The sequence below is a fragment of the Scyliorhinus torazame genome, chromosome 10, assembly GCF_047496885.1.
Source record: "Scyliorhinus torazame isolate Kashiwa2021f chromosome 10, sScyTor2.1, whole genome shotgun sequence".
Classification (NCBI taxonomy): domain Eukaryota; kingdom Metazoa; phylum Chordata; class Chondrichthyes; order Carcharhiniformes; family Scyliorhinidae; genus Scyliorhinus; species Scyliorhinus torazame.
In genome coordinates, this window is record NC_092716.1 from 155,249,048 (window position 1) to 155,393,226 (window position 144,179).

At 48.6% G+C, this 144,179-nt stretch overlaps 1 protein-coding gene and 1 non-coding gene across 5 annotated transcripts; one reads left to right on the top strand and one right to left on the bottom strand.

Annotated features, from left to right (window-relative positions):
• Positions 1-7,899: 7,899 nt before the first annotated feature.
• On the top strand, positions 7,900-85,658 carry traf6 (TNF receptor-associated factor 6). Of its 4 annotated transcripts, XM_072518853.1 has the most exons (9): positions 7,900-8,046; positions 8,351-8,519; positions 37,183-37,312; positions 37,397-37,717; positions 52,301-52,451; positions 62,177-62,335; positions 65,480-65,551; positions 72,116-72,193; positions 77,065-85,658. In XM_072518853.1, exons 4-9 carry the CDS (start codon positions 37,458-37,460, stop codon positions 78,001-78,003), a joined length of 1,659 nt encoding a protein of 552 aa, XP_072374954.1. In that variant the 5' UTR covers positions 7,900-8,046; positions 8,351-8,519; positions 37,183-37,312; positions 37,397-37,457; the 3' UTR covers positions 78,004-85,658. The 4 variants fall into 4 exon arrangements, with proteins under 4 accessions (XP_072374954.1, XP_072374955.1, XP_072374953.1 ...); XM_072518852.1 differs by lacking the exon at positions 37,183-37,312 and having other exon boundaries at positions 7,901-8,046; XM_072518854.1 differs by lacking the exons at positions 37,183-37,312; positions 37,397-37,717.
• Positions 85,659-123,583: 37,925 nt separating this feature from the next.
• Positions 123,584-123,690, bottom strand: LOC140385014 (U6 spliceosomal RNA). The gene has a single exon (XR_011933277.1). It is a non-coding gene; the product is annotated as a U6 spliceosomal RNA (small nuclear RNA).
• Between the last annotated feature and the right edge of the window lie 20,489 nt (positions 123,691-144,179).

The following is a 144,179-nucleotide window of genomic DNA, read 5'->3' on the forward strand; positions in this document are numbered from 1 at the left end:
GATCCCTAAAAGGAGGGAAAACATGGACGGTATGGCCTTGCTGAATCTGCAGTAATACCACTGGGCGCCACAGCCGCAATGGTTGTGAGAACCAAACATGGAATGGGTGAGGCTGGAGGAGACCCCTGCAAGGGAACGGTCCTCCGATGCCTCGCCACGGCAACGCTCCCAACCCCCCCATCAAAGTACACCCAGCCCAGTGGTAGCCGCACTGAAAACATGGAACCAAATGAGGCAGCATTTTGGTCTAACTGAGATGTTCTCCATGGCCCCCATTGGCGGTAACCACAAATTCCCACCAGCCATGCTTGATGCCACATTTAAAAAAAAAAAAAATGGGGTGGACGCCATCCATTAAAGACGTTTATATAGGGGACATTTATATGGGATTCTATTGGTCCTCCCCCACCCCCATGATCAGTCGGATATCCGGCGTGTGAATGTCGGGGATTTTTGCAATGGTCTTTTCTCTGAAGCCTGTTTCGTCACAGTTGGGCGTGTACACATTTACCAGGACTACCTGTGCCCCATCTAGGACACGGCTGACCATAACATACCACCCCTCTTGGTCCTTAACCGTCCTTATGAACCTTGTCCTCTTACAAATCAATGTGGCTACTCCCCAGCCCTCGTCCATAGCATGAATGGTATGTCTGTCCCACCCTGCCCTTTCTTACCCGCAGTCGGTCTTTCTCCCTCGGGTGTGTTTCCTGCAGGAAGACTATGTTGGCTTTCAGGCTTCTTAGGTGGGTGAAGACTCTGGATCTTTTCACCGGGCCGTTACTCTTCTGACATTCCAGGTGATAATCCTGATGAGGGTTTTTTCCCCCCTCCCGTTCCGACAGGATGAACCATACTTACATGGTGGATGCATCCCTGCACTCCAGGGTTTCCCATGTTTAGGGACCCTCCATTGTTGCTGCTTGCGGCACCATCTTGTTTCCTCGGCCTGTTCTTCACCCACCGAAGCCCATACGAAACCCAACTCATTTTTCCTGCTCTGTTCCTTCATCCCCCCCCCTCTTCCTTGCACCACCCTTTCCCCATCCTTTGTGCCATCCCCGTCCCTGTTTTGCGCCCCCCCAAACCACCGACCAGGTGCTCTCTCCTTGCCGGGAGATGTGCCACGGTTCCCCTGCTTTCTGTCTTCCAGTGTTGGCTATTTCAGCTAGTGCAGAGCTGGCCTAGCCCCTTCATTATGTCCGCTGACTGCCCATTTTCCCTGTTTAAACCCTCACACACATTCCCCTGTCCTCACTTTGTTCTCTGACTTCCCTTTATGATCGGAATGAGGCAGTACAGTCCCGCGCAAACATGCTCACTGACCAATGAGTCTTGCTCTTTCGCAATCGTTTCCTGCACAACTCCCATCGCAATAATTGCCCTCAGCTGCTCCCCGGCCTTGGGTTTCAGTCTGAGCGTTCTGTCGCGTTCTGGGGGTTTGGGGAAGCTGTCTCCCGACAAAGTTGCCCACCATTTGGGCGACGTAGTCCGTCGGGTCTTTACCCTCGATACCTTCCGGCAGGCTCATGATCCGCATATTTTGTTGTCAGGACCTGTTCTACCGGTCCTCGACTTTCCCCCTTTAGTTCCCCTGGACCGCCACCAACCTTTTTACTTCTGGGTCCGTCGAGGCCTTTTCTGCGTCGAGGATAGTCCTCCCCTGAGTCGCTGCTTTCTTCCCCAGCCCATTGATGCCTTCTGCAGGCGGCCATCGCCTCTGCCATCGCCACCTTGACCGACACCTGGATCATTATCCTGATCACCTCCTTCATGGCAGTCAGCTGCTTCATCAGGAAGCTCTTCCATCCGTCTTTAGGGGAGGGGGTGGGGGCTGATGCTCAATTAGTTGGCCGTTTCTCTCCTGGGTGGCTGGGGCCCCTTCGCCTTGTGGGTCCCCCATCTTGTGCGTCTGCTGCTCGTGGCTCTTTCTGCCAATTCTGCATTCTCTTCGGCCCCTCGAGTGCCCATTTGCTGGCATAATTTCTTGGTTGTCCTCCTTTTGCTGTTGAGCAATTTTTTTTTCCTTTGAAATTTGGGCAAAATTCGATTTAAAAGTGCCTTCTTTTGGTCCTAGTTTGAAGGAGAGCCACCTGAGGTGTGTCCGTTCAGCACATCACTGTCACCGGAAGTCGCTTTGTCTGTTTTTACTGGCAGTACTTGGATTCTCATTATGGGGAAGGCTACATTTAAATTTAAATACTGTTAATTTGAGAGGAGCCAACTCACAGTCACTTTTAGACCTTGTAGACCATTGCACTCATTTCTGGCACCATGCTTGATGAAGAATGGAGTGTCCATAGTGAGGGTACACAATACCAGAATGAAGGCAGGGATTAAGAAACTTTTGGGACTGTTTTCAACACAGAAGGTGAGAAGAGGATTTGATAGAGGTGTTCAAAGCTATTAAGAGTTTTGAAAGAATATACAAGCAGTAATGGTTTCTTGTGTTCGTGGAATGTGGCTGGCTGGGCCCGCATTTGTTGCCCATCCCTAATTCCCCGTGAACTAAGGTGCTTACTGGGCCATTTCAATGGCGGGCAGTTAAGAGTCAACTGATCGCTGTGTGGGATGGAAGTCACATGTAGGCCAGACTGGAGGATTTCCAGTGGCGGCATGTTGGAGGAAGTCGCACGTTGGGTGTCTCCTGCTCAACGCTTGATTTTTTGGGGGGGAATTTAATGCCCGGTCCCAGGGGCAATTTTTCATTAAATAAGTGCAGGAAGACATACGGAAAGGGGAGGATGTCCAAAAACCAGAAGCAAGCCGCCGTGAAGAAGGGGCGAGTGAAGGTTCACCGTCGAGTGAAAGGGTCAGCTCGGCAACTGGGAAGATGGTGGAGGCTGGGTCGCTGGGTGGGCCGCACTGTTCACGGCAAAAAAGATGGTTTTCGAACTCGAGAAACAGTTTGCAAAGCACATGGAGGTGATGAGGAAGGAGATGATGGCGGCATTGAAGGTGCTGGTGGAGGAGGCGATTGTCCCGGTGAAGGTGGCAGTGTCGAAGATATCGGCTGAGGTGCGGGAGCAGGGTGAGAAACAAGGGAGTGGAGGAGGCCTTGTCGCAGCACAGCTCACCTCAATGGGTGTGGAGCTGCAGAGGTGGTGGAGGCCAACCAGGGTCTGTGAGCCAAAGTGGAGGACCTGGAAAACCGATCTAGGCGGCAAAATCTGAGGATCGTGGGCCTGTCCGAAGGGGTGGAGGGCCCAAGGCCACCGGAGTACTTTGCCAAGATGTTGGCGGAGCTGTTGGGGGAGGGGGATAATCCCTCCCGGCTCATCGGTCGTTTAGGCCTAAACCAAAGTCGAAGAAGCCGCCAAGAGCGGTGATTATTTGTTTCCATAGGTACCATCCGAAGGAGAAGGTCCTGAGTTGGGCAAAGCAGAAGCGGGAGGTGCAGTGGCTGGAGCCTATATACCAGGACTTGACCGTGGAGATGGCGAGGGGGCGGACAGCCTACGGCCTAGTGAAGACGGTACTATATAACAGCGGTGTGTGGTTCGGTACCCAACTAAGTTGAGGGTGATCTACAACTCAAAAGACTTTTGTTTCGAGACGGTGGAAGTGACGGAGGTGTTTGTGAAGACGGGACTGGGGCTGAAGTGAGAAATGGGACTGAGGGTAGGGGGGATGGAAGATTGTATATAGTTCTATTTTTAAAATTTCACGTTGTGTTAAAGGTGGTGAAGTTGTCTATTTGGATAGGTAGGAGGTGGGATTTTTTGCAATGACGGTTTTCTGGGGTTTGTTTGAAGGAGATTGCTTTGTTTTCCTGAGACTGGGTGGGGGGAGGGGATTGGTGGGGTGGGGTGCCTGGGCAGGGGTTTCGACAATGGCAAGCTCAAGCTGGCTGGTGATCGATGGTGGGGAGGGAGGGACTGCGGTCATTGGAGCCTGGGCGAACAGTTTTGATGGGCCTAGGAGGTGTGAAAAGTGGAGGTAGGGGATCGATACTGGGTGAGGTGTGGGCGAGGTGTTTTCGAGAGGAAGTGGATGGGGGGATTCTGGGAGGGGGAGAGGGTTTGATGGCAACAATGGGAGGGTGGGCCAAGCCCAGTGGGCAGGGCCCGGAGTTCTGAAGGCGGATAGGAGGGGCGGGGGGGTGCGAGACCCCCCGATCAGGATAGTTATGTGGAAAGTGAGGGGTTTGGGGGGAGGCCAGTGAAGAGGTCGAGGATGTTTGCGCAGCTAAAAAGCTTGTGTTGTCATGCTACAGGAGACACCTCTGAAGGTGAAAGATCAGGTGAGGCTCAGGAAGGGATGAGTGAGCCAGGTATTTCATTCGGGGTTCGACAGCAGGGCACGGGGGGGGGGTAATGGTTTTGATGGGTAAGAGAGTGAGGTTCCAGATGAAGAAGGTGGTGTCGGACCAGGGGGGCAGCTATGTGATAGTAACAAGGGCATTGGAAGGGAGGTTGGTGGCGTTGGCGAGTGTAAATGGTTCTAACTGGAACGATGCAGGATTTGGCGAGGGGCGAGGGGTGAAGGCGCTGACTGGGCTTATGACGGAAATGGGAGGGGTGGACCCGTGGCGGTTCGTGCATCCGAGGGAGCAGGACTATTCCTTTTTCTCCTCTGTTCACAAGGTTTATTCGAGGATAGACTTTATTGCAGTAGGGAAAGCACTGTTGGCTGGGGTTAGGGAATCAGAATATTCGGCGATAGCGATGTCGGATCACGCGCCGCATGGGTGGACATGGTCCTGGAGAAGGGGGTAGTGCTGAGACTGGGCTGGAGAATGAATGTGGGGTTACTGGGGGAACCAAAGTTTTTATGAGAAGTTCAGGAGAGTGATTGAGGAATACATGAGCTTTAACTGTACAGGGGAAATATCGCAGGCGGTAGTATGGGAGGCCCTGAATGCGGTAGTGAGGCGGGAAGGTGATATCGTTTAAGGCCAAGGTGGATAAAGAGGAGAGGGAAGAGAGTCAAAGGCTGGTAGATGAGATGTTGGAGGTGGACAGGAGGTTCGCAGGGATGCAGATCCAGCACTTGGACAGAAGGAGGAAGCTACAGGCTAGCTTTGATCGGTTGACAACGGGGAAGGTGGTTTGCTAACTAAGGCGGGCGAGGGGAGCAATTTGTGAGTATGGGGAGAAGGCAAGCCAACTTCGGAGAGAGACAGCGGAGAGGGAAATTGTCCAGGTGCGGGATAGGCTGGGGAAATTGGTGGTGGGCGCGGACCAGATTAATAAGGTGTTTGAGGAGTTCTATGAAAATTTGTATCGGCCGGGACCACCGGGGGAGGATCAGGGGATGCGAGAGTTCCTGGACGGATTGGAGCATTCAAGGCTGGAGGAGGAAGACTGGGCCACATTGGAGAGGTCGGTGTGGGAACAGGAGGTAAAGGAGGCAATTGGGAGGTTGCAATCAGGGAAGGTGGCATGGTCAGATAGGTTCCCACTGGATATTGCAAGAAATTTAAGAACAAATTGGAGCCGCTGATGGTGAGAATGTTTGAGGAGGCGCTGGGGAACGGGTGCTGTCACAAATATTGGAGAAGGCTTCAATCTCCTTGTTAAAAAAAGATACGGACCCGACGGAGTGTGGGATGTACAGGCCAATATCCCTACTGAATGTTGATGCAAAGGTACTAGCGGCTAGGTTGGAGGGGTGGCCCCCGAAGTTAATAGGGGAGGACCAGATGGGGTTTGTGAAAGGAAGACAGCTATTCTCAAATACTGGAAGGTTATTAAATGTAATCATGACACCGGCTGAGGGAAAGGAGACGGAGGTGGTGGTTGTGCTGGACGCGGAAAAGACGTTTGATCGAGTAGAATGGGGGTATTTGATTGGGGTTCTTGAGAGGTTTGGGATCAGGCTGCGGTTTACGGAGTGGGCACAGCTATTATATAAGGAACCAATGGCGAGTGTCCATACAAACAACATGAACTCGGGATACTTTGCTCTGCACCGAGTACCAGGCAGGGGTGTCCTATGTCCCCTCTGTTATTTGCATTAGTGATTGAGCTTCTGGCCGTTGCTTTAAGGAGATCGGGACCGTGGAAGGGAATAGTGGGGTGGAACATAGGGTGCCCCTGTACGCAGACAATTTATTATATATACCAGAGCCAAGTGCATCGATGGGGAACATAATGGAACTTCTTTGAAGTTTTGGATCTTTTTCAGGATAGAAATTAAACCTGGAAAAGAGTGAATATTTTGTGGTGTCCCAGGCGGTGTTGCCCGTTTTGATCCCAACAGCGTCGCCAATACTGTTGCTAATCTTAATGATGTTGGTGAACCGCAAGCCTTCCCTTATATCGATCAAATGACCACACAACCAGTTAGTTAGTTCAAAAGATGGTTTATTTACATACACAAGAGTTACCTCGACCTGCAAACACAATATCTACTACGAATTAAACGACACCTATCAGCTACAATAACCTATACTTCAGGGCGACCGGCACTGTGCAAATGGATAAGGCCTTTATCTGGATTTCACTTGGCTGGTTCGAAGAAAGTGGCTCTGTCTCTGTTGGGCTCATCCGTCAGATAGCGATTGTTGGTCTTGAACTTAGCTGGCTGTTCCTGCTGCAATTGGGCTGGCACAGGCCGGATCCAAAAGAGACAGAACATATGGCTGTGCTCTCTTTTATCCCTCTGGGATTTTGCGCTCTTTGGGGCGGTCCTTAACCTTGGACCCAATAGTTCGACAGGGCTATGATCACTGTCTTCGATTTCGGCCAATAAAGGGGTGGGTACCTTGGTAGCTGGGTGGGTTCTTAGTGGTCATTGACCTTGGCAGTTGGGCCTTCTGAGTAAAGGTAGTGGCGCCGATCAGTCTGTGGCTGTACCGGTTGCTTGATTGGAGTTCTATTGTCCTGGGAAAATGGGCCATTGAAATGCAAACAAATGGGGGTTTCGATCAGGCCTGATTACCTGTGTTTCAGATACACATAGGCTCTGTATCTGTCCGAGTCCTGGGTTGGCCATAATTCCCATGGTCTTTTGCAGGTGGCCATTTGAGATGGCTACAGCGGGAATGGGAGAGCTCCCATTTTACAGGGCGTCTATCCACCATGTATTTGTGGGTGCAGGTGGCGTGGGAGTGGGGGGTGGCTCCCTAGGTACAATGTTACTAGCTTGGTGGGGAGGGTGAAAGCAGTTTTGGCAAGGTGGGATAGCCTCCTGTCACTGGCAGGTCAGGTGCAGGCGATTACAATGAATGTGTTGCTGCGATTTCTGTTTCTATTTCAGTGCCTGCTGGTCTTTTTGCCGAAGGCATTTTTTAAGGAAGTGGACAAGTCGATCACATCGCTTATTGGGGGGAGAGGTAACCAGGTTAGGAAGGTGGTCCTGCAGAGAGCGCAATAGGCAGGGAGTTGGGCATCCCAAATTTATTATATATTCCTATTGTCCGAAAACGTGAGCAGTTGGGTTGGAGGGAGAGGGGTGGCGGAGTCCCAGTGGGTAAGAATGGAGGAGGATCTGTGTAGGGGGTCGGGGTTGAGGGCGTTAGTAACTGTGCTGCTCCTGATGGCCCCAGGCAAGTACTCTGGGGTTCCGGTGGTGGTGGCAACACAAGATTTGGAGGCAGTTAAGGCAGCACTTGAAGCTGGGGGTTGGGTCAGGGGAGATGCCGATTAGGGGGAACCATAGGTTTGAGCCAGGGAGGCTAGTTGAGAGGTTCTGGAGATGGGAGGAGAGAAACAGTGAGTAGTTGAAGAGAATTGTTTTGTGCAGCAAGTTATGATCCCAAATGCATTGCCTGGAAGTCTGGTGAAAGAGGATTCAGTTGTATCTTCCAAAAGGGAAACGGATATTTGAAAAATTTACAGCACCTATGGGGAAAACGGGGGGTAGAGAGACTAATTTAATAACTTTTCTTGCGCTTCTGACCTACGTTTGTCCCTGGTTAAACAACGTCTTGAAAAGTCACATTATTGTTTTCAAATCCTCCACAGACTTACTCCTTCCCATCTGTATAATCTCATCCAGCTTCACAGCCATCCGAGATATCTGCACATATTGAATTCTGGCCTCTTGAACATCACTATTTTAATGGCTCCACTCGCAGTGGACATGTCTTTAGCTGCCGAGGTATTAAGTTCTGGAATCCCTCCCTACTCTGTTCCGTCTCTACCTCTGCCTACTCTTTTAAGAAGCTCCTTAAAACCTACCTCTTTGTCCAAGTTTTTAACTATCTGCCCGAATGCTTCATGTGGCTTCGGGTCAAATGTTGTTTTATACCATTGCTGTGAAGCGCCTTGTGACTAAATTAAAGATACTAATATAAATACAAATTGTTTCATTGTAGAAAAGGCACAATGAGCTGAATGGCTGCCTTCTCTACTCTATGATTCCATGAACCTGGAAAAATATAGAATTCTGGTCTATTTTTCAGCCTTCAGACCGGAAGCACTCGAGCTGGAATCAACTGACTTCCTGCCTTTTCTAAAGATCTGTATGGCATCAACACTGTGTTTTGTGAAGTATGATGAGTAAAGCCCTGGGCCAGATATGCCGTTTCTCTACCTGGCTATAACAGCAGTTCTCCAGTGGTGCTGCTCCTGGTAAGTCATTCATATGCTGTAGTCCACAATGCGTCGTTCTGAGATATATGGTGGGGTGTGTTGGAGTTGTTGCTTTCAGGTTTCAGAGAATAATTGGCTTGCATTCTTGAAATCGAGATTGGGGCCGATAAACAGGGCCGCCTGGCTTTCAGTCTCTTTTTAACTGTTAAGATGAAGATCCGAGCAATCGGTCTAATTGATTTTAGGTCAACATTCTTTACAGCTTGGAATGTGCTCATTCGTTTCAGATTATTGCACTGAAATGTTCAGTATTTTGACAATGTTCGGCTGCCGTGGAAAGTAATATCTTGTATTCTCTTTTTAGTAAGTTGCAGATCTTTTTCTTTTTTCTTGCCCCCCCCACCGCAAATCCATTCCTTAATTTTCATCTTTTTCTCCAATACCCTTTTCTTTGCCAGTATGATGCTGCAAATGCTCAATGTACAAATGTATAGGTTTTATCCCTTCAATTGTTCCAGGTCAAAATATATGATCAAAGTTTCAGGTTTTGTAAAGCCAGTCTGTCTTGCAGGTGCCTTGCAATTAAAACTTGAATTAAAGATGTGAAAGACAATTCAGCAGACAAATTTAATCATATTATTATGGAAATTTGTCTTGTTTTAAAAGCTTAATTTGGTTGTTAGAAAATTCAGTTATTGAAAATTGCCCACGAGCAATAATTTTTATATATAACCATCAGGGTTTCTGCCGCATTGCTCTCGGGGAGTTGGAGCATATGCTGTTTTTTAACAATAGAAACGCCAAGCCATATAACGTGCAACCTGCCAAGTGTAATGCGAATGTTGCACAAAATTGTGCATTATGCATAGGGTGAGTCAGGACACGTGTTATTTCCTAAACATTAGAGCTCCTACAGGTGATTTTCTGGAATTTCTATTGATGCTTTTGGAGATTGTATTTTACAACTTTGTCCATTATTCGTTGAAAAGGATATGTGACTTTTATTGTATATACTGCTTTCACAATATTAGTTTTACTCAAAGCAAGATGGTGAGCAAGGTTTACGATGAAAGGAAGTGGAGAATCTGTGCATGCTCTTGACGGCTGGCAGCACTAAGGAAGTGTAGAAGAGCATGCCAGAGGCAGTTGAAAATATTGTGCCAACCTGTTGCGGGTACTTCACAGGCCAGCATGCATGCTAAATCACAAAAGCAACATGCCACAGACTGAGCTAAACAATCCCACAACCAATAGATCAGGAGAACGTTTGAAACCATGGTACATCAAATCATGAACCAAGCATCTTACAGGAGGTAGAGGCTCCAATGATATTCCCATCCTCCATGCCGGTGGAGCCCAGCACATGAGTGCAAAAGAAAAGGCTGCAGCATTTGCAATCATCCTTTTTGACCATGCCAGTCTTCAACTAATTCAATTCCTTTAACCTCTTTAGAGCATAACCTGATTGAGGGGCAAGAAAGAGTTTTTAAAAACATACATCAGAAGAGAGCAACCAGGCAGGCCGGCAGAAGTTGGAATACCGACTCTGTACTAGGGCTGTAGAGACTCTGTGGCAATGTAATATTGGCAGATCTTGAGGGAGCTGGAGTATCTGAACTGCTAACTTGTAATAGAAGTGGACCATGTTATTATGATGGAGATTGCTTTCTTAACAGTGGGACATATGATACTGAGGGCCATGTGCTATGATCCCAGTTGATATGACTGGAAGGGAAGATTCCAGAATGAACTCAATACTAACTTTCATTAAAAAAAAATATAATCTGGAAGAACAGTGTCACAAGACAGCTATTAGTTTTAACAACACAAAAATGTTATTGACCATGGAAAAATTGGATTATCAAGCAACGCTCCTTTACTCTCCCCATATCTTCACAATTAGAGACAGGTTTTAGGATTAACACTGATTTAAAAAGTACATCTTAATCTGCAATGGTCTCATTAACATAAAGTCCCTTTTAAGCACACAAAGTGATTGGCAAATACACTCTGAACCCCAAGTGAATGTTTGTGGATGTTTCCTCCAAATCCTCTCAGATGAATGTCACTTGACAGTTTCCAAACTCCACTCCCAAAAGGGCACTTTAAAATCTCCTCTCGTAATAATGCTTTCCCTTAGCGGTTTGCATTCCGAAATCCAAACCCGTCTTTCCAAATGATACTTTTAAACAAAGCTTCCGCTCCGCTTTGGCAGCGAACCTCTTTAGGATTTCTTTGTCTTGATCGTTTTGCAAACTGCTCACAATTGCTTTAACTCTCAATTCCCAGACTGTATTAACTGACATCAGATGTTTCATCTACCTCTGAAGTCTGTTGTTCTACTTTAAGTCTAGTTACTACAAATGTCTTTCTAAATCAGAACACCTTGTTTCCTCTTCCTTGAATTGTTCTGAACAATAACGCTCTCTGTTCTCTTCAGCCCTCTTCCCTGGTTACTTCATAGAGTTATACAGTACAGAACAGTCTCTTTGAGTCTGCACCAACAAAACTACACTAAATGTACATGAATGATGACTATCCCTGATCATCCTGTGCCTCTCCAAGTGGAGATTAATTCTCTCATTCAGAAATTAGTTTCCCTACCACTGATGTGAGACTCACTGGTCTGTAATTCCCTGGTTTATCTCTAGCACTCTTCCTGAAAAGGGGAACCGTTAGCTGTCCTCCAATCCTCTGGCACCTGTCCTGTGGTCAGAGAGAAAGCAATAATTTGAGTCAGAGCCCCTGTAATTTCCTCCCTTGCCTTCCACAGCAGCTTGGGATACAGCTCATCTGTACCTGGATATTTGTCCACTTTTAAGCCTGCCAATACCTCACTCCCTATGTCAAACTATTCAAGAACCTCATGGTCCCTTTCCCCGAATTCTGTACCTACTTCGTCCTTCTCCCGAGTGAAGACAGATGTGAAGTACTCGTTCAACACCGTACCAATGTTCTCCACTCACATACAGATTGCCCTCTTGGTCCCAAATGAGCTCCATACATTCCCTGGTTATCCTCGTCCCCTTAATACACTCATAGAATATCGGCGTCTGCTGATTTGTTTCCTTTGCAACTGTCAACAGCGTCTGTCTTCTTAACTGTAATTTGTACTTAAGGAAGCCTGCCTCTTTGCAGCTTCCGTCCTGTCCAGTCTTCTGGCAGAGTTGAGACATGTTCACTCCCCAAGATCCTGTCTCCAACTGCCCACAAATTCAGCTAAAATTTAAAAACTTTTCTACCTTACAAGGCCCCAATTGCTCAGCAGCACCCATATGCTTACTCCTTTTATCTGTTCTTCACACCGTAGCACCCTCTACGCAAAATAGAAACTGAGTTGGAACTTAACCAACCCCCTTGCACAGAAACACCTTTGTCCAGCATGATTCCAACTATAGGTTTTACCCTTCCAGGCACAGAAACATTAAATTAAACCCACTTAAAGCTCTATCTTATTTCTAATGTTTACCAATACAAATATAAATCCCTTAAAACTACCTTTGTTTTCAACATGAAAGTGTGAAATGGCAAAAGACGAGACAAGGGAGTCGAGGATTATGGAGGGCAAAGTAGTGTTGGGGTGCAACCCATGATCTTATTGAATGGTGGAGGAAGCTCAAAGGGCTGAATAGCCTAGTCCTATATTCCTAATACCTAAAATGGAGCATGTCAAATATATGCTGATGTATTATGCTGAATTTCTGAAGCATGGAGATTCAAATATTGAGTGCAGTCTTTAACCATATGGGATTGAAGGACCCCTGGTGTTGTTTAAATGAAGATATTGTAATTCAATCCCTGTTCTAAAGTTTACATTTTCTCATTTTATAATTCTGTTATAAAATCTTCATTTATCAAAACCTTGAATTGTGTCCTCCCACCAATAGAGTGGGGCTGCAGCAGCCAAGGGTGTGATTAAATGAACATATACCCAACCATGTCAATTAGGAGCAGGAGTAGACTATTCAGCCCCTTGAGCTTTTGAGAAAATTGTGACTGATCAGATTGTGGCCTCAACCTCACTGCCTTGTCTTTTTGACTCCCTCGTCAATCAGAATGTATCTAACTCAGCCTTAAATATATTCAATAAATATATCCAACTTCCACCGCTGTCTAATGAAGTGAATTCCACAGACCAGCAACCCCCAGAGAGAAAATTCTCCTCACCTCCGTCCTAAACGGACAATCCCTAATTTTAAAACAGTGCCCCCCCCCAGTTCTGTAGTCAACCACAGAGGAAACATCCTTTCCACGTGCACCCTCAGGACCATTCAGAATCTTCTTGACTTTAATCGAGTCACCCCTCATTCTTCTAAACTCCAGTGTAAACAAGCCCAGCCGGTCCAACCTTTCTTTCATTCGAGTAAACCTCTGAATCCCCTCAAATTCATTCTTACCCTTCCTTAAATAAGGAGACTAAAACATCACACAGTACTCCAGATGTGGTCTCACCAATGTCCCGTAAAACTGAAACATAACGTTCTTACTTTTATAAAGGCAAATTACCAGGGCGGCATGTTCGAATCCCGGCCCTGGGTCACTGTCAGTGTGGAGTTTGCACATTGTCCCCATGTCTGTGTGGGCTTCACCCCCACAACCCAAAGATGTGCAGGTTAGGTGGGTTGGCCACCCTAAATTGCCGCTTCATTGGAAAAAATATATAGTTAGGTACTCTAAATTTATATTTGAAAAAATTACTGCGGATGCTGGAATCTGAAACCAAAAAGAAAATGCTGGAAAATCTCAGCATCTGTAGGGAAAGAAAAGAGATAACGTTTCGAGTCCAGATGACCCTTTGTCAAAGCTTAAGACAGAGAAAGTGGGAAACATTTATACTGTGGAGTGAGAATGAAAGATGAGTCATAGCCACAGAAACCCAGGGAAACGGGGTGTAAATAGCCACAGAAACCAAAGGGAAAGGGTGCTAATGGCAGTCCCCAGAGAGAACTAAAGGTGTGAAAGGTCAAACAGCAGAGAAACTAACATCAGAGTGTAAACTGTGACAGATGTAGATGTGGGGGGGCGAGGAAGGGGGAAAGCAAATGGGAGAAAGAGTATCAAAAGGTGGATAAGATGGGGGGGGGGGGTTGAATATATATAAAGAAAAAGACGAGAGAAAGAAATGGTAAAAAACAGTGAAAATAAAATTGGATGAAAACAAATGGGTCGAGGTAGGGTAGATCTAATCAGCTGAAGTTGTTGAATTCGATGTTGAGACCGGAAGGCTGTAGTGTGCCTAACCGGAAGCTGAGATGCTGTTCCTCCAGTTTCCGTTGAGCTTCACTGGAACATTTTAGCAGGCCATGGACAGACATGTGGGCATGAGAGCAGGGTCCTTTGTTAAAATGGCAAGCAACAGGAAAGTCGGGGTCCTGAATGCGCACAGACCGAAGGTGCTCAGCAAAACGATCACCCAGTTTGCGTTTGGTCTCTCCGATATAGAGGATGTTCAATTCCTCTTGTAATAAAGAAGAGCAACCCATTAGCCTTAATTACCTGCTGTGCCAGCATAACAACCTTTTATGACTCATGCACTAGAACATCTAGATCCCTCTGCACCTTGGAATTCTATAACCTTTCTCAGTTTAAGAAATACTCTTGCCTTTTTATTCTTCTGCCCAAGTGAAGAAAATCACATTTTCCCACATTATACTCTCATCTGCCAGATTTTGCCACCCACTCAATCTATCTCTCTATCTGCGACCTCTTTTTTTTTTTTTGTCCTTGCCACAACATACTTTCCTATCTGTGTGTCATCTGCAAATTTAACCACCATGTCATCTAAGTCATTGATATAAATTGTAAAATGTTTGACACCCCGCACAGACCCCTGTGGGACTCCCACTCGTCACACCTTGCCACTCGGCACATCTTGCCAATCAGAAAAAGACCCATTTATGCATACTTTGTTTTCTATCTGCCAATCTTCTATCTATGCGCCCCATGAGCTTTTATTTTCCGCAGTAACCCTTGATGTGGTACCTTATCAAATGCCTTCTGGAAATCCAAGTACAGGGCATTATAGGCTCCTCATTGTCTATAGTGCATGTTACTCCATCAAATAACTCCAATAAATTGGTTAAACATGATTTTCCTTTCATAAAACCTTAGCGACTCTTTTCCTGATTACCTTGAGTTTCTCTACATGCACAGCTATAACCTCCTTAATGATAGATTTTAGCTCCTTCCCATGACAGATGTCAAGCTAACTCACCCAATAAGTTTCCTGTTTTTTGCTTCCCTCCCTTCTTGAATAGAGGGGTCACATTTTCTACTTTCCAGTTGGCTGGAACCTTTCTAGAACCGAGGGAATTTTGAAAAATTAACACCAACGCATCTACTAACTTATTCGCCACTTCTTTTAAGGCCCTAGAATGAGGTCCATCGGGGCCTGGAGACTTGTCAGCCCGCAGCTCCATCAGTTTGCTCAGTGCCACTTCCCGAGTGATTGTTATTTTACCCTCTCCCTTCCCCTCTTGATTTCCAGCTGTTATGGAATGTCTTTTATATCTTCCATAGTGAAGTCCGAAGCAAAATGTTTGTTCATTTCATTGGTCATTTCCTTATTATTCACTATTAACTCCCCATCGTAGTACGATTTCAAAATTATATTTTTCTTAACAGAAAGAATTTTAGAATTAAATTATTTGTAAGCATTTAAAACAAAATGAATTTGAGATGTGTATCAAAGCAAGACAGGCCAGTTTGTGGAACACTCCAACTTATCATTGCTCCAGTTGTCTAATTTCTGGCCTGTTAGGATAGCCCCCGTTCACTTTGAGGCAGCTGCAGATGTTTTCCTTCAATGCACAGCCCAGAATGTGGAGGAGGCCAGATGGCTGGTTTTATTTTATTTATGGATGTGCGAGCTGATTGCTGATGAGGCAGTCCGCATTAACCATACCCTTCACCCTCCATTGGGAACACATTGAGCAGAGGACAAAGGCACAACTGGGCAGTCAGGTGTTAATGCAAACTGTGGTTGAGGCCCGTGTTCTCGTTTTTGGAGGAGAGAAGTAGGAGTTAAATGGAATTTGCTTTGATTGTTCCATATATTTACTTACTGTCAATGAAATAGAGCCACTTAACAAGTTACATTTGATCTTGTTTCACCAAGCTCAGTTCATCTGAAAAAGGGACAGTGGAACATGAATAGATCATTTCGCTTCCTGCATCTGTTTCACCATTCATGGAGATCATGGCTGACATGTGACATAGCTCCACCTTCTCACCTTTGCCCCTTTTCCATTAATACCTCGGGTTAACAGAAATCCAGCAATGTCAGATTTAAGATCAGTAATTGATCTGGCATCAACTGCCGTTTGTGGAAAGATAAGCTTCTACCACCCTTTGCATATAGAAGTGTTGTCTAAATTTGCTCCTGAAAGGCCTCACCCTCCGTTTTAGTCCAGCTCCTCAAGCAGCAGAAATATTTTCTATTTACCCTGATAGGTTCTCAAATAAGTTGATCAAATCACATTTAACTTTCTAAGTTCCAGGAGCTGCGACCCTAGATTGTGTACTCTCTTTCCTCCTAATTTAACTTTGTAGTGTGGATGTCATTCTAATCTGGTAGTAGTTCTTCCAAGGCTAATCTATCCTTCCTAAGGTGTGATGCCCAGAACTGCCCAGTACTCCAGATAAATCTAACCAAGGCTTTGTACACCTGCAGCATGAATTTACCCATTTGTAGATCTTCAAAACATTCAGTCAGGTTCACCAGACAGGACTTGACCTTAAATCCTTGCTGGCTCTTTTTGACTAGTTGAACATTTTCAAGCTATCCCCTCGCGCTCTATCCTTTTAGATTCTAGCAACTTCCCAACAGCAAATGGTAGGCTAACTGGTCCATAATTCCCTGGTTTCTCACCTTTCTTCAATAGCAAAGTGCAGTGTGAAACTTTCCCATCTAAAAGAACAGCTACTGAATCAGGAGAACGTTAGGAAATTATAATCAGGACAGGGCCACATTGCTCTTAATGCCTCTTTTCCGAATAATATAATTGTAAAGATTTGTTGTTTATTTTGCTATTCCTTATAAGTTTCTTTTCATACACCCTTTTTGTAGTTTTTGCTGGCTGTAATGTCACTCTTTGCTGTTCTTTGCACCTTTCCCATATACCAGGAGCTGTGCTATTTTTTGCATTCTTGTATGCTTTTTCTTTTAATTTTATGTTGTCACTTAGCTCTTTAGTCATTCATTGCTAATTTTTTTGGCAAATAGAACTCTTGACCCTTTTACAAGCTGGTTCTGAAAGCATTTCAATTCTTGAACACCTCCCATTGATCTTGTGATGCTTTACCCATTGACAGGTGTGCCCAGTTTATTCTGGACTGTTGCCTGTCTGACTCACCCCATTGAAATCGGCCTTAACTAAATATTGAATTGGATCAGATTTTGATTGCTGATCAATAAATGTTCATACATCATTAGCCTGTTAGTACAACTGGCTTGTTGCTCATTACAAAGTCTAATATGGCCTGTCCCTTTGTCGGTTCTAGAACAGAGATTGAGAAGCACGCAGGGGTATGTGCAAAGTTATCATGATCATGCTCAGATCATTAGGGGCTCTACTCATCAGAATTACAAAGTTAGTTATTGATCACCACAGGCACACACTGGACCAGATGGCTCTCGGGCAGCTTAAGGGAATGGCCAACACCACTCTACCCCTAATTTTAACACAAACTTGGGAATACACAATGGCAACAGTTGGGAGGGAGAGTGTGTACATGTATGATTGTTGAATATATTGCAGACAACATGTGTCCTAGATTTCCTGTCCATAACCTGAGCCATGTTGGAAGTGTATAAAATAATGTTTTGAGTCCAATGACTCTTTGTCAAAGCTAACAGACAGAGAAAGTGGGAAATATTTATACTGTGGAGTGAGAATGAAAGATGAGTCATAGCCACAGAAACCCAGGGAAACAGGCTGCTAATAGCCACAGAAACCATGGGAAAGAGGCGGAGAGGACAAAAGATGTGAAAGGTCAAACAGCAGGGAAGCTAACATCAAAGGATGAACTGTAGATGGGGGGGGGGGAAGGGGGAAGCAAAGAGGTGAAAGGTGAATAAGATTGGGGGGGGGGAAATTAAATATATATTAAGAAAGAAAGAAATGGTAAAAGACAGTTAAAATGAAATGGAATGAAAACAAATGGGTCGAGGTGGGGTAGAGCTGATCATCTGAAGTTGTTGAATTTGATGTTGAGACCGGAAGGCTGAAGCGTGCCTAACCGGAAGATGAGTTGTTCCTCCAATTTGCTTTGAGCTTCACTGGAACATTGCAGCAGGCCAAGAACAGACATTTGGGCATGGGAGCAGGGTCGTTTGTTAAAATGGCAAGCAACAGGAAGGTCGGGGTCCTGAATGCGCAGAGACCGAAGATGCTCAGCAAAGCGATCAAAAGATCCCAGACCTGCTGAGATTTTCCAGCATTTTCTCTTTCGTTTCAAATTCCAGCATCCGCAGTAATTTGCTTTTATAAAATAATGTGTCCCATATTAGCTATGTTTTATTTGCAAGTAAAAAGATTTGCATTTATGCATTGCCTTCCATGACCTCAGGACTTCCCAATGCGTTTTCCAGCCAATAAAGTACTTTGAAGTGTATATACTGTTGTCATGTAGGAAATGTAGACCACAATTAATTTTATATAATGTCAGTACATAGTGAATATGAAACACCCCATCTTACACTGTGTTCCATATTCACTGTGTTGTGCTGTGAATAAAACTGTGCCCCACATCAGCTATGAAATATAAGAACCTGCATTATGGTGAACACTGGGTTTGTACAGTGGGCGGAAGTGATGCTTTCGAGGTGAATTGAACCATAGACTAACGGAAAGAGGCGGAGTTCCATTAAACCACATCCTAAAGTTCTGCTAGTTCTCAAAACTGCTCTGTGAGCAAAAAAAAAGGAAAGGTTACCAAGACAGTGACAACTCTGCCCAAAATAAGCATGGCTTAGTATTTGAAGAGTTACGCTGAGAACTCTGTATAATTGTGTAACATCATGCAGTGTGGCTTGGAAGATGTCATTCTGTTCTTGATTGATGTGATGTTATCTGACTTGAACCTGGACAGCTATAGGGGCAATACAGTTAGTTTGTGTACAGCTGTGCTATAGAGGGGAGAAAACCTTAGCCAGGGTCCTCACTCTTGATCGCTAAACAGAAAATGGAGGCACTGATGATGCCCCTTTTGGTTAAAGAAACGTGATTCCAGAGCACGTTTTGTAAACCAGGACGAGCTGTATTTATACAGCACCTTCATCATAGAAAGAAATTACATAGAGCATCACTGAGATGACTTAATAAGAGGCATAAAAGGCGATATTGGGATGGATGACCAAAGGCTTGGCCGAAGAGGTAGGTTTTAAATGGTGCTTTAAAAGAGGAAAGAAGGTGGAAAAGTTTGGGGAGCGAATTCCAGAGCTTTTGAGTCTTGGGAGCTGAAAAGATGACCACCACTGATGGAGTGATTAAAATCGGATGGTTCAACATACCAGAATTGGAGGAGCTCAGATATTTTTGGTTGTGAAGCTGGGGGAGGTGAGAGGTAAAGGAGAGGGTGGAGAAGACTACTCCTGGGTAAGGGAGAGGGTGGAGAAGACTACTGGAGAGGGTGGAAAGAATGACTAGGGTAAGAGTAGGACCAGTCAAGGACAGGGATGGGAAGTTGTGTGTGGAGTCTGAAGAGATAGGCGAGATACTAAATGAATATTTTTCGTCAGTATTCACTCAGGAAAAAGATAATGTTGTGGAGGAGAATGCTGAGACCCAGGCTATTAGAATAGGTGGCATTGAGGTACGAAGGGAAGAGGTGTTGGCAATTCTGGACAGGCTGAAAATAGATAAGTCCCCGGGGCCTGATGGGATTTATCCTAGGATTCTCTGGGAAGCCAGGGAAGAGATTGCTGGGCCTTTGGCTTTGATTTTTATGTCATCATTGGCTACAGGAATAGTGCCAGAGGACTGGAGGATAGCAAATGTGGTCCCTTTGTTCAAGAAGGGGCGTAGAGACAACCCCGGCAACTATAGACCGGTGATCCTCACGTCTGTTGTGGGTAAAGTCTTGGAGGGGATTATAAGAGACAAGATTTATAATCATCTGGATAGGAATAATATGATCAGGGATAGTCAGCATGGCTTTGTGAAGGGTAGGTCATACCTCACAAACCTTATCGAGTTCTTTGAGAAGGTGACTGAGCAGGTAGACGAGGGTAGAGCAGTTGATGTGGTGTATATGGATTTCAGTAAAGCGTTTGATAAGGTTCCCCATGGTAGGCTATTGCAGAAAATACGGAGGCTGGGGATTGAGGGTGATTTAGAGATATGGATCAGAAATTGGCTAGCTGAAAGAAGACAGAGGGTGGTGGTTGATGGGAAATGTTCAGAATGGAGTTCAGTTACAAGTGGCGTACCACAAGGATCTGTTCTGGGGCCGTTGCTGTTTGTCATTTTTATCAATGACCTAGAGGAGGGCGCAGAAGGGTGGGTGAGTAAATTTGCAGACGATACTAAAGTCGGTGGTGTTGTCGATAGTGTGGAAGGATGTAGCAGGTTACAGAGGGACATAGATAAGCTGCAGAGCTGTGCTGAGAGGTGGCAAATGGAGTTTAATGTAGAGAAGTGTAAGGTGATTCACTTTGGAAGGAATAACAGGAATGCGGAATATTTGGCTAATGGTAAAGTTCTTGGAAGTGTGAATGAGCAGAGGGATCTAGGTGTCCAGGTACATAGATCCCTGAAAGTTGCCACCCAGGTTGATAGGGTTGTGAAGAAGGCCTATGGAGTGTTGGCCTTTATTGGTAGAGGGATTGAGTTCCGGAGTCATGAGGTCATGTTGCAGCTGTACAAAACTCTGGTACGGCCGCATTTGGAGTATTGCGTACAGTTCTGGTCACCGCATTATAGGAAGGACGTGGAAGCTTTGGAGCGGGTGCAGAGGAGATTTACCAGGATGCTGCCGGGTATGGAGGGAAAATCTTATGAGGAAAGGCTGATGGACTTGAGGTTGTTTTCGTTAGAGAGAAGAAGGTTAAGAGGAGATTTAATAGAGGCATACAAAATGATCAGGGGGTTAGATCGGATGGACAGTGAGAGCCTTCTCCCGCGGATGGAAATGGCTAGCACGAGGGGACATAGCTTTAAACTGAGGGGTAATAGATATAGGACAGAGGTCAGAGGTAGGTTCTTTACACAGAGTGGTGAGGCCGTGGAATGCCCTACCTGCAACAGTAGTGAACTCGCCAACATTGAGGGCATTTAAAAGTTTATTGGATAAGCATAAGGATGATAATGGCATAGTGTAGGTTAGTTGGCTTTTGTTTTGGTGCAACATCGTGGGCCGAAGGGCCTGTACTGCGCTGTATCGATCTATGATCTATAAGTGATTCCGCGAAGAAATTTTAAAATCTGGATAAGAATTTTTAAATCAAGACTTAGCTAGGGCCCAGTGTGGTCTGAGAGGACTGGGTAATGGGTTAGGAGTCGGAGTGGCCTGAGAGAACCTGGTGCTGGGAAGAAGCCGGTGGCCTGAGAGAACCGGGTGCTGGGTAAGGAGTCGGTGCCTGAGAGAACCGGGTGATGGGTCAGGAGCCGGTGCCCGAGAGAACCGGGTGATGGGTCAGGAGCCGGTGACCTGAGAGAACCGGGTGATGGGTCAGGAGCCGGTGCCTGAGAGAACCGGGTGATGGGTCAGGAGCCGGTGCCTGAGAGAACCGGGTGATGGGTCAGGAGCCGGTCCCTGAGAGAACCGGGTGATGGGTCAGGAGCCGGTGGCCTGAGAGAACCGGGTGATGGGTCAGGAGCCGGTGCCTGAGAGAACCGGGTGATGGGTCAAGAGCCGGTGGCCTGAGAGAACCGGGTGATGGGTCAGGAGCTGGTGGCCTGAGAGAACCGGGTGATGGGTCAGGAGCAGGTGGCCTGAGAGAACCGGGTGATGGGTCAGGAGCCGGTGGCCTGAGAGAACCGGGTGATGGGTCAGGAGCCGGTGGCCTGAGAGAACCGGGTAATGGGTCAGGAGCTGCAGCCTGAGAGTACCGGGTGATGGGTCAGGTGCTAGTGGACTGCGAGGACTGGGTGATGGGTCAGGAGTCGGTGGTCTGAGGGGACTGGGTGATGGGTAAGGAGCCGGTGGTCTGAGAGGAGGGGGTGATGGGATAGGAGCTGGTGTGGTCTGAGGGGAGGGGGTGATGGGATAGGAGCTGGTGTGGTCTGAGAGGAGGGGGTGATGGGATATGAGCTGGTGTGGTCTGAGGGGAGGGGGCGATGGGTCAGGAGCTGGTGTGGTCTGAGAGGAGGGGGTGATGGGATCGGAGCTGGTGTGGTCTGAGGGGAGGTGGTGATGGGATAGGAGCTGGTGTGGTCTGAGGGGAGGGGGCGATGTGTCAGGAGCTGGTGGTCTGGATTTTGGAGGCTACAGTGCGCTCAAGTACTTTGGAGAGGACCTCGGGTTGCGGCCATGCCTACATAGGTCGCACGTTCGGCAGCTCCAGCCGGGAACGGACTTTTGGGCTCTCTAGAGTGGCCCCAACGGCACTTGTTCCATGGCTTCCAGTGTGGGAAGGTGACAGCAAGGTTCCCCTGACAGTATATGGATTGGACCAGGAGTGGAGCGGTGAAAAAAGGGATCTTGGAGCAGCAAAAAGTGGGAGGGAGAAAACGCAAGATGGCGGCGGGTGGAGACCAAGCAGCGTGGGCGCAGTGGTTGCAGGAGCAGCAGGAGTTTCTTAAACGCTGCTTTGAGGAGCTGAAAACCGAAATGCTGGCGCCAATGAAGGCGGCGATTGAGAAGCTAATGGAGACCCAGAAGGCCCAAGGGGCGGCGATCCGAGAGGTGCGGCAAAAAGCCTCGGAGAACAAGGACGAGATCTTGGGCCTGGCGGTGAAGGTGGAGGCACACGAGGCGCTGCACAAGAGGTGGGCGGAAAGTTTTGAGGACCTGGAGAACCGGTCGAGGAGGAAGAATCTTCGGATTCTGGGTCTCCCTGAAGGAGTGGAGGGGCCCGATGCCGGGGCATATGTGAGCACGATGCTCAATTCGCTAATGGGTGCGGGAGCCTTCCCGAGGCCCCTGGAGCTAGATGGGGCTCACCGGGTCCTAGCAAGGAGACCCAAGGCCAACGAGCCGCCAAAGGCTGTAGTGGTGAGGTTTCACTGCTTTATGGACACAGAGTGTGTCTTGAGATGGGCCAAGAAAGAGCGGAGCAGCAGGTGGAGAACACGGAGATCCGAATCTACCAGGACTGGAGTGCAGAGGTGGCCAAAAAAGAGAGCCGGCTTTAATCGGGCTACGGCGGTGCTCCATCGGAAGGGGGTGAAGTTCGGTATGCTGCAGCCAGCGCGATTGTGGGTCACGTTCCAGGATCGGCACCACTATTTCGAAACGCCTGATGAGGCTTGGAGCTTTATACAGACTGAAAAGTTGGAATCAAATTGAGGGTTTGTTGTGGGGGGGATGTTTGCTGTATATATGGTTTTAACTATGCTTAGGGAATGTTCCCTTGGTTGGGTGCTGGATGGGGATGGATGAAGGGATTTGGTGGGGAGAGTGTGGGCGTCGGTGTTGGAGGGGCAGACCCCCACGAGGGAAGAGGGGGAGTGGAGGCCCGGGGATGGGGATGAGGTAAGGCTGCAAAAGGAGCTGCACCAGAGGGGGCGTTGCTGGCTCAGGAAAGCGCTGGCTTTTTCCCGCGCTCTGGAAGGACGGGGGTGGGGGTCGGAGGGGGCGGGGGGCGGTACTGGAGAGGAGCGCACACTGACTGCCAGGGAGGAGGGGGAGGGGGGATTCCCACACTGGGGGGGGTCGATGGAATGGCGGGAGAGGCTGGGGTCAGCAGGAGTCAGCTGACTTTCGGGAGTGTTATGGGGGGAGCAAAAGAGCTAGATGTGGATCTAGCGGGGAGAGGGGGGTATAGGGTTGCTGCTGCATTGGCTAAAGGGGAATTGGAAGTAGGAGAGGTGGTCGGGGCAGGGGTCCGCCGTCTGGAGGACTGGAGGGTGCAGGAGGCGTGGGCACGTGACTGGCCTAGAAAAGGAGATGGCTAGTCGGCAGGGGGGGGGGGGGGTGAGCAGCCCCCCAATCCGGCTGATAACTTGGAATGTGAGGGGCCTGAATGGGCCGGTTAAGAGGGCCCGGGTGTTCGCGCACTTAAAGGGACTGAAGGCAGACGTGGTCATGCTTAAGGAGACACATTTGAAGGTGTCAGATCAGGTCAAGCTGAGAAAGGGATGGGTAGGACAGGTATTCCATTCAGGGCTGGATGCGAGGAACAGAGGGGTTGCAATGCTGGTGGGGAAGCGGGTGTCGTTTGAGGCAAAGAATATTGCAGTGGATAATGGGAGGTCGATATGTGATGGTGAGCGGTAGGTTGCAGGGGGTGCGGGTGGTACTGGTAAACATATACGCCCCGAACTGGGATGATGCCGGTTTTATGAAGTGCATGCTGGATTGGATTCCGGACCTGGAGGTAGGCAGCTTGATAATGGGGGGGATTTCAACACTGTGCTGGATCCAGCATTGGATCGCTCTAGGTCCAAGATGCTTAGGGGGTTTATGGACCAGATGGGGGGAGTGGATCCATGGAGGTTTGTCAGGCCCCTGGCCAGGGAATTCTCATTATTTTCCCATGTACATAGAGTCTACTCCCGGATAGATTTTTTTGTTTTGAGTAGGGCGCCAATCCCGAAAGTGGAGGGAACGGAGTATTCGGCCATAGCCATCTCAGACCACGCCCCGCACTGGGTGGAGCTGGAGTTAGGAGAAGAGAAGGTTGTGGCGTCTTGATGTGGGATTATTGCCGGATGAGGAGGTGTGCGGGGGTGCATTGAGAGCTATTTGGAGGCCAATGACAACGGAAAGGTGCAGGTGGGGGTAGTCTGGGAGGCGTTGAAGGCGGTGGTCAGGGGAGAGTTAATCTCCAGGGCCCACAGGGAGAAGAGAGAGGGCAGGGAGAGGGAGAGGTTAGTGGGGGAGATCTTGAGGGTGGACAGGAGATATGCAGAGGCCCCCGAGGAGGGACTACTCAGGGAGCGGCGGAGCCTCCAGACGGATTTCGACCTGTTGACCACAGGGAAAGCAGAGGCACAGTGGAGGAAAGCACAGGGGGCGATGTACGAGTATGGGGAGAAGGCGAGCCGGATGCTGGCACACCAGCTTCGTAAGAGGGAGGCAGCGAGGGAGGCAGGTGGAGTTAAGGATAGCGGGGGGAATACGGTGCGGTGAGAGTGAATGAGGTATTCAAGGACTTCTTTGAGGAGCTGTACAGATCTGAGCCCCCAGCGGGGGAAGAGGGGATGCAACGATTTTTGGATCAACTGAGGTTCCCGAGGGTGGAGGAGCAGGAGGTGGCTGGTTTAGGGGCGCCAATTGGGTTGGAGGAGCTGGTTAAAGGATTGGGGAACATGCAGGCGGGGAAGGCCCAGGGGCCAGATGGATTCCCGGTCGAGTTTTATAGGAAATATGTGGACCTGCTAGGCCCGTTGCTAGTGAGGACTTTTAATGAGGCAAAGGAGGGGGGACCCTGCCCCCGACGATGTCCGGGACGCTGATATCTCTGATCCTGAAGCGGGACAAGGACCCACTGCAATGTGGGTCGTATAGACCGATCTCGCTCCTCAATGTGGGTGCTAAGTTGCTGGCAAAAGTGCTGGCTATGAGAATTGAGGACGGTGTCCCGGGGGTGATCCATGAGGACAAGACGGGATTTGTAAAGAGCAGGCAGCTAAACACTAATGTGTGGAGGCTCCTCAATGTGATTATGATGCCATCGGTGGAGGGAGAAGCGGAGGTAGTGGCAGCTATGGACGCGGAGAAGGCCTTCGACCGGGTGGAGTGGGAGTATCTTTGTGAAGTGTTGCGGAGGTTTGGGTTCGGAGAGGGGTTCATCAGCTGGGTCAGGCTGCTATATAGAGCCCCGGTGGCGAGCGTGGCTACGAATCGGCGGAGGTCGGAGTACTTTCGACTGTACCAAGGGACGAGGCAGGGGTGTCCCCTGTCCCCCTTGTTGTTTGCATTGGCAATTGAGCCCTTGACCATGGCACTAAGGGAGTCCAGGAAATGGAGGGGACTGGTCCGAGGGGGAGAGGAACATCGGGTGTCGCTGTATGCGGATGACCTGTTGCTGTATGTGGCAGATCCAGTGGAGGGGATGGTGGAGGCCATGCGGATCCTAAGGGAGTTTGGGGACTTCTCGGGGTATAAGCTCAATGTAGGGAAAAGTGAGCTCTTTGTGGTGCATCCAGGGGACCAGGGAAGGGGGATAGACGACCTACCATTGAAGAGGGCGGAAAGGAGCTTTCGGTACTTGGGGATCAAGGTGGCTGGGAGTTGGGGGGCCCTGCACAAGCTCAATTTGACGCGGTTGGTGGAACAGATGGAGGAGGATTTCAAAAGATGGGATGTGCTGCCACTCTCGCTAACGGGTAGGGTACAGTCGGTTAAAATGATGGTCCTCCCGAGGTTTCTCTTTGTGTTCCAGTGCCTTCTCATTCTGATTACCAAGGCCTTTTTAAAACGGGTAGGTAGGAGCATCATGGGTTTCGTGTGGGCAAATAAGACCCTGAGGGTAAAGAGGGTGTTTCTGGAGCGAAGTAGGGACAGGGGAGGGCTGGCGCTGCCGAATCTGTGCGGCTATTATTGGGCAGCCAACGTGGCCATGATCCGTAAGTGGGTAATAGAGGGAGATGGGGCGGTATGGAAGAGGTTGGAGATGGCGTCCTGTGTGGGCACGAGCCTGAGGGCACTGGTGACGGCACCGCTGCCGCTCTCGCCGACATGGTACACCACGAGTCCGGTGGTGGCGGCAACGTTGAAGATCTGGGGACAGTGAAGACGGCATAGGGGCGAGGTGGGAGCCTCGGTTTGGTCCCCGATTCGGGAGAACCATCGGTTCTTCCCGGGAAGGATGGATGGGAGGTTTCTGAGCTGGCATTGGGCAGGGATTAGAAGAATGGGGGACCTGTTTATAGATGGGACGTTTGCGAGCCTAGGGGCGCTGGAGGAGAAGTTTGGGTTACCCCCGGGAAATGCGTTCAGGTATGTGCAAGTGAGGGTGTTTGTGAGACGGCAGGTGAGGGGATTCCCGTTGCTCCCGGCACAGGGGATTCGGGACAGGGTGATTTCGGGTGTAGGGGTTGGGGAAGGCAAGGTTTCAGCGATCTATCAGGAGCTGAAAGAAGAGGAGGAGGCCTTGGTAGAGGAGTTAAAGGGCAAGTGGGAGGAGGAGCTTGGGGAGGAGATAGATGAGGGCCTGTGGGCTGATGCCCTGAGTAGGGTTAATTCCTCTTGCGCCAGGCTCAGGCTAATACAATTCAAGGTTACTCTCAGAGCGCATATGACAGGGGTGAGGTTGAGTAGGTTCTTTGGGATGAAAGACAGATGTGTGAGGTGCTCAGGAAGCCCGGCGAATCACGTCCACATGTTCTGGTCATGCCCGGCACTGGATGGGTTCTGGAGGGGTTTCGCGAGGACTATGTCCAAGGTGGTGAAAGTCCAGGTCAAGCCGAGCTGGGGTTTGGCACTATTTGGGGTAACGGACGAGCCGGGAGTGCAGGAGGCGAAAGAGGCCGGTATTCTGGCCTTTGCGTCCCTGGTAGCCCGGCGGAGGATCTTGCTATTATGGAAGGACGCGAAGCCCCCCAGTGTGGAAGCCTGGATAAATGACATGGCAGCGTTCATTAAGCTGGAGAGGATAAAGTTTGTCTTGAGAGTGTCTGTGCAGTGGTTCTTCAGGCGGTGGCAACCATTCCTAGACTATCTCGCGGAGCGTTAGGAGGAGGTCAGCAGCAGCAGCAGCAACCCAAGGGGGGGGGGGGGGTCTCTTTCGGGGGGCGGGTATTTGGGTGGGTGGTGGGGGGGGCTTCCCCAAGGGTATCTTTGAATGTCATATGGGGGGGTTACTGTATATGGGGGAAACCCAGTGTATAAGTTTAGTATTATTTTCGATTGTTGTGTTTGTGTTCTTTTTCTTTCTGTTATGGGGGGGGGGTTTGTTAAAAATGTTGTTGAAAAAATCTGAATAAACATTTAAAAAAAAAAAAAGTACTTTGGAGAGGGGAAGAAAGTTGGAGATGAAGTGATAGTTTGAAAAGATGGAGGAGTTGAACATTTTGTTTTTGAGGAGAGAGGTGATGATGGCAAATTTGAAGGAGGGGGGGAACAAACCTTAATGGGAGAAAAGTTAATATCAACTAACATGAGAGCTGGGAAGAGATTTTAGTGGGAATAAGTCATCTTGAAGAAGATGGTTTCCAATGGACAAAAGAAGCATGGGTTATCTTTGTATTCCAGGGTGAGCTTGGAATAGACTGCAGCACTCTAACGAGTATACCGTTTTGGATACTGTTGGGGGGCGGGTGGCCTATCGGGATAACAGTAGCAGCCAGAGCAGTGGCATCACGGCTGGCTCTGTTGTTAAGCAGGAAGGGACAAATAGCATTAGGGCAATAGTTATAGTGTACTCTATAGTTAGGGGTACAGATGGGCGCTTCTGTGGACATGAAAGAGACTCCAGGATGGTATGTTGCCTCCATGGTACCAGGGTCCAGAATGTCTCTGAATGGGAAGAGAGCATTCTGAAGAGAGTGTGAACAGCCAGAGATCGTGGTGCACATTGATACTAATGACATAGGTAGGAAGAGTGACGTGGCCCTGCAGCAGCAGCTTAGGGAGTTAGATAGAAAGTTAAAAAGCAGGACCTCGAGGGTTTCTCACGATTTCTCCCTGTGCCAGGCGCCAGTGAGGCTAGAGATAGGGAGATAGTATTGCTCAACACGTGGCTAAACAGCTGGTGTAGGAGGGAGGGTTTCAGATATCTGGACCATTGGGATCTCTTCTGGCGCAGGTGGGACCTGTACAAGAAGGACGAATTGCATCTAAACTGGAGGGACATAAATATTCTATCCGGGACATTTGCGAGTGTCACACGGGTGGATTTAAACTAGTTTGGCAGGGGGGTGGGACCCAAAGCAAAGGTGAATTAACTGAAAGGGAATTAGAGTAGGGCCAGTAAGACTCCGAGTAAGAGCAGGCAGGGTGTGCTTGCTGATCAAAGAGGGTCTGGTGGATTGAAGTGCATTTGTTTCAATGCAAGAAGTGTAACAGGTAAGGCAGATTAACTTAGAGCTTGGATTAGTACATGCAACTATGATGATGTTGCCATTACAGAGACCTGGTTAAGGGAAGGACAGGATTGGCAGCTTAATGTTCCAGGATATAGATGATTCAGGCAGGGGAGGGGGATGTAGAAGGGGTGGGAGTGTTGCACTATTGGTTAAGGAGAATATAACAGCTGTACTGTGGAGGACACCTCAGAGGGCTCATACTGCGAGGCAATATGGGTAGAGCTCAAGAATAGGGTGTAGTCAAAATGTTGGGGGTTTACTGTAGGCCTCACGACAGCCAGTGGAGATAGAGGAACAGATATGTAGGCACATTTTAGCACGGTGTAAAAGTAACAGCGTTGTTGTGGGTGATTTTAACTTCCCCTATATTGACTGGGACTCACTTAGTGCTTGGGACGTGGATGCGGCAGAGTTTCTAAGGAGCATTCAGGAGGGCTTCTTGAAACAGTATGCAGATAGTCCAACTAGGGAAGGGGCTGTACTGAACCTGGTATTGGGGAATGAGCCCGTCCAGGTGGTCAACGTTTCAGTAAGGGAGCAGTTCGGGAACAGTGACCTTTTAAGGTTGGATAAAAATAAAGAGTAGTCCTCAGGTGAAGGTCTAAATTGGGGGAAGGCTAATTACAACAATATTAGGCAGGAACTGAAGAATGTAGATTGGGGGCAGATGTTGAGGGCAAATCAACATCTGGCATGTGGGAGGCTTTCAAGTGTAAGTTGATAGGAATTCAGGACCGGCCGTTCCTGTAAGGATGAAGGATAAGTATGCCAAGTTTTGGGAATCTTGGATGACATATTGTGAATCTTGTCAAAAAGAAAAAGGAAGCATTTGTCAAGGCTAGGAGGCTGGGAACACACAAAGCAAGTGTGGAATACTAGGGAAGTAGAAAGAAACTTAAGCATGGAGTCAGGAGGGCAAAAGGGGTCAGGAAAAGTAATTGGCCAGCAAGCTTAATGAAAATCCCAAGGCTTTTTATACATGTATAAAGAGCAAGAGGGTAGCCAGGGAGAGGGTTGGCCCACTCAAGGACAGGGGAGGGAATCTATGTGTGGAACCAGAGAAAATGGGCTAGGTATTAAATGAGTATTTTATGTCAGTATTCACCAATTTTGGTTTGGTGGATGATGAGTCTGGGAAGGGTGTGTAGATAGTTTGGGTCATGTTGAGATCAAAAAGGAGGTGGTATTGGGGGACTTGAAAAACATTAAGGTAGATAAGTCCCCAGGGCTTGATGGGATCTACCCCAGAATACTGAAGGAGGCAAGAGAGAAAATTGCTGAGGCCTTGACAGAAATCTTTGGATCCTCACTGTCTTCAGGTGATGTCCCGGAGAACTGGAGAATAGCCAATGTTGTTCCTTTGTTTAAGAAGGGTAGCAAGGATAATCCAAGTAAATACAGGCCGGTGAGCCTTACGTCATTGGTAGGGAAATTATTGGAGAGGATTCTCCACTAAGGGGAGGTATTAGCGAGAGGCAACATGGTTTTGTGAAAGGGAGGTTGTGTCTCACTAACTTGATCAAGCTTTTAGAGGAAGTGACAAAGATGATTGATGAAGATGTTGTCTACATGGACTTCAGTAAGGCCTTTGACAAGGTCCCTCATTGCAGACTGGTACAGAAGGTGAAGCAGCACAGGATTGCAGGTGACCTGGCAAGATGGATACACAACTAGCTCAGTCATAGAAGATCGAGGGTAGCAGCGGAAAGGTGCGTTTCTGAATAGAGGGCTGTGACTAGTGATGTTCCTCGGGGATCAGTGCTGGGACCGTTGCTGTTTGTAATATATATATATATATATATATATATAAATAAATGATTTGGATAAAAATGTAACTGGTTTGATTAGTAAGTTTGCGGATGACACAAAGGTTGGTAGAATTACGGATAGCGATGAGGACTGTCAGGATACAGCAGGATATAAATTGGTTGGAGATTTGGGCGGAGAGATGGCAGATGGAGTCTAATCTGGACAAATGTGAGGTAATGCATTTTGGAAGGTTGAATACAGATGGGAAATATACAGTAAATGACAGAACCCTTAAGAATATTGATGGGCAGAGAGAATTGGGTGTACAGGTACACGGGTCACTGAAAGTGGCAACGCAGGTAGAGAAGGTAGTCAAGAAGGTATACGGCATGCTTGCCTTCATCGGCCGGGCCATTGAATATAAAAATTGGCAAGTCATGCTGCAGCTTTATAGAACCTTAGTTAGGCCGCACTTGAAGTAGAGTGTTCAATTCTGGTTTCCACACTAGCAGAAGGATGTGGAGGCTTTGGAGAGGGTGCAGAAAAGATTTACCTGGATGTTGCCTGGTATGGAGGGCATTAGCCACGAGGAGAGGTTGGAGAAACTTGGTTTGTTCTCGTTGGAACGACGGAGGTTGAGAGGTGACCTGATAGAAATCTACAAAATTATGAGGGGCATAGACAGAGTGGATAGTCAGAGGCTTTTTCCCAGGGTGGAAGAGTCAATTATTAGGGGGTATAGTTTAGGGTGCGAAGGGCAAGGTTTAAAGGAGATATATATGAGGCATGTTTTTTTACACAGAGGGTGGTGGGAGCCTGGAACTCGCTGCCGGGGGAGTTGGTGGTTGCAGATATGATAATGACTTTTAAGGGGTGTCTTGATATACATGAATAGGATGGGGATAGAGGGATATGGTCCCCGGAAGGGTTGGGGTTTTAGTTCAGATGGGCAGCATGGTCAGTGCAGGCTTGTCGGGTGAAATGGCCTGCTCCTGTGCGGTAATTTTCTTTGTTTACCCGATGGTGCTTTAGGTGGTTCAGCCAGATTTTGCTAAAACAGTTGTCTGCTATATCTCTTTTAAATCTGCGTCTCTTGGACTTCAAGGAGTGAAAAAAACTGTTAGAGTGAGAGATAGTGATGGTCTTAGTGGGCCTGGGGCATTGAAGGTGAAGGTGAGGTTGTGGTTAAACAGATTGGTATCTGCAGAAATGTCTTCATTCATGGGATGTGGGAATAATAATAACCTTTTATTGTCACAGGTATGAAGTTATTGTGAAAAGCCCCTAGTCGGTGAAAACCCACATTCCGGTGCCTTTTCGGGTAAGCTGGTATGGGAATTGAACCCACGCTGCTGGCCTTGTTCTGCATCACAAATCAGCCGTCTAGCCCACTGAGCTAAACCACCCCCTATTGGTGGGAAGGATTTTCCCTAATTGCCCTTGAAGTATGCTGCTGCCTTAAACCACTGTGATTGATATATGGTGCTGGTGTGATATATTTCCAAGAGAAGGTGATGTGTGACTTGGGGGAAAATTTGCAGTGGATGTTGAAGGTTGTGGATGGGGTGACAATCAAGTGGGCTGCTTTGTCCTTGCTGGCATTGGACATTTCAGTGGTGTTGGAGCTACACTCATCCAGGCAAATGGAAAGTATTCCACCTCGCACACGATTTATGCCTGATAGATTGTGGAAAGGCTCTGGGACGTCGAGAAGTGGGTTACTTCCAATGGAATTCCCAACTTCTGACCTGCTCTTGTAGCCACAATATTTATATGGCTAGTCCAGGTAATTTTCTGGTTAATGGTAACCCCAGGATGTTGATGGAGGAAGATTCCCCAGCGATGGTTTTTAAGGAGGAGATGCCTTGAAATGTTAAGGGAAGGTGGTTAGATTCTCTCTTGTTGGTTACTTGGCACTGGTGTGGTGTGAATGTCAGGTAAACGGAAGGCTAAAGGCTGGATTGTTGGGATTTTGAAAGTGCAGTTGAGTTTCCAGGGGCAAACGCAGAAGAAAATAGGATTGGGAAGGGCAATGGTGGTGGGTGGTGAGTGATAAAAGAAAATGATCAGAGGTGGTCTTATCTGTGATTGAAATGGTGGTGCTTAGGCCCCATTAGATGGCAAGGTCTAGGGCTTCCCATGAATATGGGTTGGAGTTGATATGGAGGGAAAGATTAAGGGAGGTTAAGAGGGTACTGAACCCAGAGAGATCTTGATGAATTGGGTTAGTGGGCCTCAGAAAGTGAGGATTTTAAATTGAAGAGGTGAGGGATGGAACAATGCCAGATGTTTAAAGGAGGAGAATGCCTGAAGAGAAAGGGACAGACCAAGGAAGGTGTGATTTTGTGCTATGTGCCACACTCACTGTGGTAGTCTGGATGGGAAGTGGGGGAATATATAGGCAGATGGGAAGGCCTCACTTAGTGGCCAGCTGTCATCACCGCTGAGCCAGTTCTCCATCAAGGCATGATGTTGAAGCACAGTAAGTTTATTGTTAATATAGGCCTTGTTCACAAGTGTGCGGCCATTTTGGAGGGAGATGTGGCGAGGGACGGTGGTATTTAATCTGGTGGAATGCATAGTGTTAGCACAAACAGTGATGAATTAAATGGATGGGGATTGACCAGTTTTGCTTTCTCTGGGTGCACTGGCCGGGAAGAGAGTAGGATAGGACAGTTGGTATTGCTGCTCTTAAGGATGCAGCATGGTGGGAGGGAAAGAGAGACATGGAAATAAAAGTGATGGACTGGGATCTGGAGCTGCGGAAATAATTATGTGAATAGCACAGGAAAACTCTTGATAAACCTTTTATGTAACTATTTTAGGATGCATACATCCTGGTAGTGAATGGGGAGTAAAGAGGAGACACAAAGTCAGTGTTAAAGTTAGTGGTCCTGTTGTGGCACAAAGGTAGTGTAAGTAGGGTGGAGTCAGCGTGGATAAATGGTCCACGTTCAGAGATGGGCATGGCAGGCAAATGAAGTTCAGAAGCTATTTGAAAGTTGAAGTATTGCAGGGAACTCCTGTGGGAATGGCAGTCCAGAAGATGTTGCAGGATTGGTTGCATAAGCAAAAAGAAAGTGGCAAAATTGGAGGTCCCCATAAGATTCAGAAACATTGGAGGAATATACTTCGGCTCGAATGAAGCCTTACCTCCCTTTGGGCGGCACGGTAGCACTGTTGCTTCACAGCACCAGGGTCCCAGGTTCGATTCCCGGCTTGGGTCACTGTCTGTGCGGAGTCTGCACGTTCTCCTTGTGACTGTGTGGGATCATCCGGGTGCTCCGGTTCCTCCCACAAGTCCCGAAAAACGTGCTGTTAGGTAATTTGGACATTCCGAATTCGCCCTCTAGGTATCCGAACAGGTGCCGGAATGCGGTGACTAGGGGATTTTCACAGTAACTTCATTGCAGTGTAAGCCTACTTGTGACAATAAAGATTATTATTATTCTTCCAAGGAAAGTAAATCCCTGGCCAGAAAGTAGATAGAGGTGGATTTGAACAAACCAGTAGGCCACTCCCAGGCTCAGTAGAGAAGTTTATAATTGAAGCAACAGAGGCTGGGTCTTGGTGTGATCTAGTGCACAAATATAGGGATAGTAATTTAACGCATGCAAACCGATCGGCTGCCTGTTATTTAATTCCATTGGCTGCAACAGCTAGCAAATTCGATGCCCTGTGTTTCGTGCTACTGCCCAAGTCACTTGGTCTTAATGTCTAGAGAAGTCCAGGAATTTGGAAATTAAATTGGAACAAAGGTAGGGAATAGGGTTGGGATGTGGTGGTTTAAACTAGTGGTTAACTTGTATTTGAGATGAAAATGCATCAATGTTCAAACTAGGATTGGTAAAAGCAAAGACAGCAACCAAAATGGGTTCAATTTTCAATGTAATTGACACTTCCAAGGATTGTGGAAGAAACCCTGGGGCACTTTCCCATGCCATTGCTGATATCACTTTAGGTGTGTTTCCACTACATTACCACCAGTGAATCACTATGAAGTGAGGGCAGCCCCTTTTAAGGTGCAGGAAGTAAAGCACCAGCATGCAAAATTGCCTGATGGTTTATCTTTAAATCTGGCCCTCTACACTCCAGATACGTCCAGCCTGCTGGTCCTTATGCCAGAAGCAGAAGAACTGTGATTCGTTCGAGGTGGCTGTTTACAGCCAACGATGTTGTGGTTTGACATTTATGATTGGCCTCGCCGATGTATTTGTTGCAATGGCAACCTGGTACAGTCATTTCTGATGCATGCACTTTGAGGAATAGCCATGCATTCTGGATAATGCAGTCTTTTAACGATTGGACACAATTCTTAAGAAGCTAACCTCCGCTTGCTGATCTTTGTTCTGGTCAGCAGGAGGAAGAGGTTTCGACTGTCCTGAATAATTGTCCAGTTATTGTAATTATTAGAATAACTGGGGGTTACACAAGGTCTCGTTATATGCAGACGACCTATTCCTATTTCTGACCCGATGGGGGGGGGGGGGGGGGGGGGATGGGAGAGATTATGTGGATCTTAGGGGAATTTGGCCGTTTCTTGGGGTACAAATTGAATATGGGTAAAAGCGAGGTTTTTGTGATCCAGGTGAGGGGGCAGGAGAGGAGAGTGGGGAAGCTGCCGTTTAAAATGGTGGGAGGGAGTTTCCGATACTTGGGAATTCAGGTGGCACGGGGATGGGAGCTGTTACATAAATTAAATTTGACCCGGTTAGTTGAACAAATGAAGGAGGACTTTCGGAGGTGGGACATGCTCCTGTTGTCATTGGCGGGGAGGATACAGACCGTAAAAATGACCATCCTCCCCGAGAATTTTGTTTGTTTTCCAGTGTCTCCGTATTTTTATACCAAAGGCCTTTTTTAAGCGGGTGAATAGGGTGATCTCTGGGTTTGTGTGGGCGGGTAAAACCCCGCGAGTAAGGAAAGTACTGTTAAGAGCGGAGCCGAGGGGCGGGGAGGGCTTGCACTGCCGAACTTTAGGAACTATTACTGGCCGGCAAATATAGTCATGATTAGGAAGTGGGTAGTGGGGAAGGGGTCGGTGTGGGAGCGGGTAGAGGCAGCATCATGTCAGGGCACAAGTTTGGGGGCATTGGTAATGACTCTGCCGTTCTCACCGGCTCGGTACTCCACAGGCCCGGAGGTAGTGGCGGCGCTGAGTTTGGGGGCAGTGGCGGAAGCATATGGGAGTGGAGGGAGCATTGGTGTGGGCTCCAATTTGTGGCAACCACAGGTTTGCCCTGGGGAGGCTGGATGGGGGTTTTGGAGGTGGCAGAGAGCAGGGATTGAGAGGCTGGGGGATCAATTTATTGATGGGAGCTTTCCATGTTTAGAGGATTTGGAGGAGGAGTTTGAATCGCTGGGATGGAATGAGTTTCGTATCTGCAGGTAAGCGATTTTGTGCGAAGGCAGGTTTCGACCTTTCCTCTTCTACCGCCACAGGGATACAAGGTAGTCTCTAGAACGGGAGTGGGGGAGGGGAAGGTTTTGGAAATCTGTAAAGAACTTATGGAGTGGGAGGAAACCCAGATAGGTGAGCTAATGCGTAAATGGGAAGATGAGCTAGATGGGGAGGTAGAGGTGGGTCTATGGGAGGATGTGCTGAGTAGAGTCAACACGTCCCCATCATGTGCCAGGCTCAGCCTGATACAATTCAAGGTGGTTCACTGGGCACACATGACGGTGGCCCGGATGCGTAGGTTTTTTGGGATAGAGGACAGGAGTGTGAGGTGTGCAGGAGGGCCATAAACCATGTCCACATGTTTTGGGCATGTCCGAAGCTTAGGGGATTCTGGCAGGGATTTGCTGATGTCATGTCCACGGTACTAAAAACAAGGGTGGCGCCGAGTCCAGAGGTGGTGATTTTTGGAGTGTCGGAAGACCCGGGAGTCCAGGGGGCGAGAGAGGCTGACATTTTGGCCTTTGCCTCCTTGGTAGCCCGGTGACGGATATTGCTAGCGTGGTGGTACTTGAAGTCCCTGAAATCAGGGGTTTGGGTTAGCGACATGGCTGGGTTTCTTAGACTTGAGAAAATTAAGTTCGCCCTGAGAGGATCAACGTTTGGGTTCGTTCGGAGGTGGCAGCCATTTATCGACTTCTTTGGAGAAAACTAACTGTCAGCAGATTCAATAGGCGGAGGGGGTTGGGGGGATTTAGGCTATTTTGTGTCTAAAGTAGGCGGGAGCAGTGGGAAATGGAGGGATGTGAATTATGTTTATATTTGTATCGGTATTGTTTATTGTTATAAAACCATAAATGCCTTAATAAAATGCTTTTTGAAAAAAGAGTAACTGGGGGTTGTTTAGCAAATTCATATATACAATAAGTCTCCTGTAATGTTTTCCATGGATAGTTCATTAACATCAAATGCATTTTTTATAACAATGGTATTAGGAGACAGACTTCAGAAACTTTATAGCACCGCCTACTAGTCAGAGCCTGTAACTACATTGTTACAAATGGACATTTCTATTTTCAATGTTTCTTTACATCAGTTAAATGTTGATGCAAAGGTGTGACCAATGATCACGACAGCAGGAAGACAAAAAATATACACACACAAGATTTTTCATCACTACAGATCAAATATCTAGTACAAATTAATCACCGTTCAAAGTGAAACAAAATATAAAGAGAAAGCTGTCACTTCCTAGTTTTTCTGACCTTAGTGACTAACCTTTGTTCAACGGCAGGCGACATGGATTGAGGAGCAGTTGTGCCCCCCCCCCCCCCCCGTCTCTCCTCTTCCCCCCCCCCCCGGTCCCCCCTTAACACTTTGGTAACCACAAGGTAAACCACTTGTCATCACTTCTCTACAGGGATTACCTGAGCAGTGGCATCAAAAGAGCAAGGCAGTTTAAACAACATCCAGTTTAACATCAGGCGTGTGCTACTAATGGGAAACACTTTACACTTCTGGGCATTGGTTACCTATTGAGTAGCTGGCAGGTAAGCAGAGTCGAATAGCGGGATACGTTTGGTAAGTGGCAGCAGTTATTTATGTACCTGATCTAATCTGCTTTTCCATCACAGGGTGATGCATCAGTCTGCACACTGAAGCCAGTGTGTGCTACGTCTGGCAGTTATCAGGAGCATGGTGGACTGTGACAGCAGCTGTAATTCCACATTCCAGAGCTCGTGCTGCACTATGAGCAGTGGCACAAAGGACGATTGCAGCAACCATGGACAGTACTCCCAGACTGCGTTCGAGGAGATGCAGGGCTACGATGTGGAATTTGACCCACCACTGGAAAACAAATATGAGTGTCCAATTTGTCTGATGGCATTAAGGGAGGCGGTGCAGACACCCTGTGGCCACAGGTTCTGTAGAGGCTGCATTGTAAAATCTATTAGGTTAGTGGCCAATCTTTTTTTGTTCCTAATTGGCCAACATAATGGCCCACTCTACCCATCACCCCCCCCCCCCCCCCCCATACTCAGAATAAGCCTGATCCCCTTCTTTGACATGGTGCCAGTTCATTGCTTTAGGCCCATGTCGGGTCAGAGAAAAGTGCTGTTATTGCTTATAAGCATCTCTTAAAACACATCTTATAATGAGCTACCCTGCTAGCTCGCTAGCTAAATGCAAAGATCCTGGTGGGTGTGTAAGATTGTGCAGTGATTGGCAAATCAGGGTCTGCGGTCCCGTAGGAAAGTTGTCAGGGGTCCACAATATGATGTCTCTAGTGAGAGAGGTAGAAGAAAAAGGGAGGGAAAAGAGCTGAAAGGAACAAAAGATAATCAGCCAGGCTTTGTAGGAATTAACAGTAGTTGGTGTCAGTCCCGCACAAGTAGATGCTGCACAGTGGTTAGCACCGTCGCTTCACAGCGCCAGGGACCCGGGTTCGATTCCCGGCTTGGGTCACTGTCTGTGCAGAGTCTGGACCTTGTCCCGATGTCTGGGTGGATTTTCTCCAGATGCTCTGGTTTCCTCCCACAAAGCCCCGAAAGACGTGTTTGTTAGGAGGAGAAACTAGAACCTGAGGGCACAGCCTCAGACTGAAGGAACGATCCTTTAAAACAGAGATGAAGAGGAATTTCTTCAGCCAGAGGGTGGTGAATCTGTGGAACTCACTGCCGCAAAAGGCTGTGGAGGTCAACTCACTGAGTGTCTTTAAGACAGAGATAGATAGGTTCTTGATTAGTAAGGGGATATAGAGTTATGGGGAGAAGGCAATAAAATGGAGATGAAAAATATATCAGTCATGATTGAATGAATGGCAGAGCAGACTCAATGGGCTGAATGGCCTAATTCTGCTTCTATATCATATGGTCTTATGATGATGGATGCTTTGGTTGCCATGGTTTTCAGCAGTGAGCCTGGCATTTACTTTCAGAAGGAGGGGAGAAGAGGTGAGGCCGGCTGCTGCTGTGATACTTAGGGTGCATTCAATTTGGATTCACACAATCACAAAGTGGCATTGTAATGCTGAGAATTGCCAGCATTTTCTGTTTATATGAATCCCTTGGTGCTTTGATTCTTTTTTGTGGAAAGACTATCGGTTTGTTTTAGTTCAGTCTTCTCAACCTTCCACCGTGTTGCAATAATGTTCCTTGAATGATTAAATGACAGAGAAACCGGGTTGGGTTTGTCGAGGTCTGTAAAATATTCCTGAGAATGACACGTTCAGATGAGTGTTCGCGTGTTCTGTGATAGAGTTGGAGTGAAGTTATTTGTAAGTTTAAGATAATGACCTGTTTTAAGCCTGTTAAAACATCTAAATAGGGTGAGACTGCTTTTAGTACTGATTTGACCAATAGCTGTTTGTATTGGATGTTATTTGTGAACTGAATGCCTGTTTCTTTAACCACGTTTAAAGCAGTTCAGTTAGCATAAATGTCATTGCGTGAGTTACACATATCTTTTATCTCTGCTTTGTCTTATCACTGTCTACATCAGGCTTGTCCAATGTTTTTGCCAGCGAGCCACATTTCCAATTTCTTCGAAATCAAGGGGCTGATGAGCAAAATTCAGAAAGATGTGATTTTCAAAATGTTGAGTATGCAGAAAAGAAACAATTTGCTGAGCAAAAAAGAAAGCAATGTCAAAGCGAAACATTGAGTATTTAAAGTATTTAATAAAGATGACCATAAGAGCGTGAGCGGGTCAACGTGTGTGTCTCTCTCGCCCTTGTGGTCTCTCCCTTCCACCCCAGCCCTCCGGAAAGCTCTGTTTTTCTGCAGGTTATTCGCCACCACTCATGTTCGCTGCCCTCCAATTGCAACCTGTTTCCCTCCCACATTTGCTGCTGATAGACTCACTAGTGGCGTTAGGAGCCACATTAAATGGCTTTGGGGACGCATTCCAACTTGCTGGTTGCGTGTTGGACAAGTCTGGTCTACATCAATGAAATCGTCCTCAGTGCTGCTCTCAGTCATGTCTTACTTTCTTAAAAGGTATTAAAACACTGTTGAAGTACTGCACCTTGTATTCTGAGTATTATATAGTTCAATTTCCATGAGGAGACCATGATGATTTGAAAAGAATCCTTCAACCTAAAACGCTTTGAGAGCCATTGTTACTGGACAATAATAGAGAGTGAGAGTCGAAACCCCACCATGGCAGTTTAAAAATTTGAATTATGTTTATTCTAAAGCCTGAAGTGAAAGCCGGTATCTGTGTGATTGTAAACTCCGGAATTGCTTGAGACAAAAACAAATTAGGTTACTAGTGTCCTCTTAGCCAGACAGGCCTATATATAACTCCAGTCCCATACCACACTGCCCACGGAAATGGTGCCTAACCAACCTCAGGCAACTGGGAAAAGGGCGCGAAATACTGCCCTTGACAGCAATACCCACTTCCTGAAAATTAATATTTTTTTAAAAGAAAGGTCTCGTTCAATGCCTGGTCTTGGCTGGTGGACCTGGTTTCAGCATCTTTGGTTTAAGGTTTGGAGAAATGAACCGGGATTGATACTCTGGCTCACTGCTGGACAATGTGCAGACATTGGCAGCTCAGACAACCCATGATGCATTTCTTCCTTGTCTCAGTTTCTAGGCTCATTAAGGAACATGGTTCCTTGGGCAAGGTGCGTGCGATTTTTCTTTTTAAAATACCGTTTCACCTTTTCTATACAGTGAAGTTATTTATCTTGTTAAGAATTTGTCACAAAGGACTTCATGTGGCAGCCCTGGAGTGAGTTTTCGCACACGGCGGCTTGGGCTCGAACGCGTTAGTTTGGGCACTTTATGCCTGTTAGCGGGTTAGTTTCAGCAGAAATATGGTGCACAAGGTGTAGGAGAAGAGGTTCTGCCCAAGATTGGAATGTCTACTGGTTACCAGACCTGGGAAAAGACAGTTAAAGACCTTGCTAAGGACTTGCAGGGAACCTGTGGTGCAGCAGCAACTTTGAGAATGGCGGAGGGGGAAGGGTCACCATCGGTGGGAAAGCCTTGGGTGGAGCAGTTGATGGCCTTCGTCAAGGAGGAATTTCGGCAGCAAAGGAAGGAGATGCACGACGACTGGTCGAATGCATTTGAGGGGGCAGTGGCACGTCTGCGAAGGTCGCTGGACCGGGTGGAGTAGTACCTCAAGGTGCATGGGACAACGATACGCGAGGTGGAGAAGATGGTGTCCGACCAGAGCGATCGGATTGTGTCTTTGCAGGTGGGAATCCTGGGGGATCTATGCAAGTTCCTGAAGGTGGAGGAGCAGGACAGGTTCAGGTGACCAAACTTGTGAATTGTGGGTCTGCCAGAGGGCGTGGGAGGAACGAGTGCCGCGAAATACGTGTCGAAGATGCTGGCCGGGCTGATGGAAAAGGAGGTGTTAGACAAGGCCCCAGAGGTGGATCGGGCCCACAGTTCCTTGAGGTAGAAGCCAAGAGTGGGGGAGCCGCCATGGAAGGTGATTGTGCAGTTGCACAAGTTTGTGGAGAAGGAGAAGATTCTGAGCTGGACCAGGGCGAAGTTAGTCTGCGAACAGGTGGGGAATCATGTCTGGATATACAAGGATATCGGCAGGCAGCTGGCGAAGAGTCATGCGGGATTCAACAGGGCCAAGGCTGTGTTGTACCGACGGAAGATTTGACTTGGAGTGCTGTACCTGCCAATACTTTGGATTACGTCCGACGGCTGGGAGTATTATTTCGAGGCGCTAGAAGAGGCGAATAACTTTATAAGAGACCATAAACTGGAGGAGAATTGAAAGTTGGTGTGAGATGGAGGAGTTAATTCCGTGAAAGTAGGGTGTTATGGCTGTTTTGTGTTACCGGAGGTTGGGAATCTTTTTTGGGAGTTGTATGTTTGTAAGGGGGTGATACCCCCCCCCCCCCCCCCCCCCCCCCCGCCGTGCGGCGCGCCCCCCCCCCCCCCCAAAAGCCTTTGTGGTATTTTTTTGGGAAGAGGTGATTTTGAGTGCTGTTCTTTACGTGTAAGGGGTGTGTATGGTGGGGCTCTTTGGGGGAGTTGTTGGTTAGGTCAGTATTCAGGGGGAGGGACTGGTGGGCTAGGGGAGGAGGTGTGTGCAGGGGAGCCTTCGAGTGGGAGTTGCCGCGCTAGCAAGCAATGTTAGTGAACGGAGGTGGGAGACGAGGTCGCGAGAGGTGGTCAGGTTTGGGTGGAGGGGAATTGTGACATGGCGGAGTTGGAGGCCGAATGTGATAATGGGCGGAGAGGTGGGGTATCTTGGTTGGGCCCGGTTCAGGGCATATTAAATGGGGAGGACTGGTGGGCCAGGATGGCATATGGTAGAGGGGAATGAAAGCACCAGCCTCCGGTAAGAGTCGTGACATGGAATGTTTGGGGGCTAAATGGGCTGGTTAAGAGGTCCTGGGTTTTTGCACACCTGAGGAGTTTGAAAGCAGAGGTGATTTTTCTGTAAGAGACGCATCTCCGGGTGAAGGATCAGGTTAGGCTGAGGAAGGGATGAGTGGGACAGGTTTTTCACTTGGGGTTTGATTCAAAGTCGTTGGGGGGGGGGGGGGCATTTTTTTGAACAATGCACGGGGTTTGTGGGGGCCAGGGAAGTGTGGGACCTGGGGGGGGGGGGGGGAAGATATGTGGTAGTGAGTGGGGTGTTGGAGGGGACGGCGATTCTGCTAGTCAATGTATATGTGCCTAATTTGGACGATGCTGAGTTTGGGGTTAGTGTGAGTGATCCCGGACTTGAATACGCACCAACTGGTTATGTGTGGAAATTTTAATTGTGTGGTGTGATGGAATCAGAGATGGATAGGTCGAGCCCCAAACCAATGGGAAAGTCTAGGATGACGAAAGAGTTGGGAGGATTTATAGAATGTATGAGAATGGTCGATCTACGAAGGTTCAGGAACCCGGGTGGGTGGGGAGTACTCCTTTTCGCATGTGTACAAGGTGTACGCTAGAATTGATTTCTTTGCCGTGACTCGGGTGGTGGGGGCAGAGTATGCAGGAATTGTGATCTCGGATCATGCGCTGCATTGGCTGGAGGTGAGGCTTAGCTCGGGGCAGGTGCAGAGGCCGGGTTGGAGGCCAGGCTCTGGTCTCTTGGCAGATAAGGGGTTTTGCAAAAAGATGAGGCTGGTGATTGGTGATTATGTGAAGCTTAATCAGAACTGGGAGGTGTCGGTGGCCACGTTCTGGGAGGTGTTGAAGGAGGTGGTTCGAGGAGAGATTATCTCGTTCAAGGCGGACAGGAGAGAGGAGCATGGGCGGCTGCTGGGTGAGATAGTTGAGGTGGACAGGAGATACTTGGGGGAGGGGTCTACTAGGGAGCTGTTGGCGGAGACGAAGAGGTTGCAGAGGCAGTTTAATAGGTTAGCAACAGGAAAGGCGTTAGGCAGCTATGGAGGGCGAGGAGGGTGCAGTACGAGTACGGAGAGAAGGCGGGCCACATGTTGGCCCACCAGCTACAGAGGCAGGCGGCATCTAGGGAAATTCTTAAGGATGCAGACAGAGAAAGGGGAGCCGGGAAGGAGAAACGAGGTGTTCAGGGGGATTGAGAAGTTGTATAAGGCTGAGCCGGATGGAAAGAAAGGGTACATGGGGTGTATTTTGGATGGGTTGGAGTTCCCAGAGTTGGAGGAGCTGCTGGGGTTGAGGGAGGTGATAGTGGAATGCAGTTGGGGAAGGCCCCAGGACCGTACGGCTTTCCGGCGGAGTTTTATAAGGCTTTTGTGGCAGAGTTGGCACCTCATTTGTTGGGGATGTTTGGTGAGGCATTGGAGATGTTTGGTTAGGCGTTGGAGAAGGGGGAGTTGCCAGAGGAGGAGTTGCCAGAGGAGCTGACACAGGCGTCGAGGTTAGAGACAGTGATCTCGGAGTTCGTATGGGTGGGGAAAGTACAGAGGGTAAAGAGGGCTCTGCTCTGTTGCAAAGACAAAGACAGAAAGGGGGGTTGGCGCTTCTGAACCTGCTGCACTACTGCGTGGCAAATGTGGAGAAAGTGAGGTGGTGGAGGGGGTTGATGGTCAGGGTGTGGAATCAGTTGAGACATTTTAAGTTGGAAGGGTTGTCGATGTTGACGCCACTGAGTAGGAACCACAGGTTTATGCCGGGGGAGATGTATGGGATGGGAAATGGAGGGAGGCGGGGCTGGAGAGGGTCAGGAAATTGTACTCGGAAGGGAAGTTTGCCGGTCTGGAATACGGTGCGAGGCAATGTGAACTTGACCTCCTGCGTGAGAATGAGCTTGATTCAGTTCAAATTGGTTCATAGGGTGCATATGACTTGGGCGAGGGTGAATGGGTTCTTCCAGGGGGTGGCTGATAGGTGTGAGATGTGTGGGTGGGGGCCAGCAAATAATGTGCATATGTTTCGGGGCTGCGAGAACCTGTAGAGATCCTGGGAAGCGGTGTTTGGCACACTATCTAAGGTAGTGGGGGTGGAGGTCAGGCCGGACCCAATGGCAGCGATTTTGGGGTATTGGAAGTGCTGGAGCTTCTGCAGGGGAAGGGGGCGATGTTGTGGCCTTCGCCTCTCTGATGGCCCGGCAAAGGATCCTGTTGAATTGGAGGTCTGATATGCCGCCGGGTCCCGGGTGGTGGCTTGTCTGGGGGATTTGTATGATTTTCTCTGTTTGGAGAAGATTAAGTTTGAGTTGAAGGGGGCTGCGGAGGGCTTTGCGCTGCGGTGGTGATTGTTCGTGATGCTATTTGAGGAATTGTTAATCGCCGGGGGAGGGGGGATAAAAGGGGGAAAGTTGTACAAATGGTGGACTGTGTTTATATGGAATGTGTATTTTATATTTTACTGCTGTTACAGGTGTTCAGAATAAATTACCTTTTTTTAAAGAAGAACTTGCCACAAGACCGAAAAGATTGCTGACCCTTGCTCAACTCACTGCAGCCTCTGGTGACAGATCCACTGGGCACCAAATATTCTCCATTGAAGCAAATTTCAAGGTTCCAAACGGTAGTAACTCAATAATTAGCAGCAATCGCAGTCTTCTCCTGACTTTTCAATGTTGTCTTTTTAAATTATCGAAATGGGGAGAGAGCAAAAAAGGCAGCAGCTGAAGTCAAACAGTTCCCGAGAGAGAGCGAGTGCAAAAGAATGCAAAAGTTTCTGTTTTTATAAATGCAGTAGAGAAGCAGACGGGCAGATTCGGAACAGTTAGTGGAGGAGTGATCTTATAATTAATTCCTCGGAGAACTGGGGCGGACACAACATTTGGATGTCTGATGTCACCTATTTGTTAGGTTAAAAGCAGCACTTGCGACAAAATCATTTTGAGTTTTTAGCTGGAGAGTCTAAACCCACAATGGCTTCTAACTTGTATCCTCATGTTAATCAAGAGCTTGATCTCTTCCAACACTCATTTCTAAACACACTTTTTTCAACTCTTCTGAGTAACAAACTGGTTTTCCTAGTGATATTGTCATTCAACAATGACTTGATTGTCTTGTCCTCGCAGTAAACAAATTATAACTTTTTTACTTCAACGATGGTAAATGATCACCATTCGGCAGAAGTCCAACTTTTGAATAATTGAATTCCGCCCTTGTAATTTTTGTTTCTGATTTCTGCCTCTCCTCAGCCTTCACCATCTCCAACATGGTCAAAGACGAGAGGAAAGAGTCTTGGCATGCCCGGAAAATCTCTGCCAGTGACAAGGCTAGTAGCAGGCTCATGGAAGCCACCACTCATCCAGCTGAGAGGGCGCTTTCTGCTGTTGGCTGCATGCTAGGTTTGGCAGCTGGGCGAGGAGGAGGTCAGCAGAGCCGGACCATAGTGGGGTTTGACAGGCTGAGGAGGGGGAAGGAACTGCTGAGTGAGCCTGTGAGTGAAGAGGGGGCTGGGGGAAGTGGCTGCTGATTGAGTGGGTGGGAGGTATTTTGGAAAGAGGGGCTGATTGCATTGTGTGGGGGGGTAGGGTCTTCCGTCACCGTGGAAAATGGAGAGCTTTGTTGAAACCTACATGAGTTTGTAAAATAGTTTTACAAAGTGCTTAAAAATACAGAATTTCATATTTAAATGCTATATTTTTATATGTTGATCTGTAATATTTTAACTTTAAGCCCAGCATTTTTTGTCCATCCCTAATTGGGCCTGAGAAGGTGGTGGTAAGCTTAAATGGTGTCACATTGGAAAATGGTTTGCAAAACACTGTCATAGTACTTGGCTTTTTTTTGCATGGAACTAATCCATCCAGGTCATGTTCAATTGTTAATAAGGGACATCATCCTGTATTACATACATCAACTGCATTGAATGCTGAGGGGCATTGGTCCACAGCGTTGAAGGTAAACAAAGGGAAACCTAATGATTCTACTCACTTGCCGTCTAATTCCACCAATTTGAAGTGGCCTCGAAGCATTACGTGTTTTCTTTCAGAACTTATTTTTGCCTTTGGCCACTCATTTCCGATCCATTCCGAACTTTGAATAAAGGGATTTTTCTGACTGTCTTTAATCTTAAGTACTTTTCCTATGGACTGATGCAACTCCCTAACTATCTTGTACCAGTCTTTTGCTTCTGAAAAGGATGTAACTCCTTCTGCAAAGCATAGTGACTAATTAAAGTTTTCTGCTTTTAATTATGTTTATTATCTAAGTTGACTGTTGCCTTAATATTCACCTTAATTCAGGGTTTGATTTTGTTACTGGACTAAAAATCCCGAGTCCTCGACTGATAATTCAGAGAACTGTGGCACGTTGAGAATTTGGACTCTGTTTATAAATTAAAATATAAAAATAATTAAACAAACCTTTGCAAAGAATTTGATTGAAGCTCGCATTGTCCAATGGAAATGTGATACAGAAAACAACGTGAGACATTATTTAATTCCAATTCTAAAATAATAAAGACCAGCAATCTAATTAAATCTGTTTAATTTTACTTAAACAGTAAGTTTACACTCAAACAACGATAACTTTCATTTATACGGCACTTTTAAAGTAGCACTTTTATAACCGAAAAACATTTCATTGATTCATGGGTTTAATCAGACAAAGAAGAGCAGTGAGTCCAGGAAGTAGATTTTCAGAGAGGCGATTAAACGTTTGCTCCAAGGGGAAGTTTTTAGATGGGTTTTGAAAGGTTAGAGGCAGGCAGTGAGGCAGAGGATGCCAGAGTTCAGGGCCTAAATGCTGAAAGGGGTGGGGCACCCACACAAGGCTGGAGTCTGAGGGATGCAGATCTTTTGCAGTGTTGGTGAGCTGCAGAAGGTTCCAGAATTAAACGGGGATGAGGCCATGAAGAATTTAATCAGAAGGATGTGAACTTTTAAATTTCTGGCATAAAGGACCAGGTCAGCGAGCACAGGATGATGAATGAATGAGGTCTTGATGTGGCATAGGATGTTTTTAATGAGCTGAATGGTCAGGATCAGAGGCAATAAAGCCGTAAATGAGAGTTTCAGCTGTCACTGGGCTAAGGCAGGAACAGAATTGGTTAATGTTACAATGCTGGAATGAAGAAGCCGCCTTTGTGATATTGGCGGGGGTGGGGGGCAGGAAGCTGGGTTCAAAAAGGACACTGGTCACAGAGTTGGGTTCAACTGCAATAGTGGCAGTGGAAGGGAATAGAAAATGGGAGCAGGAGGAGGCTATTTGGCCTTCGAGCCTGCTCCTTCATTCATTATTATCATGGGTGATCATCCAACTCAGTAACCTGTTCCTGTTCTTTCCCCCCCCCCCCCCAATATCCTTTGAGCCCTCTTGCCCAAGAGCTATATCTAAGTCCCCCTTGAAAACACACAATAATCTGACCTCAACTGTTTTTTGTGATAGCAAGTTCCACAGGCTCAGCTCTCTCTGGCTGAAAACATTCATCTCTGCCCTAAATGGTCTATCCCACATCCCTGCCCTGCTTATGGATACCCCCACCATTGAGAACACCCTCCTTGCATCTACCCTGTCTAGTTCTGTTATAATTTTGTAGGTTTCTAAGAGAGGTCTCTCCCCACCCCCACCCCTCCCCCCTCTTTTTTCTAAATTCCAGCGAATACCATCTTAACCGACTCAATCTCTCTTCATACATCAGTCCAGTCATCCCAGGAATCAGTCTGCTAAACTTTTGTTGCACTCCCTCAATAGCAATAAGCATTCTTCCTCCGATAAGGAGGCCAAAATGGCGCACAATATTCCAGGTGTGGTCTTTCTAAGGCCCTGTATAATTGCAGCAAGATATCCCTGCTCCTGTACTCCAATCCTCTCTATGAAGGCCAACATACCATTTTCCTCCTTCACCGTCTGCTGCACCTGCATGCTTACTTTCAGTGACTAGAGGTACAAGGACACCCAGGTCTCGTTACACTGAATCTAATCAATGATTAAATTATGGATTTAGTGACTGGGGCTGAAAATGACGGTGATTCTCTCCTACAACTATTTATCTGATAACCTGTCATTTCAATGCGTGCCACACTGGTTAAAAAGCTTAATTGTTCAATCTATGTCCAGCTATCTCAGATCATTTCACCACTAATGTGTGTTGATTCATGTGAAAGATAGGTGCAGAAATAGGCCATTGAGCCCCTCGAGCCTGTCCTTACATTTAATGAGAACATGGTTGATCTCTGGCCTAACTCCATATACCTGCCTTTGGCCCATAGCCCTTAATATCCTTGCTGACCAAAAATCTATCTAAGATTTAAAATTAACAACTGTTCTAGCTTCAACTGCTGTTTGTGGGAGGGACTTCCAAACCTCTACCCCCTTTGAGTGAAGAACATAGAACATACAGTGTCGAAGGTGGCCATTCGGCCCATCGAGTCTGCACCGACCCACTTAAGCCCTCACTTCCACCCTATCCCCATAACCCAATAACCCCTCCTAACCTTTTTGGTCACTAAGGACAATTTATCATGGCCAATCCACCTAACCTGCACGTCTTTGGACTGGGAGGAAACCGGAGCACCCGGAGGAAACCCACGCAGACACGGGGAGAACGTGCAGACTCCGCACAGACAATGACCCAGCGAGGAATCGAACCTGGGACCTCGGAAGAAGTGCTTCCTTACATCTCTCCTGAATGATCTAGCCCTAATTTGTGGACTATGCCCTCTAGTCTTAGAATCTCCAAATAGTTTATCTTTATCTACCTTGTCTTCCCCTGTTAATATCTTAAATTGTCTTTCCCTGGTACTATCTTGAATTGTCTTTCCCTGTTGCCATCTTGACTTGTCTTTCCCTGTTACTATCTTGAATTGTCTTTCCCTGTTACTATCTTGAATTGTCTTTCCCTGTTGCCATCTTGAATTGTCTTTCCCTCCCTGTTACTATCTTGAATTGTCTTTCCCTGTTAATATCTTGAATTGTCTTTCCCTTCCTGTTACTATCTTGAATTGTCTTTCCCTCCCTGTTACTATCTTGAATTGTCTTTCCCTCCCTGTTACTATCTTGAATTGTCTTTCCCTCCCTGTTACTATCTTGAATTGTCTTTCCCTCCCTGTTACTATCTTGAATTGTCTTTCCCTGTTAATATCTTGAATTGTCTTTCCCTTCCTGTTACTATCTTGAATTGTCTTTCCCTTCCTGTTACTATCTTGAATTGTTTTTCCCTCCCTGTTACTATCTTGAATTGTCTTTCCCTCCCTGTTACTATCTTGAATTGTCTTTCCCTCCCTGTTACTATCTTGAATTGTCTTTCCCTCCCTGTTACTATCTTGAATTGTCTTTCCCTGTTAATATCTTGAATTGTCTTTCCCTGTTAATATCTTGAATTGTCTTTCCCTCCCTGTTACAATCTTGAATTGTCTTTCCCTCCCTGTTACAATCTTGAATTGTCTTTCCCTTCCTGTTACTATCTTGAATTGTCTTTCCCTCCCTGTTACTATCTTGAATTGTCTTTCCCTCCCTGTTACTATCTTGAATTGTCTTTCCCTCCCTGTTACTATCTTGAATTGTCTTTCCCTGTTAATATCTTGAATTGTCTTTCCCTGTTAATATCTTGAATTGTCTTTCCCTTCCTGTTACTATCTTGAATTGTCTTTCCCTCCCTGTTACTATCTTGAATTGTCTTTCCCTCCCTGTTACTATCTTGAATTGTCTTTCCCTGTTAATATCTTGAATTGTCTTTCCCTGTTAATATCTTGAATTGTCTTTCCCTCCCTGTTACAATCTTGAATTGTCTTTCCCTCCCTGTTACAATCTTGAATTGTCTTTCCCTCCCTGTTATAATCTTGAATTGTCTTTCCCTCCCTGATACTATCTTGAATTGTCTTTCCCTCCCTGATACTATCTTGAATTGTCTTTCCCTCCTGTTAATATCTTGTGTGCGTAAGTTTACCTGTGGAACAGGGCTTTGCCTTTGGCTGCAAGGAAAATACCTTGAATGCACCTGAATCATAAGGTTTAAAGCTGACATGTTTCTTTGTGAATATCTTTAGATATCTGTGCAGAAGCTGCCACCTACCTCAAAAGCATACCTTCTGCTGCCCCCTAGATTGATCACCCCAAATGCCCCTTGTGACGAACGCAGGATTTTAGACATATTGGATTATAAATATTTCGTAATTTAAGGATTAACAGCCTGGGGTTAGAGTGTGTTTGACTGCAGTAGTCATCTTTTTAAAGAGAATCTTGTTTTGCAAGACCAGAAAGCTTTTGGGAGCCAGAGGTGAAATTGACCAGAGCAATATGTTTCAGCCTGGGTTAATGCAATGTGTTTGACTATGGGGAGTCCCTTGGGAGTTGATGTGTTTTCAGCCTGGAGAGTTCATTTGTTTTCAGCTAGGGGAAATAATGTAATTGCTGGGTGGAGCTACAGTGTTCTGACATTTTGAGAAAGCTTTTTGAGTTGATTTCTTTTCTGACTACCCTTTAGACCAAAAGTAAGCTCTTTTACTCTCATAGGATAGTTTTTTTTAAAAGAGTAATAGTATTTAAAGAAGCACAGACTTGTCTGGACAAAGGGAATGTTGAAACAAACCAGTTGAAACAACTTTTTGAAGACATCCAGCCACGGTCTGTAGGGGGTCTATCAGGAGCCAAACCTGTTTTGTAACGCATGTACTACTCTCTGCCATTAGGGATGGATTGAGAGCTGTATGTTTTTTCTTTCTTGTTTTTTAATTTGGAATAGAGCGAGTAATTAAGGGTATGGTGTTTACGTATTGAGTGTTATTGTGTAAGAGATAATTGTAAGCTATTTTCAGGCGTGATGTTAAAGAGTTTAATAGTGTATTAATAATAAAGTTTTGTTTTAAAATACAATATCCCCATTTCTTTGTGCAATCACTCCTGGAGCGAGGTATCCTTTCTACACAGTCTTACAAAATAAAATAAAAGATTGGGATTTCGGTCCAGTATCCTAGCCACTGTCTGGGATCGTAATACCCTAACAAACTTTGGACTGTTAGTCAAAATTTGCAGCGGCACGGCAGCACAGTGGTTAGCACTGTTGTTAGCAGAGCGCCAGGGACCCGGGTTCGCTTCCTGGCTTGGGCCACTGTCTGTGCGGAGTCTGCACATTCTCCCTGATGTCTGCGTGGGTTTCCTCCGGGTGCTCGGTTTCCTCCCTCAAATCCCGAAAGATGTGCTGTTAGGTGAATTGGACATTCTGAATTCTCCCTCTGAGTACCCGAACAGGTGCCGGAGTGTGGCGACTAGGGGCTTTTCACAGTAACTTCATTGCAGTGTTTTGTTTTTATAAATTTATTTTATAATTCATTTTTTCCAATTAAGGGGCAATTTAGCGTGGTCAATCCACCTACCCTGCACATCTTTGGGTTGTGGGGGCGAAACCCACGCAAACACAGGGGGAATGTGCAAACTCCACACACGCATTGACCCAGAGTCGGGATCGAACCTGGGACCTCGGCGCCGTGAGGCAGCAGTGCTAACCACTGCGCCGCCGTGCCATCCTTCAATCCAGTGTTAATGTAAGCCTACTTGCGACACTAATAAAGATTATTATAAACTGTGTTTGCCTCTGCACTTGTGTTGCATAAACATGGCATGTTGCTCCAACTGGTACCATGCCTCCCTGTCCTGTGTTGGTTCAGTTTACTTTCGGCAGATTTACAGGCAATCGCAATCAAGGAAGAATTGGTTTTCATTTGTATTCCTGATAATTAGAGCTTCCATCAGAACCGTGGGAGAGGAAAAATGACATACAAAGTGTGAACAAAGTATTCCAAGACTGCAACATGCCTGTTGCTGTAGCAGTGACATTGTGTCATTTCCCAATCACATGAGAGTTGCATCAATGAGTGCTTTATCACATTTCTTGTTGGCCTTGGCTCAGTGCTGGATCTGGTCTCTTAATCAGGGTTCAAGGCCACTGCTGGATGGCGCTTTATGCAGAACCGAGGGAGTACTACACTATCAAGGAGCTGTCCTTTGGAAAAGATGTTAAAATGTCCTCGCGTTTAGGAGAATGTAAAATATCCCACAGCACTATTTGAAGGAGTTATCCCTGGTTATCGTTTGTCCAATACCACTATCTATTCAGGGAGACTGGGAGTGATTTGAGGTGGGCAGTGCTATTGTGACGGAGAGGCAGGTGCACAGTAGGGCCATGGGGGAGAGAGACGAGGGTTCTAATGATTCTTTATTTGAAACTTCTCAGCGATGCTGGACACAAGTGCCCTGTGGATAATAAGATGCTGATGGAAGACCAACTTTTCCCAGATAATTTTGCAAAACGGGAAATTCTTTCCCTGACAGTCAAGTGTCCCAACAAGGGCTGTTATCAGAAAATGGAGCTGCGACATTTAGAGGTTGGTTTGGGGAGTTGTTTCTTATCCACTGATCAAGGTTATTGTGATTTGTGATTCATTTTTTATTTGCTGTCATTGATTATTTTTTTTAAAAAGTTGCACACCTGATTCTCTTTGGATAATATTTAGTGAAATAGGAGGACTTCTATTAAATTGTGTTCCTTGTTCCTTAAAATAAGTATCGCGTCCCATCCAATCGAGTTTGTCAATCGACTGACTAATGCCATAAAGCTCATCTTTCTTCAACTTATTGTCAAAGTGCCCGCCGGTTTCAGTAGGTCAGTGCTCTGTCCAGTGTAGTCACGGCCGGCCATTTAGATCCAGTCAGTGCTCTGTCCAGTGTAGTCACTGACCATACAGATCCAGTCAGTGCCTGTCCAGTGCAGTCACTGACCTTACAGATCCAGTCAGTGCTCTATCCAGTGTAGCCACGGACCATACAGATCCAGTCAGTGCTCTGTCCAGTGCAGTCACTGACCGTACAGATCCAGTCAGTGCTCTGTCCAGTGTAGTCACTGCCGGCCATTTAGATCCAGTCAGTGCTCTGTCCAGTGTAGTCACTGACCATACAGATCCAGTCAGTGCCTGTCCAGTGCAGTCACTGACCTTACAGATCCAGTCAATGCTCTATCCAGTGTAGCCACGGACCATACAGATCCAGTCAGTGCTCTGTCCAGTGCAGTCACTGACCGTACAGATCCAGTCAGTGCTCTATCCAGTGTAGCCACGGACCATACAGATCCAGTCAGTGCTCTGTCCAATATAGTCACTGACCATACAGATCCAGCCAGTGCTCTGTCCAATGTAGTCACTGACCATACAGATCCAGTCAGTGCCTGTCCAGTGCAGTCACTGACCTTACAGATCCAGTCAGTGCTCTATCCAGTGTAGCCACGGACCATACAGATCCAGTCAGTGCTCTGTCCAGTGCAGTCACTGACCGTACAGATCCAGTCAGTGCTCTATCCAGTGTAGCCACGGACCATACAGATCCAGTCAGTGCTCTGTCCAATATAGTCACTGACCATACAGATCCAGCCAGTGCTCTGTCCAATGTAGTCACTGACCATACAGATCCAGCCAGTGCTGTCTAGTGTAGTCACTGACCATACAGATCCAGTCAGTGCTCTGTCTAGTGTAGTCACGACCATACAGATCCAGTCAGTGCTCTGTCCAGTGTAGTCACTGGCCATACAAATCCAGTCAGTGCTCTGTCTAATGTAGTCACGACCATACAGATCCAGTCAGTGCTCTGTCCAGTTGTAACAGGGTTTCCTTTACTCCACAACAGGCTGGTATTGGGTGTCACAGATAACTGTGGGCATCTCTCTCCTGCAGGTGTTGAAACCACAACCTGGAAGTGTCGCACTGGGACAGCTTTGCAAAAGAGAGGGAACAATGCTCACTATTTATATCTAACCAGTAGGATTGTCCTTACTCCACACCAGTTACCCTGACTGCCACCTACGCCTATGTGAGTCTCTCTCCTGTTGATGGTGAAATGTCACCCGGAAGTGCCCCACTAGTGCAACTTCACAAGAGAGAGAGAAAGAGGGACCACTGTTTATTCCTAACCAGTAGCCTCTCTTGACTGAGCGTGTTAAAAGCGCTCGGATTCCCTTTGGGTCCTCAACTACGGAATTATGTTCTGGCAATTATTGTGACTCAACCAGAGCAGACAAGGAAAAGGAAGGTGAGACGACAACAATGGTAGTTGTAGATTTAAAATTAAATAATTTATTAAAGAGTTAGGTCGTCCACAACTCAAAACTATCACACACAAACACTGGTTATAAAAATACTATGTATAAAACGAGAGACTAAACTGCAAAACGAAAATTCTTACTTTTACACAAATTTACTTTTTTAAAAAATAAACATTTTATTGAGGCATTTTTAGTTTTACAAGAACAAAATAAACAATGTCCATGAGTCTATGAACATAGTGCAAAAAGCCTGCTTCCTCCCTTCCAGGTCCCACCTTTATTAACCACCTATTCTAAACTAAAAACTACACCCCCCCCCCCCCACCCCCTTCTGCTGACGATTAATTTTCCGCAAAGAAGTCGACGAATGGTTGCCACCTTCGGGCGAACTCTGACAGTGACCCTCTCAAGGCGGACTTGATTTTCTCCAAACAGAGAAAGCTAGCCAGGTCTCCGGCTTCGGGGGCTTTGAGTCCCTCCAAGCTAATAATATCCGTTTCCGGGCTACCAGGGAAGCTAAGGTCAGAACGCCTGCCTCTTTCTCCTCCCGGATCTTCCGACACCCCGAAAATCGCCACCTCCGGACTCGGTGCCACCCTTGTTTTTAACACCGTGGACATGACATCTGCAAACCCCTGCCAGAATCCCCTGAGCTTTGGGCATGTCCAAAACATGTGGACATGGTACGCTGGTGCGGTGGGGCCTATATTCTACCCTATCGTCTACCCCAAAGAACTTGCTCATCCGGGCCACTGTCGTGTGAGCCCGGTGAACGACCTTAAACTGTATCAGGCTGAGCCTGGCGCATGTTGTGGACGTGTTGACTCTACTCAACGCATCCGCCCAGAGACCATCCTCTATCTCTCCTTCGAACTCCTCTTCCCACTTGCGCTTCAGCTCCTCAGTCTGCATATCCTTTGGCCCCCATGAGTTCCTTATAGATGTCAGAGAATTTCCCTTCTCTCACCCACACTCTGGAAACTACACTATCCTGTATCCCCCTTGGTGGTAGGAGCGGGAAGGTTGAGACCTGCCTACGTAGGAAGTCCCTCACCTGCAGGTACCTGAATTTGTTTCCCCTCTATAAACATATCCCCCATCCTCTCAATTCCTGCCTTCTGCCATCTCCAAAACCCCCCCGTCCACCCTTCTCGGGGCAAACCGGTGATTATTACAAATTGGAGACCAGACCGATGCTCCCTCCGCTCCCACATGCTTCCTCCATTGCCCCCAGACTCTCAGGGCCGCCACCACCACGGGGCTGGTGAGTGCTGTGCCGGCGGGAACAGCAGAGGCGCCGTTATCAACGCCCCCAAGCTGGTGCCCTTGCATGAGGCTCCCTCCATCTGCTCCCATGCCGACCCACCACCCACTTCCTAATCATGGCAATATTTGCCGTCCAATAATAGTTACTGAAGTTTGGTAGCGCTCAAGCATCCCCTTTTTTACTCGCCCATACAAAGCCTGTGATAACTTGTTAACCCGTTTAAAAAGGGACCGCGGAATAAAGATGGGGAGACACTGGAACACAAACAGGAATCTCGGGAGGACCGTCATCTTCACCGATGTGCACCCTCCCAGCTAGTGACAACAGGAGCACTTCCCACCTTCGGAAATCGTCCTTCATTTGGTCTACTACTCGGACCAGATTAAGTTTATGCAACCGTTCCCATTCCCGCGCCTAAAGCTTCCCCCTACCACTCTAAACAGCGGTTCCACCAGTCCCTTCTCCTGTCCCCTTGCCTGGAACGCAAACATCTCGCTTTTCCCCATGTTTAGTTTGTACCCCGAAAACCGGCCAAATTCTCCCAGAATCCTCATGATTTCTTTCGTCCCCCCCCACTGGGTCCGATACATACAGGAGCAGGTCGTCTGCGTAAAGCGAGACTCTATATTCCACTCCCCCCTGGACCAGCCCCTTGAGGCTCGTAGTGCAATTGCCAATGGCTCTATAGCTAACGCGGACAACAGTGGGGAGAGGGGGCACCCCTGCCTCGTTCCCCGATGTAGCCTAAAATAGTCCGATGTTGTCCTATTTGTCCGTATGCTCGCCACAGGAGCCTGATACAGCAACCTGACCCAATCAATAAAGCCCGCCCAAATCTGAACCGTCCCAGTACCTCCCACAGATATTCCCACTCTACTCCATCAAAAGCCTTCTCTGTGTCCATTGCAACCACTACCTCCACCTCCCTACCTTCTGGGGGCATCATGATCGCATTTAGCAACCTTCTTACATTGGCCACCAACTGCCTGCCCTTAACAAACCCCGTCTGGTCCTCCCCAATCACGTCTGGGACAGTCTTCAATCCTAGAGGACAAAATTTTGGCCAGCAGTTTGGCGTCCACATTCAATAGGGATATCTGCCTGTAGGACCCACACAGCTCTGGATCCTTGTTCCGTACACAAATTTACTTTAACGCCTGCAAACATAAACACATGTATGTATGTGCGTATATCCACTCACCCACCCCAAAACCTCAACACTCTAAATTAGTTGGGGATTTCTGTGGGCTGAGAGAGTATACTCACCGTCCCCAGGGAGAAAAGTCCAACGGATACGGATGATTCTGGCTCTTCCTCAAAACTGGCTGGTCTGTGTGGATATTTCTGTGTTGTCTATAGGCTGCTGGTCTGGTGTTCCTTCGGTCTCTTTTCTGCTTGCTCTTTTGCTTCTTCTGCTTGCTCTGCTCCTTCTGCCTCTTTTGCCTTTTTCGCTTGCTCTTCTCCTTCAGTCTCTGGCTCTCTCTTTCGGTCTCTGTGAGCTTCGGTCTCTCGCTCCCGTCTCTGGTCTGGCGCTGCCTTTTATCTCCTGGCCTAGTTAGGAGTGTCTCTCATAGGTCCGGTTGTCTCTGCTGCCACCTGCGGGCAGCTTTCAGAAGTTTTGTTGCCTTTATCTCCCAGTTAAGAGTGTTCCTCACAGGTCCAGTTGTCCCTGCTCAGCTTTCAGAAGTTTCACCTCAATGTTTGTTTTTGTATATTCTGTTGCTTGTAGTGCTTGTCTAGAATGAGCAGCCTCTGCCTACATGCGTTTTCAGGTCAAAAGCTCTTCATAGTACTGCTTTTCAAACAGTATTTGATCTTGCTGCAAAATCTCCATCATTTCAGCTTCATAGAACTTGTTTGACCAGCAATCTGCAATGAATCTGCCCTGTTCAGATATATCCTGCTGTAAACTGTAAGATGCAATCTGAAGTAACACTCTTAGGTCTGTTGGACTTCTTCATCTGCAAATGATTCTTTTTAGCATTCAGCTCTGAATCACCTAAACTGCGGTCTTCGTTCGCAGAGTAGGAATTTCTCACCGTTGTGTTTTCAGGTGAATGCAGCTTGCAGGGACTGTTCATCACAGGAGTTCGTCCTTCATTAATCGTGAAAAATTTGTCTAGTTCCTCGGCCTCGGTGCGGCTCTGAAAAGAGCCTTTATTTGTGTGTTGTGTTGGGTTAAATTATACATCTTTATGGTTTCTGGCAAGGTTTGCTCTTTTAGAAATCGACAATGTCCTTTTCCAACTCTGTCCAGTTCATTTTTGTTCCGCCGATGCGTTTGCTGCAACTTCCACAGTGTAGTTGCTGACCATACAGATCCAGTCAGTGCTCTGTCCAGTGCAGTAACTGACCACGCAGATCCAGTCAGTGCTCTGTCCAGTGCAGTAACTGACCATACAGATCCAGTCAGTGCTCTGTCCAGTGCAGTAACTGACCATGCAGATCCAGTCAGTGCTCTGTCAGGTGCAGTAACTGACCACGCAGATCCAGTCAGTGCTCTGTCCGGTGCAGTAACTGACCACGCAGATCCAGTCAGTGCTCTGTCCGGTGCAGTAACTGACCATGCAGACCCAGTCAGTCCTCTGTCCGGTGCAGTAACTGACCACGCAGATCCAGTCAGTGCTCTGTCCAGTGCAGTAACTGACCATACAGATCCAGTCAGTGCTCTGTCCAGTGCAGTAACTGACCATGCAGATCCAGTCACTGATCTGTCCAGTGCAGTAACTGACCATACAGATCCAGTCAGTGCTCTGTCCGGTGCAGTAACTGACCATACAGATCCAGTCGCTGATCTGTCCGGTGCAGTAACTGACCATGCAGATCCAGTCACTGATCTGTCCAGTGCAGTAACTGACCATGCAGATCCAGTCACTGATCTGTCCGGTGCAGTAACTGACCATGCAGATCCAGTCAGTGCTCTGTCCGGTGCAGTAACTAACCATACAGATCCAGTCACTGATGGTCCGGTGCAGTAACTGACCATGCAGATCCAGTCAGTGCTCTGTCCAGTGCAGTAACTGTCTATGCAGATCCAGTCACTGATATGTCCAGTGCAGTAACTGACCATACAGATCCAGTCACTGATCTGTCCGGTGCAGTAACTGACAATGCATATCCAGTCAGTGCTCTGTCCGGTGCAGTAACTAACCATACAGATCCAGTCACTGATGGTACGGTGCAGTAACTGACCATGCAGATCCAGTCAGTGCTCTGTCCGGGGCAGTAACTGACCATACAGATCCAGTCAGTGCTCTGTCCGGTGCAGTAACTGACCATACAGATCCGGTCAGTGCTCTGTCCAGTGCAGTAACTGACCATGCAGATCCAGTCAGTGCTCTGTCCAGTGCAGTAACCGACCATGCAGATCCAGTCAGTGCTCTGTCCAGTGCAGTAACTGACCATACAGATCCAGTCAGTGCTCTGTCCAGTGCAGTAACTGACCATACAGATCCAGTCAGTGCTCTGTCCGGGGCAGTAACTGACCATACAGATCCAGTCAGTGCTCTGTCCGGTGCAGTAACTGACCATGCTGATCCAGTCAGTGCTCTGTCCGGTGCAGTAACTGACCATGCAGATCCAGTCACTGATCTGTCCGGTGCAGTAACTGACCATGCAGATCCAGTCACTGATCTGTCCAGTGCAGTAACTGACCATACAGATCCAGTCAGTGCTCTGTCCAGTGCAGTAACTGACCATACAGATCCAGTCAGTGCTCTGTCCAGTGCAGTAACTGACCATGCAGATCCAGTCAGTGCTCTGTCCGGTGCAGTAACTGACCATGCAGATCCAGTCACTGATCTGTCCGATGCAGTAACTGACCATGCAGATCCAGTCAGTGCTCTGTCCAGTGCAGTAACTGACCATGCAGATCCAGTCAGTGCTCTGTCAGGTGCAGTAACTGACCACGCAGATCCAGTCAGTGCTCTGTCCGGTGCAGTAACTGACCACGCAGATCCAGTCAGTGCTCTGTCCGGTGCAGTAACTGACCATGCAGATCCAGTCAGTGCTCTGTCCGGTGCAGTAACTGACCACGCATATCCAGTCAGTGCTCTGTCCAGTGCAGTAACTGACCATACAGATCCAGTCAGTGCTCTGTCCAGTGCAGTAACTGACCATGCAGATCCAGTCACTGATCTGTCCGGTGCAGTAACTGACCATACAGATCCAGTCAGTGCTCTGTCCGGTGCAGTAACTGACCATACAGATCCAGTCGCTGATCTGTCCGGTGCAGTAACTGACCATGCAGATCCAGTCACTGATCTGTCCAGTGCAGTAACTGACCATGCAGATCCAGTCACTGATCTGTCCAGTGCAGTAACTGACCACGCAGATCCAGTCAGTGCTCTGTCCAGTGCAGTAACTGACCATACAGATCCAGTCCAGTGCTCTGTCCAGTGCAGTAACTGACCATGCAGATCCAGTCACTGATCTGTCCAGTGCAGTAACTGACCATACAGATCCAGTCAGTGCTCTGTCCAGTGCAGTAACTGACCATACAGATCCAGTCGCTGATCTGTCCGGTGCAGTAACTGACCATGCAGATCCAGTCACTGATCTGTCCAGTGCAGTAACTGACCATACAGATCCAGTCAGTGCTCTGTCCGGTGCAGTAACTGACCATGCAGATCCAGTCACTGATCTGTCCAGTGCAGTAATTGACCATACAGATCCAGTCAGTGCTCTGTCCAGTGCAGTAACTGACCATGCAGATCCAGTCACTGATCTGTCCAGTGCAGTAACTGACCATACAGATCCAGTCAGTGCTCTGTCCAGTGCAGTAACTGACCATGCAGATCCAGTCCAGTGCTCTGTCCGGTGCAGTAACTGACCATACAGATCCAGTCAGTGCTCTGTCCAGTGCAGTAACTGACCATGCAGATCCAGTCAGTGCTCTGTCCGATGCAGTAACTGACCATGCAGATCCAGTCAGTGCTCTGTCCGGTGCAGTAACTGACCATGCAGATCCAGTCAGTGCTCTGTCCGGTGCAGTAACTGACCACGCAGATCCAGTCAGTGCTCTGTCCGGTGCAGTAACTGACCATGCAGATCCAGTCAGTGCTCTGTCCGGTGCAGTAACTGACCATGCAGATCCAGTCACTGATCTGTCCAGTGCAGTAACTGACCATACAGATCCAGTCAGTGCTCTGTCCAGTGCAGTAACTGACCATACAGATCCAGTCGCTGATCTGTCCGGTGCAGTAACTGACCATGCAGATCCAGTCACTGATCTGTCCAGTGCAGTAACTGACCATACAGATCCAGTCAGTGCTCTGTCCAGTGCAGTAACTGACCATGCAGATCCAGTCACTGATCTGTCCAGTGCAGTAACTGACCACGCAGATCCAGTCAGTGCTCTGTCCAGTGCAGTAACTGACCATACAGATCCAGTCCAGTGCTCTGTTCAGTGCAGTAACTGACCATGCAGATCCAGTCACTGATCTGTCCAGTGCAGTAACTGACCATGCAGATCCAGTCCAGTGCTCTGTCCGGTGCAGTAACTGACCATACAGATCCAGTCAGTGCTCTGTCCAGTGCAGTAACTGACCATGCAGATCCAGTCAGTGCTCTGTCCGATGCAGTAACTGACCATGCAGATCCAGTCAGTGCTCTGTCCGGTGCAGTAACTGACCACGCAGATCCAGTCAGTGCTCTGTCCAGTGCAGTAACTGACCATACAGATCCAGTCAGTGATATGTCCGGTGCAGTAACTGACCATGCAGATCCAGTCACTGATCTGTCCAGTGCAGTAACTGACCATACAGATCCAGTCAGTGCTCTGTCCAGTGCAGTAACTGACCATGCAGATCCAGTCACTGATCTGTCCAGTGCAGTAACTGACCATACAGATCCAGTCAGTGCTCTGTCCAGTGCAGTAACTGACCATACAAATCCAGTCAGTGCTCTGTCCAGTGCAGTAACTGACCATGCAGATCCAGTCAGTGCTCTGTCCGGTGTAGTAACTGACCATACAGATCCAGTCACTGATCTGTCCGGTGCAGTAACTGACCATGCAGATCCAGTCAGTGCTCTGTCCGGTGCAGTAACTGACCATGCAGATCCAGTCAGTGCTCTGTCCGGTGCAGTAACTGACCATGCAGACCCAGTCAGTGCTCTGTCCGGTGCAGTAACTGACCATGCTGATCCAGTCAGTGCTCTGTCCGGTGCAGTAACTGACCACGCAGATCCAGTCACTGATCTGTCCAGTGCAGTAACTGACCATACAGATCCAGTCAGTGCTCTGTCCGGTGTAGTAACTGACCATACAGAGGCCAGCTTCGGTAGAGAAATGCCCAATTTGCAGAGGGAGGAAGTTAGTTGCAATGCATTTGCCTTAGAATTCCGACAGTGCAGAAGGAAGCCATTCGGCTCATCGTTTCTGCAGCGACCCTTGGAAAGAGCATCCTGCTTAAGCCCACGCCTCCACCTTATTCCAATAACCCCACTTAACCGTTTGGACATTTTACCTAACCTGCATATATTTGGACTGGGAGGAAACTAGAGCACCCGGCGGAAACCCACGCAGACACTGGGAGAAAGTGCTAACTCCATACAGACCGTCACCTGAAGCCGGAATTGAACCCGGGTCCCTGGAGCAGTGAGGCAGCAATGCTAACCACTGTGCCATCGTGCCGCCCATTAAAAGTGCTGATTAAAATTTGAGCTGGCTCTTGGAAGTTTGTGACCATTTAATGTGTATAGAAATCAGTTTATATGCCAGTGAGCCACTTTGAGTTGTGTGTATGTTACAGGACCACCAGGAGAGATGCGAATATGCCTTTATTGACTGTTCGCAGTGTGATGGCTTGCTCTGGCGAAAGGAGCTGCAGGAACACATGGAATTGGAGTGTCCTAAGAGGCCCATCGCCTGCGAGAATTGTGCCATGCTGATGGCCTATCAGGACAAAAAGGCAGGTTTTCTTTTTCCAAACCCTACCCCCATCACACCCATCCCCCAGCTGGGAACATGCATGTCTATCCAGCCTATGGACTTCTTGTCATTTTGTAGCTATTTCAAAATGTTCCAGTATTGTTTCCTCATTTCAAAGTGATTTGTTTTCTTCCCCTTTCTTCATTGTCCTTGTGTGCCACCTTGTCACCCAGCTGTCAACACTGAGGAAATGTTGAGTGAAGTACAAACAGCAAATGTGGAAAAAACACTGCAGGTTATGACAGCATTTGTGACACACTGAAAAAGTTCTGACCTTTCCCAGTTCTGATAAAAGGTCACAGACCTGGAGTGTTAACTCTTTTCCCACAGATGCTGCCATAATCTGCCGAGACCTTGCCGCATATGCTGTTTTTTATTTTCCAGTATCTGCAGTACTCTGCATTTTACGGTATGTAAAGAGCCAGGGCAGATGCAAGCCTAGCTGACTGCAAATGGAGCTGGAGTTATTTTTCACACTAACGTACCTCAAACCAGCTGACCGTTCCAAGTGCAAATGAGTGGCAGTCCTTGCTTTTGGTGTAATTCTCTAAATGTGCAGGTGAGTGTGTGCGCGCGCCTTTCCCCACTCACAATCCTTGCGTGGAGATATATCACCATTCCATCACTATCGTTGAATCAAATTCCTGGAGTCCTTCCCTAACAGCACAGTGGGTGTACCTACACCACGTGGACTGCAGCAGTTCACCACCATTTTCTAGAGGGGAATTAGAGATTGGCAATAAAAGCTGGCCTAGCCAGTGACACCCACGTTCCGCAAATGACCTGAAGTACCTTGCAGTCAGTGAAGTACTTCTTGAAGTGTAATCATTGCTCTAGCAAACATACAGCTACTTTGTTGTTTGTGGCAGTTTGACATGCACAAATACGATCTGTTTTAAATGATGTTGGGTGAGGACTAAATATTGGTCAAGACATCAAACAGCTTTCCCTGCTCATTTTCAAAATAGTCCATTGTGATCTTTTGCGTTCACCTCAGGAGGCAGAGGGAGCCTAGTTTTATACTTCAGAAACTCGGCGCCTCTGATAGTGCAGCCTCTTCTGGATTGGAGTGTCAGCCTTTTATTTGCCCAAGTGTTTGGAGTGGGATATGTACCCACAACCTGGGTTGAGTTGAATGTAAAATAGCTTTAGTCATTGGCCTTCACCTCCCTATCAAAGAGTTCCTTTTTGCCACAGCATGGTGTTTTTTAAGGTCAGTTCTCTAATAGGTCCGAGTTCATGTTATCTGCAGGAACCAGGGCTGAAGGATGATGACCACATCCTGTGGCTCCATCATGCTAACCCTTTGGAGGAAGCATGCTGAGCACGTAACAATACTCACTCAAATCAAAGTTAAATAACAGTATTCCGAGAGGACTGTGCTCTTGCCCACTACTTAGTGGGTAGTTCAAAATAATAGATGACTGACAGATTTCCTGGTCCCTGTTCAAATTTTATACGTAGAGCAAAAAAGAGGAAAAATAATAATTTTCACATTGAAATACTATCTTAGTCCAGTGTAAAATTAGCATTTTAGCATTTGAGTAACTGTGGTTTGTACACCAGGGGGCAGTGTCTTACTGCACAGCTTGCATCAGAATTAGTATTTTATTAGATTCAGCTGTAGAAAACCAAGTTTAAAATGTGTTCGATCCACAAAATTAGCTTGCTATTTAGATTGTTTATTTTTATTAACAGGTCATGCATAACATTTGCTGTATGCAGTCATTAGACTGCCAATCAAGAGATTTTTATTCTCGTACTTTTGAAACTCATTGAAAGCCAAGCACCATTTTATTTTTCTGCCCATCATCTCTCTGGTGTTCCTGGTTCTCATATACCACAGATATTTTATGCGATTGTTTATTTAATGGTTAGTAACTAATTTACTCACTCTTAATTACATAGCTAACACCTGGCAAAACATGCACCTTATACAACCATAGAATTACAAAGGACAGGTCTACTATTATGATCTTAGTCGAGACCAGTAACGTTTCAAAATTTGATCTCCCAGTTAACAACTGGAAGAATTACTATGCATTATTATTTAAACAAAACTTTTACTGTTCAAGAGTTAAAGAAAGTACTGCTAAATTAACACTACACTTTTTAAAAACATTGAAACTAAAAATATCAACTGAACACACACTATTCTACTTTTATTTCCACCCAAGTGTTCCCCAATAATTCACAGGACTTTGAGGGTTATTTTACTTCTGGGATCAAACCAAGACATGCCACAGCTCTCAGTAATTCACATTGATTCTCCTCCGTGTTACCGCTATTATGAGGTATGAGATTTCTCTGGATCCTGCCACGACTATCCAGATAGGTGAACTCTTCAACACGTAACAAACTGTGGGCTCCCCAGATCAGGCATGGTCTTCACTACATTCTTGTTTAGAAACTTCGAATCAGAAGCACCCCTGGTTTCTGATGGACCTCTGCAACTGGTTTCAGAGACTTTCCAGCTCCTGACTCCAGTGCCTGTTTCTGCGTGAAATCATACCAGTAAAACCAAAATCCCCCCAAAACGCTATCCTCATTGCAACGTGGCACACCTCGGGTGTACACAAATAAGAGATTTGAACTAATTCTCTCCAATTCCCAAACCATGCTTTTGTTCTGGAAATCTTGTGAATGATTTAAACCTATTCTTGACACTGCTGTAGACACCCTATATCCACCAAGAAGCTCGGAGAGAGTTCACCCAGCATTTAGTGTTTTCCCACTTCCAACTCTGGTGCCCTTATGAAATATATAAAGGTCACCTTTTGATTTGCAATTACTTCCCAGCTTCTCAAATAAGGTGTTTTCATTTATCTTGCATTTTGCTAATATTTATACTCTTAAAGCAGATGAATCATTAAATTAGATACCAGGAGCACTCCAATGATCCACAATGCTCCCATTTCTTTTCACTGCCTGAAATTCCAATGACGACCTAAACCCCTTCTCATTCATTCTTATTGTGCAGAATTCTCATGGACCAAACTTGTTCTCAGTGAAGTAAAAATATAAGCAGCATTGTCCAACAATCAGAACCCTGAGCTTGATTTCTAATCTGCATCGATGTTGCTGCTTGGTTTTTATTGAACTGTGGCTTCTGTTTATGATTCAGGGTCATGATCTCAATTGTCCGCTGGCCAATGTTACGTGTGAATACTGCAACATGGAGCTAATCAGAGAACAGGTGAGTGGATCCAGTGATGCCAAATTATACATACTATCAAAAATCATGTGCAGATACGTTTAAAATAATTCTTGGCCAGATGCCCTCTGGCTGGATAATGTGGCAGGGAAGCCTCTGACTTGAACATTGCGCGGCCTGTGTGGTGAAGGTGCTCCAATGAAACTGTTTGGGAAGGAGTTCACAGACTTGAGAACACTGAATACAGCAAAGGCAATGAGCCCTGACAACATGGCCAAATTAGCTGCACCTTTATGCAGACTGTTCAGTACTGCTACAACACCTATCTATGTGACAGTAGAAGTTACCTAGCTATGTTTTGCCACAAAACGTAGGACAAACCCAGTCTTAGAATTACTGCCCCATCAGCCCACTCGGTTATTTAAACAACAGAGGCATTGTTGAGAGTAGTGGCGCTTACTAACTAATAACCTGATCATGGATAACAATGATAACTTTTATTTATGTAGCATCTTGAAGCAGTGTCACTTGAAAACTTGACACCAAGACAGTGAACAAAACTTAACTGTACCAGCAATATAAAATACTACGGCTTCAAGAACAAGAAGTGCAGTCAGAGGCTGGGCATTTTGCAGCGAGTGACTCATGAATCACCAAAGTCTTTCCACCATCTACAAGGCACAACTGGGGAATGTGATGGAATACTCTCCCCAGCCTATGTCGGTGCTTCTCAAACTTTTCGGGACCAAATTGTGTATTTAGCAACTAGTTCATTCAAAAAGGAAATGCGTTTCAGCATTGCCAATCACCGCTGATATTATCATAGTACATTAACATTCTATAAATGACCTGTCTTGTAAAGCACATTAGATTTTCTTTAACATTACATCGCTGGAAACTTCCGGTTGCGGCGATGACCAGCTAAGTCGCACGTTTCGGCGGCTCCAGCTCGAACGGACCTTTGGGCTCTTTTAAGAGCCCCAACGGGGAATTTTTTCGGGGACCGGACCAGGATGAATTTTTAAGACGGTGTGTGGAGCTGCTAAAAAAGGAGGTGCTGGCCCCGATGCTACAAGCAATTGAGGGGCTTAAGAAGACACAAAAGACCCAGGAGATAGAGCTCCGTGTGGTGGAGCAGAAGGTGACTGACAGCGAGGACGAGATCCTGGGCCTGGCGGTCAAAATGCAGACGCACGAGGCGCTCCATAAGAAGTGCATCGAAAGGATTGAAGTCCTAGAAAACAGATCACTGAGAAAGAACCTCCGGATCCTGGGTCTCCCCGAGGGAGTGGAAGGAGCTGACAGCGGGGCTTACGTGAGTACGATGCTGCGCTCACTAATGGGAGCTGAGGCCCCCTCGAGCCCCTTGGAAATGGAAGGGGCCCATCGGGTCCCTGCGAGGAGACCAAAGGCGGGAGAACCACCTAGGGCGATGATCGTGCGATTTCACCGCTTCAATGATAGAGAGGCGGTTCTGAGATGGGCCAAGAAGGTACGGAGTAGTAAATGGGAGAATGCGGTGGTACGGGTGTACCAGGATTGGAGTGCGGAGGTGGCGAGAAGGAGGGCGAGCTTCAATCGAGCCAAGGAGGTGCTGCACAAGAAGAAAGTGAAGTTCGGGATGTTGCAGCCGGCGCGACTGTGGGTCATGCACCAGGAGAGGCATTACTACTTCGAAACGGAGGAAGAAGCATGGACCTTCATTAAAAACGAGAAACTGGATCAGAACTGAGGGACTGATGTTGGAGGGGAAACGACAATGCTGATGTATATAGAAATGTAAATTGGGGAGGGGGGACATTGAGAAATGTGGGCGCCGGTGGGGGGGGAAGAAGAGACTCAGGCGGGGGATGGGGAATGGGAGTGGGGCGGCAGAGGGAGCTGCGCCACGAGGGGCGGGACGGCTCTAGAGAACACAAGGTTTCTTTTTCTTGTTCCCGCGTCAGAAAGATGATGGCGGGAAGATAGGCGCAAGGTGGATGGGAGTTCCTCACACGGGGGGGTCAAGGAGAGAGCAGGAGAAGCCGGGGTCAGTTGAAGTCAGCTGACTTTCGGAAGCAATATGGGCGGAGTAACCATGCTAGATGGGGGTCTAGCAGGGAGGGGATAACTGGATTGCTGCTGCGGAGATCGAGAAGGAACTGGTAAAAGAAAAGGTGGTCGGGGCGGGAATTCGCCGCCTGGGGGACGAGTGGGTGCGCGGAACCGGGACGTGGGACTGGCCCAGAGAGGGTGATGGCTAGTCGGCAGGGGAGGGGGGCGGGCAGCCCCCCAGTCCGGCTGATCACGTGGAACGTGCGAGGCCTAAATGGGCCGATTAAGAGGGCCCGAGTGTTCGCGCACTTAAAAGGACTGAAGGCAGAAGTGGCCATGCTTCAGGAGACGCACCTGAAGGTGGCGGACCAGGTTAGGTTAAGGAAAGGATGGGTGGGGCAGGTGTTCCACTCGGGGCTGGACGCAAAGAATAGGGGGGTGGCCATATTGGTGGGGAAACGGGTGACATTCGAGGCTAGGAACATTGTAGTGCACAGCGGTGGCAGATATGTGATGGTGAGCGGCAGACTGCAGGGAATGGAGGTCGTGTTGGTTAATGTATATGCCCCAATTTGGGATGAATAGGGATTTATGAAGCGGATGCTGGGACGTATCCCGGACCTGGAGGTAGGAAACCTGATAATGGGGGGGGACTTCAACACCGTGCTGGACCCAGGGTTAGATAGATCTAGATCTAGGACCGGAAGAAGGCCAGCAGCGGCCAAGGTGCTTAGGGGGTTTATGGACCAAATGGGGGGAGTGGATCCGTGGCGATTTGTTAGGCCGATGGCAAAAGAGTTTTCCTTTTTCTCCCATGTCCATAAGGTGTACTCCCGGATAGATTTCTTTGTTTTGGGAAGGTCACTGATTTCGAGGGTGGAAGGAACTGAGTACTCAGCCATAGCTGTTTCAGATCATGCCCCACACTGGGTGGACCTGGAACTAGAGAGGAGAGGGAGCAGTGTCCACTCTGGCGACTGGATGTGGGATTATTGGCGGATGAGGGAGTCTGCGGAAGGGTGCGGGGATGTATCGAAAGATACCTGGAGGCCAACGACGACGGGGAGGTCCGAGTAGGAGTAGTATGGGAAGCACTAAAAGCGGTGGTCAGGGGAGAGTTGATCTCCATCAGGGCTCACAAGGGGAAAACGGAGGCCAAAGAGAGGGAAAGACTACTGGGGGAGATTTTGAGGGTAGATACAAAATATGCGGAGGCCCCGGATGAAGGACTATACAGGGAGAGGCGACGACTCCAGACGGAGTTCGATCTGCTCACCACAGGGAGGGCAGAGGCACAGTGGAGGAAGGCACAGGGGATGAGATATGAATATGGGGAAAAGGCGAGTCACCTGTTGGCCCACCAGCTGCGAAAGAGGACAGCGGAGAAGGAGATAGGGGGAGTTAGAGATGAAACGGGAGCCACGGTGCGGAGAGCAGGGAAGATAAACGAGGTGTTTGCGACCTTTTACGAGAGGCTATATAGGTCCCAACCCCCGGAGGGAAAAGAGGGGATGCAGCAGTTTCTGGACCAACTATGGTTCCCGAAGGTGGAGGAGCAGGAGGTGGCAGGCCTGTGGGCGCCAATTGGGGTGGACGAGGTGACCAAAGGGCTGGGGAACATGCAGGCAGGGAAGGCCCCGGGACCAGATGGGTTCCCGGTGGAATTCTATAGAAAATATGTGGACTCGTTGGCCCCGCTGCTGGTAAGAACCTTTAACGAGGCCAGAGAAGGGGGGACCCTACCCCCGACAATGTCGGAGGCGACGATATCACTAATCTTGAAGCGAGATAAAGATCCGCTGCAGTACGGGTCCTATCGGCATATCTCATTGCTAAATGTGGACACCAAGTTGCTGGCAAAGGTGCTGGCAATGAGGATGGAGGATTGTGTCCCGGGGGTGGTGCACGAAGACCAGACAGGGTTCGTAAAGGGGAGACAATTGAATGTCAACGTGTGACGGCTATTAGGGGTGATAATGATGCCCCCAGCAGGGGGGGAGGGAGAGATAGTGGCGGCAATGGATGCAGAGAAGGCATTTGATAGAGTGGAGTGGGAGTATCTATAGGAGGTGCTGAGGAGGTTCGGGGAGGGGTTTGTCAGCTGGGTTAAACTCCTCTACGGGGCCCCAACGTCAAGTGTGGTCACAAATCGGCAAAGGTCGGAGTATTTTCGACTACACAGGGGAACAAGACAGGGATGTCCCCATTACTGTTCGCGCTGGCAATTGAACCACTGGCCATAGCGCTGAGATACTCCAGAAAATGGAGAGGGGTGGTTAGAGGGGGAGAGGAACACCGAGTGTCACTCTATGCGGATGATCTACTGCTGTATGTGACGGATCCAGTGGGGGGGGGGGATGACAGAGGTCATGCAGATATTGAGGGCATTTGGAGATTTCTCGGGATATAGGCTTAACATGGGAAAGAGTGAGCTTTTTGTGATACACCCTGGGGACCAGAGTAGAGGGATAGATGGCCTACCGCTAAGGAGAGTGGAAAGAAACTTCCGATACCTGGGGATTCAGATAGCCAGGAGCTGGGGAACCTTACACAGACTCAATCTGACATGGCTGGTGGAACAAATGGAAGAGGATTTCAAAAGGTGGGACATGCAGCCGCTGTCACTGGCGGGCAGAGTGCAGGCAATTAAGATGATGGTCCTCCCGAGGTTCCTATTTGTGTTCCAATGTCTCCCTATACTGATCACTAAGGTCTTCTTTAAAAAAAATAGATAGGAGCATCACGAGCTTCGTGTGGGCAGGGAAGGCCCCGAGGGTAAGGAAGGGGTTCCTACAATGTAGCAGAGACAGAGGGGGACTGGCGTTGCTGAATTTGGGCGACTACTATTGGGCCGCCAACGTGGCGATGATTCGTAAATGGATGATAGAGGGAAAGGGAGCGGCGTGGAAAAAGTTGGAGATGAAGTCCTGCAAAGGGACGAGCTTGCAGGCGCTGGTGACGGCGCCATTACCGCTCTCCCCGAAAATGTTTACCACAAACCCAGTGGTGGCGGCAACATTAAGTATCTGGGGGCAATGGAGGCGACAGAGGGGTGTGTTGGGAGCCTCGGTGTGGTCCCTGATCAGGAACAACCATAGGTTTGCCCCAGGGAGGCTGGACGGAGGATTCCAGAGCTGGCACCGGGCAGGAATCAGGAGAGTGGGACACTTATTTATAGATGGGACGTTTGCGAGTTTGGGGGCGCTTGAGGAAAAGTATGAGCTGCCCCTGGGAAATACCTTTAGGTATATGCAGGTGAGAGCATTCACGAGACAACTGGTGAGGGAATTTCCGCTGCTCCCGACACAAGGGATCCAGGACAGGGTGCTTTCGGGGGTGTGGGTCGGGGAGGGCAAAGTGTCCGAGATATACCGGGAGATGAGAGAAGAGGGGGGAGGAGCTGGTGGACGAACTGAAGGGAAAATGGGAAGAAGAGCTCGGGGAGGAGATTGAGGAGGGTTTGTGGGCTGATGCCCTAAGCAGGGTAAATTCCTCTTCCTCGTGTGCCAGGCTTAGCCTGATCCAATTTAAGGTGCTGCATAGAGCACACATAACGGGAGCAAGGTTGAGCAGGTTCTTCGGAGTGGAGGACAAGTGTGGGAGATGCGGGGGAAGCCCGGCAAACCACACACATATGTTTTGGTCGTGTCCGGCATTGGAGGGGAGTGACGGGAGTGATCTCGAAGGTGGTGAAGGTCCGGCTCAAGCCAGGCTGGGGGTTAGCTATTTTTGGAGTAGAGGATGAGCCGGGAGTGCAGGAGGCGAAAGAGGCCGATGTTGTGGCCTTTGCGTCCCCAGTAGCCCGGCGAAGGATTTTACTCATGTGGAAGGAAGCGAAACCCCCCGGCCTGGAGACCTGGATAAACGATATGGCGGGGTTCATAAAACTGGAGCGGATGAAGTTTGCGCTGAGAGGATCGGCTCAAGGGTTCACCAGGCGGTGGCAACCGTTCCTCGACTATCTAGCGGAACGTTAGGGGGAAGATAGATAGCCAGCAACAGCAGCCCAGGGGGGGGTAAATTGTTTGTGTTCTAGATGGGCAGAGGGGGTGGGGGGAGCATTACTTCGTGTTATTTGGTTAGTTTACTATATTATTTAAACAATGTTATATAGCAGGTATCATGCTACCATTTTTGTTGATTTGTAAGGGAAAAACTTGTGTTTGAAAACTTTAATAAAATATATTTAAAAAAAAACATTACATCGCTGGGTCACTGGGTATATCGTTGGTCCAGGCATCCAGTTAATTCTTTGCCTTAGATTTTAAATCCCCACGTTGTTGATTTGAGAGAGTTTCTGTGCCAAAGCGAGGGGAGCAGTTTATCTAATTAACTTGTGGTTGGATGGAATTGAACTGTACTGAAATTAGTTTTGGTGGAATCTGTTTCTCTGTCCTTCCTGCAGCAGAAGGAGACTGGCGGGAGGATAAGGGTGACCATGTTGGTGTGGAAGGAAGAGGAACACACCAGACTAAGTCCAGTGGAAACTGCACTATAAACTGATCTGTTTCTGTCCCCCATGTTCACCTCACTTCTTGGTTTTTAAATTAAATGCAATCATTCTCTCTACAGATGCTGAACCATTATAATCTGGATTGCCCAAAAGCACCCGTTCCCTGCACATTTAGTGCGTTTGGCTGCCCAGAAAAGGTGAGTCAGTGCTGTACTGTTTCCTGCCATTGTAGAGCCTGATGCGAGGCATTTTTCAAGGGACTGACGTAATGTTAATGTCGAGAACCAATGTGAAATAAATGAGCCGTTGCCTCCTCACCCTGATAATTGTACCCTACTGGTTTAGAATAGAAAGTAAGTATGAGTTCTGTTCATTTTAATGTCAATCATTTATTTTAAATGGGTGAGTGGTTGTTTAATAAGATGGGAGTTTATACAAAACCCACTGATAGCACACAGAGGGAAATGAAGCCCAGAAATAATGACATCTTCACTCCTAATACTGATAAACATGAACTAATTTGCATATGAATTACTCTTAAGATCATAACATAAGAATTAGGGCAGGAGCAGGCCATTTGGGCCCCTGCCTGCTCCTCCATTCCCTAAGTTCATGGCTGATCTGATTGTGGCCTCGCTCCTCTTTCCTGTCTACCTCCTATAACCCTCGACTCTCATGTCAATCAAGAATCTACCTCGGACTTGAATATATTCAATAACCCAGCCTCCACTGCTCTCTGGGGAAGGGAATTCCAAAGATTGATGACGAAGAGAAGAAATTACCCCTCCTTTAATGGGAGGCCCATTTTGAAACTGCTCCCAAGTTCTAGGTTCCCCCAAGAGGAGACACATGCTCTCATCATCTACCCTGTCAAGTTCCCTCAGAATCTTCTCTTTCAATAAGGTCACCTCTTATTCTTTTCAACTTGAATGAGTCTAGGCCTAATCTGCTCAACCTTTCCTCATAGGACAACCCCTTCATCCCAGGAATCAACTTAGTGAACTGCCTCTAATGCAAGTATATCACCCCTTAAATAAAGAGTCTGAAACTGTATGCAATAATCCAGGTATGGTCAAGGGTAGCATTTAATTTGCCTGCCTAATTACTTGTAGTGGCTGCATGCAAGGACACCCAACTCTCTGTACCGTAACAATCTGCAGTCTGTCTCCATTCTAAATAATCTGCTTTTGTATTCTTTCCATGAGTGGACAACCTCATATTTTCCCATACTTTACCCCATTCACTTAACCCAACTATACCCCTCTTTGCATCTTTGTGTCCTTCTCCCTTTGTATCATCAGCAAATTTCGCTAAAGTACACTAGATCCCAACATCCAAGTCATATTACAGATCGTAGATAGTTTTAAAAAAAAAAATCTTTTATTGGCTTGTCTCTTATTTATAAACAGTTGTGTGTATACATTTTTTTTTCTTTAAAATTTAGAGTACCCAATTAATTTTTTCCAATTAAGTGCAATTTAGCGTGGCCAATCCACCTACCCTGCACATCTTTGGGTTGTGGGGACGAAACCCAGGCAAACACGCGGAGAATGTGCAAACTCCACATAGACAGTGACCCAGAGCCAGGATCGAACCTGGGACCTCGGCGTCGTGAGGCAGGAGTGCTAACCACTGTGCCACCGTGCTGCCCCGTTGTGTGTATACATTACGTTTTCTTGCCTGCGCTAATTTACTTTATTGTACAGAAAGGTTTATTTTATCCTTCATTTAGCTAACTCTAGTACATTTTGTTGCCCTCTGGATCGGGCTATAATTCCCCCACCCCCACCCTCCAGGTTGCGCAGTCCTTTGGTTCCTCATCTACCTTGTTTTTTTTGTTCTTGGCTTACTCCTCGTTGCTGGCCTCGACCAGGTTTTGGAACAGGCCGACGAATTGCCCCCAAGTATCCAGGAAGCCTTCCTCTGACCCTCGGATGGCGTACTTAATCTTCTCCCGGTGGAGAAATTCCAAGTGGTCAGCGGGCCAGTCTGCAGCTTTGGGTGGTGCTGCCGATTGCCAGCCGAGCAGGATTCTCTGGCGTGCGATTAGGGGAGCGAAAGCAAGGGCGTTGGCCTCCTTCCCCATGTGTAACTCTGGGTGCTCCGGTACCCCAAATATTGCTACTATTGGGCATGGCTTCACCCTCGCACCCACAACCTAGGACATTGCCTCGGAGAAGGCTGTCCAGAACGCAGCAGGTTTGTGGCAAGCCCAAAACGTGGGTGTGGTTGGCCGGGCCCCTCTGGCACCGTTCACATTTGTCCTCCACCTCTGGGAAGAATCTGCTCATTCGGGTTCTGTCAGGTGCGCTCTGTGCACCACTTTGAGCTGCATTAGGCTTAGCCTTGCGCAGGAGGAGGTGGAGATCACCCTGCGTGGCCGCTACCACTGGGCTCGTTGTGTATCTTGCTGAGGAGGATGGGAGTGCTGCTGTAGCCAGGGCCCGGAGAGTCGTTCCTTTACAGGATGCCTCCTCCATTTGTACCCAATCTGTGTCGGGTTCTTGTACCCAACCCCTCACTCTTTCTACCATTGCTGCCAGTGGTAGTATTGTAGGTTTGGTAAGGCCCCTTTGAATTTTCTTCTTTGCAGTGTCGGTTTGGGAATTCTCGGGTCTCCCCCCCCCCCCCCCCCCCCCCCAAAAAAAACCACCACACACACACAAACGCCATGATTAGACTGTCGACGTTTTGGAAAAAGGCCTTGGGGGTGAAGATCGGAATGGATCAAAACAGGTTGATCGTCTGAGAGTGGGAGTGAGCCCCACTGTTGAAGGTCTCTTCTTACTTCCTCCACCAGGCTGGTCAGGTTCCACTTGTGGATCTGTGTCCAGTCTCTGGCTATCTGGATCCCCAGGTAACGGAATCTGTTCTGGGCTGTTTTGAACGGGAGCCCCTCCAGCTCTGTCCCTCCCCCTTTTGGGTTCACTGGGAATGCCTCACTTTTGCCCAGGTTAAGTTTGTAGCCCAAGAAGGTTCCAAACTCTTTCAGTACTTGCAGTATTGCCTCCAGTCCCTCCTGTAGCTTCGAGGAGCAGGTCATCTGCATAGAGTGAAACTCTGTGCTCTCTGTCTCCTCTCCGGATTCCCTTTCAGCTTTTCGCGTCCCACAGGGCTATCGGCAGCGGTTCGATCGCTAGCGCAAACAAGAGTGGGTACAGGGGGCAGCCCTGTCTTCCTCTCTGTAGCTGGAAGTATACAGAGCTGGTGGTGTTAGTTCAGACGCTCGTCTTGGGAGCATTGTACAGGAGCCTCACCAGGCGGTGAACCCTGCTCCTAGCCCAAACCGTTCCAGTACATCGAGGCGATAGTTCCATTCGACTCTGTCGAAGGCCGTTTCTGCGTCCAGGTAGACAATCATCTCTGGTGTTCTCTCCCGGGGGGGCCTTATTACATTCAGCAGCCGCCTGATGTTTGCTGTGAGCTGCCTACCCTTGACAAAGCCCACTTGGTCCTCTGTGACCACCTCTGGTACCCAGCCCTCCAACCTTTTGGCCAGGTATTTTCGCATCCATGTTCAGCAGTGAAATGGGTCTGTATGATCCACATTCCAGCAGGTCTTTATCTTTTTTGGGTATCAGTGAGATTGTGGCCTGTGCTAGCGTGGGGGGGCAGGTTGCCCCTTGCCGGTGAGTCCGCGAGCATGTCCCTTAGGTGTTTCCAGTTGTTTAGCAGCTTAATTATCAGACTGGCTAATCCTTTTTAAAAGCAGTCACTTTGTACCCTTGACTTTGTAACTTTCTGTTCTTACCATGACTCCGTCACAATGCTCACACTTCAGGGAGGAAGTTTAAAATGTATAGAAATCGAAATGGGCACAATAAAATTAAAGCTAGGTTGTTCAGGAGTAATATCAGGAAGCACTTATTCACACAGTTGGCAGGGGAAATCTGGAACACTGCTTCATAAATCAGTTGTGACAGGGGTTCAGTTAGAAATGTTAAAACAAGATTTTAACAAGGGCAGTACGATAGCACAGTGGTTAGCACAGTTGCTTCATAGCTCCAGGGTCCCAGGTTCGATTCCCGGCTTGGGTCACTGTCTGTGCGGAGTCCGCACGTTCTCCTTGTGACTGCGTGGGCTTCCTCCGGGAGCTCCGGTTTTCGCCCACAGTCCAAAGATATGCAGATTAGGTGGAAAGTGTTCAAAAAGCTTAAATGGGTTACGGGGATAGGGTGGTGGTGTGGGCTGCTCTTTCCAAGAGTCGGTGCGGACTCAATGGGCTGAATGGCCTCCTTCTGCACTGTAGATTCTATGATTCTAAGATTGATTTTTTGTTAAGGATATCTGGATAGATGGGGTTCAGGTACAGATCAGCCATGATTAAACTGAATGATACAACAGGCGTGAGGGACTGAATGGCCTCCTACTACTGCCATTAAGGTCTCTGCAGTAAGTAGTGAGCAAAGAGGCTGCTTCTGAAAGTTAGTGACTCTAGAGTGTTGGCGCTGTCCTGTTTTCCCCCCCCTCTCACCCCCACCCTGTCTCTCCCACCACCCATTCTTGGGGAAGTCTTGCAGAAGGTGCTGCGTTCTCTTTTTTCACTTCCACCAAAAGCCTTTTGAACTGAAATGTGCATTAAGCACTTCTTCCTCTTCCCGACACTTACTAACCTTCCATTTCCAGCATTAAAAAAAATAAAAAATTTCTAGTGCTTGCATTTTTTCTCTAACTCGATTCGAACTATCATATTTAGATTATTGAGTTGCGTTCTCAACCTTGATCTCAGCCCCCCGCCCCCCCCGGAATCTTTCCATTCCTCCAATTTTGGCCTCTTAAGAATCTCTACTTTCCTTCTCCAAATCACCTTGCCCCAATTGTTAGCAGCAGTGTCTTTCTTCCTTTAAGACATATCTAACTCTTTAACCAACCTTTTTATTATCTGACCCACTACCTCCAAATAACATTCATGTCAAATTCTATCTGGTAATCACCCCTTGGGAAGTTTTTGCTATGTTAAAGATGCTATATAAATATAATTGTTGCTTCCTTGATCAACAAAATTGATTAAATGAAATGCAAGCTGTAGAATGGGGACCTGCTAATATGTCTGCTTCAAATCATTCAGATGCAGAGAAATGATCTGGCGATGCACCTTCAGGACTACACACAGGCCCACATGCGGATGATGGCCCAAACGCTGCGCAGTGTGAGCACAGGACTAAACTCCCAGGTGTCCTGCATTGACATGCTGAGTTCAGAGGTCGACTTCCAACCAGCTACACTCCCAGGGCCACTGCAGGCCTCGCACTTGCAGTCATCATCTCCCCTGCCACCTGGGGCTTCAGCATCATGTGTCTGCTCGCCTCTAATCCAGAACCTGAAAGAGACTGTCCAGCAGCTGGAGGGGCGACTGGTCCGGCAGGATCATCAGATCCGTGAGCTCACTGCCAAAATGGAGACGCAGAATGGTCAAGTGGCAGATCTGAAAAGGGGTGTCCGTACACTGGAGGAGCGTCTCGGTGAGCTGGAGGCCCAGCAATACAATGGGATTTTTATCTGGAAGGTGGAGAACTTCAGCGCCCACCAGCAGGCGCAAGCAGAGGACCAGCCTGTGGTGCTGCACAGCCCCGGATTCTATACTGGCAAGCCAGGCTACAAGTTGTGTCTCCGCCTGCACCTGCAGACACCTAGTGCCCAACGCTGCTCCAACTACATTTCACTCTTTGTGCATACCATGCAGGGCGAGTATGACAGCTACCTGCCCTGGCCTTTCCAAGGCACCATCCGGCTCTCTATCCTCGATCAGTCCGAGGGCCCAGTCAAGCAGAACCACGAGGAGGTAATGGAAAGCAAACCCGAGCTGCAGGCCTTCCAGCGGCCCTACCAGCCACGCAACCCCAAAGGCTTTGGCTACGTCACCTTCCTGCATCTCAAGGCCCTCAGTCAACACATGTATGTGAAAGATGACATGCTGCTGGTGCGCTGTGAGGTTGTGACCAGGTCGAATCTGAACTGGATGAGGAAGAATGACTTCCAGCCCCGTTCAGCAGAAGGCTGTCTGTGACACTTGGCTGGTGCTGCACTGCTGTTAATTGTGTAACTTTATGTTCCCAGGGCAAGGGCCAGAGCTATAACAATACAGCCAGTTAACAGTGTTACTTTACAGGAACGTAGGCTTCCTCTTGCCCCATCTTCCTCAGTCACTCCAACACAGAATGTCCCATTGCTCTGAGTGCTGGAATATCACTGGTTACAGTGATAGGTAATGGGTGTAGGATGGTAAATTTGAATTGAATTGCCAGCCATTCACTTACAGAATTTTATTTTCATATCTGGAATCGATCCTTATAATGTTCCTTTATCAGTGTGATTTAGCTGATTTATGTCTAATGTGCCTGACACCACACATCTATTGTATAATAAATGCGAATGTATATTTTTTTACGCTAGTCAAGCTAAAGGACATTGGTGCTGGGAAGGGACTGAATGTGTAGGAAGTTTGTTTCCTGCTCACAGATGTGAGAGTTGTTTTCAGTCTGATTCCCTATCTTCTGCTTGGACATACATTTGAGCCGACACTTCAGTCTTATCTTTTTTTTTAGAAAATATTTTATTGAAGCATTTGTAATTTTCACAGTTTAACACATTAACATTTCTTAAACAACACGTGGGCCGACACATGCAAAAAAAAACCTAATAAAACAACCTGTATACTGAGCTCGCTGTCCTTATCTAACACTGCCATGCCTCCTATTCCCCCCCCCTCTTACTGCTGACGTTCAACTTACTTTGAAGAAGTCGATGAACAGTTGCCATCTCTGAGTGAACCCCTGAGTTGATCCTCTCAAGGCGAACTTGACTTTTTCCAGGCTGAGAATCACTACCATATCGCTGACCCACACACCTGACTTTGGGGGCTCCGAGTCTCTCCATCCCAGCAAAATCCGTCTCCGGGCCACCAGGGAGGAGAAGGCCAGAACATCGGGCCCCACCCCCAGGCCTCCGGATATCCCAAATATTGCCAATTCTGGACCCTCCCATCCAGGACTTCTGACATAACGTCAGCAAATCCCTGCAAGAATCCCCTCAACTTCGGACATGCCCAGAACATGTGTACATGGTTAGCCGGGTTACCCCTACACTGCCCACATCTGTCCTCCTCCTCCCCAAAGAACCTGCTCATCCGGGCTACCGTCATGTGGGCCCTGTGGACCACTTTGAACTGGATCAGGCTAAGTCTGGCATAGGACGAAGATGAATTGACTCTCTTGAAGGCTTTTTCCCATTTTTCAATTTCCAGCTCTCTTCCTAGCTCCTCTTCCCACTTCCGCTTCACCTCCCTGATCGGTGCTCGCTCCCATTCCATGTATATCTCCGAAATCCTCCCCCCTCCAACCTGTTTTTGACATCACCTTATCCTGTAGTCCCCTCAGGGGGAGGCGAGGGAAGCTTGGAACCTGCCTTCGTACAAAGTCCCGGACCTGAAGGTATCGAAACCCATTCCCGCCCGGAAGCTCAAACTCCTCCTCTAGTGCCTTCAAGGTCGGAAAGCCCTCCTGGATAAATAAATCCTCAAATCTCTCGATGCCTGCCTGCTGCCACCTCCCGAAGCCCCCATCCAGCCTCCCCAGGACAAACCGGTGATTGTTACAAATCGGAGACCACACTGACGCCCCCTCCAATCCCATGTGCTGCGTCCATTGCCCCCATACCCTTGGGGCTGCCACCAGCACAGGGCTTGTAGAGTACAGAGCCGGTGAAAACGGCAGGGGCACCGTTAGTAAAGCATCCAAACTCTTACCCTTGCAGGATGCCGCTTCCACTCACTCCCAGGCCGACCCCTCCCCCACTACCCACTTCCTGACCGTCGATATGTTGGCCACCCAGTAATAATTACTAAAGCTTGGGAGGGCCAGGCCCCCCTCTACGCGACCCCGCTTCAGGAGTGCCTTCTTTAGTCTCGGGGGTTTCCCCCACCCAAACACAACCTGTAATCGCCACATTTATTTTTCTAAAATAAAGCCTTTGGGACAAAAATCGGAAGGCATTGAAAAAAGAACAGCAGTCTTGGGATGACTGTCACCTTCACCACTGGACCATTTCCGCTCGCGTCAGCGGGAGCATGTCCCATCTGTGGAAATCCCTTTTCATTTGGTTGCCCAGATTTAACTTGTGGAGCTGCCCCCACTCTTTAGCCACTTGAATCCCTAAATATCTAAAACTCCCCGCCACCACTTTAAAAGGTAATTCCCTCAGTCTCCTTTCCTGCGCCAGTGCCTGGATCAAAACATCTCGCTCTTTCCCATATTCAGCATGAAGCCTGAAAATCGCCCAAATTCCCCCAGTACCTCCATGATTTTGGTCATTCCCCCCACTGGGTCTGTAACGTAAAGCAGCAAGTCATCCGCATAAAGAGAAACCCTGTGCTCCACCGCCCCCCTCACTATTCCCCGCCACACACCCGATGTTCTAAGGGCCATTGCTAAAGGCTCTATGTCCAGGGCAAACAGTAATGTGGAGAGCGGGCATCTCTGCCTTGTCCCTCTCCTGAGACTAAAGTATTCTGACCGTGTTCGGTTGGTTCTCACATTTGCCACCGGGCCCTGATATAACAGCCGGACCCAGTCCCAAACCCAAACCTGCCTAAAATATCCCATAGTTACTTCCACTCCACCCAGTCGAAAGCCTTCTCCGCGTCCATGGCTACTACCACCTCAGCCTCATGCCCCTCGGCTGGCACCATTATAACATTGAGAAGCCGTCTAATATTGGACGCCAGGCGCCTGCCCTTCACAAATCCCGTCTGATCCTCACCTATTTCCTCCGGGACACATTCCTCTATTCTGGTGGCCAAGATATTTGCCAGTAATTTAGCATCTACATTTAAAAGGGAAATTGGTCTATACGATCCACAGCTCTCCAGGTCCTTGTCTCGCTTCAGGATGAGAGAGATTGATGCCTGTGATAGCGCTGGGGAAAGCACTCCCAACTCCTTGGATTCATTTAAAGCCTTAACTAACCGGCCCCACTAGCCCCGAAAACATTTTATAAAATTCCACTGGGAATACGTCCGGTCCTGGGGCCTTCCCCGATTGCATTGCCCCCAATCCGTCTTATCACTTCACCGAGCCCAATTGGGCCCCCAAGACTTCCACCAGCTCCTCATCTGCCTTCGGGAACTCTATCCTCTCCAGGAATTGGTTCATTCGCTCCTCCCCTGCAGGGGGTTCTGACTCTATACAAACGACTATAGAATTCACAAAACACGTCATTAACCGCCCCGGGTCCCTCACAAATTTCCCCTTCACATCCTTAATTTTCCCTATCTCTCGCGCCGCCTCCTGCTTCCTCAGCTGATGTGCTGACATCCTGCTAGCTTTCTCCCCATATTCATATACTGCCCCTTTTACCCTCCTCGGCTGTCCCTCCGCCTTGCCTGTGGAAAGGAACCCAAAATCCATTTGAAGTCTCTGACGCTCCTTCAGGAGCACCTCATTCGGAGACTCTGCATATGTCCTATCCACATGTAAGATTTCTCCTACTAGCCCTGTTGAGCTCCGCCCGTTTAGCCATTTCCCTATGGGCCCGAATTGAAATATATTCCCCTCTGATGACCACTTTCAATGCCTCCCACACCATCTCAGCCACGATCTCTCCCATGTCATTGGTTTTTATATACCCCCAAATGGCCTCCCTCACTCGCTCACATATCTTGTCGTCTGCTAACAGCCCTGCATCTAGCCTCAACTGTGGAGCTGAGAATTTCCCGTGTTCACCTGTAGGTCTAGCCAATGTGGCGCATTGGCCGATACTACGATTGCTGAATACTCTGTGTCCACCACCCACGCTAACAATGTTTTGTCCAATATTAAAAAAAAGCGATCCTGGAGTACACCTTGTGCACATGAGAGCAGAATGAATATTCCTTGCGCCTTGGCTTCTCAAATCTCCACGGATCAACACCCCCCATGTGCTCCATGAACCCCCGCAGCTCTTTTCGCCATTGCTGATACTTTCCCCGACCTAGAACTCAACCGGTCCATCCTAGGCTCCAAGACCGTGTTAAAATCACCCCCCATAACCAACCGGTGCGAGTCGAGGTCTGGGATTTTCCCCAGCATCTTCCTAACAAACTGGACTTCGTTCCAGTTTGGGGCATATATATTTACCATCACCACTGTCATTCCCTCTAGTTTCCCGCTCACCATAATAAATCTGCCTCCCGGGTCTGTCTCCATTTTCCCCACAAACGCCACCCTTTTGTTAATCAGGATGGCCACCCCCCTTGTTTTAAAGTCGAATCCTGAATGGAACACCTCTCCGACCCATCTCTTTTTCAGTCTAAATTGATCCCCAGCTTCAAGTGTGTCTCCTGTAACATGGCCACGTCCGCCTTTAACTGTCTCAAGTGTGCAAAAACAGGACCGGCCCATTCAGGCCACGAACATTCCATGTAACCAGTCTGGGAGGGGGGGGGAGCTCTTGCCCTCCTCCCCTGTCGATCAGCCATGACCTTTCCTAGGCCAGCCCTTAGCCCATGGCCCGCACCTCCGCAGATACGTCCCTCGGCAGCAATAGCCATCTAGTCTCCATCTCCAGCCTCCTGGAAGTCCCCTAATCGTCAGCAGTAACCCCCCCCCCCCCCACCTCGTCACTTTTCAACTCACCCCCCCACTTCGCTACCGTGAGCCAGCCTTACCAGCTAGCCTAGCAGCTCCACCCCTGATGCCTAAAAGTCAACCAGCTGCTGGACCGTTGCCCCCCAACTCTGAACATAAGTTTTCAAAACAATAGCACCAAATACAGAAAGCAAACACACCATCCATTAAGGTCTAACCTCAACGGCCCACCCCTCCCCTTTACAACATCTTATCAATCCCATCACCTTCAAACAAAGCCCCAAACAATGGAAGTGTAAACAAACAGGATAAATGGAGAGACAGAAAAAATTATGCATGTAAAGACTCAAATAGATGTCTTTCCCTCCTGGAACATCTCAATTTGAGAACTTTTCTTTACCCCCTCCATTTCCCCCCCCCCCTTTTTTTTCATGGAACAAAAGGAAGAAACTGTAACTTAGTACATACACTGAAAGGTTAGAGTTAGATAACTCAAAAATCCTTCTCTTCCCGGTCATTCCAACTCAAGTTACAGTGCACCACAGAAATTTTTGATTTAAATAGCTACTGACCAGTTTTTTCTTTTTATTAAGTCCTTAAGGGTCCCCCAGGTTGTTGCCTTTCATAAAGCCCGCCACTTCTTCCGGCGAACCAAAATATAGTTGCCGTTCCTCGTAGGTTACCCAAAGTCGGGCCGGGTAGAGCAGTCCAAATTTTATTCCCTTCGCATACAGGCCACTTTATTAAAACTCGCCCTCCTCTTAGCAAGTTCTGCTCCCAAGTCTTTGTAAACCCCAATCTCGCCGCCTTCCCATACGAACCATTTTGTCTCCCTAGCCCATCTCATGGTGTGTTCTTTGTCCGGGAATCGGTGCAGCCTCACCACCATCGCCCTTGGGGGCTCACGACCCTGGGACTTGCGCATAAGTGCCCTGTGAGCCCGGTCAACCTCCAATGGCCTGTCGAACGCCTCTGCCCCCTTCATTTTCTCGAACATCTTCACAACATAGCACTGTCATCCAATCCTTCCTTTCCCTCTGGCAGACCGACGATCTGAACGTTCTGCCTGTGGGAATGATTCTCCAGCTCTTCCACCTTTTCCAGCAGCTGCTTTTGCCGATCCTGTAGAATTTGCAGTGCCATCCCAGTGGACTGCTCCTGTAGCTTTTGGATAGACTGTCCCTTGGCCGTCACTGTCGCCTCCATCCGGTCGACAACTTCCTTAATCGAGGCTACCACCTTGGTCAAGTTCTCCGCACACTCTTTACGGTGCCGGGCGAACATGTACCAAACTGATCCATTGACCTTTGAGTCGCCGGGGTGGACCTAGCTTCTCAGCCATTGCAGCCACCAAGCTCAGATCCTCACTTCCAACCAACTTTTGATTCCTTTTGCGATTACCTTTTCAGCGTTGTTCCATAGGATAGGGGTTGCCTTCTCCTCTCACTTTTATCCACTTATGTTAGAACGAATTTCCGCGAAAATCCAGCTTAAAAGTCGTTAAAAAAAACACCAAGAACGAGAGCTGCTAAATGTGCGACTGTTCACAGCATAGTCCCCACCGGAAGTCTTCAGTCCTATCTTGCACAGTGTCCTTTCAAGAGCAGAAACCTTGCTTCGTTTTGAGGCCTCATCAGGTTGCAGTTCCAAGCGCCAGAGGGTGGGCCTTTCTTCCCCTCTTTCCTGAGTTTAGTTCCTTTCTTCCTCCTCTCTGATTTGCTCCATTCCTATCTTGAAATCTTATTTACGTGCTGGCTGAGTTCCAGGAACTGTGTTAAAGTGATGATTCTTCAGGTCTGAGCCAAGACTGCAGGTGCTGGTAAGTTGTTCATCCCCTCTACTTGCTTGATATGTACATAGAATTTCCAGCAACATTTTCTGAATGTTGTTTACCCTCTACCCAAGGTTCCCCACTAGATTCCAGGGGTATCCCTTCTCTCAGCATTGAAATTGACTAACTTGGCATAAATCTGACATGAAATATAGGACCTTACTTAACTTGCTCCAGCCTCAGAAGGATCAGCATTACTTAAAGACGAAAGTGGGGGCTTTCCTAATTTGCTGACTCACTGTTGGCTCTTTACTTCACACCACTTACGAATGACCATACAATCTGTTTAATTTCATGGCTGTTTGTGGGATCTTGCTGTGCCCTATAATAAAAACAGTGAGGACATTGAAATACTTCAGGAATTGTGAAGACATAAAAGGTGCTACATAAAAGCTCTGTCATGGTGTCGGTTGGCCGCCTGTGAATTGAAAATTGCTGCAGGGTCATGGGGAGCAGTCAGCTGTGTTTCATTATTAAATGTGCCTCATTCTGGCAAAGTAATAGTGACCATATATTTTTGTTTTCGCACAATTTCCCTGACAAAGATCATTACAATGGAGTAAGAAATTTCACATCTTAACCATTCCAGTTAATTCTGCAATATCCTCGGGCTTCCAAAAGTGCACATTTCTGGCTACTTCTCATTCATCTCTGAATTAAAAACCTTCCCCATATCAGTGGATAAAGGCCACCAACCAGTATAAAATTAAATCATGCAGGCCAATAGGTCCCAGGTTGATGCTCTGCTCTGTACTGAAGGAGCTGGGGCAACAGATGAGGTGCTGCAGTTTGCCTGAGAACTGCTGGGCTGGGTTGCAGACAAATCATCAGCCATCTCTTCCGTCGCCTCCTGCTCTAAAGTATTGGAAGCTGGTGAGAACAGTTGAGTGCTTTAGCTGGGATGACATTTATGGTTGAGTGACCTGTGCAATCTGCAACAGAGGGGATAGCCCTTTGGGTGAAGTGGTCTAAAGAACATGCCACTTATTAAACTATTGCATCAGTCAACATCAATTGATTGTTAAAAAGAAAGAATAGCGTATCAGATTTCTCAGGCTTAATTCCCACAATGAATTGGATGAAGTGCATTGATTGACATTTGGGCCATCATTTAGCCTGATTACAAAATTATGTGTTGAATGAGCAGTTAATGATTTTGGTGATGGTGTTTAAAGGAGGAATGCTAGTTTGATCAACAAGAGTTGTCTCGGTGAGGGGGAAAAATACAAGAAACAAAGCATTTGATTAAAAAATATGAGAACGATGCAAGTTATGCGTATGGATGTTTTCTACCCTTTTGCCTCCAGTTTCACCCTGTATTTTGGACTACTTTTGGATGAAGGACATTGGCTCAAATGCCACTCCAGACACTTCACATTCACTTCACTTCACCTCAGCCCAGCACTTCGAACATTCAGATCTGAGGCCCAGTTGCAGTTCAAACTGAAGGATCTCATGGTATTATTCAAAAAAGAACATGGGAGTTCTCCCAACATCCTGGCCGACATTTATTTCTTAACCAACAACGTTTACGACTATATTTTTTTCCCACTTTTATATGTGGGACTTTGTTGTGCACAAGTTGGATATTGTACTTGGCTATGATACAACATTAACTACTTCACCCTTTTTTTTTACAGTTATAGTGCACATGGTGATTCTTGGGCTGTTCCTGATAAGTATTTCTGTCAATCTAGTTTAAAAAATATTTTTATTGGATTTTTACATTTTTACAAATATCAAACAAAGCAAAAGAAAAAAAAAGTCATCAATACAGAATATAGTCAACAGCACAAAGATACATCACACCCATCTCTAAAAAATAAAATTCATGGGAATGGAAACATCATGGGTACCCCAGCACTAAGTGGGAATTACTTGCACCCCACAACACAATCCAACCCACATCCAGGCCCAGGGCAGAGCAGACAATAAGCATATGACTACAAAATTATGAAGAGAGGACCAGCAATAACAGATCCAAGTTATTCTCAGACCCAGGATCACAAATGAATGAAGATTATTCTTAGACCAGGGTCACCAATGAATGAAGAAGAAAAAAGTAAATACCAGAGCCAATCCCATGTCCAATGCACCCGTGAAGTGCCCAATAACAAATAGGGAATAAGCTACCCGACCACCAAGCAGATAATACGCCCAAGGGGAATGACAGGATAACAATGAGGCCAGAAATTTAAGTAAGGATGACCCCAGTCCCAGTCAAAAGGGAGAGCATCACCCTGGGCAGAAAGGAGCCGTCAAGACTTCCCCCGGGAAGGACCGTCCTGGGAAAGAGAGCTGACCCACCTCCCCCCTGGTACCAGGGGATCTATCCCAGCAACCAGGGCCACCCAGGAAAAAAGCCAGCACCACCACAAAAGGTACACTCAAGGTGGACCTGCTGCTAATCAGGCACCAAGACCCAACCACCTACCACATATGCCTTCACCTCCCTCCAGTAAGAGAAAGGCAAGTGCAAGGTGACCGACACAATGGAAGAATCACATCCGAAGTGTCTCATAGAAAAATACAGCACAGAACAGGCCCTTCGACCCACGATGTTGTGCCGAACCTTTGTTCTAGATTAATCATAGAATTTATACAGTGCAGAAGGAGGCCATTCGGCCCATTGAGTCTGGAAAGAGCACCCTACCCAAGGTCAACACCAAGGGCAATTTATCATGGCCAATCCACCTAACCTGCACATCTTTGGACTGTGGGAGGAAACCGGAGCACCCGGAGGAAACCCACGCACACACTGGGAGGATGTGCAGACTCCGCACAGACAGTGACCCAAGCCGGAATCGAGCCTGGGACCCTGGAGCTGTGAAGCAATTGTGCTATCCATAATGCTACCGTGCTGCCCTTAAGAACAAATTAATCTACGCGATATCATTCTACCGTAATCCATGTACCTATCCAATAGCTGCTTGAAGGTCCCTAATGTTTCCGACTCAACTACTTCCACAGGCAGTGCATTCCATACCCCCACTACTCTCTGGGTAATGAACCTACCTCTGACATCCCCCCTATATCTTCCACCATTCACCTTAAATTTATGTCCCCTTGTAATGGTTTGTTCCACCCGGGGAAAAAGTCTCTACTCTAATTATTCCCCATATCATCTTATAAACCTCTATCAAGTCGCCCCTCATCCTTCTCCGTTCTAATGAGAAAAGGCCTAGCACCCTCAAACCTTTCCTCGTAAGACCTACTCTCCATTCCAGGCAACAGGTAAATCTCCTTTGCACCTTTTCCAAAGCTTCCACATCCTTCCTAAAATAAGGCGACCAGAACTGTACACAGTACTCCAAATGTGGCCGTACCAAAGTTTTGTACAGCTGCATCATCACCTCACGGCTCTTAAATTCAATCCCTCTGTTAATGAACACTAGCACACCATAGGTCTTCACAGCTCTATCCACTTGAGTGGCAACTTTCAAAGATGTATGAACATAGACCCCAAGATCTCTCTGCTCCTCCACATTGCCAAGAACTCTCCCGTTAACCCTGTATTCCGCATTCATATTTGTCCTTCCATAATAGACAACCTCACATTTTTCAGGGTTAAACTCCATCTGCCACTTCTCAGCCCAGCTCTGCATCCTATCTATGTTTCTGCAGCCGACAACAGCCCTCCTCACTATCCACAACTCCACCAATCTTCGTATTGTCTGCAAATTTACTGACCCACCCTTCAACTCCCTCATCCAAGTCATTAATGAAAATCACAAATAGCAGAGGACCCAGAACTGATCCCTGCGGTGCGCCACTGGTAACTGGGATCCAGGCTGAATATTTGCCATCCACCACCACTCTCTGACTTCTATCGGTTAGCCAGTTCGTTATCCAACTGGCCAAATTTCCCACTATCCCATGTCTCCTTACTTTCTGCATAAGCATACCATGGGGAACCTTATCAAATGCCTTACTAAAATCTATGTACACTACATCCACTGCTTTATCTTCATCCACGTGATTGGTCACCTCCTCAAAGAATTCAATACGACTTGTAAGGCAAGACCTACCCCTCTCAAATCCGTGCTGACTATCCCTAATCAAGCAGTGTCTTTCCAGATGCTCAGAATTCCTAACCTTCAGTACCTTTCCATTACTTTGCCTACCACCGAAGTAAGACTAACTGCCTGTAATTCCCAGGGTTGTCCCTAGTCCCTTTTTTGAACAGGGGCACGACATTCGCCACTCTCCAATCCCCTGGTACCACCCCTGTTGACTGAGGACGAAAAGATCATTGCCAACGGCTCTGCAATTTCATCTCTTGCTTCCTATAGAATCCTTGGATATATCCTGTCAGGCCCGGGGGACTTGTCTATCCTCAAGTTTTTCAAAATGCCCAACACATCTTCCTAACAAGTATTTCCTCGAGCTTACCAGTCTGTTTCACACTGTCCTCTCCAACAATATGGCCCCTCTCATTTGTAAAGACAGAAGAAAAGTACTTGTTCAAGACCTCTCCTATCTCTTCAGACTCAATACATAATCTCCCGCTACTGTCCTTGATCGGACCTACCCTCGCTCTAGTCATTCTCATATTTCTCACATATGTGTAAAAGGCCTTGGGGTTTTCCTTGATCCTACCTGCCAAAGATTGTTCATGCCCTCTCTTAGCTCTCCTAATCCCTTTCTTCAGTTCCCTCCTGGCTATCTTGTATCTCTCCAGCGCCCTGTCTGAACCTTGTTTCCTCAGCCTTACATAAGTCTCCTTTTTCCTCTTAACAAGACATTCAACCTCTCATTAACCATGGTTCCCTCACTCGACCATCTCTTCCCTGCCTGACAGGGACATACATATCAAGGACACGTAGTACCTGTTCCTTGAACAAGTTCCACATTTCACTTGTGTCCTTCCCTGACAGCCTATGTTCCCAACTTATGCACTTCAATTCTTGTCTGACAACATCGTATTTACCCTTCCCCCAATTGTAAACCTTGCCCTGTTGCACGCACCTATCCCTCTCCATTACTAAAGTGAAAGTCACAGAATTGTGGTCACTATCTCCAAAATGCTCCCCCACTAACAAATCTATCACTTGCCCTGGTTCGTTACCAAGTACCAAATCCAATATTGCCTCCCCTCTGGTCGGAGAATCTACATACTGTGTTAGAAAAACTTCCTGGACACACTGCTCAAACACCACCCCATCCAAACGTTTTGATCTAAAGAGTTTCCACTCAATGTTTGGGAAGTTAAAGTCACCCATGACTACTACCCTGTGACTTCTGCACCTTTCCAAAATCTGTTTCCCAATCTGTTCCTCCACATCTCTGCTACTATTGGGGGGCCTATAGAAAACTAACAAGGTGACTGCTCCTTTCCTATTTCTGACTTCAACCCTTACTACCTCAGTAGGCAGATACTCCTCGAACTGCCTTTCTACAACTGTTATACTATCTCTAATTAACAATGCCACTCCCACACCTCTTTTACCACCCTCCCTAATCTTATTGAAACATCTATAACCAGGGACCTCCAACAACCATTTCTGCCCCTCTTCTATCCAAGTTTCCGTGATGGCCACCACATCGTAGTCCCAAGTACCGATCCATGCCTTAAGTTCACCCACTTTATTCCTGATGCTTCTTGTGTTGAAGTATGCACACTTCAACCCATCTCTGTGCCTGCAAGTACTCTCCTTTGTCAGTGTTCCCTTCCCCACTGTCTCACTACACACTTTGGCATCCTGAATATCAGCTACCTTAGTTGCTGGACTACAAATCCGGTTCCCATTCCCCTGCCAAATTAGTTTAAACCCTCCTGAAGAGTACTAGAAAACCTTCCTCTCAGGATAGGAGAGAAAAATAAGAAAGAACTAGAACCATCAGGCATGAATGTCAGGAAATTAACCATCAACTCAGATCCACAACTTCCTGAGCAACGGCCCAACACTTATCAAAAAGAGCCAGTCATTCAAACAACAAGGGAACATCACTCCTACCCCAGGGAATAAAGATCAGGATATCTACTAGGCATTAAATTCAGCCCATCCCCAAATCTCCAGCTACTTTTGGGGCCAAAGCGAGCCTATCTAAGCTCCTTTCCCCCCACTGAGGCACTGCCCCATTCCATCAGCCATCTACACCCACAGCATTGCCAATACCAGAGCCTGCTCAATAGCAACTGTACCACTGAAAGCAGTGACCCACTCCTGCTGCCATGAACAAACAAGGATTTAAGCATTTTATCTTGACTCTTCCATGTAGAGACACCGGCCAAGCACTTCTCGGGACATGGCACAAGCCATGTACACTTAAGAAAAGCCAAATATGAAATGTGCACGAGGATGAAAAGATCAGCAGAACCGGAGGTCATGGAAAACCTAGCTGTACCTGCGCTCACATAATGTGACCCCCGGTAATCTTTTTTTGTGCTCGCATGATGTCATGGGGCTGCCTTGATGGCTCAGAGTACACTAGCACTGCTTAAACTGCATTCAGAGAGAAGTAGTGTCCTCCAGAGTAAATACATTTTTAATTTTTTAATTCTCCTTTTTCACATTTTCTCCCAATTTTTTTTTAAAGAAAATATTTTATTGAAGCATTTGTAATTTTTAACAGTTGAACACATATTCACATCTCTTAAACAATCGCGTGGGCCGACACACGTAAAAAAAAAAAACCTACAGAACAACATCCACTACTCCCCCCGCTCTATTCCCTAGCTTCCCGTAATCTGTGTTCTCTGTCCCGTTGTAACATTGCCATGCCTCCTGCTTTCCTTCCCCCCATCCTCTTACTGCTGATGTTCAATTCTCCTTGAAGAAGTCGATGAACAGTTGCCATCTCAGGGCGAACCCTTGAATTGATCCTCTCAAAGCAAATTTAATTTTTTCCAGCCTGAGAAACCTTGCCATATCGCTGACCCACACTCCTGACTTCGGGTGCTCCGAGTCCCTCCATCCCAGCAAAGTCCGTCTCCGGGCCACCAGGGAGGAGAAGGCCAGAACGTTGGCCTAACCCGCCCGCCCCCCCGGATCTTCTGATACCCCAAATATTGCCAAATCTGGACTCGGAGTTACCCTTCCTTCCAGGATCTCTGTCATAACGTCCGCAAATCCCTGCCAGAATCCCCTCAATTTCAGACATGCCTAAAACAAGTAAAAATCGGAAGACATTGTAAAAAGAAGAGCAGTCTCGGAAGGACTGTCATCTTTACTGTCTGGACCCTCGCCGCCAGCGTCTGCGGGAGCATGTCGCATCTGCGAAAATTCCTTTTCGTTTGATCCACTGCTTTGCCCAGATTTAACATATGAAGCTGCCCCCAATCCTTAGAAGCCACTTGAATCCCCAGATATCTAAAACTCCTCTCAACCTCTCTGAACGGAAACTACCTCAGCCTCCTTTCCTGCTCCCGTTCCTGGATCACGAACATCTCACTTTTTCCCATATTTAACTTGTAACCTGGATATCGCCCAAATTTTTCTAGTATCTCCATCATTTCGGCCATCCCCCCCCCACCAGGTCTGTGACGCATATAGACTCTTCCCCCCCCCCCCCCCCCCCCCACTCTCTCCCACCAGGCATTTGATGATCTAAGGGCCATTGCCAAGGGCTCTATGGCCTGGGCAAACAGTAATGGGGAGAGCGGACATCCCTGTCTTGTCCCCTTAAAATACTCTGACAGGACTCGGTTGGTTCTTACATTCGCCACCGGAGCCTGATATAACAGCCGCACCCAATCCACAAATCCCTGTCCGAACCCAAACCTGCCGAAAATGTCCCATAGGTACTTCCACTCCACCTGGTCGAAAGCCTCTCTGCGTCCATGGCTACTACCACCTCAACATCGCGCACCTCGGCTCGTATCATTATGACATTAAGAAGCCGTCTAATATTGGACGTCAGATGCCTGCCCTTCACAAATCCCACCTGATCATCCCCGATTACCTCCGGGACACGATCCTCCATTCGAGTGGCTAAGATCTTTGCCAGCAATTTAGCATCAACGATGCTAAATTGGCCTGTATGATCCACAGTTCTCCGGGTCCTTGTCTCGCTTCAGGATGAGAGAAATTGATGCCTGTGATAGCGTTGGGGGAGTACTCCCCGCTCCCTAGACTCGCTAAAAGCCTTAACCAGGAACGGCCCCAGTAACCCAGAGAACCTTTTATAAAATTCCACTGGGAATCCATCAAGTCGCGGGGCCTTACCCGATTGCATCGCCACCAACCCATCTATCACCTCCCCGAGCCCAATTGGGCCCTCCAGGTCTTCCAACAGCTCCTCATCTACCTTCGGAAACTCGAGCCTTTCTAGGAATTCATACCCTCCTCCCCGGCTGGGGGGCCCGAATCAAAATAAATTCTCCTCTGATAACTGCCTTCAATGCCTCCCAAACCACTCCTGCCGCAGTCTCTCCTGTATCATTGTTTTTTATGTACCCCTGGATGGCCTCTCTCACTCGCTCACAGATCTTATCGTCCGCTAGCAGCCCGGCATCTAATCTCCACTGTGGGCGCTGAGACTTTCCCGTGCTTGCCGGTAGGTCTACCCAATGTGGCGCATTGTCTGACATCACAATTGTTGAGTACTCCGGGTCCTTCACCCCCGCTAACTGTGTTTTATCCAGTACAAAGAAATCTATCCTGGAGTATACCTTGTGCACATGGGAGTAAAATGAATATTCCTTGCTCCTTGGCCTCCCAAATCTTCACAGATCTATCCTTCCCATGCGCTCCATGAACCCCTGCAATTCCTTCGCCATAGCTGATACTTTCCATGACCTAGAACTCGACCGGTCCAGTCTCGGATCCAGGACCATGTTGAAGTCACCCCCCATAACCAGCACCGGTGCGAGTCCAGGTCAGGGATCTTTCCCAGCACCTTCCTAACAAACGCGACATCATCCCAGTTTGGGGCGTATATGTTTACCAGCACCACAGCCATTCACTCCAGCTTCCCACTAACCATAATAAATCTACCCCCCAGGTCTGCCTCTATCCTCCCCACCTCAAATGTCACCCTCTTGTTAATCAGGATGGCCACCCCCCTTGTTTTAAAGTCCATTCCCAAATGAAACACCTGTATGACCCATTCCTTCTTCATACTGAATTGGTCTCCCAGCTTCAAGTGTGTCTCCTGTAGCATGGTCACACCCGCTTTTAACAGTCTCAGGTGTGTGAACACATGGGCCCTTTTGACCGGCCCATTCAGTCCACGAACATTCCACGTAATCAGTCTGGTCGGGGAGGGCTCTCGCCCCCTCCCCTGTCGATCAGCCATGACTTTTCCTAGGCCAGCCCTTTCCCGGTTCTCGTAGGTCACCCAGAGAGGTGCCGGGTAGAGCAGTCCATATTTTATGTCTTTCGCATTCAGGGCCGCCTTGACTTTATTAAAATTCGCCCTCCTCTTTGCAAACTCTGCTCTCCAACCATGATACACCCGTATCTCTGAGTCTTCCCAGGTGCACCGTTTCGTCTGCCTAGCCCACTTCATAATACGTTGCTTATCCAGGAACCGATGAAGCTGTACCACCATCGCCCTCAGGGGCTCACTCCCCTGGGGCTTACGCATAAGAGCCCTATGGGCCCGGTCCACCTCCAACAGCTTGGGGAACGAACCTTCCCCCATCAGTTTCTCCAGCATCTTCCCCACATACACACCGGCATCTGATCCCTCCTTTCCCTCTGGCAGACCGACGATCCGGATATTCCACCTGCGAAAACAATTTTCTCGGTCTTCCACCTTCTCCAACAGCCGTTTCTGCCGCTCCTGTAGAATGCCAATTTCCATTGCCATCGCTGTGGGCTCCTCCTCTTGTTCCGTCGCCTGCTCCTGCAACTCTTGAATCTCCTGTCCCTGAGTCTTCACTTTTTCTTCCACCCGGTCGACCACCCCCTTAACCGAGGCCACCGCCTGGATCAGGTCCTCAGCACACTCCTTGCGATGCTGGGCGAACTTCCCATCCAAGTATTCGACCAACTGGTCCATCGTCCATTGGGCAGACGCAGCCAAACTTTGCCTCGTTGTCATGAACCCGCTGCTTTCTGAGTTTTGTTTCCATCCATCCTTTGATTTCTTCTTTTCCGACTATTTTTTGGTTGCAGTTCCATAAATTGGGGGTTGCCTCCTTCTCCTCTCACTTTTATCAAGTTATGTTGTGAAATGCCCGCAAAAATCCAGCTTAAAAGCCGTTAAAAGACCACTAGAGACGAGAGCTGCTAAATGTGCAACCGTTCACTCCATGGCCACCACCGGAAGTCTTCTCTCAAATATATACCAACAATAAACAATAATCAGTAACGAATGCAATGTCAATCCCCACATCAATAACAACAATCCCATCCTCCCACCAAACCCCTGACATTAGCCCGCATGTAAACATAAACAAATGACAAAAAGGAATCAGGAATCGCCCATAGTCACCATTAACACACACAGTCCCCCTCCCCCAACCCTCCCAGCTCTCTTCTCCCCCCCCCCCCCCACCCCCCCCCCCCCCCACACCTAATGTTCGATGTGATCCAATTCTCGATTCGATGTGATCCAATTCTCGAGTCCTCCAGAGTAGAAGAGATTTAAGAATGTATCTTAATTTTTAAAAATACCTCTTCACCTCTGGTGAGTATTACTCATTTGGAATATGCGGTGGTTTGTATGTGTTGTTCTCCATGAGTTCTTGTACTGGTTTAGAGGGAATTGTCTGTCAATTAGAATGATTGTGGGCACTGAAAGCTCTGCTTCCTCTGGCTCAGTGTCATGGAAGGAGTCGTAAAGGGAGCGCTGGGGCTAGGGATGGGAATAGGCATAGTTCTTGAAACAATAGGAGACACCATAGAGAAGCCATACTTGGTGCTAAAGACTGGAGGTAGATGTTATCATGTATTGTACGTGGCCATTTCACCTGAGGGGTTGTGATGTTGGGCTTGAGGTAGGCTGGTATACAGAGAATGGTGAAATTAGGTGAGGCCTTACCATTGACTGTCACCCCAAACTGTGGAGGCATCTGTGGAAAAGGAACAGGAAGGTGGATGAGTTCTTTTTATCCTTCACTGTCTCTCAATGATCAAACTGCTTGTCCAATATTCAGTCCCAGAGGAGCAGAAATTTCCAACTATTTGGAAGATCGAAGTCATTGACTTTGATCACTGCAACAAATTCTGTTTGTGATCTATAGGTTTAACTATTCCTTTTTAAAAATACATTTAGTGTCCCCAATTCATTTTTTTTCCAATTAAGGGGCAATTTAGCGTGTTCAATCCACCTATCCTGCACATCTTTTGGGTTGTGGGGGCGAAACCCGCGCAAACACTGGGAGAATGTGCAAACTCCACACGAACAGTGACCCAGAGCCGGGATCGAACCTGGGACCTTGGTGCCATGAGGCAGCAGGGCTAACCCACTGCGCCACCGTGCTGCAGGTTTAACTATTCCAACACAATAGTGACCAGCCTCCCACTTTTCACCCTCCACAAGTTTGAGGTAATCCCAAACTCCACCAGTGTCCTAACTCATGCTCAGTCCTGTTCACCCATTATCCCTAACGAACCACATTTGCTCCCAGTTAATTCAGTTTTAGACGTTTTGTACTCTGCCCAGCTTATTCAAACTGATCCTGCAATCGATGTGTCCTCCAGTCTATTCTGGCTGACCTAACATTACCAAACCTGCTCTTACCAAAGTCACAAGGGGTGACTTATGTGTCGGTGATAAAGTAATTAGCCGTCTCGGCCTATGTGCACCCGTTTGTCATGATATGCTGACAGGCACTTAATGAGATACAGGCAGCTAATGAGCACAGGGAACAGGACATAACCAATCAGCAGGCAGAACACTTGGAGGTGGTTTCCCACTCTAAAAGGCATGAGGCACTCATACTCCGCCTCTTTCCACTAGGGACATCTACAGAGTGAGTCCAATGTACATATCACGTAACGCATACAGCACGTGGAGAAGTGCTAGTCTGGTTCAGTCTAGATAGAGAAATCACAGCTAGGTTAGCAGAGTGTCGAACTCACATAGAACTGTGCTAACATTCTGGCAGGTTCAATAAATCAAGTTGAACTAAACTCAAGGTCTGGAGTCTACTTGAGTTATAGCTGCATCAAATTGCAGCCCGTGTTATCTCAACATGCTTAACACGACATGGTACCAGTAGTCTGCTTTATCTAGGTGGTTTACCTCAATTTGTACCGGGACGACCAGCAAGACATCCCGGCATCATGGAGAAGATCCAGCCTCCTCAACTGCTGGGGACTTCCGGCAATCTCAGTGCCAACTGGCGGACCTTCAAGCAAAGGTTTCCGCTGTAGGTTGAAGCCTCAGACCTCGAGGGTGTGTCTGATACTCTACGCCGGGTCCCGGCTCCACTGAAGGAGCGGCTGAAGGCGCAGTTGGAAGATCTTCAGGACCAGGGCATCATCTCCAAAGTCACAGAACCGACTGACTGGGTCAGCTCGATGGTTCTGTGTAAAAAAGCCTTCGGGTGAGTTGCGCATCTGTATTGATCCCAAGGAACTCAACCAGAATATCATGCGGGAACACTACCCCATCCTGAAGCAGGAGGAACTGACAAGTGAGGTGGCACACGCCCGGTTTTTCACAAAGCTGGATGCATCACACGGGTTCTGGCAAATCCAGCTGGATGAGTCCAGCAGAAGGCTCTGCACCTTCAACACACCATTTGGCAGGTACTGCTACAATCATATGCCGTTTGGTATTGTTTCGGCCTCGGAGATCTTCCATAAAATCATGGAGCAGATGATGGAGGGCATTGAAGGGGTTCGTGTGTATGTGGACGACGTTATCACTATCACTACCCCCGAAGAGCACATCTCTCGTCTCCAGCAGGTATTTTGCCGTGTCCATGCCAATGGCCTCAAGCTGAACAGGGCAAAGTGCTCTTTTGGCATGACAACACTGAAGTTCTTGGGTGACCAGATATCTCCCAGTTCTCCCAGTGAGCCAGAGAAGACAGAGCCAGGAGTGAGACACAGCTAAGAGTGAGTTTGGGAATTTGAATCTAGGTGGGAATTCAAAGCTAGGTGGGGAGGAAGTACTTTTTATCCCTGGTAAGTGACTGGTAAGTAGTGTTTCTGTTTTTCTGTTTCTTTTCATTGGTATATTTATTTATTTTTTCTTTGTTGTTTTTTTGTTGAAATTGTAGTTGTTGAAGTTAACCGAAGGTTTAAGACATGGCAGGAGATCTCAGACCCATGTCATGCTCCTCGTGTGCGATGTGGGAGCTCAGGGACACATCCACTGTCCCTGGCTCCTTCACGTGCAAGAAGTGTGTCCAGTTGCAGCTCCTGTTGGACCGCTTGACGGCTCTGGAGCTGTGGATGGACTCACTTTGGAGCATCCGCGATGCTGAGGTCGTCGTGGATAGCACGTTTAGCGAGTTGGTCACACCGCAGGTGAAAGGTACTGAGGGAGATAGAAAATGGGTGACCAAAGGACAGAGCAAGAGTAGGAAGGCAGTGCAGGTGTCTCTGCGGTCATCTCCCTGAAAAACAGATATACCGCTTTGGATACTGTTGAGGGAGATGGCTCACCAGGGGAAGGCAGCAGCAGCCAGGTTCATGGCACCGTGGCTGGCTCTGCTGCGCAGCTGGGCAGGAAGAAGAATGGCAGGGCTATAGTGATAGGGGACTCAATTGTAAGGGGAATAGACAGGCGGTTCTGCGGACGCAATCGAGACTCCAGGATGGTATGTTGCTTCCCTGGTGCAAGGGTCAAGAATGTCTTGGAGCGGCTGCAGGACATTCTGGGGGGGGGGGGGGGGGGGGGGGGGGGGGGGGGGGGGGGGGTGGGGTGGGGGGGGGGGGGGGGGGGGGGGGGGGAGGGGGGGGGAGAAACAGCCAGCTGTCGTGGTGCACATAGGCACCAACGATATAGGTAAAAAACGTGACGAGGTCCTACAAGATGAATTTATGGAGCTAGGAGTTAAACTAAAAAGTAGGACCTCAAAGGTAGTAATCTCAGGATTGCTGCCAGTGCCACGAGCTAGTCAGAGTAGGAATGTCAGGATAGAGAGGATGAATGAGTGGCTCGAGAGATGGTGCAAGAGGGAGGGGACTCAAATTCCTGGGACATTGGAACCGGTTCTGGGGGAGGTGGGACCAGTACTAACCGGACGGTCTGCACCTGGCCAGGACTGGAACCGATGTCCTCGGGGAGGTGTTTGCGAGAGCTGTTGGGGAGAGTTTAAACTAATGTGGCAGGGGGATGGGAACCGATGCAGGAAGTTGGAAGGTAGTAAAACAGGGACAGAAATAAAAGGCAGTAAGGGGAAAGTGTAAGGCAGAGAAGCCATAGTCAAAAATCAAAAAGGGCGTCAGTACAAGGTACAGTGACTGAGGGGAGCTCAGTGAATAGGACCAGGAATACTAAAAGGAATAAAACGAGAAGTGAAAACATTAATGGTAAGCGACGCGGCAGGTTGTTACATGAAGATATGGGTTCAACGACAAGGAAAATTAGGAGAAAGGTTAAGAGGAAATAAAACTTAGGAGAGGTTACTGATCGAGGTGTTAAGATTCAGAACAGGGGTAAAAAAGCCAACATAAGTGTACTTTACCTGAATGCTCGTAGTATTCGGAATAAGGTAAATGAATTGATGGCGCAAATCATCGTGAATGACTATGATTTAGTGGCCATTACTGAAACATGGTTAAAGGATGGTCACGACTGGGAGTTAAATATCCGAGGTTATCAAACTTTTCAGAAGGACAGAATGGATTGTAAGTGAGATGGTGTAGCTCTGTTATTTATGGATGACATCCGGGCAACAGTAAGGGATGACATCGGTGCTGTGCAGGATAAGGTTGAATCCATTTGGGTGGAAATCAGGAATAGTAAGGCGAAAAAGGTCACTGATAGGAGTAATCTATAGGCCACCAAATAGTAACATTATGGTGGGGCAGGCAATAAACAAAAGAAATAACAGATGCATGTAGAAATGGTACAGCAGTTATCATGGGGGATTTTAATCTACATGTTGATTGGTTTAACCAAGTCGGTCAAGGCAGCCTTGAGGAGGAGTTTATAGAATGTATCCGCGATAGTTTCCTAGAACAGTATGTAATGGAACCTACGAGGGAACAAGCGGTCCTAGATCTGGTCCTGTGTAATGAGACAGGATTGATTCAGGATCTCATAGTTAGGGATCCTCTCGGAAGGAGCGATCACAATATGGTGGAATTTAAAATACAGATGGAGGGTGAGAAGGTAAAATCGAGCATTCGTGTTTTGTGCTTAAACAAAGGAGATTACAATGGGATGAGAGAAGAACTAGCTAAGGTAGACTGGGAGCAAAGACTTTATAGTGAAACAGTTGAGGAACAGTGGAGAACCTTCCAAGTGATTTTTCACAGTGCTCAGCAAAGGTTTATACCAACAAAAAGGAAGGACGGTAAAAAGAGGGAAAATCGACCGTGGATATCTAAGAAAATAAGGGAGAGTATCAAATTGAAGGAAAAAACATACAAAGTAGCAAAGATCAGTGGGAGACTAGAGGACTGGGAAATCTTTAGGGGGCAACAGTAAGATAGATTATGAGAGTAAACTTGCTCAGAATATAAAAACAGATAGTAAAAGTTTCTACAAATACATAAAACAAAAAAGAGTGGCAAAGGTAAATATTGGTCCTTTAGAGTGTGAGAAGGGAGATTTAATAATGGGAGATGAGGAAATGGCTGAGGAACTGAACAGGTTTTTTGGGTCGGTCTTCACAGTGGAAGACACAAATAACATGCCAGTGCCTGATGGAAATGAGGCTATGACAGGTGAGGACCTTGAGAGGATTGTTATCACCAAGGAGGTAGTGATGGGCAAGCTAATGGGGCTAAAGGTAGACAAGTCTCCTGGACCTAATGGAATGCATCCCAGAGTGCTAAAAGAGATGGCTAGGGAAATTGCAAATGCACGAGTGATAATTTACCAAAATTCTCTCGACTCTGGGGTGGTCCCGGCAGATTGGAAATTAGCAAACGTGACACCACTGTTTAAAAAAGGAGGTAGGGAGAAAGTGGGTAATTATAGGCCAGTGAGCTGAACTTCGGTAGTAGGGAAGATGCTACACAAAAGGTTGTTACATAAGATAAAGATGCATGGCATTAAGGGGAAAGTAGTAGCATGGATAGAGAATTGGTTAATTAATAGAAAGCAAAGAGTGGGGATTAATGGGTGTTTCTCCGGTTGGCAATCAGTAGCTAGTGGTGTCCCTCAGGGATCAGTATTGGGCCCACAACTGTTCACAATTTACATAGATGATTTGGAGTTGGGGGCCAAGGGCAATGTGTCCAAGTTTGCAGACAACACTCAGATAAGTGGTAAAGCAAAAGGTTCAGAGGATACTGGAAGTCTGCAGAGGGATTTGGATAGGCTAAGTGAATGGGCTAGGGTCTGGCAGTTGGAATACAATGTTGACAAATGTGAGGTTATCCATTTTGGTAGGAATAACAGCAAAAGGGATTATTATTTAAATGATAAAATATTAAAACATGCTGCTGTGCAGAGAGACCTGGGTGTGCTAGTGCATGAGTCGCAAAAAGTTGGTTTACAGGTGCAACAGGTGATTAAGAAGGCAAATAGAATTTTGTCCTTCATTGCTAGAGGGATGGAGTTTAAGACTAGGGAGGTTCTGCTGCAATTGTATAAGGTGTTAGTGAGGCCACACCTGGAGTATTGTGTTCAGTTTTGGTCTCCTTACTTGAGAAAGGACATACTGGCACTGGAGGGTGTGCAGAGGAGATTCACTAGGTTAATCCCAGAGCTAAAGGGGTTGGATTACGAGGAGAAGTTGAGTAGACTGGGACTGTACTCGTTGGAATTTAGAAGGATGAGGGGGGATCTTATAGAAACAGAAAAGATTATGAAGGGAATAGATAGGATAGATGCGGGCAGGTTGTTTCCACTGGCGGGTGAAAGCAGAACTAGGGAGCATAGCCTCAAAATAAGGGGAAGTAGATTTAGGACTGAGTTTAGGAGGAACATCTTCCCCCAAAGGGTTGTGAATCTATGGAATTCTTTGCCCAGTGAAGCAGTAGAGGCTCCTTCATTAAATGTTTTTAAGATAAAGATAGATAGTTTTTTGAAGAATAAAGGAATTAAGGGTTATGCTATTCGGGCCGGAAAGTGGAGCTGAGTCCACAAAAGATCAGCCATGATCTCATTGAATGGTGGAGCAGGCTCGAGGGGCCAGATGGCCTAATCCTGCTCCTAGTTCTTCTGTTCTTATGTTCTTATGCTCTCAGCAGGGTGTGCGTCCGGACACAGACAAGGTCAAGGCCATTGAAGCCATGAAGACCCCTGAAGATAAGGTGGTGCTGCGCTTCCTAGAGATGGTGAACTTCCTGGGCAAGTTTATCCCGAATCTGGCCTCACACACCACGGCCCTCAGACACCTGGTAAAGAAATCCACTGCCTTTGAGTGGCAGGCAGCTTATCAAGCAGAGTGGCTGGAGCTGAAAGCCAAGCTCACCACTGCACCTGTGTTGGCTTTTTAAAATCCTGACAGGGAAACGAAGATCTCGACAGATGCGAGCCAGGACGGCATCAGCACGGTGTTGCTCCAGCGTGATGACACCTCCTCCTGGGCTCCGGTTGCTTACGCATCACGGGCGATGACACCCACCGAGCAGCGGTACGCCCAGATCGAAAAGGAAGGGCTGGGCCTGCTTACTGGAATCCTCAAGTTCCATGATTATGTGTATGGCCTGCCGACATTCACCGTCGCAATGGACCACAGGCCTCTGGTCCGCATCATTCACAAGGACCTGAATGACATGACCCCCCCGACTGCAGCGCATTCTCCTCCGGCTCAGCCGGTATGACTTTGAGCTCGTGTACACACCGGGCAAGGAGTCTCATTATTGCGGATGCCTTGTCCCGCTCCGTTACCTTGCCTGCTGACCCGCCGGCATTCATCCAACAGATCGAATCACAGGTGCAGCTGTGGGCCAGCAACCCCCCCCCCACCGCGTCGGATGAAAAGGTGATCCACATTCGCGTCGAGACAGCCAAGGAGCCGCTTCTGCAGCGTGTCATGCACCAGCTCACTGATGGCTGGCAGAAAGGGCAGTGCCCCCAATTCTTTAATGTGAAGGACGACCTCACAGTGGTTGACGGCATCCTCCTAAAGCCCTATCGCATCGTCATTCATCGCAGTCTACCGAGCTTGGTGCTCGGGCAGATATACGAGGGGCACCTGGGTGTCGAGATGTGCAGGCGCAGAGCCAGGCAAGCTGTCTACTGGCCTGGGATCAATCAGGACATCTCAAACATGGTCCTCAACTGTCTGGCCTGTCAACGTTCCCAACCAGCACAGGGTAAGGAGGTGCTTTAGCAGCACAAGATTGTGACCTACCCATGGTCTAAGGTGGGCATCGACCTCTTTCACGCCAATGGCGTGACTATGTGCTCATCATTGATTACTTCTCCAACTACCCAGAGGTTGTGAAGCTCTCGGACCTCACGTCCAGGACCATCATCAAGGCCTGCAAGGAGACGTTCTCCAGGCATGGTATTCCCCTCACTGTCATGAGTGACAATGGTCCTTGCTTCAGCAGCCAGGAATGGTCGAGATTTGCCCAGCTATACCAGTTTCATCATGTCACTTCAAGCCTACATTACCCGCAGTCCAACGGGAAGGTTGAGAAAGGGGTGCGCATAGTGAAGCAGCTCATCTGCAAGGCCACGGATTTTGCTTCTAACGTCAACCTTGCGCTGCTTGCATACAGGGCGACCCCTCTGTCTACCGGCATGTCATCGGTTCAACTCCTGATGAACAGGGACCTGCGGACGACTCTTCCAGACATACACTTGCCTGATCTGGATCACCTCCCGGTGCTGCAGAAGGTGCAGAAGCTCCGGGACCAGCAAAAGTAGGGCTATGATGCTCATGCCACTGATTTGCCTGTGCTATCCCTGGCGGATACGGTCCGGAACCAGCTGCCTGACGGAGTCTGGTCAGCTCCAGCGGTTGTTGTCCGATGTACGTTGTGCGTATTGCTGATGGTTCTGTTGTGCGGTGCAACAGTTGCCCGCTGGCAACCACATTCTTTGTTGTTTCCATCTGTTATTTAAGGGGCATCTTGACAAATATATGAATAGGATGGGAATAGAAGGATACGGACCCAGGAAGTGTAGAAGATTGTAGTTTAGTCGGGCAGCATGGTCGGCACGGGCTTGGAGGGCCGAAGGGCCTGTTCCTGTGCTGTACATTTCTTTGTTCTTTTGTTCTTTGTTTTGATTTCTCCTTTTTCGATTTTTCCTAGGGCGCAGCCCCATAATCCAGGGGTCATCACCTTCTCCTCTCGCTTTCACGCCCTTATTCTAAAAAATTCCTATGGAATCCAGCTTTAAAGGCACAAAAAGACCACCAAGAGCAGGAGCTGCCAAATGTGCGACCTTTCACTCCATAGCCGCCACCGGAAGTCTTTCAGATTAATGTCTGTTTCAATGAGGTTATTTCTCATTCTTCGCTACTCTAGACTATAGAATATAAGCCCAGGCTCACCTTTCGCATTAAAGGTAAGAGAAAATGGTGAGTTGCGAAGGTGGGCCGGTATGGGTCCCAAAGGATGGCCGGTTGGTAAAAATGGGTCCCGGGCAAAAAAGTTTGAAAAACACATTCTAGATGGTGGTGGTTATGGGTTTGACAGTTGCTGTCTAAGGAGTCTTGGTGAGTTCCTGCAGGTGGTACACACTGCTGCTACAGTGTCTCAGGGGTGGGTGTTTGTGGAAGGGATGCCAATCAAGCGGACTGCTTTTTCCTGACTGGTATAGAGCTTCTTGAGTGTTGTTGGAGCTGCACTCATCCAGGCAAGTAGAGATTATTCCATTACATTTCTGACTTGTGCCTTGTATATAGTGATGGGTTTTGGGAGGCAGGAGGTGAGTTACTTGATGCAGGATTTGTAGCCTCTGACCTCCTCTGGTAGTCACAGTATTTATGTGGCTGGTCCAGTTCAGTTTCTTGTCGGAGGTAACCCCAGAATGTTGATAGTGGGTGATTCGATAATCGTAATGTCATTGAATGCCAAGAGAAAATAGTTAGATTCTCTCTTGTTAGAGATGGTCATTGCCTGGCACTTGTGTGGCACGAATGTTACTTGCCATTTGTCAGCCCAAGACTGATATTGTCCAGGTCTTGCTGCATTTGGACATGGACTGCTTCATTATCTCATGAGTTGTGAATGGTGCTGAACATTGTGTAGCCATCCGCAAACATCCCCACTCCTGACCTTATGAAGGAAGGGAGGTCATTGATGAAGCAGCTAAAGATGGTTGGGCCTAGGACACTCCCCTGAGAACTGACTTCATTGCAGTGTTAATGTAAGCCTGCTTGTGATAATAAAGATTATTATTATTTAAATAACTTGTTTAAAAGCTCCGTCTCATTTCTGTAATCTCCCTGCAGCCTCAGATTGCTGGTCCTCCAAATGAGATTCTTGCTATCGCAGACTGTTTGAAAAGTTAACCTAGTATAAAGAATTGCAGTACTATTGCCATCACATTTTAAATTAATTAACAATCTTTATTGTCACAAGTAGGCTTACATTAACACTGCAATGAAGTTACTGTGAAAAGCCCCTAGACGACACATTCCGGCGCCTGTTCGGGTAGACTGAGGGAGAATTCACAATGTCCAAATTACCTAACAGCACGTCTTTCGGGACTTGTGGGATGAAACCAGAGCACCCGGAGGAAACCCACGCAGACACAGGGAGAATGTGCAGATTCTGCACCTTCAGTTACCCAAGCTGAGAATCGAACCTGGGACCCTGGCGCTGTGAAGCAACAGTGCTAACCACCGTGCCGCCCATATTATTTTATTATAGCCTATTAATACATTTTGCAATTGGATCACAGCCATATAAGACAACATATTGCAAACATTTGCATAGTAGTTGAAGTCAGAAGTATCTAGATGGCAGCTCCCAGCCCAGCAATCTCTACCACAGAAAAAGACAAAGCAGATGGCGTAGCTGCCACCTCCCCATCATTTACTCTCATGCGCCCCGTCTCCTATACCATTCTGATTTGGATATGTACTAGAGTTATTTCATTGTCACGGAGTCAAGATCTTAGAATTCCCAACTTAACACCATCAGCACGACAACTGCGGGGGTTACAGGAAAAGATCCACTATCATCTTACCAGAAGAACAATGAACATTTAAGTGTTATAGAACAGAGAACATACGTGGCTGTGCGACTTCTTAAAACAAACAGCTGCTGCATTGCCCAATTTAACCTCCATCAACACTTGAATGCACCTCTCTATTTCTACCTTATTTCTCTTCCGTCTAACATCACCTGATGTGTTCCGTCTGGGGAGGAGGGCTTTTATTTTCCATTCCCTATCCTGCCTCATTGTTGCACGGCTACAAACATGCATTCATTGTTTGGCATCCCGTGACTCATTCATTGATGATATGAACATTGGAAATGTGAGCGTGGTGTTGGGGTTTGCAGGATCTTGCCTCCTGTGTTCTTAGCCAATCTCTCCCCCGGGGACACTGACTTGCATTTGGTACTGAAGGTCTTTTATTTGCCGCCATGTGTGGAGCTGGGATGCCTTCGGGTTTACTGGGATGCCCTCTGGATTATAGGATTCCCATTTGAATTTCTGGTTGCGGCTGTTTCCTTGGATTGTATGTTGTCTGGTTTCTCTTACATTGCAGCATTAGATGCTACAAAAAGAGAAAAAAGTTCTTCGCTTTGAATAACAGAAGAGTCTTAGGTTTTTTTTTTCTCCCTCTGACTGTTAAGTGCGGTCTGCAGTTAAATGACAGGAGAATAGGTTGAAGCTACAGATCATTTGAGAAGGATAAACTGAAGTTTAATCTAGAAAAGAGAGCGAATGAAAAGCCTGCTCGCCTAACAATTAGCAAGTCCATTTAAAAGAAAACTAGGAAAACTGATAACCTTTTCTGGTAGCAGAGTTTTTGACCGATTGAAATACTGTATATCCAACTCTGCTGGATGAGGGAGTGTGATGACCGGTTACTGCCTTATCATCATGTAAGGTGATGTCCCCTTTAAGACCGGGCTTGGAACCCTGGGGACTCCGCCTCTGGCTCCGCCCATCTGGGAGCCATACATAAAGGGCTGCCTCATGGTCTGTATAGCAGTCAGCACTCGTCTCTAGCTGTAGCATAGTTATTAGTTTAATAAAGCCTTCTTTACAGTTTAATCTCTAAGCATCATTATTGAGGGTACCTCAATTTATTAGGCTAAACTAGATTCAGGATGGACGCAGGCCTAAAACCAGAGAAGCTCAATCTGGAAGCACGAACGCCGGAGGCAAAGGAAATTTTTAAATACTGGCTGCGATGCTTCGAGGCCTAGCTGGACTCCGCAGAGACTCCCATCCTGGGGCCACGCAAGCTACGCCTACTCCACGCCCGGGTGAGTCACGGAATCTCTGCCACGCTCGAAAAGGCGACGACTTATGAGGAAGCGATTGAGTTGCTCCGCAAGCGGTTTGTCAAACCCATCAATGAGGTGCACGCCCGGCATCTGCTCTCTACCTGCCGGCAGCGCTCGGGGGAATCGCGCGACGAGTTTGTTGAGAAACTCACCGCGCTTGCCAGGGACTGTGACCATCAGGATGTGACAGGGGAAGTCCAAGTGAACCTGCACATCAGGGATGCTTTCATGTCCGGAATCCGCTCGACCTACATCCGGCAGCGGCTGCTCGAAAATGGGGCAAAAGACCTCCAGGAGACGCTAACGCTCGCCTCCTCACTGGAAGTGGCCCGACATAACTTGGGTACGTACCCCGCGGACTCTGCCAGCCCCCCCCGGACTTCCTCAGACTCACCCGTATTACAGGCCTGCGCCACGCGGCGACCCACTCACCATGGGGGCACGCCTTGCTACTTCTGCGGGCAGGGCCAGCATCAACGCCCACGCTGCCCAGCCAGCTCCGCGGTCTGCAGCGACTGCAGGAAGAAGGGGCATTTTGCGAGGGTCTGCCTGGCCAGACCCAGGGGAAAGAAAAACAAAGAACAGCCGGCCCGAAAATCAGGCTCTCAGGCCCGCAGGCCTCGCAATGCTGCTGCGCACCGACCCGACACGCCCTCTTCTGACGCGTCATCAGCCTCGTGCGAATCATGGGAGCGGCCATCTTGTCGGCGGCCATCTTCTCGACCTGACACGCGCAGCCGACGGCGGCGGCCATTTTACGAGTCCGTTTCGGCTGTCGACTCCGACTACCCGCGACTGGGTGCGATCACCCTCAATCAAACTCGGCCAAAACACCTGCAGAACTCCATGATGCAGGTCCAGGTCAACGGGCATGACACTGCATGCCTCTTCGACTCCGGGAGCACGGAGAGCTTTATCCACCCTGAAACGGTCAGGCGCTGCTCCCTACGCACCCATCCCGCATCCCAAACCATAGCCCTCGCATCTGGGTCCCACTCGGTACAAATCACGGGGTACTGTATTGCGGATCTCTCGATCCAGGGTGCCAAATACACCCATTTCAAATTTTATATCCTCCCTCACCTCTGTGCCCCCCTGCTGCTCAGACTGGATTTCCAGTGCAGCCACCGAAGCCTGACACTGAAGTTCGGCGGACCCTTGCCCCCCCTCACGGTGTGCTGCCTTGCGACACTGAAAGTCACACCCCCCTCGCTATCAGCTAACCTCACTCCTGACTGTAAGCCCGTCGCCACCAGGAGCCGGCGCTACAGTGCCCAAGATATGGCTTTTATCAAGTCAGAGGTCCAGCGTTTACTGGGAGAGGGGGTCATCGAGGCTAGCAACAACCCTTGGAGAGCGCAAGTGGTGGTAGTCCGGTCCGGGGAGAAGAAACGGATGGTCGTGGATTATAGCCAGACCATAAACCGATTCACGCAGCTTGATGCGTACCCCCTTCCTCGCATCGCGGAAATGGTAAATCGGATCGCCTAATACCGAGTCTTTTCCATGGTCGACCTCACATCTGCCTACCACCAGCTCCCCATCCGACCAAAAGACCGCCCCTATACTGCCTTCGAAGCAGCCGGCCGGCTCTTCCACTTCCTCAGGGTCCCCTTTGGTGTCACAAATGGGGTCTCCGTCTTTCAAAGGGCGATGGACCAAATGGTGGACCAGTACGGTTTGCGGGCTACATACCCGTACTTGGACAATGTCACCATCTGCGGCCATGATCAGCAGGACCATTACGCTAACCTCAAAAAGTTCCTCCAGACCGCCCGAGCCCTTAACCTGACCTATAACGAGGGCAAATGTGTTTTCCACACCACCCGGCTGGCCATCCTCGGCTATGTCGTGGAAGATGGGGTCCTAGGTCCCGACCCCGACCGCATGCGCCCCCTTAAGGAACTCCCTCTCCCCCGCAGCCTCAAGGCCCTCAAACGGTGCTTGGGGCTTTTCTCCTATTACGCCCAGTGGGTCCCCAAGTATGCGGACAAAGCCCGCCCACTCCTAAAGACCACCACTTTTCCCCTCTCGGCTGAGGCTCAATTGGCCTTCAACCGCATCAAGGCCGTCATCATCAAGGCCGCCATGCACGCGGTGGACGAAACCATCCCTTTCCAGGTAGAGAGCGATGCATCAGACATCGCCCTGGCTGCTACCCTCAATCAAGGAGGCAGACCAGTAGCGTTCTTCTCCCGAACCCTCACCGCCTCCGAGGTTCGACACTCTGCAGTCGAAAAGGAGGCACAAGCCATTGTGGAGGCTGTGCGGCGCTGGAGACACTACCTAGCCGGTAGGAGGTTTACCCTCGCCACCAAACAACGGTCGGTCGCCTATATGTTCGATAACACGCAACGGGGCAAAATAAAAAACGATAAAATTTTGAGGTGGAGGATCGAACTCTCCACCTACTCAACGGTCCCCCAGATGCCCTGTCCCGTGGCACATGCGCCAACGCGCAGGAGGACCGCCTGCAAGCCATCCACAATGACCTCTGCCACCCGGGGGTTACCCGGCTCGTCCATTTCATCAAGTCCCGCAACCTACCTTACTCAACCAAGGCGGTCAAGGCCATGGTCAGGGCCTGCCAGGTCTGTGCGGAGTGCAAACCGCACTTCTATCGGCCAGACAAGGTTCGGCTCGTGAAGGCCTCGGGCCCCTTTGAGCGACTGAGCGTGGACTTCAAGGGACCCCTCCTGTCCACCAACCGTTATGCCTATTTCCTCACCGTGATCGATGAGTTCTCCCGTTTCCCATTCGCCATTCCCTGCACCGACATGACCTCAGCCACGGTGATTAAGGCACTGCACAGCATCTTCACCCTGTTCGGTTTCCCTGCTTATATCCACAGCGACCGGGGTACATCGTTCATGAGCGATGAACTGCGTCAGTATCTGCTCAGCAAAGGCGTCGCCTCGAGCAGAACGACCAGCTATAACCCACGGGGAAACGGGCAGGTGGAGAGGGAGAACGCGACCGTGTGGAAGGCTGTCCTTCTGGCCCTGCGGTCGAGAAATCTCCCAACCACCCGCTGGCAGGAGGTCCTACCCGATGCCCTACACTCCTTTAGGTCACTCCTCTGCACGGCCACGAATGAGACCCCTCACGACCGATTGTTTCTCTTCCCCAGGAAGTCTACCTCCAGGGTCTCGCTTCCACCTTGGCTGATGGCTCCGGGACCTGTTCTTCTCCGGAGGCACGCGAGGAGCCATAAAACGGACCCCCTAGTTGAAAAGGTCCGACTGCTCCACGCCAACCCCAGTTACACCTACGTGGAGTACTTCAACGGCAGGCAAGATACGGTTTCCCTCCGGGATCTGGCGCCCTCTGGATCCTCCACCACAGACGCCCCTTCCCGCGCCGCTCCCCTGCAGGACCCGTCGCCCCCTACAACACACCCCCTTCCGGCCCTACCATCCGTTGGTGAGCTCCTAATGTGTGCTCCCCCTTGCGTCCCCCCCTTTACACACCCCGCCGGCGACGGCTCCGCTACCCCCGGCCCTGCCTAGTTCCTCTGCCCTGACCCGGACCGAAGCTACGACCGCTGTGCTCCCGGATGTGCCCTCAACCGGGACGTCCGTGCCCACCGCACCACCGCCCGAATTGAGGAGGTCGAGGAGGACGATCCGGCCACCAAGACGGATGGACCTATGATGGCACTTCACCCCCGCCGGACTCCTTTTTAAACAGGGGGTGAATGCGATGAACGGTTACTGCCTTATCATCATGTAAGGTGATGTCCCCTTTAAGACCGGGCTTGGAACCCTGGGGACTCCGCCTCTGGCTCCGCCCATCTGGGAGCCATACATAAAGGGCTGCCTCATGGTCTGTATAGCAGTCAGCTCTCGTCTCTAGCTGTAGCATAGTTATTAGTCTAATAAAGCCTTCTTTACAGTTTAATCTCTAAGCATCATTATTGAGGGTACCTCAGGGAGCCAACTTTACCCAATTAAATACTGGACATTTGATCGCAGAGTGTGATCTCCTGGTAATTTGAATTAAAATGGTGGCAGTGTAACAGAAGTTTATATGAGAGGATTGGAGATTGAGTTTACATTCATGATTGTGGACTGAATAAACCGAGGTCTTTCAAACTGAATTCCAATACGGTTGCAAGAATCTAAACTAAACAACTGAGATTCCCAACAGTATGATCCTAAATGAACACTATACATACACACTCCATTTACCTAAATTCAGAGCACTTTGCTGCATGTTGCCAAGGTTTAAGGCCCAGGGACAATACGGTCATGTGTACCAGGAGCAGGAGTAGGCCACTCGGCTCCTCGGGCCTGCTCTACCATTCAGTAAGATCATGGCTGATCTGATTGTCACCTCAACTCCAAATTCCCGCCTACCCCTGACAACATTTCACCCCCTTGTTAACCAAGAATCTATCTCGCTCTGCCTTAAAATATTCAAAGACTCAGCTCCTTTTAAAGCAAGTTCCAGTGACCCAACCTGAGCAAAAACATTCCTCCTCATTGTCATGATATTCAGGCACACATTATAGCACATACATACATACATACTGATGGACAGATCAACGGACCAATCAACACACACAGCACGACAGCCAATCACAGGCAAGAGCATACACAGTACAAAACAGGGAACACGACACTTCCTGGGCACTCGCGCAGGAGACGGCTCAGGGCACAGAGTTCATTGCAGGCCACTCAGACATCCACCATGTGCTGAGTGCCACCACAAGACAGAATTAGGAATAGGTCCACAGAATCAAGGGTCATGATCGAACCTCAGTGAACAGTTCACCAATGTAAATGGTTGTCTGAAATAAAACTGCGTTGTACCATTCACAATCGTGTTGGTTCATCTGTGTGGCAGATCACCCAACACTTCACTCATCTCTGTCTTAAATAGGTGACTCGTGATTTTTAAAAAGTTACCCCTTAGTTCTAGATTCTCTCACAAGATAAAACATCCTTTCTGCATCCAACCTGTCAAAATCCTTCAGGACCTTATATGTTTCAATCAAGGCACCTCTTACTCTACTAAGATCTAGTGGCACCTTGGTATCAGCCTAGCCTGATCAACCTTTCCGTTTAAGGCAACTTAACCCATTCCTGGTATTAGTCTAGTAAACCTTCTCTGAATTGCTTATAATGCATTTACATCCTTCCTTAAATAAAGAGACTATTACTGTACATAGCACTCCCAAATGTGGTCTCACCAATGCCCTGTATAACTGAAGTGTAATCTCCCTACTTTTGTATTCAATTCCCCTTGTAATAATACATTCTATTAGCTTTCCTAATTACTTGCTGTACCTTGACATGAAATCTTTGATCTCCGTGTCCCTGGGAACTCTAACAGTCGGTGGAAATTGCATAATTTAAGGTACAGGATGTTCCAATACTTGTTACGTTGGTTGCTGCCAAGTAACAAGGGTAGGATCCTCTTGGAGTGTTTTGCCAGGTCTCCAGATCAATTCAAGAGTCAGTGAACAACAGTTGGCAGTCAGTCAGTTTCGGGAGAGTCAGAAACGGGGCTGTAATCAAAGGGAATGGGGGAGCCTGTTAATCAGAGAGAGCTCTGGGAAGTCCTGGTAATCAAAGAGGGCTCAAAGGAAGCCCTAGGAGTTATGTATAGAACATAGAACATACAGTGCAGAAGGAGGCCATTCGGCCCATCGAGTCTGCACCGACCTACTTAAGACCTCACTTCCAACCTATTCCTGTAACCCAATAACTCCTCCTAACCTTTTTGGTCACTAAGGACAATTTATCATGGCCAATCCATCTACCTGCACATCTTTGGACTGTGAATGCAGTTAATTGCACCCTCCATCATGGGGAAGCCCACTCTCCTGCCAAAGCCACATGTACAATCTTCCTGCTTTTCCCTGGCCAGAGAGAGCACAATGAACTTTGTTCTTCTGGCATATCGATGATCTTCCCTCTCTGCGGCAGCGCTGGATGGTAAACTGGGCGATGCCACATATGTTGCCTGCTTCAATTTGGAAGGATCTTGACACAGAGAAATTCAGTGCCGTGGTTATCTTCACAGCGATAGGCAGCACTGTTCTTGCCCTGCTCTGCGATTGTAGATATAGTTGAAAGGAGTGGCAGAGTTCTGTGAGCACCTCCTTCATAAAGTGTAGATGACACTCACACAGATGATTAAGGGTTCCTACTGGGATTCCTTCAATCCCTCCTCCTTTTTAATCAGGAAAGAATTTGTCCTCACATTGCTGCCTCTGTTCCATTTTCTTTGACATGGGAGTCCAACTATAGCATCCATATTAGCAAGTGGCCTGGCCAGATCTCTTGTCATCAGAACCAAAGCTTTCTCCATGTGTAGCACTGTTCCCTGCCAACTTCACTAACTTTAACTAATCCTTCCAACCAGCAAGTACTTCCACAAACTCAGACTCTGCAGTAGAAATTAATTAACAACCAACTCTTTGTGGTAAACCACTGTTGCACCTGTATTAGGTGATGTAAGGTAGGACCTGTACTACACGTTCGCCGGTAGTCCCTGCCTGCTGGCTCCGCCCAGTAGGCGGAGTATAAATTTGCGTGTCCTCCATTCAGCAGCCATTTCGCCAGCTGCTGTGGGAGGCCACACATCTTAGAGCAATAAAGCTTCAGTTGTATCCAACTCTAGCCTTTGTTCAATTGATCGTGCATCAATTTATTGCTCTAAGATTTTCTAAAAGATGCACCTCCGAATCAAACCAGATCGCCTGCAGCTGGATCCGCAATCAAGCGACGCCAAAAAGGACTTTAATCACTGGCTAGCTTGCTTCGAGACGTACATCAACTCAGCGACCACCCCTGTTCAGGAGGCTCAGAAGATGCAGATCCTGTACTCAAGGTTGAGCTCCAACGTGTTTCCGCTGATCCAGGACACCCCGAACTACGCCGACGCCATGGGGCTTCTCAAAGAAAACTACGCACCGAAAACGAACACGCTCTTCGCCAGGCACGTACTCGCCACTCGCTCTATGGTGAGTCCATAGAGGACTTCTGGCAGGTCCTAATCCCACTCGTCCGGGACTGTGACTGTCAGGCTGTTACGGCCACCGAACAATCCAACCTTATGCGGGACGTGTTCGTAGCGGGGATTGGGTCGGACCTCATACGCCAAAGACTGTTAGAAGGGGCCACACTCGACCTAGCTGAAACAAAGAAGCTAGCGCTCTCCGTGATGATTGCCTCACATAACATTCAGGCCTACCCCACCAGCCGAGCGGCCCACCCCTCCTACCCCTCGTGGACCCCACAGACAGCCGCCCCAGCGGCGGCCTTGCCCAGCCAGTACGCCTGCGACACACGCCAGCCCGCGCACCCCGGGTGTCCCCGTTGTTACTTCTGCGGCCAGCAGAAGCACCCTCGGCAACGTTGCCCGGCCCGCGCTGCCCTTTGCAAGGGGCACTTTGCCGTGGGATGCCAGGCCTGCGCAGTCGCCACTATCGCCCCCACCCCCATCTTCACCTCGGACCATGCGCAGCCAGTGGGCGCTGCCATCTTCACCTCCCGGGGTCACAGGCGGGCAGTGGGCGCTGCCATCTTCCCCCCCTCAGTCCACGTGCGGCCCATGGGCACCGCCATCTTGTCCAACCCCGCAGCGTGCGGTCCATGGGCGCCGTCATTTTGTCCCCCGCAGGATCTTCAGGTGCCGCCACCATGTCTCCCCCACGGCACATGGACATTGACAGCATTCCAGGACCTGGGCTCCCCTGCTCCCCATCATCCGACGTCAGCGACGACCGACCACGACTCGCCTCAGTGACGATCGACCAGTCTCGTCCGCACAACCTGGCCACCGCATCGACCAGTGTGAAAATCAACGGCCACGTGACCTCTTGCCTGCTGGACTCTGGGAGCACCGAAAGCTTCATACATCCGGATATGGTAAGGCGCTGCTCTCTCACGGTACACCCCGCTAACCAAAGAATTTCCCTGGCCTCCGGATCCCATTCCGTCGTGATCTGGGGGTTCTGCACGACACAGTACAGAGCGTAGAATCCAGCGGCTTCCGCCTCTACATCCTCCCTAACCTCTGCGCTGACCTACTACTCGGCCTGAACTTCCAGTGTAACCTCCAGAGCCTAAGCCTCAAATTCGGCGGGCCCCTACCACCCCTCACTGTGTGCGGCCTCGCGACCTTAAAGGTTGGTCCGCCTTCCCTCTTCGCCAATCTAACCCCGAATTGCAAACCCGTCGCCACCAGGAGCAGACGGTACCGCGCCCAGGACAGGACCTTCATCAGGTCCGAGGTCCAGCAGCTGCTTCGGGAAGGCATTATCGAGGCCAGCAACAGCCCCTGGAGAGCTCAAGTGGTAGTCGTTAAAACTGGGGAGAAACACAGAATGGTCGTGGACGACAGTCAGACCATCAATTGGTACATGCAGCTCGACGCGTACCCCCTCCCACGCATATCTGATATGGTCAATCAGATTGCACAGTACCGGGTCTTCTCAACGGCAGAACTCAAATCCGCCTACCACCAGCTCCCCATTTGTAAATCAGACCGTCCATACACGGCCTTCGAGGCGGACGGTCGTCTCTATCACTTCTCAGGGTTCCTTTCGGCGTCACTAACGGAGTCTCGGTCTTCCAAAGGGAGTTGGACCGAATGGTCGACCGGTACGGTTTGCGGGCAAAAAGTTGGTTTACAGGTGCAACAGGCGATTAAGAAGGCGAATGGAATTTTGTCCTTCATTGCTAGATGGATGGAGTTTAAGACTAGGGAGGTTCTGCTGCAATTGTATAAGGTGTTAGTGAGGCAACACCTGGAGTATTGTGTTCGGTTTTGGTCTCCTTACCTGAGAAAGGACGTACTGGCACTGGAGGGTGTGCCGAGGAGATTCACTAGGTTAATCCCAGAGCTGACGGGGTTGGATTATGAGGAGAGGTTGAGTAGACTGGGACTGTACTCGTTGGAATTTAGAAGGATGATGGGGGATCTTATAGAAAAATATACGATTATGAAGGGAATAGATAGGATAGATGCGGGCAGGTTGTTTCCACTGGCGGGTGAAAGCAGAACTAGGGGGCATAGCCTCAAAATAAGGGGAAGTAGATTTAGGACTGAGTTTAGGAGGAACTTCTTCACCCAAAGGGTTGTGAATCTATGGAATTCCTTGCCCAGTGAAGCAGTAGAGGCTCCTTAATTAAATGTTTTTAAGATAAAGATAGATAGTTTTTTGAAGAATAAAGGGATTAAGGGTTATGGTGTTCAGGCCGGAAAGTGGAGCTGAGTCCACAAAAGATCAGCCATGATCTCATTGAATGGTGGAGCAGGCTCGAGGGGCCAGATGGCCTAATCCTGCTCCTAGTTCTTATGTTCTTATGTTCCCATACCTAGACAACGTCACCATCTGCGGCCATGACCAGCAGGGCCCCGATGCCAACCTTGCCAAATTTCTCCACACTGCCACGCTCTTCAACAACACTGTAGCACAGTGACTAGCACTGTGGCTTCACAGCTCCAGGGTCCCAGGTTCAATTCCTCGCTGGGTCACTGTCTGTGCGGAGTCTGCACGTTCTCCCCGTGTCTGCGTGGGTTTCCTCCGGGTGCTCCGGTTTCCTCCCACAGTCCAAAGACGTGCAGGTTAGGTGGACTGGCCATGGTAAATTGCCCTTAGTGTCCGAAAAGGTTAGGATGGGGTTATTGGGTTACGGGGATAGAGTGGAAGTGAGGGCTTAAGTGGGTCGGTGCAGACTCGATGGGCCGATTGGCCTCCTTCTGCACTGTATGTTCTATGATTCTATTAACCTCACCTACAACAAGGAGAAGTGCGTGTTTAGCATAACCCGCTTAACCATACTCGGCTATGTGGTCCAAAATGGAGTTCTGGGGCCCGATCCCGACCACATGCGCCCCCTCATGGAGCTTCCCCTCCCCCACTGCCCCAAAGCCCTCAAACGCTGCCTGGGGTTCTTCTCGTACTACGCCCAGTGGGTCCCAAACTATGCGGACAAGGCCCGCCCACTCATTCAGTCCACCCATTTTCCCGTATCAGAGCCGATATCCCCAAGGCCGGGATGCACGCAGTAGACGAGACACTGCCCTTTCAAGTAGAGAGCGACGCATCGGACGTCGCCCTAGCCGCCACCCTCAATAAGGCAGGCAGGCCCGTGGCATTCTTTTCCCGCACCCTTCATGCCTCAGAAATTTGGCACTCATCCGTCGAAAAAGAGGCCCAAGCTATCGTTGAAGCTGTGCGGCATTGGAGGCATTACCTGGCCGGCAAGAGATTCACTCTCCTCACTGACCAATGGTCGGTAGCCTTCATGTTCAATAGCACACAGTGGGGCAAGATCAAAAACAATAAAATCTTGCGGTGGAGAATCGAGCCCTCCACCTATAATTACGAGATTTTATATCGCCCCGGCAAACTCAACGAGCCCCCAGCCGCCCTATCCCGAGGTACATGTGCCAGCGCACAAGTAGACCGACTCCGGACTCTGCACGACAGCCTTTGTCACCCCGGAGCCCCACGGTTGTACCATTTTGTCAAGGCTCATAATCTGCCCTACTCCATCGAGGAAGTACGGACAATCACCAGGGACTGGCTGGTCTGTGCGGAGTGCAAGCCGCACTTCTACCGGCCGGACTGTGCGCACCTGGTGAAGGCCTCCCGCCCCTTTGAACACCTCAGCATGGATTTCAAAGGGCCTCTCCCCTCCACCGACCAAAACACGTACATTCTCAGAGTGGTCGATGAGTACTCCAGGTTCCCCTTCGCCATCCCATGCCCCGACATGACATCTGCCACCGTCATCAAAGTCCTAAACACTATCTTCGCTCTGTTTGGTTTCCCCGCCTATATCCACAGTGACAGGGATCCTCATTCATGAGCGATGAGCTGCGTCAGTTCCTGCTCAGCAGGGGTATCGCCTCCAGCAGGATGACCAGCTATAATCCCCGGGGAAACGGGCAGGTAGAGAGGGAGAACTGGACGGTATGGAGGGCCGTCCAACTGGCCCTATAGTCCAGGAACCTCCAAGCCTCTTGCTGGCAGGAGACCCTCCCTGATGCACTCCACTCCATTTGGTCACTGCTGTGCACCGCTACTAACAACACACCCCATGAACGTCTTTCTGCCTTTCCCAGGAAGTCCACATCCGGGGTGTCGCTCCCGACTTGGCTCGCAGCTCCAGGACCAGTCCTGCTCCGTAGGCACGTCCGCCTTCACAAGGCGGACCTGTTGGTGGAAAGGGTGCAATTGCTCCATGCCAACTCCCAGTATGCCTACGTGGCGTACCCCGACGGCTGCCAAGATACTGTCTCCCACAGGGACCTGGCACCAGCAGGTTCCACACACACACACACACCTCTCCGGCCCGGTGCCACCCTCCCCTCCCCCGGCGCTCCCAGCATTAATCCCACCAGGACCATCCGTCTTTCCCCTGCCCACGCCCGAGGATGAAGAGGATTTCGGCACGCTCCCGGAGTCACCGAACATCAGGCCAGCATCGACATCGCTGCCACCGCTACGTCGCTCCCAGCGGAACATCAAGGCACCAGACCGGTTAAATCGCTAACTGGCACCGGACTTCAAAAGACATTTTTATTTTTGATCAAATACTGTAAATATAAATTCATTGCTGTATATAGTTCTCCAGCACCCCCGCCGGACTCAATTTTAACAGGGGTTGAATGTGGTAAACCACTGTTGCACCTGTATTAGGTGATGTAAGGTAGGACCTGTACTACAGGTTCGCCGGTAGTCCCTGCCTGCTGGCTCCTCCCAGTAGGCAGAGTATAAATATGCGTGTCCTCCATTCAGCAGCCATTTCGCCAGCTGCTGTGGGAGGCCACACATCTTAGAGCAATAAAGCCTCAGTTGTATCCAACTCTAGTCTTTGTTCAATTGATTGTGCCTCACTCTTTAAATAGCATTGCTGGTTTGGCTGCACAGAGCCAGGAAACAGGCGTTCGGAAAAACTTGGGTGCCGTGTCAGCTAAGTAAAGCTAGCTGTCCAGCAAAGAGATCTAATTATGCCAGGAAGTAGGGGCTAAAGTGCAGACTTGCAAATCTAGGGGTGGTGGGATTAAAACTCTGGGAACTGACCAGTCAGAGGTAGACAAAGTTAAAGCAAGTTTTGGAGAGAGCTCCAAGGAACGATCTTCAAAGGTGGTGATTGAAGACCCTCATGAGAAAGAAGACGTATCAGTGAGATTGGTTAACTCATGGGTGCACTAACATCGGGTGATTTGTTGAGGAATCTGTTTTCTGTTGTATCTGTCATTTACTCTGCAGCGTAGTGTGTCCAACCATCCAACCACAGTTTGTCTGTTAATTCATATGTACCTCACACTCTGACAATCAGGGTAAGTATAAGACAGATTTATAAATTGTTTAATCATTCTGAACTTGTATAGTAAAGTTTGTTTTTATTAAAACCCTGTGGAATCATAAAATCCCTACAGTGTAGAAGGGGGCCATTCAGCCCATCGAGCCTGCTCCGACTCTCTCAAAGAGCTCCCTAACCAGGCTCCCACCCTATCCCTGCAACTCCACTTAACCAACACATCCCTGGACACTAGGGATAATTTAGCACAGCCAGTCCACCTAACCTGCACATCTTTGGACTGTGGGAGGAAATCGGAGCACCCGGAGGAAATCCACTGGGAGAATATGCAAACTCTGCACACATAGTCACTCAAGGCTGGAATTGAATCCAGGTGCCTGGAGCTGTGAGGCAGCACTGCTTTCTTGTGGTTTTGGTCTGTGCGCAGGCAAGACTGACCTTCCCGTTGCTTGCCATTTTAACACAAGCCCCTGCTCCCATGTCCACATGTCTGCCTTGGCCTGCTGCAATATTCCAGTGAAGTTCAACGCAAACTGGAGGAACAACATCTCACCTTCCGGTTAGGCACGCTACAGCCTGCGGGTCTCAACATCAAATTCAACAACTTCAGCTGATTAGCTCTACTCCACCTCGACCCATTTGTTTTCATCCAATTTCATTTTAACTGTCTTTTACCATTTCTTTCTTTCTTGTCTTTCTTTATATATATTTAACCCCAACCCCCCATCTTATCCACCTTTCCTCACCCTTTCTCCCCTTTGCTTCCCCCTTCCCCTCCCCCCACATCTACATCTGTCACAGTTTACCCTCTGATGTTAGTTTGTCTGCTGTTTGGCCTTTCACACCTTTTGTTCTCTCTGGGGACTGCCATTAGCACTCTTTCCCCTTGGTTTCTGTGGTCATTAGCACCCCTTGTCCCTGGGTTTCTGTGGCTATAACTCAACTTTCATTCTCACTCCACAGTATAAATATTTCCCACTTTCTCTGTCTTATCGCTTTGACAAAGGGTCACCTGGACTGGAAACCTTAACTCTTTTCTCTCTCTACAGGTGTTGCCAGACCTGCTGAGATTTTCGGCATTTTCTCTTCGGGTTCTTGTGGCTTTATTCCAAAAACATGTTTCCTGAATCTCAACCTTTACCTACTTGAAACAAAATGTAATTGGTCCCTAACCAGCATTTGTTGCCCTATCTCCTATCCATAATTGCCCTTGTTCAGTCATTTCAGAGGAGGACAGTTAAGAATCAACCACATTGCTTTCGGTCTGGAGTCACGTGTAGGCCAGACCGGATAAGGACTGCGGATTTACTTCCCTAAAGGAAGTCTCCTGGGGTGTCTTCAACCATGTCATTAACTCACAGCATTTCTAGTTTGGTGGGGAGGGTGAAAGCTGATCTGGCAAGGTGGGATGGTCTCCCTCTGTCACTGGCGGGTCGGGTACAGGTGGTTAAAATGAACGTGTTGCCGTGATTTCGGTTTATTTTCCAATGCCTGCCGGTTTTCCTGCCAAAAGCATTTTTTAGAAAGATTGAAGGGATGATTACCTCGTTCATATGGGGAGGGAAGGTGACCAGAATTAGAAAGGTGCTACTACAGAGGGAAAGGCAGGCAGGGGGTTTGGGTCTTCCGAACCTGATGTATTATTACTGGGTGGCGAATGTGGAGAAGGTACGGAGCTGGGTCAAAGGGGTTGATTCCCAGTGGGTCAGAATGGAGGAGAATTTGTGTAGGGTGTCGGGATTGAAGGCGCTAGCAACAGCGGCGCTCCCGACGGCACCGGGGAAATACTCAGGGAGTCCGGTAGTAGCTTTGTTGAGAATTTGGAGTCTGTTTCGCCAGCACTTTGGGTTGGGGGCAGGGCCAAGGGAAATGCCGATTCGGGGGAACCATAGATTTGAGTCAGGGAAGTGGGATGGATATTTTCGGAGATGTGAGGCGAAAGGAATTAGGACACTGAAAGATGTGTTTCTTGGGGGTCGGTTAGCTGGATTGCAGGATCTGGGAGGGAAGTATGGACTGGAGCAGGGGGGAAATATTTGGATACATGCAGGTTTGAGGCGTTGCCAGAAAGGAGATACGGAGGAGAAGGGATCGCTGGAAGGGATCAAGGCAAATTGTGAGGAAGAGTTGGGAGACGGTATGGAGGAGGGGTTCTGGTGTGAGGTGCTCCGGAGGGTGAACGCCTCCACCTCATTTGCGAGGTTGGGGCTGATACAGCTGAAGGTGGTATATAGAGCACACCTCACAAGGGCAAGGATGAGCCGGATCTTTGAGGGGGTAGGAGATGCGTGTGAACATTGGGGGGACTGGTGGGGGGGATATTTTGGTCCTGTACAATGCTGGAGAATTACTGGAAGGAGGTTTTTAGGGTAATCTCTAAAGTGGTGCATGTGAAACTGGAGCAGGGCCCTCGGGAGGCCATATTTGGGGTGTCGGACCAGCCAGGGTTGGAAATGGGTGCGGAGGCAGATGTTGTAGCCTTCGCCTTGTTGATTGCCTGAAGGGGGATCCTGTTGGGGTGGAGATCAACCTCTCCGCTCTGTGCCCTGGCATGGCGGGTGTCATAATATACACCAGTATATCATGGTGCAGACACACACTGATGGACACACAGTGGGACCAATCGACACACACAACACCACAGCCAATCACCAGTTAGAGCACACGCACTATACAGACGGGGGGCATCAGAGTTCCCGCTCATTCGAGCTGCAGCTAGCTAGGAGGACAGAGCTCACAGCCTGAAACACAGACATTCACCATGTGCTGAGTGCATCGACTGGTTAGGACAAGGCAAAGATCTTTAGTTAAAGCTAGTATCGTGTTAACCCACAGTCAGAGTATGTTAAACAGTTAATGATTCAATAAAATAGCGTTGCACTATTTCAAGTGTTGGTGACCTGTATGTGTTCCACGGATCCAGAACAGCCAACACGTCAGCGGGGGGACCTGCTGGAATGCTTGACTCTTGAGAAGATCAAATTTGAACTGAGGGGAAGGATGGAAGGGTTCTACAATTCATGGACGTTATTCATTATGCACTTTCAAGAATTGGATTACATCGAGAATTAGAGGGGGGTTGGGGGAGGGGGACTGTATGTGGCAATGGTGACTATGGGTAATTCTGATTCCTTTTTGTTATTTGTTTATGTTAACATGCGGGCTGCTGTTTGGGGGTTTGGTGGGAGGATAGGATTGTTGTTATTGATATGGGGATTGACATTGCATTCGTTACCGATTATTGTTGGGTGTAATTTTGGGAGAAAATGTGAAAAAGGAGAATAAAAATAATTTTTTAAAAACCGTGTCATGAACTCTTTACAATTTATGTAAATTTATGGGATGAATAGGTTGGTTTCCAGTAGTTGATGTCAGTCAAGTGGGCTGTGTGAGGGAAATCACTACTTCAAGTGTCTTCATAATCGCAAGGAAGCTGATATTTTACTTTTTATTTTGAAATTATATTTTCGATAAGATATCATCGCCTTGGGTACTAAATAGGGGTGCTTTGAAAAGTAGACAAGAATCCCTTTCCACTTTAAATAAAAAGTAAAACTCCCTTTTTAAGGAACCTATTTATCCTTCATACTCCAACTCACATAAAGTAACTCAAATGATGTCTTTCTTTCTTTCCTCTCAGTTACTGTTTGCTTTCCCAAAATCTTGTTAGCTCTTATATTCTTTGGACTCTCTTATTTTGTTTTTTTATGTTTTGCATTTCTGTATTTTCCAATCTATTTCTTTCCATGCTTCCTTGAATTGTTTGAAAACATTCTTTATTGTCCTTTGCACTGATGTAGGCTCTTGGAATCACTATTTAAATGGGTCTAAGGTTTGATATTATCAACATACTTATATATACTTTATTTTCCACACAATGGGGATTGGAAGCAAATTATTCAAAATGTTGACTTTTCTTTTGTAGATTTTCCACCCTATTCTTCTCCGCTTAATGTAGCAAAGGCCTGGCACTTTCTCCCGCACTTTCTTTGCCCCAGTGATCATTCTTCATGAGTGTGATTTAACATTGATTGTTTGCCGACTAATTGACCACCACAGGTATTGGAGCTGACCTTCAATCTGCCCGCCTTGAAAGCCATTTTCTTTCTAAAGCCAATTCTCAAAAGCTGAGCATTTATTGCCCATTCCCTTCCTTTATTTATTCCTGTGTGCAGGAATTGCTGGAGAATAGAATATACAACATAGAACATAGAGTGCAGAAGGAAGCCATTCGGCCCATCGAGTCTGCACCACTTAAGCCCTCAATTCCATCCTATCCCCGTAACCCAATAACCCCTCCTAACCTTTTTGGACACGAAGGGCATGGCCAATCCACTTAACCTGCACGTCTTTGGACTGTGGGAGGAAACCGGAGCATCGGGAGGAAACCCACGCAGACACGTGGAGAACGTGCAGACTCCGCACAGACAGTAACGCAGCAGGGAATCGAACCTGGGACCCTGGCGCTGTGAAACCACAATGCTATCCACTTGTGCTACCTTGATGCCCTAAAAATGTGGAACGCATCACGAATTTGCGTGCCAGCCTTGCATAGGGGTCATGCTCATCTTCTCAGTATCATTCCAATTTTAGTACATGTGCTGCCGAAGCGAGCACAAAGAATGCAACATTTAATGCCCATCCCTAATTACTCTTGAGAAGATGATGGTGAACCTTCTTGAATCGCTGAAAACTGAGCAGTTAATGGTCCGTTCTAGTTTATGTTTATGTGTACAACCTGCTTGTTCTACTGCACAGTCCCTTTACAATTGCTGTGCGGCCGCAAGCACATGCATCTTGAACGGAACTTTGGTTGTGTGCAGCTTGTCTGGTGCTTTTCACAACTGCGCAATTGCCTAACTTAGAGGGAACATTGCATGTGGTGTAGGTGTGCCCACTGCTGTTCGATAGGGGTTTCTCACCCAAATCTAGTCTCTCTCGTGATCCAACAAGGCTTTTTGATGTTTGTTTGGGGAGTCAGGTTGGGCTGGGCTTGCTGACTCCCTATTGACTTCTTTGCAGATGGCAGCACTGCAAATCCTCAAAAGTGTTTTTTAAAATGTTTTTATTAAGGATTTTTTATGTCATACAGAACAAAGGTAGTCGCCAAAGTAGATCGGAGACAAAAATATTTATACATTGATTTTCTTTTGCTATTTACAATGGTTGCAGTTTCTTGTTTTGTGTTCTCCAAGTAGGCTCTTAATTCTAGCCGGGACCCCAACCTTCCACTCCCCCTTTTCTTCCTGATCCACCTCCCTTCTAGTCGTCTAGCATGCCCTCTTCCATCTTCAGTTCTTCTATTTTGTTCCTGTTTGGTTGGCCTGACGCTGTGTATTTTGTTATTTTCTGAGCATAGCTGGGTTCCATGCTGCTTGCCATACTGCTTTATTTCTCTCCCCCCCCCCCCCCCCCCCCCCCCCCCCTTTCATTTGCTTTTGTTCTGCCATGGCTTCCAACTCCCTCTGGCCTTCTGGCTGTTTACTGCAAACAGGTCTTGGAACAACTGGGTGAGTGGCTCCCATGTTTTGTGGAAGCTTCCTTCCGATCCCTCGATGGCAAATTTAATTTTCTCCATCTGGAAAAATTCCCACAGGTCAGACAGCCAGTCAGCTTTGGGTGGTGCTGCTGATCGGCAGCCGAGCAGGATTCTCCAGCGGGCGATTAGGAGGGCAAAGGCAAGGGCGCCTGTTCTCCTACACATGAAGAGATCTGGCTGTTCTGATACCCCTAAGACCGCCACCTTTGTGCAAGGCTCCACTCCCATCTCCACCACCTTGGACATTGCCTCAAAAAGGCTGTCCAGAACCTGACAATTCAGGGGAATGCCAGAATATGTGGGCACGATTGGCTTGGCCTCCTTGGCACTGTTCGCATTTGTCCTCCGCCTCTGGGAAGAATCTGCTCATTCGGTTTCTAGTTAAGTGAGCTCTGTGTACCATTTCCATCTGCATTTGCCTTAGCTTTACGCAAGTAGAGATGGAGTTGACCCTGTGTAATGCGTTGCTACAGAGACCCCACCCTATTTCCAACCTTCGGTCCTCCTCCCATTTTTCCCTTGTTTCATCCAGTGGTGTGTGTGCCCTTCCCAGTAGCCGCCCATACAGGTCACCGCGGTTCCCCCTCCCTAAGATGTCTGCCTTCAGTAGGTCCTCTAACAATGATTGCTGCGGTGGCCATGGGTATTTCCCTACGTAAGAAGTTTTTGACCTGCATATATCTTCGCTCGCTTCTCCCTGTCAACTGGAACTTCTCTGTTAGTTCCAAAAGTGTCGTCAGTCTGTTGTCTGCGTAGAAGTCCCTAACTGTCAGTGTCCGCCCCCCCGCCATCCTGTCTCCACCTTTTGATTTGTAATGGGCACGAACATGTGGTTAGAACATAGAACATAGAACATTACAGCGCAGTACAGGCCCTTCGGCTCTCGATGTTGCGCCGACCTGTGAAACCACTCTAAAGCCCATCTACACTATTCCCTTATTTTCCATATGTCTATCCAATGACCATTTGAATGCCCCCCCCCCCCCCCCCCCCCCCCAGGGTTGCTGCTTCTGCTGACCGACCTTCCTCTAACGCTCTGCGAGGTAGTCTAGGAACCGTACGCCTTCTTAACAACCCTTCAACCTGGGTGGCAACTTTCAGGGATCTATGTACATGGACACCGAGATCTCTCTGCTCATCCACACTGCCAAGAATTTTACCATTAGCCCAGTACTCTGTCTTCCTGTTATTCCTTCCAAAATGAATCACCTCACACTTTTCTGCATTAAACTCCATTTCCCACCTCTCAGCCCAGCTCTGCAGCTTATCTATGTCCCTCTGTAACTTGTAACATCCTTCTGCACTGTCCACAACCCCACCGACTTCAGTGTCATCTGCAAATTTGTTTACCCATCCTTCTACGTCCTCCTCCAGGTCATTTATAAAAATGACAAACAGCAGTGGCCCCAAAACAGATCCTTGTGGTACACCACTAGTACCTGGACTCCAGTCTGAACATTTCCCATCAACCACCACCCTTTGTCTTCTTCCAGCTAGCCAATTTCTGATCCAAACTGCTAAATCACCCTGAATCCCATGCCTCCGTATTTTCTGCAGTAGCCTACCATGGGGAACCTTATCAAATGCTTTACTGAAATCCATATACACCACAGCAACTGCTTTATCCTCATCCACCTGTTTGGTCACCTTCTCAAAGAACTCAATAAGGTTTGTGAGGCGCAACCTACCCTTCGCAAAACCGTGTTGACTATCTCTAATCAAATTATTCCTTTCCAGATGATTATACATCCTATCTCTTATAAACCTTTCCAAGATTTTGCCCACAACAGAAGTAAGGCTCACTGGTCTATAGTTACCGGGGTTGTCTCTACTCCCCTTCTTGAACAAGGGGACAACATTTGCTATCCTCCAGTCTTCTGGCACTATTCCTGTAGACAAAGATGACTTAAAGATCAAAGCAAAAGGCTCAGCAATTTCCTCCCTGGCTTCCCAGGGAATCCTAGGATAAATCCCATCCGGCCCAGGGGACTTATCTATTTTCACACTTTCCAGAATTGCTAACACCTCCTCCTTATGAACCTCAAGCCCTTCTAGTCTAGTAGCCTGAATTTCAGTATTCTCCTCGATATCATTGTCTTTTTCCTGTGTGAAAACCGACAAAAAATATTAATTTAGCACCTCTCCTATCTCCTCGGGCTCCAAGCACAACTTCCCGCTACTGTCCTTGACTGGTCCTACTCTTACCCTAGTCATTCGTTTATTCCTGACATATCTATAGAAAGCTTTAGGGTTATCCTTGATCCTACCTGCCAAAGACTTCTCATGTCCCCTCCTGGCTCTTCCTAGCTCTCTCTTTAGGTCCTTCCTAGCGAACTTGTAACTCTCGAGCGCCCTTCATGTCTCATCTTTACATAAGCCTCCTTCTTCCTCTTGACAAGTGTTTCGACTTCTTTAGTAAACCACGGTTCCCTTGCTCGACAACTTCCTCCCTGCCAGACAGGTACATACTTATCAAGGACACGCAGTAGCTGTTCCTTGAACAAGCTCCACATTTCCATTGTGCCCATCCCCTGCAGTTTTCCTCTCCATCCGATGCATCCTAAGTCTTGCCTCATCGCACCATAATTGCCTTTCCCCAGATATAACTCTTGCCCTGCGGTATATACCTATCCCTTTCCATCACTAAAGTAAACGCAATGGAATTGTGGTCACTATCACCGAAGTGCTCACCTGCCTCCAAATCTAACACCTGTCCTGGTTCATTACCCAGTACCAAATCCAATATGGCCTCGCCTCTCGTTGGCCTACCTACATACTGTGTCAGGAAACCCTCCTGCACACATTGGACAAAAACAGACCCATCTAAAGTACTTGAACTATAGTGTTTCCAGTCAATATTTGGAAAGTTAAAGTCCCCCATAGAAACTACCCTGTTGCTTTTGCTCCTATCCAGAATCATCTTTGCAATCCTTTCCTCTACATATCTGGAACTTTTCGGAGGCCTATAGAAAACCCCGAACAGGGTGACCTCTATTTTCCTGTTTCTAACCTCAGCCCATACTACCTCAGTAGACGAATCCTCATCAAACGTCCTTTCTGCCACCGTAATACTGTCCTTGACTAACAATGCCGCCCCTCCCCCCTCTTTTATCACCTTCCCTGAGCTGACTGAAATATCTAAACCCCAGCACCTGCAACAACCATTCCTGTCCCTGCTCTATCCATGTCTCCGAAATGGCCACAACATCGAAGTCCCAGGTACCAACCCATGCCGCAAGTTCACCCACCTTATTCCGGATGCTCCTGGCATTGAAGAAGACACACTTTAAACCACCTTCCTACCTGCTGGTACACTCCTGCAACTTTGAAACCTTACTCATGACCTCACTACTCTCAACCTCCTGTATATTGGAGCTACAATTCAGGTTCCCAAGCCCCTGTTGAACTAGTTTAAACCCTCCCAAAGAGCATTAACAAATTTCCCCCCCAGGATATTGGTACCCCTCTGGTCCAGGTGCAGACCATCCCATTTGTAGAGGTCCCACTGACCCCAGAATGAGACCCAATTATCCAGAAATCTGAAACCCTCTCTCCTGCACCATCCCTGTAGCCACCTGTTCAACTCCTCTCTCTCCCTATTCCTTGTCTCGCTATCACGTGGCACGGGTAACAACCCAGAGATAATAACTCTGTTTGTCCTAGATCTAAGTTTCCACCCTAGCTCCCTGAATTCCTGTCTTACATCCCTATCCCTTTTCCTACCTATGTCGTTGGTACCTATGTGGACCACGACTTGGGGCTGCTCCCCCTCCCCTTAAGGATCCCCAAAACACGATCCGAGACATCACGCACCCTGGCACCTGGGAGGCAACACACCAACCGCAAGTCTCTCTCGTTCCCACAGAATCTCCTATCTATCCCCCTAACCATGGAGTCTCCAATGACTAATGCAATGGTTATTGCAGGTGGAGGCTTTACGGATATTTTGGTTAATCCAAAATGCTGTCGCAGTTGGTTCCACGACCAGAGTGTTTCCATCACCAGTGGGCTCTTTGCGTGTTTGGGGGGCGACAATGGGAATGCTGCCATGGCCAGGGCCCACAGGGAGGTTCCCCTGCAGGAGCCCTCCTCCATTCTCACCCACTCTGGGTGCTTTATCCATCCCTTTACCCTTTCCGCAGTTGCTGCCCAGTGGTAATGCAGGTTTAGAGTGCTAGTCCCTCCCCATGGCTCTCCTTCTCTGCAGCACCTTTTTGGGACTACAGCGAGACGCTGTGCTCTCTGCCAGAAACCGAGTGGGTGCGAATGGAGGAAGTCCCCTGCAGAGGGACCTCCCTCCAGGCCCTGGCCACAGCTGCGCTCCCATCCCCACTGAACAAACACTTAACGAGCCCAGTGGTGATGGCAACACTCTGGCCGCACAACTGTGACAGCACTTTGGATTAACCAAAATCCCTTCCAATTCTTTGCTGCCTTGAGCTAGTGCTTCGATCGTTAGGGTGAACAGCACCGGGGACATCGGGCATCCCTTGTCTTGTGCCTCTGTGCAGCTGGAATTACCTCAAGCTGGTGGTATTTGTCCGTATGCTCACTGTGGGGGCGCTGTAATGGAGTTTCACCCAGGCAGTGAACCCTGCTCCAAGCCCGAGCAGCACACCGTACCTCTATTCTTTTCAATGTATTTTATTCCAAACGTATATAAAAAGTTACAACGCATAAACAATTCGGGAAACAAACTTCTCAACACACAACTATGCAGTTTGTACAAATTTCCCCCATTTTTTGTGCCCCCCCCCCCCCGACGAACAACCCCTGAAACACGGTCACGAACATCCTCCACCTCGCCTCAAAACACTCTGCTGAACCCCTTAATTCCTATTGGATCGTTCCCAGCTGAAGAAAGTCATATAAGTCCCCCAGCCAGGCCGTTATCCCCGGTGGCATTGTTGACCACCTATCCAATAAAATTTGTTGCTGGGCAATCAGAGAGGCTAAGGCCACATCGGCCTTCCTCCCTCCATCAGCTCCAGCTTCTCCAATATCACAAATATCGCACCAAAGGGTCCGGCTTAACCTCCTCCCCCACTATCCTTGCTGGAGCCGCGAACACTCCCGCCCAGAATTTCTCCAACTTTTCGCAGCCCCAGAACATATGTGCGTGATTCACTGGTTCCTGCCCACACTTCTCATACTCGTCTGCCACCCCCTGAAAGAACCCACTCATTCTTCCCCATGTCATATGAACCCTGTGTACGACCTTGAACTGTATCAGGCTCATCCTTGTGTACTAGGAGGTCGCATTTGCCCTTCGTAGCGCCTCACTCCCTACGCCCCAGTTTATCTCCCCTCCCAGCTCGCCTTGCCACTTCTCCTTAATCTTCATCACCTGCTCACTTCCCTGCTCACCCAGCCACTTGTATATGCCTCCGATCCTGCCCTCCCCTTCCACATCCAGAAGCAGCAGTCACTCCAGCAGGGTTTACCTCAGCAACCTGGGGAACTCTTTCCAAACCTTCTGCACAAAGTCCCTTATCTGTAGGCACCTAAACGCACTTCCTCTTGGGAGCTCTACCCTCTCCTTCAATTCTTCTATACTGGCAAACCCTTCTTCTAGATACAAATCCCTCACCTTAACCAGCCCCACTTCTGATACGTGCCATCTATCCGCCCAGCACGAAACCATGGTTTTCACACAATGGCGTTAACACCGACATCCCCTCTAACCTAAAGTGCCTCCTCAGCTGGTTCCAGATCTTCGCCGTGGACTGTACCACAGGGCTCTCCCAGTATCTGCTTGGCGCCATTGGCAACGCCACAGTCACCATAGCCCTTAAGCTGGACCCCCAACAGGATTCCTCCTCCATCCTAACCCATTCTACCCCATCTCGTTCCCACCATCGCTTTACCTCCACGTTCACCGCCCAATAGTAATGTAGCAGGTTCGGCAAAGCCAACCCTCTCTACCGCACTCCAGTACCCCCATAAGGTACTTCCATTCAAAGACCTTTTCTGCGTCCAGGGAGATGATCACTTAGGTGTTCTCTCCCTGGATATGGTCATGATCATGTTCAGCAGGTGCCTGATGTTCGATGTTAGCTGTCTACCCTTGACAAAGTCGTTTGATTTCTGCTACCACCTCTCCACCTCTACGCAGTTCTCCAGTCTCCTGGCTAGGATCTTGGCCAGTATTTTCACATCCATGTTTAGCACTGAAATGGGTCTGTCAGACCTACATTCTATTGGATCTTTGTCTTTCTTGGGTATCAACGAGATTAAGGCTTGTGCTGGCATAGGTGGCAGGGTGTCCCTCGCCAGCGAGTCTGTGCACATCTGCAGGTGTGGGGCCAATGCCATCATAAATGTTTTGTAGAAGTCCGCCAGGAATCCATCTGGTCCCAGCACCTTCCCCGCCTGTATGGAATTTATACTCTCCATGATCTCGCCCAGTTCTAATGGTGCTTCCAGTCCCTGTTCAGTCCCCTGCTGGGGGCTCGGAGGTGTACAACCCCTGGTAGAAGGTTTCAAATGTCTTGTTGATCTTTTCCAGCTCCGCTACTAGTTTGCCCTTGTCTCTAATCTGTGCTATTTCCCTCATGGCTGCCTGCTTTCTTAGCTGGTGAGCCAGCAGGCAGCTGATCTTGTCTGCGTGCTCGTACAGGGCCCCCCCATCCCCGTGTCTGGAGGAGTTGGTGCTCTGCTTTCCTCTGGAGAGCAGGTCAAAGTCCATTTTTAGCTTTTTCCTCTCTGCCAGGAACTCTATGGTTGGGGCCTGGGAGTATCTACTCCAGTTTGGAGTTGACTATCTGTTGCCTAGCCACCCTCTCTTCCCCATTTCTCGTGCCTTGTAGGCAATAATTTCACCCTGATGACAGCTTTCAGCGCCTCCCAGAATGTGCAGGATGTGACCTCCCCATTCCAGTTATTAGTAATATGCTGTGACATTTTCTTGCAGAAAGCCTTATCGGCCAGGAGGGCTATGACAACCAAAGAGAAAATGCTGGAAAATCTCAGCAGGTCTGGCAGCATCTGTAGGGAGAGAGAAGAGCTAACGTTTCGAGTCCAGATGACCCTTTGTCAAAGCTGCCATGACAGCCTCCATGGGGGGTGTTCAGCATGGCCCATCTCCAACCTCACATCCATATAATGTGGAGCGTGATCGGAGATTACTATTGTGGAATATTCCACTCTTACTTTCCCTGGAAGCACCGATTTCACCATGACAACGACGTCGATCTGTGTAGATACATTGTGTACTTGAGAGAAGAAGAACTCTTCCCTTGGGTGAGTAAAAATGGATCCACTGCCCCCATCTGCTCCATGGACATGCCAAGTTATTTTGGCATATTGGAGGTCTTCCCTGTTTTGGGGTTCAACCTGTCTGTCCGTGAGTCCTGTGCACAGTTAAAGTCCGTTCCCCCCGCCCCCATGATAAATCGGTGCATGTTGATGTCGGGGATTTCCTCCTTGGCCTTCTTCATCAACTCTGTGTCATCCCAGTTGGAGTGTACATGTTGACCAGGACTACGTCCAGGACACTGCTGACCATGCCGTACCGTCCCACTGGATCCATCATCGTCCTCATATTTAACAGTATGGCTACCCTCGGCTCTCGTCCCGCAGCAGGAATGGTAGGTCTGTCCGTCCCAGTCCTTCCTTACCTGCGCGCAGTCAGTCCTTCACCCTCAGATGCGACTCTTGGAATTTATACTCTCCATGATCTCTCCCAGTTCTAATGGTGCTTCCAGACCCTGTTTTCTGTCTTTCCCCACAACTGGCATGTCCAGTCCATCGAGGAACTGTTTCACCCTTCAGTCCCCTGCTGGGGGCTCAGAGGTGTACAGGCCCTGGTAGAAGGTCTCAAATGTCTTGTTGACCTCCACAGTGGTTGTTTGTGGTGTTGTGGTGCCTCTGTGTTCCAAGTCGTCTCATGTGGCCTGTTGTAGCCAGCCTAATGCCCTTACTATCTTTGTTCCTATGTTCCCCCATATATCTCTTTCCCCTCCAGCTCCCTGGAGCTGTCCTCCCCCCCCCACCCCCCACCCCCCACACTCTGTGCTCCCTTCCCTTTGTTTCTTCCTTTAGTCATCGCCCTGTGCTGATGCATAACTCCCTTTGCTAGGTGCTCTCTCCCTTGCGTGAAACATGCCGCGGCCCCTCTTTCCCTCATTCCTCCTGGTGCTAGCTTCCCCGCTAGTGTGGTGGCCCTTCTCCCGGGCTTGGTTATGGATCCACCCATCGGCCGCTATCTGTTCTCCCTTCCTGCCATTCCCCTCAGCCTTTCCTGTGCTCTGCTGCCATCGCTCTTTCCTTCCTCTGTTGAACCTCCCGTCCTCAGAACGAGGCAGTGCAGTCCCGCGCAAAGTGTTCATCCAGTTGGTTAATTAATTTAGTGAAGAAAGTCTCTTTGGATGGTCTTTTTATCGCTGTGCCTGCTGCCATTTCTCCAGCCCGTTCTCCAGGATGAATTTTTCCGCCTCCACAGGGGCTGTGAAGAAGTGCTCCCTGCCTTGTAATATGACCTAGAGTTTGGCCAGGTACAACATCCCAAATTTTACGCCGCTCTTGTACAGGACTGCTTTCGCCTTGTTGAACTTTGCCCGTTGCTTGGCCAGGTCAGCCCATGTCCAGGTGGATCCTAAGCTGGTGACCTTCCCAGTTACAGATTTCCATTTGCCTTGCCCAGAGCAGGAACTTTTCCCAGTCTTGATACTGGTGCATTTTTGCGATTATCACCTTGGGTTCTTCTCCAGCTTTGGGTTTTGTTCTCTGGGGCATAAACATTCAGGGCGGCCGTCACATTGATGGTCACCAGGAGCGGGTGTCCTCCCTCATTCCCCTGCATTGCCAGGTGTGCCCTGAGCTGGCAGATATGTTGCACAGTCTCTCTGCTCAGCCAGTGTCTTCAAAGGTATGCCCGGTCCGGTAGGTCATCGAATGACCAGGCGCTGCCAGTACACACAAGACCTCATGCGGCACCTCCTTTGCACCTCCTCCTTCTCGGCCTATTGGGCAGCTGGCTGTCCTTCCTGGGAGGCTGCCTCCTGTTCTTCTGGGGCAGGCTCCGCTGCTGCAGCTTCCTCCTCTTCGAGCAGCAGCAGGGCATTCCCCAGGGCTGTGGCGACGAGCAGGAAGGCCACCATTGCTGGTTGAATTCCAATATCCATTGTCTGCAGAGGGTGAAAGATAGATATGTTAGCACGGTGCGTACCCCTGTGCCCAACCAGGTCCAGTGGGTTACACGGTGGCCCTGGTTGTCACTGCTAACACCGCCCCCGCATGCCCCCACCCATCTCCGCACCGCTGGCCCCGTTGGTGCCCATTACCATGGGGGCCTCTGGCCCTGGTGTCCATCCCTGCAGCAAGGGATATCGTCGGCTGGCACTGCCCTTGCAAGCAGTATGCTCTGCAACCCACGCCAGGCGCCCCGGGCTACTGTGAGTGTGGTCTGATGCCCAGCTGGTGTGTGGCGGCTGGTTGGGTGGTGGAGGGTGGGGTGTGGGAAGGAGGCACCCATAAGGCCGGTGTCACTCTGCACAACCAGTGGCCAAGCTAGATGGTCAGTGGGGTGCGCAGCAAAATGGCTGCCTTGCAGGCTGCGGTAATGGCGGTCCATGACTGGACAATGCCCAAATACCTCCTCTCTCTCTCCCTCATCAGCCATGACGCCGGTTTCATGATTTTAAAAAGCACAAGTGAACCTCGCCGTTGGGAATTCGGCCGGAGTTGGAGAATCTCGGAGGCCCGGAGAATACTGGGTTGGGCCCATTAATGATATGGAAACGGTGTTTACTGTACGTGCGTTCCGGGATGCATTGATGCTGCTTTCAGGGCGTCGGAGAATTGCGACTTGGCATCAAATCGGCGCCTGCCACGATTTCGGGGTCTGAACCGATTCTCCGCCCAATCGCGTTTCCCGATTTCAGCATCGGCCGACGGAGAATCCCACCCATTATGTTTCAGTTATACTGTGCATTGGTGAGACCACATCTGGAATGCTGTGCGCAGTTTTGGTCTCCTTAGTTAAGGAAGGATGGGAATGTATTTGAGGGTTGGAATGAACGGGTTGTCTCATGAAGGAAGGATGGACAGACTGGGCTTGTTTCCACTGGAGTTTAGAAGAGTGATTGAAGTCTATAAGATCCTGAATGGTCTTGACAAGGAGGATGTGGAAAGGATGTTGCCTCTTGTGGGTGAGTCCTGAACAAGGGGGTATTGTTTTAAAATTAGGGGTTGCCCTTTTAGGACAGAGATGAGAAATATTTTCTCTCAGAGGGTTGTGCGATTTTGTAACTCTCTGCCTCAGAAGGCAGTGGAGGCGGTGTCATTGAATATTTTTAAAGTGGAGATAGATAGATTCTTGTTAGACAAGGGGATCAAATATTATCTGGGATAGATGGGAATGTGGAATTAGAAACACAAACAGATCAGCCCCAATCTTATCGAATGGCAGAGAAGGCTCGAGGGCCTGAATGGCCTATTCCGGCTACTATTTCAGTTCGTAACTGAGTGGCCAGGTTCCCATGCGTCTGACGATGATGACCTCTCGCCTCTTGAATCCCTACCAACTGACTATAAAATGCTTTCAAATGGTTCCTCTGATGATTTCATGTACAGCATGATTCGCACTGGGTCATTCAAACCGAGAGAGTTCCCTGGTTGAATTATGCTACGAGTTTGGTCATTTTGGTTGTTACAGTAGTTATCAAACTAAAGAATAGAAAATTCAGGCAGAGGGTTCGCATTCCTGATTTCTAATTGTTCTCCGATTGCTGGAAAGTGTTACGCTCACGTGTAAATGTTTAGTGAGGTCAAACGCAGCGTCAACTGTGCTGCTGCTCATGGCTGAGTAGTCACTAGCTTGGATCACACACACAAATGCTTCAAGCGTGCAGCTACTGCCCATGGGACTGTGCCTGGTAAATCAATCAGAAGATGCAGAGATAGGAGGAGGAAGGGCAATGATTTTATCATCCCTGATCGCTCAAAAGCATGGTACAGTATGGCAAGTCACATGTGGCAGGAACGTGTGATTCCCACTCAATGGAAGGATGCTACAAATCACTGTACTGGGTCAGGGCAGAAGGAGGGCAAAATATTTCAAGGAATGAATGGAATAAAACAATATACACAGCGGGTAAGGCACCGGGACTGGACGGGTACCCAGTGGAGTTCTACAAAACGTTCTCTGGGATATTGGGACCGGTGCTGATGAAGATGTTTATTGAGGCAAGGGAAAGAGGGGTTCTGCCCCAGACGATGTCACAGGCCACGATTTCGCTTATCCTGAAACGGGACAAGAACCTGGAGCTATGTGGGCCTTACAGGCCGATTTCCCTGTTGAACGTAGACGCCAAACTGTTGACCAAAATTCTGTCCTCCAGGATTGAGGATTGCGTACCGAACGTCATTGTGGAGGATCAGATGGGGTTCGTTAAGGGCAGGCAGCTGGTGGCCAATGTAAGAAGGCTGTTAAATGTGATCATGATGCCCCCGGAAAGTAGGGAGGTGGAGGTAGTGGTCGCGATGGATGCGGAAAAAGCTTTTGACCGGGTTGAGTGGGATTATTTATGCGAGGTTCTGGGGCGGTTCGGATTTGGGAGGGGCTTTATTGACTGGGTCAGGTTGCTGTACCAGGCTCCTGTGGCAAGGGTACGGATGAACAGGACGACTTCGGACTATTTTAGACAGGTGCCCCCTCTCCCCACTGCTGTTTGCGCTGGCAATAGAGTCGCTGGCAATTGCTCTGAGGGCCTCAAGGGGCTGGAAGGGGCTGGTCTGGGGGGGGAGGGTCGACCTGCTTCTGTATGTTTCAGATCCAATTGAGGGGATGGAAGAAATCATGGGAATTTTAGGGGAATTCGGCCGGTTTTCAGGGTATAAGCTTAATATGGGGAAGAGTGAGATATTTGCGGTCCAGGCGAGGGGTCAGGAGAGGCGACTGGGGAACTGCCGTTTAGATTCGTAGAGGACAATTTCAGGTACCTAGGTATCCAAGTGGACCGGCTACATAAATTGAACTTGGCCTGATTGGTGGATCAGATGAAGGATGATTTCCGGAGATGGGATGCGCTCCCGTTGTCTCTAGCTGGTAGAGTCCAAACGGTGAAAATGACGGTCCTCACGAGATTCCCGTTTGTATTTCAATGTCTCCCCATCTTCATTCCGTGGTCCTTTTTTAAGCAGGTCAATAAAGTTATAGCGGGCTTTGTATGGGGGGGCAAGTCTCCGCGAGTGAGGCGAGTAATGCTTGAGCAGAGTCGGGGAGAGGGCGGGCTGCCGCTGCCGAACTTAAGTAATTATTACTGGGCAGCTAACAGCCATGATTAGGAACTGGCTGGTGGGGGGTGCCAGCATGGGTGCGTATGGAGGTGGCTTCTTGCATGGGCACAAGTTTGGGGGCGCTGGTAACCGCGCCTCTGCTGTTCCCGCCGGCCCAGTACTCCACCAGCCCCGTGGTGGTGGTGGCCTTGAGAGTCTGGGGGCAGTGGAGGAGACATGTGGGAGCAGTGGGAGCATCGGTCTGGTCCCCAATCTGCGATAATCACTGGTTTGCCCCGGGGAGGATGGACGGGTGGTTCCGAATATGGTGGAGAGCGGGGATTGAGGGGATGGGGGACATGTTTATAGAGGCGAGCTTTCCGAATATGAGGGCGCTGGAGGAGAAGTTTGCATTGGCGGAGGGAAATGAACTTCGATATCTGCAGGTACGGGACTTTCTGCGTAGACAGGTATCAATCTTCCCACTCCTGCCGCTAAGGGGGATTCAGGACAGGGTAGTTTCCAGATTATGGATAGGTGAGGGGAGTGTTTCTGACATTTATAATGAACTTATGGGATCAGAGGAGATGCAAACTGAGGAGCTGAAGCGCAAGTGGGAGGAGGAGCTTGGGGGAGAGATGAAGGAGGGCCTTTGGGCGGACACGTTGAGTAGAGTCAACGCGACCGCAATTTGTGCCAGACTCAGCCTGATTCAATTCAAGGTCGTTCACCGGGCTCACATGATTGCCCGGATGAGCAGATTCTTTGGGGTGGAAGATAGGTGCGCAAAATGTGCGGGAGGATCAGCGAACCATGTCCACATGTTCTGGGCATGTCTAAAGCGGAGGGGATTTTGGCAGGGGTTTGCCGACGCCATGTCCAAGGTATTCAATACGAGGGTGGCAATGAGTACAGAGGGGGCGTTTTTCAGGTTGTCGCAGGATCCGGGAATCCAGGAGGAGAAAGAGGCAGACGTTCTGGCCTTTGCTTCCCTGGTAGCCCAGAGGCGGATATTACTAGCATGGAGGGACTCAAGGCCCCCGAAGTCGGAGACCTGGCTATCGGACAGGCTAGCTTTCTCTGTCTGCAGAAAATTAAGTTTGCCATGAGAGGGTCACTGTTAGGGTTCACCCGGGGTGGCAACCATTCATCGACTTCTTCGCGGAGAATTAATTGTCAGCAGAGGGAGGGGGGAGATTAGGTTAGTATAGATTAGGGGGTTAATTAATGGTGGGACCTGTTGGGGAGGGAGGTGGTATTTGCACTATGTTATATTTTCATGTACATTGTTTATATTGCTGCTGTAACAATGCCAAAAAATACCTCAATAAAATGTTTATTAAAAAAAACCAATAGACACAGAGAAAAACAGTACAACAGTAACTCCACTTCAAAAAGTGATTCCGTTTCTGTAAACCATTTGAGGACTCAGAACCTTTCTAGACAAGAAAGAGGTAGACCAAAACAGAAAGCTCTGAATACATTTCTTTAATGAGTGAGCTCAAATCTTTCTGAACATTAATATTTCAAAGTTTCAGGCATTTAAACAAATTCTGCCTTTTACCAAAGTGAATGGCCACACACCGCTCAATATTATATTCCATCAGCCACCTTGTTGTACATTCGCTTAACTGCTCTCTTTGCTGCCTCTGTGTCCACCTCACAACTTACATTCCCACATTGCTATGTATTGTCACAAACTTGGACACACCAATCATAGAATTCCTACAGTGCAGGAGGAAGCCATTCTTGCCCATCGAGTCTGCACCTGCATCTTCCAGTGGCGGCCATGGAGGAGTAGGTCGCACATTTGATAGCTCCCGTCTGAGACGGACTTTTGGACCTTTTTCCCCTGCTTCTTTCCGGATTTTACGGGATAAATCGGTGAAGAATGAGACAGTGAGGAGAAATCCCTCTCCGGTGTATGGAGAATTGGACCAGAAGTGGCCGTGTGAGAAGACAAAGTCCTATAAGGAAGACGCGAGCAGAGCCGGTAAAGCAGGAAAGCATGGCGGAGAGCAAGGGCCGCGGGGAGACGGCACAGTGGTTGACGGAGCAGCTGGTGAAGTTTTCCGAAGATTGTTTCGCCAAGCTGAAGAAGGACACGCTGGACCTGATTAAGGCTTCGATTGATCAAGTTGTGCAGAATCAAGAAACCCACTGAAGAGCGATCTTGGAGGTGGAAAAAAAGGTGTCCGAGCTCGAAGAATACATAACCGTGCTGGAGACCAAGGTGAAGATGATGAACGAATGCCAGAAAAGAATGCAGGAGAAGCTGGAGGACCTGAAGAACAGGTCCAGGAGGCAGAATCTGAGAATTGTCGGGCTCCCTGAAGGCAGTGAGTGATCGGTTGTGAGGGCTAATGTGACGGACATGTTGGAGAAGTTGATGGGGGCTGTGGCACTCGCTTGGCCCCTGTAGTGGATAGAGCGCACAGAGCCCTCGCGAAGAAGCCCCGAGCGAACGAGCCGCCGAGGGTGATGGTGATACGCTTTCCTGGACAAGGAACACGTTCTGAGGTGGGCCAAGAAGGAACGGAGCAGCAAGTGGGAGAATTGTGAGCTGCGCATTTATTAGGACCTGGGCACGGATTTGGCCAAGAGGCGAGCTCAGTTTAATTGGGCAAAAACGGCCCTCTTTAAGAAGGGGGTGAAGTTCGGGATGTTGTACCCAGCCCGTCTGTGGGTCACACATGAGGAACGGGACTTCTACTTCGAAACACCAGACGAACTATGGACTTTTATTAAAGAAAAGAGGCTGGAGGCAAATTAAAAGACACTGAAGCCTTGGAGAGTACTGTGGTGGCGATTTGTTGTGCTGGGCTGTATTTAAATATAAGTAGTGTTATGTGTAATAAGGGGCTGTTTGGATGGCTAATGGTAACTTTGACTTGCAGGGAGCTGGTTAGAGGCGGGGGGGGGGGGGGGGGGGGGTGCGGGGGGGGGGGGGGGGGGGGGGGAAGCCCCCCGACCAGGCTGATTACATGGAAAGTCAGAGGGCTGAATGAGCCGGTCAAGTGGGCTCGTGTGTTTGCGCATTTGAGGAACTGAAGGCGGATGTGGCAATGCTGCAAGAGACTAAAAGTTACAGACCAGACGAGATTGAGAAAGGGGTGGGTCAGCTAAGTGTTCCACTCAGGACTGGACTCAAAGACCAGGTGGTAGCGATCTTGATCAATAAACGAGTGGCATTCGAGGCAGGGAGAATCGTGTCAGACAAGGGGGGTACATAATGGTGAGTGGGAAGCTGGGAGGGGTGCGGGTGGTACTCGTGAACATATATGCTCCGAATTGTGACGATGTAGAATTTATGAGGCGGGTGTTAGGTAAGATCCCAGACTTAGAGTCACATAACCTGATGATGGGAGGAGATTTTAACACAGTCATTGATCCGGAATTGGACCGGTCAAAATCCAGGACAGGGAGGAGGCCTGCCGCAGCAAAGGAATTGAAGGGGTTTATGGAACAGATGGGGGAGTAGATGCATGGAGGTTTGCATGGCCAAGGGTGAAGGAGTTTTATTTTTTCTCACATGTCTACAAGGTATACTCTTGCATCGATTTTTTTGTTCTGAGCAGGGCGCTAATACCGGGGGTGGTGGATACTGAGTACTCGGCAATCGCAGTGTCGATCATGCCCCACATTGGGTGGATCTACGGGTTAGTGTGGAGAGAGGGCAACGCCCGCCGTGGAGACTGGATGTGGGTTGCTAGCGGATGAAGTGATCTGTGGGCGGGTTAACAAGTCCATCCAGAACTACCTGGAAACAAATGATACGGGGGAGGTCTCTGCAGCGACGGTTTGGGAGGCTTTGAAGGCAGTGGTCAGAGGGGAATTAATCTCAATACGGGCCCACAGAGAAAAGGCAGAACAGGCTGAGAGGGATAGGTTAGTGGAGGAGATACACCAGGTGGACAGGAGATACTCGGAGGCCCTGGACGCGGGGCTACTGAGAGAGTGGAGGAGGTTACAGGCGGAGTTTGGGCTGTTGACCACAGGGAAAGCGGTGGAACAGTTGAGGAAGGCAAGGGGGAGATTTATGAGTACAGGGAAAAGGCAAGCAGTATGTTAGCGCACCAGCTCAGGAAAAGGGAGGCAGCCAGAGAGATAGGTAAGTAAAGTGTAGAGGCGGGAATACTGCCCTGGACCCAGCGGGGGTGAACGAGGTGTTTAAGGACTTTTATAACAAATTATATGAGTTGGAACCCCCAGCTGGGGTGGAGGGGATGAGGCAGTTTTGGATCAGTTGAGGTTCCCGAGGGTAGATGAGGATCTGGTGGAAGGGCTGGGAGCCCCAATTGAAATTGAGGAAATAATTGAGGGGCTGGAGGGCATGCAGCCGGGCAAGGCCCCGGGGCCGGACGGCTATCCGGTGGAATTCTATAAGACGTTTTCAGAGACATTGAGCCCACTGCTGGTGAGGATACTTAATGAAGCAAGAGAGAAGGGAGTCCTCCCTCCAACAATGTCGCAGGCCTCAATTTTATTGGTCCTGAAACGGGAGAAGGATTCGGAGCAATGCGGGTCATGCAGGCCAATTTCTCCATTGAATGTGGATTCCAAACTGCTGGCTAAGGTGGCCACAAGGATAGAGGACTGTGTCCCGGGCGTGATAGGGGAAGACCAGACGGGATTTGTAAAGGGCAGGCAACTCAAGGCCAATGTTCGAAGGCTTTTGAATGTTATTATGATGCCCTCAGAAGGAGAGGAGGCGGTGTTAGCGATGGATGCGGAGAAGGCTTTTGATCGGGTGGAGTGAAATTACCTGTGGGAGATGCTGGGAAGGTTTGGGTTTGGGTTTGGTGAGGGCTTTATTGTCTGGGTGCGGTTGCTCTATCAGGTACCAGTAGCGAGTGTGCATACGATCTGGATGAGGCCGGTGTATTTTAAACTACACCGAGGGGTGAGGCAAAGGTGCCCCCCGTCCCCGTTACTTTTTGCTCTGGCCATAGAGCCATTGGCGGGTCACCGGGTCTCGCTTTACGCAGATGACCTGCTCTTGTATATTTCAGATCCATTGGCAGGGATGGGGGAAGTAATGCGAATTCTGGGGGAATTTGGCAATTTTTCGGGGTATAAATTGAATATGGGGAAAAGCGAGATGTTCGCGATCCAGGCAAGATGACAGGAGAAGACATTGGGAGCTGCCGCTTAGAATGGTAGGAAAGAGCTTTCGGTATCTGGGAATCCAGGTGGCCCGGGAATGGGAGACACTGCACAAGTTAAACCTATCCCGGCTGGTAGAACAAATGGAAGGGGACTTTAAGAGATGGGACAGGCTTCCGCTATCACTGGCGGGGAGGGTACAGACCATGAAAATGACGGCCCGCCCCAGATTTCTGTTTGTCTTTCAGTGCCTCCTCATCTTCATCCCGAAGGCCTTTATCAAGCAGGTAAATAAAGTTATTTCGGGTTTTGTGTGGGCAGGTAAAACCCCGCGAGTGAAGAACGTGTTGCTGGAGTGCAGTCGGGGGGGGAGGATGGGTTGGTGCTGCCGAACCTCTGCAGTTGCTACTGGGCGGCTAATATAGCCATGATTAGGAAGTGGGTAGTGGGGGAGGTGTCGGTGTGGTAGCAGATGGAGGCGGCGTCATGCAAAGACACAAGTTTGGGAGCACCTCTTCCATTCTCGCCGGCCCGATACTCCACAAGTACGGTGGTAGTGGCGGCTCTGAGGATCTGGGGGCAATGGAGGAGATATAAGAGAGTGGAGGGAGCATCGGTTTGGACCCCGATTTATAATAATCATCGGTTTGTACCGGGTAGGCTGGATGGTTGGTTCTGGAGATGGCACAGGGCAGGAATTAGAAGGATGGGGGATCTATTTATAGATGGGAGCTTTCCCAGCTTGAAAGCTTTGGAGGATAAATTTAAATTGCCAACAGGGAATGTTTTTAGGTATTTGCAGGTGTGAGACTTCTTGAGAAAGCAGGTTCCGGCCTTCCCGCTGCTGCCGCCACGGGGGATACAGGACAGAGTTATCTCCAGTACCTGGGTGGGCGAGGGGAAGGTTTCAGATATCTACCAGGAGCTTTCGGAGGCGGAGGAAACTCGGTGGAGGAGCTTAAGGGCAAGTGGGTGGACGAGCTAGGAGGAGAGATAGAGGCGGGTCTATGGGCGGATGCCCTAAGCAGGGTTAATACCTCCTCATCATGCGCCAGGCTTAGCCTGATACAATTTAAGGTAGTCCACCGGGCACACATAACAGTGGCTAGGATGAGCAAGTTTTTCGGGGTTGAGGATAGATGTGCGAGGTGCGCGGGAAGCCCAGCAAATCATGTCCACATGTTTTGGGCATGCCCGAAGCTTGGAGGGTTTTGGCAGGGTTTTGCTAAGGCAATGTCCACAGTGCTAAAAACACGGGTGGCGCCGAGTCCGGAGGTAGCGATCTTTGGAGTGTCGGAAGATCCGGGAGTTCAGGGGGCGAAAGGGGCTGACATCTTGGCCTTTGCCTCCCTGGTAGCCCGGAGACGGATCTTGTTAATGTGGAGGGACTCGAAGCCCCCGAGTGTAGAGACCTGGGACATGGCTGGGTTTCTCAGTCTTGAGAAGATAAAGTTCGCCTTAAGAGGGTCAATGTTAGGGTTCACCCGGAGGTGGCAGCCGTTCGTCGACTTTCTCGGGGAAAATTAAAATGTCAGCAGATGCAGTATTCCAAGGGGGGGGGGCGGGGGGGGGGGGGGCGAAGGGCTGGATTGTTGTTTTATGGTTGGGGTGTGTGAAGATTGGGATGGGGTGGAAATGTTTATTATACCATGTTTATGTCACTGTTAATGTTTTAATTATAAAAAATTTCAAATACCTGAATAAAAATATTTTTGAAAAAAGAGTCTGCACCGGCAATCCATTATTTACATCCTGTTAGCTTGAAAATGCCCCATTTAACCCTACTCTGTTTCTTGCTATGAACCAATCTGCTATCCACGCTAATATATTACCCAGCTCCATGTGCCAGGAGCACATTCCATGATATTGCTGGTAACTGATGTCAGGCTGTTTTGCCTATATTTCTGTTTGTTCTCTCTCTCCTTCTTTTCTTGATTATTGAAGCTACATTTGCTCATTCCAATTCACTGAGCCCATTCTAGAATCTGGGCAATGTTGAAAATTCATAGCCAGTGCATTCACGATCTCTGCAGCTACTCGTTCAGAACCCCAGGGTGTAGGACATTAGGTCCTGCGGATTTGATGCTGCCAGACCTGCCGAGATTCATTCTGATTGACTTATGGAATGTGGGGAACACTGGATAGGCCAGCATTTAGTGCCCATCCCTAATTGCCCTTAAAGCAGTGAGCTGCCTTCTTGATCTACTGCAACCCCTGCCATTTTTCCAACATTTTCAGTTTT

What these genes read in the sequence shown, in the direction of transcription:
- traf6 (XM_072518853.1), top strand. Translation starts at nt 37,458, where the DNA reads ATGGTGGACTGTGACAGCAGCTGTAATTCCACATTCCAGAGCTCGTGC. An exon ending in TGCATTGTAAAATCTATTAG is followed by an intron (nt 37,718 to 52,300) that starts GTTAGTGGCCAA and finishes GAAACTTCTCAG; the next exon opens with CGATGCTGGACACAAGTGCC. An exon ending in TGGCCTATCAGGACAAAAAG is followed by an intron (nt 62,336 to 65,479) that starts GCAGGTTTTCTT and finishes TTTATGATTCAG; the next exon opens with GGTCATGATCTCAATTGTCC.